The 115,000-nt window shown below is 50.8% G+C and overlaps 1 protein-coding gene and 1 pseudogene across 8 annotated transcripts; one reads left to right on the top strand and one right to left on the bottom strand.

Annotated features, from left to right (window-relative positions):
• The first annotated feature begins 1,635 nt into the window (after nt 1–1,635).
• On the top strand, nt 1,636–113,053 carry AHRR (aryl hydrocarbon receptor repressor). Of its 8 annotated transcripts, XR_010116280.1 has the most exons (12): nt 22,310–23,567; nt 24,692–24,768; nt 34,030–34,211; nt 54,318–54,424; nt 88,929–89,018; nt 97,416–97,545; nt 98,556–98,692; nt 102,771–102,970; nt 107,327–107,388; nt 107,670–107,811; nt 108,714–110,089; nt 110,130–113,053. XR_010116280.1 is itself a non-coding variant. In XM_063619615.1 (11 exons), exons 1-11 carry the CDS (start codon nt 1,840–1,842, stop codon nt 109,693–109,695), a joined length of 2,202 nt encoding a protein of 733 aa, XP_063475685.1. In that variant the 5' UTR covers nt 1,636–1,839; the 3' UTR covers nt 109,696–113,053. The 8 variants fall into 8 exon arrangements, 7 of the variants coding, with proteins under 7 accessions (XP_063475685.1, XP_063475687.1, XP_063475683.1 ...); XM_063619615.1 differs by lacking the exon at nt 22,310–23,567 and adding an exon at nt 1,636–1,937 and having other exon boundaries at nt 24,692–24,763; nt 108,714–113,053; XM_063619617.1 differs by lacking the exon at nt 22,310–23,567 and adding an exon at nt 3,500–3,727 and having other exon boundaries at nt 24,692–24,763; nt 108,714–113,053.
• LOC129464753 (translation initiation factor IF-3, mitochondrial-like) lies at nt 79,078–79,902 on the bottom strand (annotated as a pseudogene).
• Nucleotides 113,054–115,000: the final 1,947 nt, after the last annotated feature.

The following is a 115,000-nucleotide window of genomic DNA, read 5'->3' as shown; positions in this document are numbered from 1 at the left end:
GGGAGGGGCCTGGTGCTGCAGCCGGCCGTGGGCACCTGCCATGTGGCCGTCCACTGGGGGCCGAGTCCAGCTCGTAGGGCTCTGGGGACCCACCGCACCAGACTCCAGTGTGAGTGTACCCAGAGCTGGCGGTGGGTCCTCGGAGGCTTCCAGTCCTGCCCCAGCTGCCATCCCTGCCAGGTGTTAGCCCCCTCTGGTTCAGAGTCCCGGGAAGACCAGTGGCCCAGGAGAAAGGGGTGTGTCTCCAGCTGCTGGGAGGGTGAGTGGGAGCCAGAGGGTTCAATGACAGTGGGGACGGCAAGTCCCGACTGGAGGGAGGAGACCTCCTGAACAGGGTCCCCAGCACAGAGGCAGAAAGGAGACTGTGAGTGGGGGTGTCAGCTGCATCTGGACCTTCGTGGTGGGGAGGGAGGCATGCCCAAAAGCCCGTCTGAATGGGAGGTAGCTTAGGGATCCCCCATTGTGCTGGTGGGGTGCCCAGAGACTCCAGGACTCCACGTGGGGCTCTGCCTGCTGGACCCTGAGACTTTAGGGGCAGTGCTTCCCACGGCAGGGTCATCCTTTCTCTGCACAGTCCCACTGGCTGCCCCAGGTCCTGCAGAGACCTGAGACCTTGGGGACAAGCATAGGGGACAGGTGGGCGTGGATGGCCTGTGCCAGTTGAGGGCAGTGGGAAGGAAGGAGGAGCCGTTTCCTTCTGTACCCAGGAAATAGAGTAACAGGGTGTCTCATTCCAGTTGGTTCTGGTGGGACAGGGTAGGTGGAAGGGAACCCGTGCTTGCCCTGAGACATGGGGGCTCTGTCTTCCCATGCAGGGGGAGTGTGACTTACCACCATCACATTCTACCCACAGGTTCTTATTTTAACAGATCACAAAGGTACTATGTGCTTCTTGCAAAAATTTACAGGAAGTGTAGACTTTTCAAAAAGTAAAAAGAAATTAAAGTTCACCTGTAACCTCAGAGTTATCCAGCTACACATTTTCTGTGCATAATTCACTTTACAAAAATTGGATCAAGATACAACTAATGATTTTTAAAAAATACAGCAATATAGTTGCACATTGTTCCATATCAAAAAATAAATGTGCGCACCCAGGACTCCTGGCTGTCTCAGTGGCACAGTGGCTCATGCCTGTAATCCCAACACTTTGGCAAGCCAAGGTGGGTGGATCACCGGAGGTCAGGAGTTCGAGACCAGCCTGGCCAAGATGGCAAAACCACTATCTACTAAAAAAAAAAAAAATTAGCCGGGTGTGGTGGCGCGCGACTGTAATCCCAGCTACTTGGGAGGCTGAGGCACGAGAATCGCTTGAGTCCTGGAGGCAGAGGCTGCAGTGAACTGAGATCGCACCACTGCTCTCAGGCCTGGGTGACAGAGCAAGACTCTGTCTCAAAAAAGCCCATGTGGTCAGCCCACATTTTTGAGCCTCTGCTATTCGACAGGAACCAAAGGTGAGGAGAGCCGACTTGGTGACCCCTGGGACAGAGCGGCAGAACTCAGCAATTCCGAGCTGCCCTGCAGGAGCTACACCGGCGGAGGGGCGGTGGCCACTTGGGGGCAGGGTGGGCTTCTCAGCTGCATCCACCCCACCTTGGGAGCTGTGTCTGGGAAAGAGACTTTTCCTGAGCCGACAGCAGACAGCGAGTGCAAAGGCCCCAAGGCCCGCACGCCTTATTCAGAGAACAGCAGGAGGTGCGGGGCGGGTTGGGGGCGTCAGGGAGACGGGGTTTGACTGAGAGCCTGGGGGGCGCCAGTGACAGCCTCGGCCGCGTTGCTGAAAACCGACCGTGCGGGATGAAGAGGGCGCGGTTGGCCCGGGTGGGATGAGGACCGCGGATGCTGAGGAGCGGACTCCAGGGACCACCGACTCCATGGCCGGCCTCAGCGAGGGCGAGAACGGGTGGAAGCCGGCCAGGGTCTGTGGAGACGTCAGGGTGCGAGGCCAGGCTGAGGGCGTCCCCAGGGATCCCCTGAGGGTACAGGGAATTCAGCCAGGGCCTGCGCGCCCGGACGGAGGACTAGAGGGGGCCAAGGACCACCGGGAGGGGGAAGGAGAAGGCGCAGCCCGAGGTAGGAGGGGCCGGCGGGCGCGCAGAGGGCGCGGGGTGAGCCCTAGGGACCTGCGGGGAGGACCCCGCTCTCGGCCGCGCGGTCCCGGGTGCCGACCGGCGGGATGAGCGGGGCAGGGGCGCCTAGGGCTGCGCACCTGCCGCGTGGGACCCTGAAATGCCCGGGACGAAGAACGTCTCACGGACGACCCTGCCGTGCCTGGCGCGCGTCCGCTTCCTGGGAAGCTCAGGATCCAAAAGTATCTTAATATTCTCTATAATTCGCCAAAAACCACGACTCCTTTTACATTTTCGGAACGACCTCATGGGGCAGGCGAGGGGGGACACGCTCTCCTCACTTTACCTGTTCGGGTCTGCACCGCCCGGCTCTAGGGCCAGCAGCTCAGCACAGCCCGCCGCGAGCGCTGGGGAGGGGACGGGGGCGCGGGGAGAACCGGGGGACCCTGGGCGCACACAGACCCCAGGGGGAACGCAGGGCCTGGAGGGGCGCAGCGCGCGACCCCCGCCTCGGGGCACGGAGACTCCGGGGGATCACTGGGACCCGAAGGGCGCAGGGCGGACCCCAGGGGAACCGGATGGCGTCTCGGGTTCGCTGGGGCAGCCGGACCCGAGACAGCCGGACCCGCGGGCGCCCTCTGCCGCCTCCCGGCCCTGGGTGCTGCGGGTCGGGGCGGGGCGGGCGGCTCGCGTGCCGGGGTGGGGCAGTCCCTGGAGCCGCCGCGGGTCCCCGGGATGCGAGCGCCGGCACCCGCCGCCACAGCTCCTGGCCAGGGCGCGCTGCCCCGCGGGTGCGCCTGAGCCTCCGCGCCCCGCAGGCCCGGGTAAGTGTCCTGGGCGCCCCCGCCGGCCCCCGCCGCGTGCCGCCCGCAGTGGAGACGGGATGCGCTCCCGGGTGTGGGGCTGAGGGACGGGCGCCGGCGTCGGGACCCTCCTCACGCCGCATCCTCGCGTCGCCAGGCCCGGCGGCCCCGGGACGGGGCGGACACTCTGGGGTGCGGCTGGCTGGTCTCACTTAAAACTCGGACCTCGGAGGGAAGCCGCGGCGCGTCCACGCTTCGTGGTCCTCAGCGTCCCCTCGGGAGTGTTCTGAGCCCTCACTCCCCGGGCGTTCCGTGCGGGCCGCGCTCCCTGGGGCTGGGCGGGTGCGGGCGGCGGAGCTGGGCCCCGCTGTCCGGCCGAGGGCGCCAGGTCCGGGGGGTCTCACCCCTGGGAAAGGCCCACATTCAGGCTTGGTTTCAGTAGCACCCAGAAGTGTTTTCACTGAAGTCGTATTTTGAGCGGCCAGAACTCCCAGACCGGATGCCCTGAGAGAGCGATGTGGAGCCTGGAGTCGATGCTGGGGCCCCTTCTGGGGAGGGGTCTCCATGGGCGTGACTGGCAGGGGCCACCCTCTGACCTCTTCTGGGAGGCCGGAGGTCAGAGGCCTTGTGCAGAAGCGTCCCACGGGCCTGTCCCGCTGTGGCCTCCGGGGTGTCAAGGGCAGGCAGGGAGGGGCTTCCTCCCTGGACCTCCTGTGCGGTCGCACAGGCTCTCGTCTGCGGGGTTCTTGCAGAAGGGTGGGTGTGTGCGCGCATCCTCCAAACGCCACCCCCACGGGGCCTCACAGCCGCCCTGGACTGGCAACTGTCACCCATTTTACGAACGAGGACATCAAGGTAGGTCACTCATCCAGCCTCTCAGAGCAAGTGACTGGTGGCGTTTGCACTCGGGCCGAATGTGTCATATCCATCCCGCACAAAGCCGGGGCTCGATGCGCCCCAGCGTCGCTGAAAAGCCACGAGTAACAAGAACTGGAGAACGTAGGATGCTAACCCGGCGGACACCACCGCCTGGGGAGCAGCTTTTATTTTTGTTTTCTTACTTATCTGTATTTTCTAAAATGAACAGATATGAGTGTTACCACAGGAGAAAGGTTCTTATACAAATTCAGATTTCTCAGAGAAATGCTGTCAGCTCACAGCCTGGTGGGGTTGGGAGGCCCACAGATGGCCCTGGCCGACCCCTCTGTCCCGTGTGGGACCTGCCTGTGAGCAGCCCCCAGGAGTCTGTCGAGGCCCCACCCGTGATCCCCGGCTGAGCCCCTGGCTGCAGTGGGTAGGGTCCTCCCCTGTCCCCCAATTACCTATAAGGCGGCTTCGACCCGTGTCCCAGGCAGAGAAGAACGCTGCCGTCAGGAGGCCGGGGACAGCTGAGTCTTGCCTCACAGGGGCATTTCTGTGGGGAGTTTGGTCCAGTCCAAAGGAGGCTCCATCTGTTGAGGTGAGTTCACGAGTATTTTGTAAAATGGAACAACCTATTGCAATAGCATCCATCCTCCTGTATTTAGGCTACATAGGGCAAGAACTGAGACACACTTCCCTGCCACCCCCTCGCATCTCTGCCAGTAGGGCCAGGAAGTTCAGATATGCTCAGGTGACCACCTGAACTCCACGAGGCTTTTCTCTAAAGTATTACCGGCAACTATTTCTCAGACTACTTTATCTTGATCCTTGTGCCAAATTATTTATTTCCTGCAACTGTGAGGCCCCCTCCTTCATGTGGCCTGGTGTTCCTGGGAGACGGCTTGTTACTTAACAGGGTCTTCCCACCTCGTTCACCCGTGCTGGGTGCTGAGACGCCGGGGGAGGGGGAGGCAGCTGTGGTTCCAGCCGTCGTCATTTGCAATGCAGTTGGAGAGATGCCGCTGGGTGGCCCCGACCAGTGTTAAGTGGTTAATACGACACAGAAGCGGGAAAGCACCATGTGGTCTGGGGTGATCAGGCACTGAAGGAGACTCAACGGAGCTCCTTGAGAAGAGTTGGCTCACAGACAGGCAGGAACGAACAGGCCGATCTGGTGGGGGCTGATGACTCGGGTAGGAAAGACTTGGAGGCCCTGAAACACCTTGCCTGGCTGTTCCTTTCTTTCTTGTTCTGTCACCCAGGCTGGAGTGCAATGGCGCCTTCTTGGCTCACTGCAACCTCTGCCTCCCAGGTTCAAGCAATTCTTCTGCCTCAGCCTCCCAAGTAGCTGGGACTACAGGTGTGTGCCACCACACTTGGCTAATTTTTGTATTTTTAGTAGACAGGGTTTCACTGTCTCTACTAAATGTTGGCCAGGCTGGTCTCAAACTCCTGACGTCATGATCTCCCCGCCTCGGCCTCCCAAAGTGCTGGGATTACAGGCGTGAGCCACCACGCCCAGCCGCCTAGCTGTTTCAATGCGATGAGTTATAGCCAAAGGTGCTTCCGCTTGGAATTTTTTTTTAATAAAAATATATTCATTTATATAAAAAATTTTTTTAAAAAAAAGAACTGAGGCACAAACAAAACCTGAAACCGGGCCAGGTGTGGTGGCTCACACCTGTAATCCCAGCACCTTGGGAGGCTGAGGCGGGTGGATCACCTGAGGTCGGGAGTTCAAGACCAGCCTGACCATCATGGAGAAACCCTGTCTTTACTAAAAAAAAAAATACAAAAATTAGCCAGGTGTGGTGGCGTATGCCTGTAATCCCAGCTACTCGGGAGGCTGAGGCCAGAGAATTGCCTGAACCTGGGAGGCGGAGGTTGTGGTGAGCCAAAGTCACACCTTTGCATTCCAGCCTGGGCAACGAGAGTGAAACTCCATCTCAAAAAAACAAAAACAAAAAACAAAAAACTCGAAACTGGTTATTCAGGGGGCACTGGCTGTGGGGAGGGCAGGCAGGCCGGCTCCTTGGAGCCCCTCTGGCCCCTCCCCCACACCACCCGCAGGGAATATTTATCTGCTTCTGGTGATTTTTACCAGAACCCTTGATTTTAGGGCCGTTCCGCAGCACTGAGGTGGAGACACCCAGGAGAACGTGGCATTGCCCAGGCGTTGCAGGGCAAGTAGTCACTGGTGTGTGAGGCTGAGGAGGGCAGCGAGGCTTCCGTCTCAATTCCGGCTACTCAGAAGGGAGTTTGGGATGTTGGGGACAAGAAGGATCTGCACTAGCCCCACCTCCGACAACATCCCCTGCCCCCATTCATCTTCCCAGCTGTCCCGCCACCCCCCGACCCACCCCTGCCCTGTGGCTCTGCACTCATTTGGGGACGAGGCTTGGTTAGGCTGGTGGTGCCGGGGCTCAGGGGCTTCTGGGGCTGGTGGAGGTTGCCCTACCCCCTTTACCTTCCTTGACCTCGAGGGGTGGTAGAGGGTTTGCTCTATGCCCGGCCCGCCTTGGGGTGCTGGGAACCGTCTCTGGCCTGTTCTCCCCACCAGACTGGGGCCAGGCTTGGGTGCGGCTTGGGAGTTTCCTGTTTGAGTCGAAAGGCCTTGCAGTTCTGATGGGATGGCCTTGCGTGCTGGCTTCCAGCCACCAAGTGCCCAACCTGGTTTCTCGGAGAAGTGCACTGGGCCAGACACGTGACCATGATGGAGAAGAGGCTGGGCATCCCACACCACCTCGAGGGGAGGGCCGGACCCTTCCAAAGCATCCGTGCCCCCCCGCCGCACTGCCCCCACCCACCCACCGGCATCTGTCCCTGCTCCAATCTGCCATTTGCTTTCTTTCTTAACATTCCAGATATTTTGCTTATATTTATTTGTAAATTTGTGTTCTATGTGTTACGTGGTGTTTGTTTTTTGTTTCTTTTTTTCTTTCTTTTCTTTTTTTTTTTAGATGGAGTCTAGCTCTTGTTGCCAGGCTGGAGTGCAGTGGCGTGATCTTGGCTTACTGCTACCTCCACCTCCTGGGTTCAAGCGATTCTCCTGCCTTAGCCCCCCAGGTAGCTGGGATTACAGGCACCTGCCACCACGCCTGGCTAATTTTTATATTTTTAGTAGAGATGGGGTTTTGCCATGTTGGCCAGGCTGGTCTCAAACTCCTGACCTCAGGCGATTCCCCTGCCTCAGCCTCCCTAAATGCTGGGATTACAGGTGTGAGCCACTGCGGCCGGCCTCTGTGTATTTTCTTGTTGAGGCAAAATGCATGTAACATCAAACTAACCATTTAAAAGCGAACAGTTCGGGGGCATTTAGTACATTGACAAAGTTGCACAGCCACCGCCTCTAGCTCCAAAACATCTTCACCGCCTCTAGCAGTGCTCACCCACCAGGCAGTCATTCCCCAGTCCCTGCTCCCAGGTCCTGGCCGCTATGAACCTTTTTATCTGAGTTTGCCTACTCTGGATATATCACGCAATGGGGTCAGTGTGTATCCTTCTGAGTCCGGCTTCTTTCACGCATCACAGCGTTTTTAGGGTCCATCCACGTGGCAGCATGTGCCAGGGCTTCCTTCCTTTTCATGGCTGAATAATATTTCATCGTATGAAGATACCACATTCTGTTTACTGATCCCTCAGCTGATGGACATTTAGGTTGTTTACATTTTTTGGCTACTGTGAATTATGATGGGCATTTGTATGCAGGTTTCTGTTAGAACAAATGCTTTCACTTCTGTTAGGTGTGTACCTAGGAGTGGAGCAACTGGATCATATAGTGATTCTGTGTTTCACTTTTTGAGGAAACACCACACTTTTCCACAGCAGGTGCACCATTTTACATTTTCACCAGCAATGCACCAGAAACAATTCCAATTTCTCCATAGCCCCACTGACACTTGTTATGTTCCATTAAAAAAAAACGATAGCTGGCCCGGCACGTGGTTCACGCCTGTAATCCCAGCACTTTGGGAGGCTAAGGCAGGCGGATCTCCTGAGGTCGGGAGTTCGAGACCAGCCTGGCCAACATGGCAAAACCCCATCTCTACCAAAAATACAAAAATTAGCCAGGCATGGTGGCACGCACCTGTAGTCCCAGCTACTCAGGAGGCTGAGGCAGGAGAATCTCTTGAACCCGGGAGGTGGAGGTTGCAGTAAGCTGAGATTGAGCCATTGCACTCCAGCCTTGGCAACAGAGCGAGACTCTGTCACAACCACAACAACAACAACAACAAGCCATCCTAGTGGTATAAATGGTATTTAATTATGGATTTTTGTTTACTTGCATTTCCCTAATGATTTACAGTGCTGAGCATTTTTTCATGTGTTGACCATTGTGTATCTTCTTTGGAGAAATGTCTCCTCAAGTCCTTTGCCCATTTTTTAAATTGTACACATTTATGGGGTACATGTGTAATTTTGTTACATGCATAGATTGCATAGTGATCAAGTCAAAGTTTTTAGTGCATCCATTACCCAAATAATATACATTGTACCCCTTAACTAAAATCTCATCAGCCAGGCCCTTGTCACCCCCTCACTCTTCCAGTTCTCTGTCGTCCATCATTCCACTCACTACGTCCATGTGTATACAAATTCAGCACCTATTTGTGAATGAGAACACGTGATATTTGACTTTCTGCGCCTGGCTTGTTTCACTTAATGACCTCCAGTTCCATCCATGTTGCTGCAAAAGACATGATTTCATTCTTTTTTTATGGCTGAATAATATTCAATTCTGTATATATACCACATTTTCTTTTTATTAATCCACTGATGGACACTTACGTTTATTCCATCTCTTTGCTATTGTGAATAGTGCTGCAATAAACATATGAGTGCAGGCGTCTTTTTGATATATTGGTTTCTTTTCCATCAGGTATAGACCTAGTAGTGGGACTGCTGGATTAAATGGCAGTTCTATTTTTAATTCTTTGAGAAATCTCCATACTGTTTTCCATAGAGGCTGTACTAGTTTACATTCCCGCCAATAGTGTATGAGTTCCCTTTTCTCTGCATCCTCACCAACATCTGAATTTTTTTTTTTTTTTGAGATGGAGTCTCCCTCTGTCGCCCAGGCTGGAGTGCAGTGGTGCAATCTCAGCTCACTGCAACCTCTGCCTCCTGGGTTCAAGCGATTCTCCTGCCTCAGCCTCAGAGGCACCCACCACTATGCCAGCTAATTTTTGTATTTTTAGTAGAGATGCAGTTTCACCATGTTGGTCAGGCTGATCTCGAACCCCTGACCTCAAGTGATCCCCCCACCTCGGCCTCCCAAAGTTCTGGGATTACAGGCATAAGCCACTGCACCTGGCCGTCTTTTTAATAATAGCCATTCTGACTGGGGTAAGATGATATCTCATTGTGGTTTTAATTTGCATTTCTCTGATGGTTAGTGATGTGGGGTATTTTTTCATATGCCTGTTGGCCATTTGTATCTCTTCTTTTAAAAAATGTCTATTCATGTCCTTTGCTTACTTCTTAATGGGATCACTTAGGATTTTTTTGTTGTTTTTTGTTTTGTTTTGTTTTTTGTTCAATTGTTTGAGTTCCTTGTATATTCTGGTTACTACTCCCCTGTTGGATGAATAGTTTGCAAATATTTTCTCCCATTTAACAGGTTGCATTGTCACTCTGTTTATTATTTCTTTTGCTATGCAGAAGGTTTTTAGTTTAAGTCCCATACTATAGTCTGTGGTGTAATTTGAAATCATGTAGTGATATGGTTAGGTTTTGTGTCCCCACCCAAATCTCATCTTGAATTATAATCCTCAGGTGTTTAGGGAGAGGCCTGGTGGGAAGTGATTGGATTATGGGGGTAGTTTATTCCATGCTGTTCTCATGACAGTGAGTGAATTCTCATAAGATCTGATGGTTTGATAAATGGTAGTTTTTCCTGTGCTGACACACACCTCTCTCTTTTGGTCCTTATGAATTTTAGGATTATTTTTCTTTTTCTCTTTTCTTCTCCTCCTCCTTCTTCTCTCTTTTTTGCTTTGAGATGGGATCTTGCTTTGTCACCCAGGCTAGAGTGCATTGGCACAATCATAGCTCACTGCAACCTCGAATTCCTGGGCTCAAGAGATTCTCTTGCCTCTGCCTCCTGAGTAACTGGACTATGGTTGTGTGCCACCATGCCTGACTAATTTTAAATTAAAATATGTTTTTGTAGAGATGGGGTCTCACTGTGTTGCTCAGGCTGGTCTCAAACTCCTGGCCTCAAGCAATCTTCTTGCTTCGGCCTCCCAAAGTGCTAGGATTACAAGTGTGAGCCACCATGCCTGGCCTGAGATTGTTTTTTCTAATTCTGTGAAAAATTACTTTGGTATTTTGATAGGGATTACACTGAATCTATAGATTGCCTTGGGCAGTGTGGTCATTTTAACAATGTGAATTCTTCTGATCTATGAACATGGATGTTTTCCTGTTTGTTTGTGTCATCTACAATTTTCTTTCATCAGTGTTTTGTAATTTTCATTGTAGAGATTTATTCCCAGGTATTTTTTAATGGTTATTGTAAATGAGATTGCCTTCTTGATTTCTTTCTCAGCTAGATCATTATTGGTGTATAGAAATGCTACTGATTTTTGTATGTTGCTTTTGTATTCTACAACTTTACTGAATTCACTTATCAAATCTAAGAGTTTTTTTGGTGGACTCTTTAGGTTTTTTTAGATATCAAATCATATTGGCAGATAGGAATAATTTGACTTCCTCTTTTCCAGTCTGAATGCCTTTTATGTACTTTCTCCTGCCTGATCGCTCTGGATAGGACTTTCAGTATTATATTGAATAGGAGTGGTGAAAGTGGGCATTCTTGTCATGTTCCAGTTCTTAGGGGAAATGCTTTCAACTTTTCCTCATTCAGTATGATGTTAGCTGTGGGTTTGTAATAAATAGCCTTTATTATTTTGTGGTATGTTCATTCTGTGCCTAGTTTTTTGAGGATTTTTATCATTAAGGGATGCTGAAATTTATTAAAGGCATTTTCTGCATCTATTGTTGATCGTATGGTTTTTGTCCTTGATTCTGTTTATGTGATGTAGTACGTTTATTAACTTGCATATGTTGAACCATCCTTGCATCACTGATACAAAGCCTACTTGATTGTGGTATATTATCTTTCTGATGGGCTGTTGGATTCAGTTAGTTAATACTTTGTTGAGTATTTTTTTTGAGACAGGGTCACACTCTGTCACCCAGGCTGGAGTGCAGTGGCACCATCTCGGCTCACTGTAACCTCTGCCTCCTAAGTTCAAACAATTCTCATGCCTCAGCCTCCCAAGTAGCTGAGATTACAGGTGCACACCACCATGCCCTGATAATTTTTGCATTTTTAGTAGAGACAGCATTTTGCCATGTTGGGCAGGCTGGCCTCAAATTCCTGGCCTCAAGTGATCCACCTGCCTTGGCCTTCCAAAGTGGGATTACAGTGTGAGCCACTGTGAGCCGCAGAGGATTTTTGAGTCTATGTTCATCAGGGATATTGGTTTGTAGTTTTCTTTTTCTGTTGTGTCCTTGTCTGATTTTGGTATCTGGGTGATAGTGGCCTTCTAGAATGAGTTAGGGAGCATTCTCTCCTACTCAATTTTTTTGAACAGTTTCAGGAAGATTGGTCTTAGTTCTTTTTTTTGCATGTTTGATATAATTCAGCATTTTTTTTTTTTTTCGAGACAGAGTCTCAGTCTGTTACCCAGGCTGGAGTGCAATGGCATGATCTCGGCTCACTGCAAGCTCCGTCTCCTCCTGGGTTCATGCCATTCTCCTGCCTCAGCCTCCCAAGTAGCTGGGACTACAGGTGTGTGCCTCCATGCCCAGCTAATTTTTGTATTTTTAGTAGAGACAGGGTTTCACCATGTTGGCCAGGATGGTCTTGATCTCTTGACCTCGTGATCCGCCTGCCTCGGCCTCCCAAAGTGCTGGGATTACAGGCGTGAGCCACTGTGCCCGGCCGGTTGTAGGCTTTTCTTTTGGGGGAGGTTTTTAATTACTGATTAAATCTCGCTTTTCATTACTTATCTGTTCAGGTTTTCTATTTATTCCTGGTCCAATCTTGGGAGATTGTATGTTTCCAGGAATTTATCCATTTCCTCTAGGTTTTCTAATCTGTGAGCATATAGTTGTTCATAATAGTCTCTGATGATCTTTTGTGTTTCTGTGGTATTAGTTGTAATGTCTCCTTTTTCATTTCTGATTTTGTTTATTTGGGTCTTCTCTCTTCTCTGTTAGTCTAGCAGTCTCTATTTCGTTTAGCTCTGCCCTGGTCTTTGTTATTTCCTTTCTTCTGCTAATTTTGGTTTGGTTTGTTCTCATTTTTCTAGTTCCTTGAGGCACATAATTAGATTGTTAATTTGTAATCTTTCTACTTTTTTGATATAGACATTTAATACTATAAACCAGGGGTCCTCAACCCCCAGGCCTCAGACCGGTACCCGTCCATGGCTTGCCAAACAGCAGGAGTGAGTGGTGGACGAGTGAGCATTACCACCTGAGCTCTTCCTCCCGTCAGATCAGCAGGAGCATTAGATCCTCATAGGAGCACAAACCCTATTGTGAACTGTGCTTTCGAGGGATCTAGGTTGCATGCTCCTTATGATAATCTAATACCTAATAATCTGAGGTGGAGCAGTTTCATCCCAAAACCATCCCTACTGACATCTGCAGTTGGTGGAAAAATTGTCTTCCACAAAACCTGTACATGATGCCAAAAAGGTTGGAGACCACCGCTATAAACTTCCCTCTTAGCACTGCTTTTGCTGTATCCCATAGGTTTTTAAAGTATGTCGTGTTTAATTTTCATTTGTTTCAGCAATTTTTAAATTTCTTTGTTGACCCAGGAGCATATTGTTTAATTTCCATGTATGTATATTTTCCAGAGTTGCTCTTGGTATTTATTTATGATTTTATTCCACTGTGGTTTGAGAAGATACTTAATATAATTTTAATTTTTAAACATTTATTGAGAGGAAGAGGAGGAGAAGGAGGAGGAAGAAGAGGAAAAAAAGAAGAAAGAAAAATCTGTTAAGATTTTTTCTTTTTTTTTTTTTTTTTTTTTTTGAGACAGAGTCTCGCTCTATTGCCCAGGCTGGAGTGCAGTGGCACGATCTCAGCTCACCACAACCTCCACCTCCTGGGTTCAAGTGATTCTCCTGCCTCAGCCTCCCGAGTAGCTGGGACTACAGGTGTGCACCACCATGCCCGGCTAATTTTTGTATTTTTAGTAGAGATGGTGTTTCACCATGTTGGCCAGGCTGGTCTCGAACTCCTGACCTCATGATCCACCTGCCTCGGCCTCCCAAAGTGCTGGGATTACAGGTGTGAGCCACGGCGCCCGGCCAAGACTTGTTTTGTGGCATAATATATGGTCTGTCTTGGAGAATGTCCCATATGCTGATGAAAAGAATGTATCTTCTGCAGTTGTTGGGGAGAATATTCTATAATGTAAATGTCTGTGGAGGCCTAAAGTCCAGTTGAAATCCCATGTTTCTTTGCTGATTTTCCACCTAGCTGATCTGTCTAATGCTATGAGTAGTGTGTTGAAGTCCCCACTATTACTATATTGCTCTTTCTCTCTCTTTAGTTCTAGTAATATTTGTTTTATAAATCTGGGTGCACCAATGTTGGATGCATATGTATGTAGAATTGTTGTATCCTCTTGCTTAACTGATCCCTTTATCATTATATAATGAATAACCTTTGTCTTTTTTGTTTTTTTGTTTTTTTTTACTGTTTTTGACATAAAGTCTGTTTTATCTGATATGAGTATAGCTACTCCTGTTTGCTTTTGGTTTCCATTTGTGTGGAATGTATTTCCCCCTCCCCCCTTTACTTTCAATCTGTATGTGTCTTTTTAAAAAAATAGAGACAGGGTCTCGCTATGTTGCCTAGGCTGGTCTCAAACTCCTGGCCTCAAGCAATCCTCCCATCTTGACCTCCCAAAGTGCTGAGATTACAGGCTTGAGGAACAATGCCCAGCCTATGTGTGTCTTTAGTGGTAAAGTGAGTTTCTCATATGCAGCATATAGTTGAATCATGCTTTTAAAAATCCATTCTGCCAATCAGTGTCTTTAAAGTGGAACATTTGCCTGGGCATGGTAGCTCACGCCTGTAATCCCAGTACTTTGGGAGGCAGAGGCAGGTGGATCACTTGAGGTCAGGAGTTCAAGATCAGCCTGGCCAACATGGTGAAACCCCATCTCTACTAAAAATACAAAAATTAGCCAGGAGTGGTGGTGCAGGCCTATAGTTCTAGCTACTCAGGAGGCTGGGGCAGGAGAGTCACTTGAACCTGGGAGGCGGAGGTTGCAGTGAACCGAGATTGCACCACTGCACTCCAGCCTGGGTAACAGAGTGAGACTCCATCTCGAAAAAACAAAACAAAAAACCGGACTGTTAACCTGTTTACATTCAAGGTTAATATTGGTATGTAAGGTTTGGTTACTGTTGTATTGTTATTTGTTTCCTAGTTGTTTTATAAGTTCTTTGCTTCTTTTCCTCTGGCTGTTTGTCATTGTGGTTTGGCTGAATTCTGTAGCAGTGCCATTTGATTCCTTTCTCTTCTTCTGTGATTGCTTTATGAGTGAGTTTTATACTTTTGTGTGTTTCCATAATGGTGAGTGTTGTCTTTTCACTTCCAAGTTAGGGCTTCCTTGAGCAGTTCTTGTAGGACTAGTGGTGATGAATTCCCTCAGCATCGGCTTTTCTGGGAAAGACTTTATTTCTCCTTCATTTATGAAGGTTAGTCTTGCTGGATATCAAATTGTTGGCCGAAAGTTTTTTTCTTGCAGCAGTTTGAATATGTCACCTTATTCTCTTCTGGCCTGCAAGGTTTTTGCTGATAACTCCACTGTTAGTCTGATGAGGTTTCCTTTATAGGTGACTAGACGCTTTTCTCTTGATTTTAGAATTTGCTCTTTCACTTTGACTTTGGACTGATTCATGGTGCACTGTGGTAGTGTCTTTTTTGCACGATGTTTTCCCGGGGATTGCTGAGCCTCCTGTGTCTGGATGCTTAGATCTCTTGCTAGACCTGGCAGGTTTTCATATATTACTTCATTAAATAGGTTTTCTAAGGCTCTCAATATCTCTTCACCCTCAGGAAGACCAATAACTTGTACATTCTGTCACTTTATGTAGTCCCAGGTATCTCACAGGCTTTGCTCATTCTTTCTCATTCTTTTTGCTTTGCTTTTGTTTGATTGGATAATTTCAAAAAGCCTATTTTTTAAGTTCTGAAATTCTTTCTTCTGTTTGGTCTAGTCTATTGTTGGAGCTTTCAAATGTATTTTGTATTTCTGGTTTTTTTTAAGTATATCTATCTCCTTGGTAAATATCTCATTCATATTCTGAATTAATCTTTTGAGTTCTTTGTATTGATTTTCAGATTTCTCACACATCTCATTGAACTTCTTTAAAATCAGTATTTTGAATTCTTTATCTGGGATTTTTGAGGATTTCTTTTGGATGAGATTTATCTACTGCTGGAGAATTGTATTTCTCTGGGATTGTCATATTACCCTGCTTTTTCTTGTTTCTTGTGTCTTTATGTTGCTTTCTACACATCTGGTGTAATAGTTGCTTTTTCTTATTTTTGGGTTTACTTTTGTTGTTGGGGGGCACCTTTTCCTGGAGATGTGACTGGGATGTTGTTGGGTAGGCCCTTTGAATTTACTTCTGAGGCATGCAGCAGTGAAGCCTCTGTATGTTTTATTTGGCTATTAGCAGTGTTAGTGGTATCTGTGGCTTCCTTGGTATGTGAGGGTGCAGTTATTGGTGGCAGCTGTGGTGAAGTTGTGCTGGGGACTGGGATGCTGGGTGGGCCCATCTTCAGGCTTCAGTGGTAGCAGCTGTGGGCTAACCATGTCTATCCTTGTGCCCCAGGGTGGCACACACTGGCACCTGTGTTGGCAGTACCAGGCTGGCTGATTCTTGGGCCTCTGGGTGGCTTCCTCAGAAGCTGGTTGTAGTAGCAGTGTACCATACAAGTGAGCAGGCTTCCTAGTTTCTGGGCAGCCAGAGTGGTGTGGGCAGTGGTGGTGGCAGTGGTGGTGAGATGCACTTTTGGGTCCCAAGCTCTGTGTGCGTGTTGGCAGTGGTTGCAATGGGCTGTGCTGGCCAGCCTCCAGGGCAGCAGCTGGCACTTGCAGGTAGGTCCCAGCTGAGGTGGTGGTGGCAGAGTGTCTCCTGGGAGAAGGGCTTAGTGTCCCGGGTGGTGGACTGGGTTGTGGGTCCTCCAGGTCCCTGGATCCCACACTTTGTCTTGTGGGCGGGCTGGGGAAGGGGGATGCCGGGCAGAGCTGGACCAGGCAAGCTTGCTCTAGCCCCCTGAGTGCATGCACCAACTGTGACAGGTGCCACTGGGTGATTTTCAGGGCCCATGGCAGAATGCCTGGATGAGGGGCAGCTGCCACAGGAAGGGTGGGGCCAGTCCCAGCAGCCAGAGCCTTGGCCATGGATGGAAGACCTGCATCCCTTTCATGCCCCAATCCCCATGTAGCTTGCTCCCCCGTCCTGGCTGTTGGAGACAAAAGCTGTTCCATCAGCCTTGGCAGTTTGTGCCTGGCCCACAACTCAGCTCCAGGCTGTAGGCCCTGCACAGCTCAAGACCAAGCCCCCATGGCAACTTTCATCTTGCTCAAGTCCTGGGGGTGGTGCCTGCTTCCAGTGCTGGGAGCTGCAGCCCATGCTACACTTGCCTGTTTGTTAGTCCTGGTCCACTCTCACACCTCAGTTCCGCAAGCAGCAGTCCAAGTCCAAGTTTCCCTAATGCCTTGGACTGGCACTGCTTGTACCAGGAACATGCACCGTCTGCTAAGAACTAGGACGGAGAACGGTGTCTTGCTCTAGCTGCTTAAATTTCAGAAAGGGTATGAGACCCAGGGCATGTTCCCTCCTGGAGCACTTCCTTCTCAATCTCCCTAAATCCGATGCAGAGATTGGGAGGGTGGAGACGCTCTCCTGTGTCAGAGACTGCATGATTCTCCAGTGGGAAAGTAGACTGCGGGAAGACCCGCCCTCACCCTCTCATGCTGGGGAGTCACTCCCAGTTCCCAGCCGCTCTTGGCCACACAGCCTGCCGGTTTTCTTTCTTCCTAAGTTTTGCTGTTTCCTGTCACTGTCCTGCTGAACTCCCATGTTGTCTCTTGGAAAATAGATTCAAAGTGTGATCATCTACACATTATTTTGGTTCTTCTAAGTGGACGAGGTGTGCTTGAAATGCTTCTAGTCAACCATCTTTTAAAAAAAGCCTTTGCCCATTTTAAAATTGGGTTGTCTTTTTGTTGTTGAATTGTAAGAGTTCTTTGTCTATTCTGGATACTAGACCCTTATCAGATACATGATTTGTAAATGTTTATTGCCATTCTCTGGGTTGCCTCTTCACTTTCTTGTAGTGTCTTGTGACACAAAAATTTTTAGTTTTGATGAAGTCCAATTTATCCATTTTTTCCTCTTATTACCCATGCTTTTTGTGACAAATCTAAGAATTCATTGCCACATTTAAGGTCATTATCCAATCAAGGCCATTAAAGATGAATTCTTATGTTTTCTTCGGAGTGTTATATTTTTATCTCTTACATTAAAGTCTTTAGTCAATTTTAGGTTAATGTTTTCATATTGTGTGAGGTAGGGATCCAACTTCATTGTCTGGTGTGTGGTTTTTTTTTTCCCCTTAGAGACAAGGCCTTCCTTGCTATTTGCTCAGGCTGGCCAGTTACCTAAACACCATTTGTTGAAGAGATTGTTCTTTCCGTGTTGAACAGACTTAGTGCCCTTGTGGAAAATCAACTGGTCATTGGTCATAATCAATTAGTATCTCTATTCTTATGCCACAGTTTCTTTCTTTTTAATGTCTTTTTTTAAAAGCCAAACATCTTATTATGGCACTTTTCAAATATTTTACAAAAGTAGAGAAAATTATATAAAGAGTTCAATTTTTTCATCAGCTAGCATAGGTAATCAACTATCAATATTGGCTGATCCAGTTTCATTTAAAGTCCAGCCTGCCAACCCCAGACCATTTAGACTCCACTGTCCTCCCCACTTTATAGAGAAGCAAATCCCTAACATGCCATTTATTTCATATGTGTTTTAATGTGTATGTCTAAAACGTGGATTTAAAAAAATCAGCTCTCTCTCTGTTTTTCTTTATGTGTATATATATACACACACACATACATACAGGGTCTTGTTCTGTCACCCAGGCTGGAGTGCAGCGGTGTGATCTTGGCTCACTGCAGCCTCGACCTTCCAGGCTCAAGCAATACTCCTGCCTTAGTCTCCTGGGTAGCTGAGACTACAGACATGCGCCACCATGCTTGGCTAATTTTTAAAAATTATTTTCTGTAGAGATGAGGTCTCACTGTGTTGGCGTTTTATATTTTTAATTTAATTTTTTTATTTGAATTGAGAAACTTTAATGTTAAGAAGTATAGATAGCAACAGTGATGCAGCTATGGAGGGGAGAGGAGAGCTCTGGATGGTGCTCTGGGGCTGCGGGAGGCCCCTAAGGAGCGCGCTTGGAAGGGGGCTCCCTTCCCAAAGCTGGGGCTTGGGCCTCATTGGAGGAGGTGTAGGTTCCGTCCCCTGGAGGGCAGAGAAGTTTGCTGAGTTGCCCTGTCTATGGCAGTGGTGAGCAGGGACACAAAAAAATGGGAAGCACTGGAACCAGGGGCTCCTTCTTCCTGCTGGGTTCCTCCAGGGCCGTATTCAGGCCAGTGCAACACCATGCCCTCTCTAGGAAGAAATGCTGAAAGACTGCGGCTTATTAACACAGAGCAGGCAGGACGGGGAGTCTGGAGCCTACAGGCAACAAACGGGCAGCTGGCACAGCTTCTGAGTACTGTCACCCCACTTTGTGAACGCATGTCTCCCCTCCCAGGTCTGTGTAGCCGCCATATACTTGATGTCCACGTTTGTTGTGAACCCCACAACACACTGTTATTATTGCTTAAATAGTCGCCTACCTTTTAAAGATATCTAAGCAATAAGAACAAATTATGCATATTTAACCCTCTAGTAGTCAGTTCCTGTGCTTTTTGTGCCATGTTGTAGACACATACTACAATCTGGTATCACTTTCCTTTGGCCTGTAATATTTCCTACAGTGTGGGTCAGCTAGTGATGATTTCTTTCAGTTTTTGTGCATCTGAAAGCTCTTTATTTAACCTTCACTTGTGAATGATGTTTTCATAAGATGTAGAATTCCAGGTTTCAGGGTTTTTTCTTTCAGCTTTAAAGATGTTGCTCCACTGTCTTCTTGTTTCTGATGAGGAATCTGCTGTCATCTTATTTTTGATCTTTTGTACCCAATGCCTATTTTCTCTGGCTTTTAATATTATTCTAGGCCAGGTGCGTGGCTCATGTCTGTAATCCCAGCACTCTGGGAGGCCAAGGTGGGCGAATTGCTTGAACCCAGGAGTTCGAGGCCAGACTGGGCAACATGATGAAACCCCATCTCTACAAAAAATACAAAAATAAATATTATTCTACTTATTACTGGTTATGAGCAATTTGATTATGATATGCCTTGGTGTCATTTTCCTGTTTCTTGTGCCTGGTGCTCACTGAGCTTCTTGCGTCTGTAGGTTTACAATTCTCATTACATTTGGAAAATATTTCTGCGTTTCTTACATTTTCTCTTACCTCCTTTCCCCTCCTATTCATTAGGGGTCCAGTTACACATATATTAGGTCTCTTGAAATACCTATTTTATTTTTATTGGGGTGCTATTGTAAATGATACTATTTTTTAAAAATCTGAATTCTAGTTGTTCATTGCTAGTATCTAGAAATACAATTGATTTTTGTATGTTATTATCCTTTTACTGTGTGACCTTGCTGGTCTCAGTAATTAGTTATAGGTAATTGGTTTTAGTAAAATTTTTGGAATTCCCTCTCTCTCTTTTTAAGAGACAGGGTCTTGTTCTGTCACTCAGGCTGGAGTGCAGTGGTACAGTCACAGCTCACTGTCACCGCAGCCTCGATGTCCTGGGCTCAAGTGATCCTCCAGCCTCAGACTCCTGAGTAGCTGAGACTACAGGTGTGTGCCAGCAACCCTGGCTAATTTTTTTAAAAAGTATGTTTTGTAGAGATAGGGTCTTGCCACATTGCCCAGGCTGGTCTCAAACTCCTGGGCTCAAGTGATTCTCCCGCCTTGGCCCCCCAAAGTGCTGGGATTATAGGTGTGAGCTGCTTCACTCAGCCTTTTTGGAATTTTCTACATATAAAATCATGTCTGTGAACAGATGGAGTTTTATTTTTATTTCCCAGTTTTATGACTTTTATTTATTTCCCAGTTTTGAGGCTTTTACTTATTTTCCTGACTTATTGCCCTGGCTAGTACACAAATAATTTTAGTGGGAAGGGGGATACACCACAGCTTTGCCTTGTTCATGGTCTTTGGGGGAAGAATTTAGTCTTTCACCATTAGCTGTGATGTTAGCTATAGGCTTTTGTAGATGTTCTTTATCACGTTAATTAAGTTTCCTTCTGTTCCTAGTTTGATGAGAGGTTTTTTTTGGAAAAATTATTATGAATGGATTTGGATTTTGTCAAATGCTTTTCTGAAAGATTGAGATGATCACGTGCATTTTCTTTTTAGTTTATTATTATAGTGAATTACAGTGATTGGTGTTTGGATGCTGAAGCTGCCCTGAATTCCTTGGATAAATCCCACTTAGTTGTGATGTATCATCCTTTTTATATATTGGTGGATTCTATTTGCCAATACCTATATTTAAGTGAGGATTTTTGTGTCTATGTTCATGTGGGATGCTGGTCTTTAGTTTTCTTTTCGTGCAATGCCTTTGGTTTGGCATCCGAGTAATGCTGAATTCATAAATAAGTTGACAATTTTAAATTTTTTCTTTGATATTTTTTGCCAAGGATTGCAGAGAATTGGTATTATTTCTTTACATTGGTAGATATACCAGTGAAACCATTTAGGCCTGGGTTTTTTGATGTTGTTGGAATAGATATAAAGCTATCCAGATTATCTGTTTTTTCTTGAGTTTTGATAGATGGTGCCTTTCTAGGAATTCCTCTATTTCATCTAAATTGTTGAATTTTGGGGATAGTATTTGTCTTATTCTGCTTGGGCTGCCATAACAAATTACCATAGCCTGGATAGCTTAAACAACAGAAATTTATTTCACACTGTTCTGGAGGCTGGGAAGTCCAAGATCAACGTGCGGGCTGATTTGGTTTCTGGTGAGGCCTCTCTTCCTGCCTTACAGATGGCTGCCTTCTTGCTGCATCCTCACATGGTGGAGAGAGAGAGCTCTGATGTTTCTTCTCTTTTTATAGGGCACCTGTTCTATAGGGTTAGGGCTCCAGCCTTATTACCTTAATCACCTGTGAGTGTAGGGGCTCTATCTCCAATACAGTCACATGGAGAGTTAGGGCTCAACATAGGAATTTTGGGTGGACACAATTAAGTTCATAGCAGTATTTTATATATATATATATATATAAATATATTTTATATATATATATAAAAATATATTATATATATATATAAATATATTTATATATATATATATAAATATATTTTTATATATATATAAAAATATATTTATATATATATATATATATAAAATATATATATATATATAAAATATATATATATATATATATATATTTTTTTTTTTTTTTTGAGATGGAGTTTTGCTCTTGTTGCCCAGGTTGGAGTGCAATGGTGTGATCTTGGCTCACTACAACCTCTGCCTCCCAGGTTCAAGCAATTCTCCTACCTCAGCTTCCCAAGTAGCTGGGATTACAGGCATGCACCACCATGCCTGGCTAATTTTTTGTATTTTTAGTAGAGACGGGGTTTCACCATGTTGGCCAGGCTGGTCTCGAACTCCTGACCTCAGGTGATCCTCCTTCCTCAGCCTTCCAAAGTGCTGGGATTATAGGCATGAGCCACTGCACCCAGCTCTATAATTTTTTTTTTTTTTTTTTAGGCCAAGTCTCACTATGTTGCCTAGGCTGGAGTGCAGTGGCATGATCTTGCCTCACTGTAAACTCCGCCTCCCAAGTTCCAACGATTCTTCTGCCTCAGCCTCCCAAGTAGCTGGGACTACAGGTGCACACCACCATGCCCAGCTAATTTTTGTAATTTTAGTACAGACGGGTTTCACCATATTGGTCAGGCTGGTCTTGAACTCCTAACCTCAGGTGATCCACCTGCCTCACCCTCCCAAAGTGCTGGGATTACAGGCCTAAGCCACTGCGCCTGGCCTCAGCTCTATAATTTTTCTTTTAATGTCTGTGGGATCTGCAGTGATGTCCTCTCTTTCATTCCTGATATTGGCAATTTGTGTCTTCTCTGTTTCTTGATCAGTATGGCTAGAAGTTTATCAGTTTTGTCGATTTTTTTCAAAGAACCAACTTTTGGTTTAATCTCTTTTCTTTTCTTCCCTTCCCTTCTCTTCCCTTCCCTCCCCTTCTCCCTCCACCTCCCCCTCCTCTCCGCTCCCCTCCCCTCTGCTCCCCTCCCTCCCCTCCCTCCCCTCCCCTCCCCTCCCCTCCCCTCCCCTCCCTTCCCTTCCCTTTCCTTTCTTTTTTTTTGACAGAGTCTCACTGTGTCGCCCAGGCTGGAGTGCAGTGGTGTGATCTTGGCTTACTGCAACCTCCATTTCCCAGACTCAAGCAATTCTCCTGCCTCAGTCTCCAGAGTAGCTGGGATTATAGGCGTGAGCTACCACGCCCTGCCAATTTTTCTTTATTTTTGTGTTTTATGTCTTATCGACTTATTTTTTATTATTTCCATCCTTCTGCTCAACTTGGGTTTATCTTCTCTTCTAGTTACTTGTTAGAAGCTTGGATTACTTATTTTAGACCTTTTATTTTCTCAAATAGAAGCCCTTAATGCTATCAGTTTCCATCAAAGTACTGGTTAGCTGCATCCCACAAAGTCTGATATGTTTGCATTTTCATTTTTGTTTAGTTCAAAATATTTTTAAATTTCTTTGTGACTGCCTCTTTGATCCATGCCTGAAGTGGGTTGCTTTCCAAATATTTGGCAAATTTCTAGATATCTTTATAGTTTAATTCCATTATGTCCAATAACATATTTTGTATGATTTCTGTTTTTAAAAAAATTGTTAAAGATAGTTTTAAGTCCCAGAATATGGTCTATCTTGGTGAATGTTACATGTGCAAAAACCAGATACTCTTCTGTTGTTGGATGGAGTGTTTTATAAATTTCCATTAATTCAAGTCTGTTGTCGTTTGGATATTCTGTATCCTTACTGATTTTATTTACTTGCTCTATTGATTACTGAGATAGGAATGTTAATGTCTCCCATGAATTATCCTTCTTGATTTTATTAGTTTTTGCTTCATGTGTTTTGAAGCTCCGTTGCTAGGTACATTTACCTTCAGGATTGTCAGATCTTCTTGGAAAATTGACCTCTTTATTATTAAAGAATATACCTTTTTGTCTCTGGTGATATTCCTTGTTCTGAAGTTTCCTTGTCTGGGACTCATACAGCTGCTTCATTTGATTAATGTTTGCATGGTGTATCTTTTTCTATCCATTTACTTTATCTACCTAAGTCTTTAGAGTCAAAGTGGATCCATGACACATTTCTGACATTTTTATGGCACTTTCCACACAAGGTGGATATTCTGTGAGTCTGCCTCCTGTTCCAGGCTGCACTCACTTCAGGTCAGGTGAGGGCTCCTTAACTTCCTCCCCAAGGCTTTTGGCCCAGAGCCTGGCACGAGATGGTTACTGCATACAGGTCTGCAGGACGTTTGTGAGGGCTCAGCTGCACCCATTGCAAGGAAAATCAAGATTCTGTGACAAGAGGGGTGAAGCCCTCTCTGAGGTGGGTGACAGGCGAGCTGACCAGCCTGGGCACAGATACTGGACCGCTCCTTAGGGGCCCCGTGCGGAGGCACATGCCTGTGTCCAGCACTGTTGGTGGCAGCTGGTGGGTGTAGTCAGCTGGACTCAGGGCGCTATGAGCTAGTGACTGAAGTGGAATCCCAGGACTGTAGAGTGGAGTAGAATTTTACATAGAAAAGAGGAAGCCTGTTGGCCCAAAGCACAAGGCTGTCAAGGGCAGAGATGAGAAGACAAGACCTGCCACAAACAGCACAGGGAGATCACACCACAGAGAGGAGATTCTGCTGTTGCCCTGCATGTGCTCTGGGGGGTGATGGGATCATGTGACAGGAACACTGGACCTGAGTACCCTCTCAGGGGTGACAGGAACATGGGACCCCACATACCCTCTCAGGGGTGACAGGAACATGGGACCCCACATACCCTCTCAGGGGTGACAGGAACACGGGACCCCACATACCCTCTCAGGGGTGACGGGAACACGGGACCCCACATACCCTCTCAGGGGTGACAGGAACATGGGACCCCACATACCCTCTCAGGGGTGACAGGAACACGGGACCCCACATACCTTCTCAGGGGTGACAGGAACACGGGACCCCACATACCTTCTCAGGGGTGACAGGAACACGGGACCCCACATACCCTCTCAGGGGTGACAGGAACACGGGACCCCACATACCTTCTCAGGGGTGACGGAAACACGGGACCCCTCGTGATGAGTGTGTGGAGGCTGCAGGCTGCCCAGGCCTTGGCCGCGCCCGCCCGTTCCTGGCTTCCTCGATGGCTTCCTCCTCAGGACGCGGGTCTCCCGTCATGGCGCCCTGAGCCAGGCTCCAGAGCAGGCCGCTTCTCTGGGGGAGGCCGGGACCCGCCCGCCACCGAGGGGAGGCCCAGGCGTGACCCGGCCCCGGTGGGTTCTCAGTGCGGGGTGCTGGAGAGCAGGGGTCCCGGGCCGGGGGGTCCCACGAGGAGGAAGAGGTGGGGGCCTCGCGGGGTCGCGGGTGTGGGGGCGCCAGGACCGCGCTGAGGGGCCCGGGGCATCGCGGCGGGAACAGGGCGCACGTGGCGCGTTCCGGTGACCGGGGGCCCCTTGTCTTCCAGGCCGAGGACGATGATCCCGCCGGGGGAGTGCACGTACGCGGGCCGGAAGCGGAGGAGGCCCCTGCAGAAACAGTAAAGTATCCCGCCTTCTGCTTGTGTGGGTTATTTTAGCCATGGAAGGGGAGGGTGGGGGTTTGCGTTGAAAACGGAGGTTGAGGAACAGGGCGAGCGAGGAAGGCTTCGGGAGCTGGGCGGGCCGGGGCTGAGCTCTGGCGCGGGGGAGGAAGGCGCGGGCGGCGCCGGAGTCGTCACCCCGCAGCGCCCCGGTGCCTGGAGCCCCCGGCGAGGCTCGTCCCTGCGCCCTCGGGGCCCTGAGCGGTGGAGCGGGCACCGTGAGGGGCTGAGGCCAAGGACGCGGGCGGAGCTCCGGGCGGCGGAGGCGGAGGCGGAGGCGGCGGGGCCATGGCAGCCTCCCAGGCTCCGCAGGCGAGACCGCCACGCGCTGGGACGGAGGGTGTGGCACGGCTGGGTGTGTGCGTGTGTTGCGAGGCTGTGTGTCTGCGGGTGGGGGGTGTGCGGTGTGTGTGAGGCTGCGGGGGGCTGTGTGTGGGTGTGTGTGTGTGTGACTGTGCGGGTGTGCGAGGCTGTGTGAGACTGTGTATGCGGGTGTGTGTGGGGGGCTGTAGGGAGCTGTGTGTGTGGGGTGTGTGTGAGACTGTGCGGGTGTGCAGGTGTGTGTGAGGCTGTGCGGGGCTGTGTGTGGGGTGTATGTGTGTGAGGCTGTGTGTGTGGGGGGTGAGGCTGTGTGTGTGCGGGGGGGACTGTGTGTGTCTGATGATGTCCCTGGCTGTGTGTGGGGATGTGTGTGTGTGGGTGTGTGTGGGGTGCGTGTGTGTCGGATGATGTCCCCAGCTGCAGGGGCTGTAGGATTCTGTGCAGATTCACAGCAACGCCACCCTCACTGCCCTGACACCTGCTGTGATGCTGAGGTGAGGCCCCTTGGCGCCTGGAGGTGTCAAATGCTGGGCCTTAGTGTGCGGCCATGGTGCCTCCAAGCACTGCAGGGCCCCAGGAGGAGCTGGGGCTGGGAAACAAGGGGAGGTAAGGCCTCCCTTGGGAAGGAAGGATCTTGTTTACTGTTTACATCTTGTTTAGGTGTCTTGTTATGGTAAACAGGAAAGAGATCCCATGTCCCACAGGGAGACCTTACCTTGTCCCTCAAGGCTGCAGTTTGCGGCCAAGGCCTCGCACTCTGCGTGCATCGAACACCAGCGTGCAGTAAGCTCAGTGTCCAGGCTGACTCTGGCCCAGCGGTGAGCACATGCGCAAAACCATGCATGGGGCCAGGCACACAGGTGAGGCAGCACAGCCCTGCACTGATTGCGAACAAGCTCTAGGGGGGACGGCAGTAGATACGGATGCTGCAATTCATATATAAAGGGAGGAAACATAAATACGGTGCATGCACACATTTTCTAGTTTATTCATAAAATGTCTCCCGACGGAATCAAAGAAAACTGAAAATCAGCTGCCTCCAGGCAGGGAGCCAGGCTGAAGACACTTTCCTCTGAGTTTTGAAATAGGTGAGCACACTAGCTATTCAAAACACCAATACATAAAATGCAAAGGCCCAAAAACTCCTTTCTCAGGCCTTTGCAGTGGAATAAAAACACAATAAAAGCAGGAAATTCAGTTCTGATTCTTCCCTAGACTGCCCCACCAGAGGGACTGCATTTGCAGCTGTGTGGCAAAGCTATTTCCTCTCCTTATTTAATGTGACAAATACGTCTGCTACCCAAATCTCTCAAGTGCACAGGCTCAGGAGCACATTCCATCGCCCACCCCCGGGGGACCCAGCTATGGAAGTGTCTCAACCCTGCCTGGTTCCCTACGTGCACCCCGCTCCATCCTCCTTGGCCCCCAGGGGCGGCGGCCCTTCACCTGCAGACCTCAGCCTCACCCTGTGTAAAGCTCAGTCTTCCTCGGCTGTTACAAGAACCCACTGCAGATGCAGCATCATCCAGGATGCTTCCACATTGCCCCGCGGGACTTGGGGACCTGGGTGACTGATGAACACGCGGAAGCTCACGTAGCTTGCTGTGCCGGGAGTCGTAAGCCCTTTGTCTCCGCCTCCGGGGTCTCGTGTCTTCTTCCAGGGTCCACGAAACAGAAACGAGTTGTTAGCTTGCAGGAGGCAAAATCAAATCCCCCACACTCGTGTATTGGGAGGGTGAAAACCTAGATGTGGAACTGCTCAGCTAAAGCACGGGCATTTGTAATTTCAATAGTTGTTCCCAAACCTCCCAGCATTAGGGTTAGAGTCCCTCAACAGCTCCTCCTCCCCACGCCCCAGCACTTAGTGTATTTCAGATATTGGTGATTTTAATTTGCATTCTTGTGTCGTGAGGTTTAAGAGCGATTTGCATTTCCTTTTCTGTGAACCGTGTTTACATCTTTTGCTCATTGTTCTAGTAGATTGTTTATGTTTTGTGCCTCTTGATTCGTAAGAGCTTGGAAACTAGGAAAATTAATTTTTGAATGGGTTTCAAATACTTTACCCCAGTTTTGATTTTACATATAGTGTTCTTTGCCATGCAGAAAAAATTAAATTTGTATGAAGTTGAATTCGTCAATCTTTACTTTTGTGGCTAATTTTATATCACGATGAGGGAGATCTCCCCTACTTCAAGTTTATAGGAGAATATTCCCATTAGTTCTCCGAATACATTCCTTAAAATATATGTATTTATGTTTAAAACTTTTTAGCACTTGGGGAAGAAAGAGGGAAAAAAGAAAACCAGTTGTGATTTGAGGGGCAATGAAAGACAGTGAATGACTTGAATAGTCGTGAAATGTTTTCCAACTCAGACACACACCCCCACTGCACGCACACACTAGGCAAGGTGATGGAGGCTGGCGTGTCCAAGCATGGGCATCTCTGAAGGCTGCCATGTCTTTCTCCATGGAGGGGCTGCTGGCACATGCAGGGGTCCTGGGAACCCCTCTAGGGACCCGCTCTGGGAGACTGGAGGACAAAACACTGTTTTAATGTTGAGTCTGGGCGCCCATCCTGCACCCCCTCCTGGGGTGGGGGCCCCCTCCGCTCTGGCCGTCCCAGCTGTGGCCCTCGATGCACCCGAGGGCCGTGTCCAGTGCTCTGGTCTGGCCAGCTCCTCTGCGGTGATGGGGGATGGGTCTGTGTGTGCCCCAGATTTTGCCTGGAAGGGGTGGCTGGTAGAGGCTGTGGAGCGTGCCATCGGAGGTGGAGTTGGTCTAGAACCTGCCCTTGAGAGGCCCCCACAAGGACTGAGTGCAGGGGCAGCTGATGTGGGGGAAGCCGGGCGGCTGGCTGGGACAGCCCTCCCCTTGGCAGTGCCCTTGACTCCCGCCCAGCCTCGGTATCCTTTGGGTGACATGGGTGATCCTGAATCCACAGCACTCTCCCAGGAGTGAATGCCCTGTGCCACCAGCAGCCTGTTTGATGCTCCTTGTCTTCTGGGATTCCCCGGAGTCCTCAGAGGGACAGTGCCTTCAGCTCATGACACTGTGGAAGCCACAGGGATTCCCCCCCTTTTTTTTTTTTTGCGTTTTGATGTTTATTGAGTATAATTGAAATACGTGTATTTCAGCTGAACTGCACATTTAAGTTGTGCAGTTGGGTCCGTTTTGACATTCGTGTGCATCCGTGAAGCCATCACCAAAATCGAGAGGAAGCGTTTCCATCACTCCACGAGCTTCTTTGTGGCCCCTCGTAATTCCTCCCTCTAGCTCTGCCCCAGGCAACCTCTGATCTGTTTCCTGTCACTGTAGATGGTTTGCTTGCCCTGGCATTTTGTGCAAATGGAATCACACAGCGCTTTGTCTGTCTGCGAGCACTTGGCATAAAGGTTCTGAGATTCATCCATGTTTCTAGCACCAGCCATTTGTTCTTTTTTATTGCTGCAAAGTGTTCTTTTGTATGGATAGACCAAGTCTGTTTATTTACCTGCAGATGGAAGTTCAGGTTGTTCTCCGTTTTAGACTGTTACAAATAAAGCTACCATGAACATTTTTGTACAAGTCTGTATGTTTTTATTTCTCTTGGATAAATACCTAGGAGTGCAGTTGCTGGGTGACACAGCAGGTGCATGTTTAACTGTTTCCAAAGCAGTGGTGTCATTTCCCATTCCCAGAAACTGTGTGTGAGAATCCCAGTTTCTCTGCATCCCCGCCAGTGCGTGGTATGCTCAGCCTTCTTGGTTTTGACCATCCTCATGGGTTGGTGGTATCTCATCAGAGTTTTAATGTGCATTTCCCTAGTGACTAATGGTGTTGAGGATATCTTTATGTGCTTCTTCACCATCCATATATCTTGTCTGGTGGTGTCTGTTTAAATAATTGCCTGTGTTCTTATTGGCTTCTTTGTTTTCTTATTATTGAGTTGTAAGAGTTCTTTACATATTCTGGATATAAACCCTTGTTGTGAATATTTTCTTCCAACCTAAGGCTTATCTTTTCAATTTTCTTAATATTGACTTTCAAAAGACATTTGAAAACCTTTTGGCAGGGCGCGGTGGCTCACGCCTGTAATCCCAGTCCTTTGGGAGTCCGAGGCAGGAGGATCACGAGGTCAGGAGATCGAGACCATCTTGGCTAACACGTTGAAACCCCATCTCCACTAAAAATACAAAAAAAATTAGCTGGGCACAGTGGCGGGCGCCTGTAGTCCCAGCTACTCAGGAGGCTGAGGCAGGAGAATGGTGTGAACCCTGGTGGCGGAGCTTGTAGTGAGCCAAGATCACGCCACTGCACTCCAGCCTGGGCGACAGAGTGAGACTCTGTCTCAAAAAAATAAGTAAATAAATAAAAAAGAAAAGAAAAAAAAGAAAACATTTTTTTTTTTTTTTTTTTTTTTTTTTTTTTGAGACGGAGTCTCTCTCTGTCGCCCAGGCTGGAGTGCAGTGGCGCAATCTCGGCTCACTGCAAGCTCCGCCTCCCAGGTTCACGCCATTCTCCTGCCTCAGCCTCTCCGAGTAGCTGGGACTACAGGCGCCCGCCACCACGCCCGGCTAATTTTTTTGTATTTTTAGTAGAGACGGGGTTTCACCGTGGTCTCGATCTCCTGACCTCGTGATCCGCCCGCCTCGGCCTCCCAAAGTGCTGGGATTACAAGCGTGAGCCACCGCGCCCGGCCAAAAGAAAACATTTTGATGAAGACCAACTTGTGAGGTTTTTGTCTTTTTGTGTTCTAAGAGTCCTGTGACTACCCCCAAGGTCTGAAGGATTTTTGCATGTTTTCTTGTAAAGTTTTATAGTAGTTTAAAGCACCTTGAAGTCTATACTCGTTTTTTGAGTTAATTTTTGGGTATTACATGAGGGTAGAGCTGGTGTCCATTTGTTTTCTTGGATATACAGTTGATCCAGCACCATTTATTGAAAAAATTTTCCTTTCCCTATTGAATTGCGTTAGTATCTTTGTGAAGTAAATTGTCCAGTGAAGACCCAAGGAAAACCAGTGTGTCTATTTCTAGACTCACACCATTCTTTTCTGTTCATTTATACTTCTGTGTTTTCTCTAATAACCAAATCATCTTTAATAGTGTAGCTTTAGAGAGGGCTTAAACTCAGTAGGGTAGGTCCCCAGCTGTGCCCTTCTCTTTAATTGACTATTCTAGGTCCTTTGCATTTCCATGTAAATTTTAGAATCAGCTTATCAATTTCTGTAGAAATTCCTGTTGGGATTTTAATATGATTACATTGAATCTGTAGATCAGTTTTGGGGAGAATTGCGATCTTAACAATATTGAATCATCCAATCAAAGAACATGGTATATCTTTCTGCGTATTTAGGTCTTTAAATTTTTCTCAGCTCTGGTTTGAGTGTCTTTTGTTAGGTTTGTTCAAGGCATTGCATATTTTGGGGCCTCTCTTTCCACCTGAGCTGGCTTGGGGCTCCTCCGACACCTGTTTCTGTGCTGACAGGCATTGGTGAATCCTCCTGCAAGTCTCCCCTGCCCTGGAGTGAACTGGAGCTTCTCCTGCACGCCCTCAGGGCTTCTAGACTTCTCGTATCCTGTCCGTGGTCTGCGTCCTCCTGGCTGTCCTCTCCCCACTGCCATCAGCCATCTCTCCCATCTCCCTGGTGCCCCCATTCTGTGGCCTCTCCCAGCTGCTGTCTGCCCACTAGGTGCTCCCCTTGTTTTCTGGGGGGGTCTTGGGTGTGCTTCACTGACAGGTGGGCCTCTCCAGCCAGGGGATGCCAGTGCACACGAGAGCAGGTCCAGGTCATCCCCGATTCTCCTGCCTATTTACGTCTTGGCTAGCAGCTTGAGTAATTTTTGGTGGGTGCGACATTAAAAAAAAAAAAAAAAAAAACAGAAAGTGGAAAGAGAACCAAAGATAAGACACAGAATGGGAGAAAATAAATACAAATCATATCCTCAATAAGGGCCTGGTGTCCAGAGTATTTAAAGAATCCTTACAACTCAAAAACAAAAAGATAAACAACCCAATTTAAAACTGGGCAAAAGACTTGAATAGCCATTTCTCCAAAGAAGATATAAAATGGACAACAAGCATTTGAAAAGATGCTCAACATCATAAGTCATTAGAAAAATGCAAATCAAAACCATAACAAAATACCACTTCACACCCACCAGAATGGCTGTAATAAAAAAACCCAGAAAATAATAAGTATAGGTGAGGATGTGGAGAAACTGGAGGCCTGCTACATTGCTGGTGGGAAAGTAAAATAGCGCAGCCACCATGGAAAGCAGTTTGGTGGTTCCCCAAAAAACGAAACTGAATTAACATATGGCCCAGCAACTCTACTGCTAAGTATATGCTCAAGAGAATTGAAAGTATGTACTCAAACAGAATCTTCTAGATGAGTGTTCACTGCACCGATATTCACAGCAGCCAAACAGAGGAGACAACGCAAATGTCCATCAGCAGGTAGATGGATAAAGGAAGATGGCCTATCCATACACGGGAATATTACTCAGCCCTGAAAAGGAAGGAAGCACAGACAGCTGCAGCAGTGTGGGTGAACCTTGAAAACATGAGGCTGTGAGAAAGAAGCCGGCCACAGAAGGCCACGTCTTGATTCCATTTCTCCACATGCCTTTAGTAGGAAGGTCCATGCTGAGAGCTGACTGGGGGCTGCCAGGGCTAACAGAAGGGGAATCTAGAGAGACGGCTGATGGGTAAGGGGTTTCCTTCAGGGTTGGAACTAAATAGAGGTGAGGTTTGCACGGCTTAGCGACTGCCCTAAGTGACATTGAACTGTTCACTTTTAAACAGTTAGTTTCATGTTATGTGGATTATATCTCAACTGAAAACAGCAGCTCTGGGTTTGGCACTGTCAGGCTGCTCTGTGACTGGTTTATGGCCTAGGTCGTTAGACAGTGAGAAATGGAGTTTGTGCTGTGGAGTTCCTGACAGAACAGATTGTTTCAGATTTATAGCTTGCACATGTCAGCTCACTCATAAGTGCAAACACCTTAAAAAATAAGGAACTTCTTGACAAAAGAGACCCAAACCCCTGGAAACAGCAGGCTCACTCTTGTATGTGCCAAGGTCCCAGGAAGGGTTAGTGTGGAAAGTCAGGTGGCCTCGTTCCTGTGGTCCTGTCGGTAACTGGTACCTGCTCAGTCTCCCCACGCATTCCCAGTGGACTCCATGCTGGCTGCCATCTTTTCTTTCGCATGATTGCATGTGGAAATGATATCTAGAATGAGACGGCAGTTGAGATGGCTTCAGTGCAGTGATGGTTAAATAGGTCAGCCGTGGGGGACGGTCACTCTGAGGTTAAATAGGTCAGCCGTGGGGGACGGTCACTGTGAGGTTAAATGGGTCAGCCGTAGGGGATGGTCACTGTGAGGTTAAATAGGTCAGCCGTGGGGGACGGTCACTCTGAGGTTAAATAGGTCAGCCGTAGGGGATGGTCACTGTGAGGTTAAATAGGTCAGCCGTGGGGGACGGTCACTCTGAGGTTAAATGGGTCAGCCGTAGGGGACGGTCACTCTGAGGTTAAATGGGTCAGCCGTAGGGGATGGTCACTGTGAGGTTAAATGGGTCAGCCGTGGGGGACGGTCACTCTGAGGTTAAATGGGTCAGCCGTAGGGGATGGTCACTGTGAGGTTAAATAGGTCAGCCGTAGGGGACGGTCACTGTGAGGTTAAATAGGTCAGCCGTAGGGGACGGTCACTCTGAGGTTAAATGGGTCAGCCATAGGGGATGGTCACTGTGAGGTTAAATGGGTCAGCCGTAGGGGATGGTCACTGTGAGGTTAAATGGGTCAGCCGTGGGGGACGGTCACTCTGAGGTTAAATGGGTCAGCCGTGGGGGACGGTCACTCTGAGGTTAAATGGGTCAGCCGTAGGGGACGGTCACTCTGAGGTTAAATGGGTCAGCCGTAGGGGATGGTCACTGTGAGGTTAAATGGGTCAGCCATAGGGGATGGTCACTGTGAGGTTAAATGGGTCAGCCATAGGGGATGGTCACTGTGAGGTTAAATGGGTCAGCCGTAGGGGATGGTCACTCTGAGGTTAAATGGGTCAGCCGTAGGGGATGGTCACTGTGAGGTTAAATGGGTCAGCCGTAGGGGATGGTCACTGTGAGGTTAAATGGGTCAGCCGTAGGGGATGGTCACTCTGAGGTGAGAGGGTCACGTGAAGCTCCTGTCATTTTAAGGTAGGTTGGGTGAGTGGGGTCAGCTCCCTCCCTCTCTGGGCTCTGTGGTGTGGAAGCTCCACAGGTGGCCCCTTTTTGTGGGTAGAGCAGGCCTGCCGTGGCTTATTAGGAGAATTGGGTGACGGCCCTCACTGCCCCTTTGTGGGGCCCCAGAGTGGCAGGCACCCGGTCTCATTTGCCCTGGGTATTCTCCCCTCAGCCCCAGCACGTACAGGAGAAACTGAAGCTCGGAGCGGCCTTGGGCACAGCCCGGCTGATGCCAGGAGGACCTTTTCTGGAATGTGTTAGGTTTTGTTTAGACACCAAGGAGTCCCCTAAGGATGCTGAATGAATGTGGCATTTTCTATGCTCACTCTTGCCCTGCCAGCCTGGGGCCAGGCGTCTTCCTCCCTCCTCAGGGATCCGTAGTGGAGAGGTGGAGAAATGTGCCCGTCTCACAGCTGGGGGCCGTGCCCTGTCTCCGTGCTCTGAGCTGCGGTTCTCAGGCTGGTTTGCTCCTTCTCTGTGCGTCGCCTCCAGATACTGAGCTGTACTTGGCTGTTGTGTGCTGTGGTTTTTAGTGTCTATGTCTTGAGGCATGGGTGAGCTTTAGTCCTCTTCCCGCCTTTTGTCCTGGCAGCAGCTAAGATGCTCCTAGTAAGGTCACTGCAGAGGACGGTCTCTGCCCCAGGGGGCCCGTGGCTTCTGGTGGAGAAGCCCACCTGACCCAGACCATCTCCCCACAGGAGGCCCGCCGTGGGGGCAGAGAAGTCCAACCCCTCCAAGCGGCACCGGGACCGCCTCAACGCCGAGTTGGACCACCTGGCCAGCCTGCTGCCGTTCCCGCCTGACATCATCTCCAAGCTTGACAAGCTTTCTGTCCTGCGCCTCAGTGTCAGTTACCTCCGGGTGAAGAGCTTCTTCCAAGGTAGGACTCTCATCTGCGCCCACCCGTTCACTTGAGTCAGGCTGTGTCTCCCCTGAGTCCACCTGGGGCCTCGTGGCCAGGTGAAGTGTGTCTGGTGGGTTGCATCATGTGCACTCCCTTCTTCCCCCACGCTGCCCCCAGAACCTGGAGACTTGGCCCCTGGCTGGGAGCTGGCTGGGCTATAGGTTTTCCCTGGGGTCAGATCTGGCCCTAGCTGTCCTCGACACTCTCACGGTGGGGGCCTCACCCCAGTTTGCTGGGATGGGCCAGTTTGCGCCTGGGGTCCTGGGTTTGCTGAAGCTGTGCAGCTCCTGTGGGAGGGGCTGGGGCTGTTCCTCCTGGTGCTGGGCCTCACTGGGGCTTCCCCACAGACCCCAGCTCCAGGGAATGGGGAGGTCGGCTTTGTGGATGAGCAGGGCTGGGCATGGTCAGGAGGCTGAGGCAGCTGACTAGGTGGGACCCGGGGGCTGCCCTGGGGTGCCGGACGCCTCCCCCTGCCCACGCCAGGCCCTGCCCGGACGCAGCTGCTGGGGCTGCCCTCTCGTGGGGAGGGGCTTCTGAGGCTCCTGCATCTCAGGTGGGGCCTCCCCAGGCCTGTGCCCTGTCTGTCCTTGGAAGCATGGCGTTTCCTTAGATTTCCGGTTATTGCTGCCCTGGGAGCTGGGATCTCTCTAGAGAACTCGCAGGTGTAGACCGTGGGGCCTTTGACGTTGCGGGAGGGTGGGAGAGAAGCTGCTTCCAGCTTCCGTGTTGGGTGACATGCCTGAATGTGGTTTGATTGCAGCACTTTTAGAATTAAAAACCCCGTGACCAGCAGCGTGTGGCAGTTGTGCCCGGTGCCTGCACACCTGAGTTTGAGTCAGGGTGGGGGTCTCCTCTGGCGGGGGGCGTCTGTCTCAGGGTGCGAGAGGCTCTCAGTGCCTGGGCCCCTGCAGGCCTCTGTGCACCCTCAGACACCCCCAGGGAAGGACGTGGCCCATGGGATGCGGGAAGGAAAGCCACGGTGATGCTCAGCATCACACGCTGTGTCCTGCCAGTGCCGGCCCCACACTGAGGGTCTTCCCCGGGTCCTGGCTGGCCGCAGCCCCCGTGTAAATCAAATCCCACAAAATGTTAACAGAGCTTATCTGAGTGGTGAGGTCACAGCAAGTTTTAGTTTTACATTCCAGGTTTTCTAATTTTATGTTGAAAACTATTAATTTTATATTTATCTCCATTCCCAGCCTGGGCCTCCCGGTGCCCAGGGCTGCTGGGTGGTGTTGGACTCAGTTTACCTGAGAGACCTGGGGTTTGCCATATGTGCAGGATGGCAGCTTTTCCAGGAGGGTTAAGATGTGGTGCAGTTGGTGTGGTCTGGTGTGGTGGAGCGGGCACCACCCTGCACGCACCCAGGCATGGGCACCAGCATGGAATTGAGGGCAGGCTCCCAGGTTTGCCTTCTGGGACACGCCTCTCATGGATGGCGCAGTGTGGCTCAGCAGCGCCAATGGCAGAGGGCAGTCCCCGTATCTGGACAGCGCAGGAAGGGCTGGGGCAGCTGGTGGGGAGGCTTTGTCCCGAGCTAAAGACCTGGCACATTGGCTTCCTCCCACCAACACCGCACAGCCTCACCCTCTCGCTGGGAGGTTGGAGGAGAGGCCAGGTCATTTCCTCTCTGCACAGGTCCCACTGTGCCCAGCCAGGCCAGGGCTTGACAGCCTCAGAAAGTCTGATTCTGATGTTTCCAGCAGGTTTGGACACCTGGTTCTTCTTAACCTGCCAGCGAGTGAGCTTCCCATCCTGCTGCCCGCCCCAAGCCGGGGCAATGGCACTGGATGGCCATCCTGTGCAGGGGCACCCTGCATGCCTCCTGCTGCCCTGCCAGGAGGTGCCCACCTCTGCCGCAGCTGCAGTGACTCTCAGGAGCCACCGGCTCACGAGAGTGCTGCAGCTTTCACAGTTAGGGAAATAAACTTCCTGATTTTTCTACCAAGGATTGTGAATTTTGTGATCCCCTTCAGGCTGTACATTTTAGAGGAAATTCTGAAAACTTTTCTGAAGTCATTTCCACTGTATAATTAGAAACAAGTCAAGCTATAAAAGTTGGATCTTAAACTATGCCTCTTGACTAAGAGATGGGTAAGCTAATTTCATTATGGCTGCCATAAAAAGTTGCCTTCGGGAAGGACATGAACCAGGGTGATGATGGCCTGAGCATTTGCTTGTGATGTTTAATGTTGACCTTCGTGGATTTTTAGAATGCAGTGATTTATTTTATTTTTGTTTGGAAATTGGCACTTTAAGTTATAAAACTCTTAGCTTCTACCCTTCTCTTGGGTGACTGTTAAGGTCGGGATTTTCCACTCTTGGTGATTTTACTATTCACACCAGGGGAAGTCGGCACAAAATAAGAGGGAAGGAGGTGGTGCGGAGTAGACGGTCCGCTGCCACCTTGAGAGAGCTCTCTGCCCTCCTGTTGCAGGGCATGGAGGGGAGCTGGGCCCCTTCTAGGCTGAACCCTGGTCACAGCCTGGGACGTGGGACCCTAACACTGACCAGGTCCAGAAGCCCCAGCTCTGTTGCTGAAGCCCAGCTGTGGGTCAGGACACCCTCCCAGAGCTCCTTGGGGGTGCCTGCGTTTGCCAGGACTGCTGCAGTCAGCAACTGAGGAAAAGCGCCCGGGAGTGGAGGCCCTCAGGCACCGAGTCCACCGGGGCCTGGTATGCGGCTGTGTCCACCTCCACGCGTGGGGCCGGAGTGCTGACGGGGCACCAAGGTGTGTGTTCTTGTTGCTGTGTAGAGAAGTGTGGAGTAGAACAGTCCCAAAAACAAAGCAGGGAGGAGAGAAGGTGGCACAGCCTCACTCTGAAAGCCTGGGGATTTTCCTGTCAGGATGACGCTGCTCCCTGCTCCCTCCACTCATCACCCGCAGCAGCATCAGAGTCCTCTTGTTCCTTTGCATCCGCCGTGCTCCACTGTGGGGCCTGAACACACACCTGTGTCCATCCTGGAGCCCCTCCTGGGGTCAGTCCTGGCTCTGAAGCCCACCCGGGCTGAATGGGCACATCCGCTTCACCCCACCCTAGGTGGGCAAGAACAGAGGCCCCACAGCGCCACGAAGTGTCCTGGGATCTTGAACTCTGGAATCCCACGCTTGCTAGCAGGTAAAAAATTCCATGCTCCTTGAGATTATGAGTGATTGTGTAAACCCAGGCCTGAAGTTATACTTTATTAAGCCAAATCGTGCTGATTTTCAGCTTTCACTGAAGATTTACCTTTTCCTTGATGATCATTTTATGGAGTGGATGTTTGTCTCGTCCCTTCACCTATTCATATAGTGAAACCCTAATTCCCAGTGTAGCTGTATTTGTAGGTGGGGCCTCTTAGGAAGAAATTAAGGTTAAACGACATCATAAGTGGGGGGGGCCTGAACTGATAGGACCTGTGTCCTTAAAAAGGAGACACAAAAGAACCCTCTCTCCTGCTCTGTGCTGAACACCCCCTAAAGAAAGGCTGTGAGAGAACACAGGGGGAAGGCAGCTGTCTGCAGGCTGGAAAGAGAGCCCTCACCAGAGCCAAATCAGCTGCACCCTGATGATGGGCTTTTGGCTCCAGAACTGTGGGAAAGCCAATTCCTGTTGTTTAAGCCCCCAGGCGGGGGTGTTTATTATAAGCAGCTCAAGCAGAGAAGTGGGGTGCCCTGTGGGGTGCCCTGCACTGCATGCCACATACCTAAGAATGTGGAAGTGACTTGCAGCTGGCTGGTGGGTGGAGGCTGGAGGAGTTTTGAGGTGTGCGCTAGAAAGAGCCCTGATGGCTGTGAAGCAGTTGTTGGTAGAACTATGGGTGTTAAAGGCGTTGTTGGTGAGGGCTCAGAGAGAAGAGCATTGTAGGGAGAGCTGTGGTCGTAGAGAACACATGTACCCCATGAGCAGAACACTGATAGAAATGTGAGCATTAAGGCAGATTCTGGTGAGGAACGTGCCCTTGAAACGCGAGGAAAGTGATTCTTGTTATAAAGTGGCAAGGACTTGGCTGGACTGAGTTCTAGCATTTTGTGGAAAGCGGAACTTGCAAGTGATGAAATGGGATGTTTTGCTGGTGAGATTTCTAAGCAAAGTGTTGAAACCCTTGCTTCTCCTTACTGCTTATAGTGAAACATCAGAGGAGAGAGATACATTGAAGGAATTGCGAAAAGAAAAGCAACCAGAACTTGAAGATTTGGAAAATTCTCAGCCTATCCACATTGCAAAACATGAGAAAGTGGGCTGGGTACGGTGGCTCACACCTGTAATACCAGCACTTTGGGAGGCCGAGGCAGGTGGATCACGAGGTCAGGAGTTCAAGACCAGCCTGGCCAAGATGGTGAAACCCCATCTCTACTAAAAATATAAAAGTTAGCCGGGCATGGTGGCGGGCGCCTGTAGTCACAGCTACTTGGGAGGCTGAGGCAGAGAATTGCTTGAACCCGGGAGGCAGAGGTTGCAGTGGGCCGAGATCTTGCCACTGCACTCCAGCCTGGGTGACAGAGCGAGACTCCGTCTCAAAAAAAAAGAGAAAGTGTTCTGGACAGACTTGCATGTGGCGGAATGACCATTTGGTAGGGAGACTGGGTGTGAGCCAGGAGCCCAACCAGGAAGCCTCCTCAGCAGAGGCCAGGAGTGGGGATGGGACCAGGCGCGCAGAGACACTGTCAGCTTGGCCTAAGGAGAACAGGGCGGGAGGTAGTGCTCACCAGCGGCCGACATGTTTCATCTTTCCAGAAGGGAGAGAGTATGCCTGGGGGTGATTCAGAGGTAATCGGGTGCCACTTCCACCATAGGCACAGGGCAGGGCTGTCTCTTCCTGGATTTCGGAGAATGGGGCCACTGCAGAGCTGGGGAAGAGGCCGGGCCTCTGGGCAGAGCATGGAGCCAAAGAGGGTTGTCCCCAGGCCTCCAGGTCTCAGGGGCTTTGCCTTGCTAGATGTGTGACTTGCTTGGGACCTGTCTCCCCTCTCTTCCTTCTGGGTCCTGCCTTTTGCAATGGGGAGTTCCATCCCATGCCTGTTCACCGTTGTATTTTAGAAGGACATGGCTTGTCTGGCTTCACAGGTTCTTGGCTGGAGAGCAGGTCTGCTTTAGGAGAAATTGTACCTTGAGTCTTATCCATTTCTGATTTAGATGGTAGTTAAAGAAACTTTGGCTTAGACTTCAGAGTTGATGCTGGAATGGGTTAAGACTTTTGGGGCTGTTGGGATGGAATTAATGTATTTTACATGCGAGGACATAAATTTTGGAGGCAAAGATTGAATGTTATAAACTGAATGTTTGTGTCCCCTAAAACTCATATGTTGAAGCCCTAGCCCCTAGTTTGGCTGTATTTGGAGAAGGGGCCTCTAAGGAAGTTAAGTTTAAGGTTAAATGCGGTCATAAGGACAGAGCTCTGATCTGATGGGATTAGCACACGTATAAGGAGAGACATTGGAGGGCTCACTCTGTCCACAAGCACAGCAGGGAATTCATGTGAAGATGCAGTGAGAAGGTGGCTGTCCACAAGCCAAGAAGAGAGCCCTCACCAGAAACTGAATTTGGCGGCACCTTGATCATGGGCTTCTAGCTTCCAGAACTGCAAGAAAATAACTTTCTTGTTTAAATCATTTTGTTACAGCAGCCCTAGAGGCTAAGGCAAGCCCCCATGGCAGGGCCGCAGGTCTGGGACTCGATTTTTCTCATCTTGCGGTGGGCATGGGCACATGTGGGTCGTGTGCCTTCCAGCTCTCCAGGCTGTGCTCCAACCCTTTCCCTCACCTCCTTCCTCTCTGTCACTGGTGCTTTCTGGAAGATGGCTTCCCCTTGGGGAGCATTTCATGCAAAGACTCACAAGTTTAAAATAATTTAGGGTATTTCTCTGTACTTAAGAGCCAGGAGAGGATGAGAGTTGGTCCTGCCCTGATGCTGTGAGGCCACTCCTGCCTCAGACCCTGAGGCCCTCAGGAATGGTTTCTCAAGCACTGTTTCAGTTTATGGCAAGATCACTCGTGATTATTTTAGGAGCTGATTTTACTTTTCCTACCTCTTTTAACTGCTTCCAAAAGATGAATCTGGCCAAGAAGAGCAGGGGCTCATTCACTCATTTACTCACTCATTCCTGGTGCTTGAGTTTATTCTTGAAGGAAGCTGGCCAAGGATTGACAGAAAACAACTTTGATTTTTCTCATGTCTGCCCCAGCAAACCTCCTTTGTGGACTGATTCTCCTTCTGTGCCTGGAAGAAACTGGGATAATCCCAGGACTTTTCTGGTCCCTTCTAGGTAATTCAGTGTCTCCCACTAATGTGGCCCCAAGCAGGCTGGGCTTGTTGATTAGTATAGGTCCAGCAAAACAGTTAAAACTCTACATGTCTTCCACATGTGAACCTTTTCCCAACCTCACCTGGTGCTGTGGCAGGTGGGAGGCTGGGTGCCAGGCTGGCTGCTGCCCCCTGGGTCCTCCCCCACTGGTAGCTATGGCTTCCAACCCTCCAGTGGGAGGAGCAAGAGGGATAAGAGGTAAGGACAAGAGAGGTTCTGTATGGCTGGCATGGCAGAGAGCTGGCACATGAGGCTGGCAGGGAATCCAGGGGGCTCCGGGGGCATTCTCATGGTCTCCTGAGTGACCACCCTACCCTGGGGTGTCTGCCACAATTGGCCAACTCAGGAGGTGCATCCTCTCCAGCTGGTCCCTTACACTCACTTCCTTAGCCCGAGGTGGCCATGGTACCTCTAGCCTCTTGCTAAGGTCTGCCCTCACATCTCCGGGAACCCTTCTGGGCAGGATTTAAGACATCCCAGGCCAGTGTTCAGGCAGTATGACCCCACTTGGTCCACAGGAAATGTGCACCTTTGATCCACTGAGTTAAGGTTATTTCCACATGCAGCCTAGTTGCCTACTGGGAGCTCCAGGAGTCAACTGTTGCCCTTTAGATTTCTTGAGTGTAAGAGGGATACCAGGTCTCTGCCCCCCACCAGCCTCAGGAGGCACACAGTAGGCACTTGCAGGCCTCGTGAAACCCCTCTTGGAATGAAGTGAGGAGAAAGCTGCCCATCCCTCTCATGGTGCAGGTTGGGTGAGGACAGACTGAGAGCACAGCCCCCCTCTCCCAAGGAAGCCCTCCTGTCAAACTTGAGCTCTCATCTTCAACACCTCCTCTACCTAGATCACCCAGAATTTCACATGGGAACAATTGGCACTTCTTGTCTTGGGGACTCAGCGAAAATTCAGACCAGGAAAGTTCCATATTAACATCCTGTTCTAATGCAAGTAAAAAAAGAGCTGCTATGGTCTTAGGTTCTTGGTATTTAGAGTCTAGTGAGAGAATATTGGCTACTTAACACAGTCTCTTCCATTTTCAATATGTAACTGAGGAATCCTTCTACTGATAACAGCCAAAACTTCAAGATAAAATATTTTAAGCCTTTAAAAATACATTTATGGGCTGGTAGGAAATTAAGGAACAATCAGAGACCAAAAACTAAGTGAAGCTGAGAACCCAGAGATAACTTTATTAAAGGAAAATATTAAAGATACACTTCATGCAGAAGGAAGAGAATTCCAGGTGGAAGATTTGAGATGCAAGGGGGAATGAAAAACAAGAAGGTGGTGACTATATGGGTAAATCAAATCAAATCAAACACATTGTGTTAAATAATAATGGTGATATAAGAATTTTAAAAAGAGAAATAAGTATATAGTCATAATATGATACAAATTTGAAGAGGGTGATGAGTTAAAAAGTCCTAAGATTCTTGTATTAACTTTGGAGGATGATTATCTAATTTGTAATAAAATTTTCAGGATAATCATCAACCATAGAAATGGGGTTGAAATTTCAAACTAATGGAAAGAAAAAAGAATGAGAAAATGTAATCAATCAAAAGGAAAAGACTAGAAAGAGAAGGGAAAAAAGAAACACAAAAGAGGTGGAACAAAAGTCCAAATATATCAGTAACTACAATAAATGTAAATGGAATAAACATAACAATTAAAAGATAAAGATTATTAAAGTGGATTACTATTTGCTGTTTACAGAAGACACACCTACACTCTAAGGGTACAGAAAAGATGAAAGTAAAAGGATTGGAAAGGGTATACTGGGGAAATATAACTGAAGGAAATATGATGAATCTATATTAATGTAAAAAAATTGATTTTGGGGTAAAAAACATCACTGGAGATAGAGAAAATCACTATGTAATGATTAAACAATTCATTTCATCAAGCAGATAATATAATTTTGAATTTTTATGCTTTCCATAACATAATTTCAAAATCTATAAAGCAAATATTGACAGGACTATAAGGAAGAATATATAAATTCATCATCAGAGAGAAATGTTTTAAATACTGTAACTCAGTATTTTATAGAAGAAGTAAATAAAAGCCAGTAAAGTTTATAGAACATTTGAACAATGCAAAGAAAAAAAAGATTAATTTAGTGGACATACATAAAGCAGTTTACCCCCAAACTACAGAATTCACATATTTTCAAAGCCCACATGGAACTGGTAAATATATGGAAATCTTATTGGCCAATAAAGCAAGTCTCAGTAAATTTCAAAAGATAAAATATTGAAGGATAATGAGGTGGGAACTCAATGCAAATAAACTAGAAATCTGTAATAACAGATAACTTGAAAACCTGTATATTTGGAAATAAATAAACACACTTGTATATAACGCATAGGTCAAAGAAGAAAACATGATGTAATTTAGAAATATTTAAAATGTGTGGGATGTAGCCAAAGCAACACTTGGAAATAAATAATCTTAAGTGTTTATGTATAAAAGAAGAAAGGCTAAATATTAATGAGCTAAGCATTCAATTTAGTTCTGATAAAGAACAGTAAAATAAAAAGAGAGTCAAAGAAAATTATAAGAGAAGATATTGATGGAATAGAAAAGAAACATACAATAGAGTTCTTTTAAAATGATAAACTTTACAAAGATCTGGTAAAACTGATCAAGGAAAAAAGAATAAGCAGTATTAGGAATATAAAGAGGAGCTATTATGAACAAAATGCCAATAAATTTGAAGTTTGAAAACATAAATGAAAAAATTCCTAGAAAATATAACTTATTAAAACTGACTCAAGAAGAAATAGAAAACCTGAATGTCATAGGACCATTAAAGAAATTGATTCAGTTGTTTAAAATCTTCACACAGAGAAAATCTAGGCTCAGATAGCTTTAAAGCAATTTCTACCAAATAGTAAAGAAAAAAATAATTCCATTCTATTGAGTCGTGTGATGTTGAATTGGAATTGGAGGTATTGGTGTGAACTCATGGTTTTCAATATATAAAGAGAGACGTGAATATGTATGTAAAATGTGTGTACACTCACCCCCCCCCCACACACACACTGTCCACTGAGAGAGCCTCGGAACAGTGACACCCCAGCAGCAGCAATCACACCTAACATTCAGACGTTGGTTTCTAAATGCCTCTTGCCATTAAAAGGAACTAGGGCTTTTGGGGCTCTTTCAAGAGCTGGAGCAAAGTACAAGGTATTTTGTACTTACCTTATGCCAGAAAGCAAGGCAGTGGTCACCAGCGATGAAGATATGTCACAGGACACAGAAGCTGTCTTGAAGGGGCTCCCACTGGCCAAGTCTGGGACAATTTCATCACTAAAATGAATAATGATAGTAATGGGCTATACCCCAGTGAATAAAATACGATTTTATAGGGTCACATTTATATAAATGATTGAATAAATAAGTAAATAAGTTTTTCCTCACAATAGGCTAATTAATGACTATAAGAAGAGAAATGACTATAGAAAGAAGAGGTGAATTACAAGTCAAATTACAATGCCTGGTGGTGCCATATTCAAGCCACACCAGGCTGGCTCATCCGGTCCCCACGGCCACCGCTGCCCACTCCTCTGTGCCCTTGACCATGCACTACATTTGGTAACCATTACAGTCATAATTCAGGCAAGAAATATCAATTGGTGCTAAAATTAGTGGTGAAAATGGGGTGAGACAGGATTTTTGTAGTCTTAAACAAAATATCTATTAATTTTGAAGCCGAAAAGCCCAGCATTCACTGTCCTAAGTGATGGATCTGACCCTGCCAATAGTGGAATAAGCCGACATTATGCACCACGCAACAGGATGAATGAGTGGAGCACGGCATTGCTTTGCTGATACTCCGGCTGGAGGTGCATAACTTCGGTCTAATCACGAGGAAACACCAGACAGACCCAAACTGAAAGGCAGTCTGCAAAATAACTCACCTGTAATCTCCAAAAAACCCAGCAGGCCGTGAAAGCCAAGGAGATACTGGAAGGGATGGAGAGGTGGCAGGGACTAAGGCAGCATGGCGATGGCTGCTGCCGCAGTCCAGCACCACCTTGGCTAAAAGGATGTTATTGGGACACTGGTGAAACTCAGTGGGGTATCTGGGTGCTTTATATTATTCTTACGGCTTTTCTGAAAGTTTGATACCATCTCAAAGCATAAGCAGGAGGAACAAGGAAAACTAAAATGGTAAAGTTGCAGGGTGTTTATATGAGCTCTGAAGTGAGTCCTTGGGGGGTCGTAGCAGAGCCCCATCTGCTCCCACCCGGGAGGAGCTGGGGGGAAGAACAAGTGCCCAGGGAGGCAGGGGGAGAACGGGAGTTCGTGGGCACGTGGTGGGCCCTCAGCATAGCCAGATGTGGGACAGCATCGTGTGCATTTGTGTGTTTGTGAGGCAAGTCACATCTTTTAGGAGCACTTGTCATTTTGGGCAGCTGGGCCTTTTGCAAAGAGAAATGTAAGAATAATCAACACCTTCCTCACCGCCCATCACAACCACCCTGCCCCACAGACACGGGTCTGAGCCGTAGTGCATGGTCAAGGGCACAGAGGAGTGGGCAGTGGTGGCCATGGGGACCGGATGAGCCAGCCTGGTGGGGCTTGAATATGGCACCACCAGGCAGTGATGCCACGTGGGCCTTGCTGGGGGCGGCATCTGAGGCTCGGCACACCTGTAGCTTTTGAAGGCCATGCCCTCCTGCTGGGTCTCTTGTCTTCACCCCTCAGGAGGCCTTCCCTGGCCTCACTTTTAATATCATAGCCTCTGCCCCTCTGACCTGACACCGTCCCCTCTGCTGCTCATTCTCTCCTAGTGCTTAACTCGTGTGTTGCTGGTTCTGTCCCCCTCCTTCTCTGTTGTATGTCCAGGATGGGGGTTGGCAGTGGCAGATGCCAAAGACGTGGATGACCACACGGGCGAATGAAGGCCCTTGTCCTTCAGGAGGCCCTGGGCATTGGACACCGCAGGCCCTGAGACATACGCAGTTCGGTCTGCATCTGTTGATGGTGAATATTGCAGGACTGATAGCCACTGACCGCCGGTAGTGATGTGTGAGGACAGTGAAGGCAATGGTGATTCGCAGGCAGGACAGCCCCATATGGGTGTTAGTTGTAAATTCATGGTTACGTAACTTAATAGATTTACTTACAAATTCACTATTTATAAGCAAATCAGAGACTCTGACAGCTGAGCTGGCACTCCTCGTTGATGTGAAAGTTGACAAGCGAGGCAGCATTCATACCTGTGGGTAGAGGGCAGAGGACGCAGTGAGGGCTTGGCGCCCTCTTCTGCAGTAGGGGAGGCTGGTGGGGCTGCTCATGAAGGCTCCCTGGGTGTGCACCGTGGCACTGTATCCTGCCTGAGGGCGTGGGCCAGGGTGCTCTCCAGCTACGGCCGCGTGGGGTTAGTGGCCTGCAGTGTTGACCACTCACTCATCTGTACACCTGTGCACCGCACACTGATTCACTGAATATTTGGTTGTTAAACAGCACCAGCACAGTGTTTTGGGTTTTGTTTTACAAAATGTTTCTTGAACCCTTGGCTTGTCCCTGCTGTGCTTTTCTTTGATATGTTGAAATGTAACAAGAATGCCCAAATAGTTTGCTTATACCAGATGTTTCACATCATGAAGAGAATATGGATTTGCGATGTGTGCAACTATTCTTTTTTTCCCCAAAGAGCTATTTTTGGTTACATCTTCCACGATAACGTGGGGTTCCAAGGCCATGGTGTGTTTCCTCTGCAGGACAAGCCTGTGACTCTGGTGACCGCAGAGCCCCCCTGAGGCTCCCGGGTTCTGTGATCTCAGAAAGTGGTTAGAGACGCATTCTCTTGACCAGAGAAACGCGTGGGCACTGCCAGCTGCAGCCTCCCCAGTCCTCGCTGGCTCAGAAGAAGTGCATTTTTTTGTGGTTCATTTTGCACCATAAGGAAGTGTGAAATCTCTAAAGCTCTCTGGTGCTTTTTGAAAAATCTGGAAATTCTTGCTATAGGAAATTCAACAACTTGACGCAGTATATGTCTTAGGGGTGCCCCCTGTTTTGTAAATATCGTGTCTGTGTGAAATGAGTGTGTTTATTTATACTCCTGATGCTTTTTCTTGCTTAGGGGAATTTGGGACTTTGAAGGACATTTTTAACCCCCTCTGCCCCACAAGCTGTAACTAAGGATTTTGGAAGGACACTCGCCCATCCAGCACCCACTTACTGGGACCCCTTCTCACTTGCTGCTTCTCTTTGCCCTCAGTGAGCACCTTGAATGCATTCCCTCACGCTCTGTTAAATATACACCCGCCCATGTGTCAAGAGCAGCGCGGCACAGTCATCTGCTTCTCACACTCTTCCTCACACCCTCCCTCTTCCTGGGCATTCTGTCTTAACCCCCCAACCTGGTGCCGGCTGTTTCCTGGGACACCTGAGGGCTCTCCGGGACCCTCGCAGTCCTGGTCCCCTCCCGCCCACGGCCTGAAGGGGCAGCTTTGTCCCACAGGGTGGACTTGCCTGCTTTGCAAGGCTGGGGCGCATGCTCCTTGGGGATGAACAGACCTTTAGCTAGGCGAGCATGCAGCACAGCCCGACTCAGGAGCTGAGGCCTCCCACCACACGAGCCTGGGCTCCCTCTGTGGTCACTTGCTTTGCTCTGAGTCTTTGTCACCTGCCTGAATGCTCCTGAGGCCTCCTAGGCCACTGGGGAGAGCTGTGCTTGTCCCACACTCTGGCACAGAGTGTCTGTCCCAAGTGATTCCTCTAAACCTTTCCTGTGCAGAAGCTGGGACAAATTCTGTGCATCCCGGTGCAGAACACACCTGTTCAGAAAGTAACTGGGTGGTGAGGAGTTTCCTTTGAAAATACAATTCGTGGCCATCAAGAATCACTAAATGACATTTTCTTCCAGAATGTACATATTACAATTCATCTTCAAAAGGCAAAACGGTTTGTCATCCAGTTCTTGAGAAGTGAAGGAAGGCAGAATTTGAATGTTTGAAAGCCTTGAGGCTGTGATCCCCTCCTTTGACGTAAAACTTGCAAACGCATTTGTAGAAATGGTTGGGGTGTGAGAGCAGGGGTCAGAGGTGCCCTCTTGGGAATGTCTTGGCTCTGAGAGCACTGCCCTGTCCTCCCAGGCCCTCGCTGGTGCCCCGTCCTCCCGGGCCCTCGCTGGTGCCCTGACCTCCCAGGCTGTCGCTGGAAGCTCTGCTCATTTACTCCCCTTGTTATGGTTGTGCTGCATTTCCTGGATCCACAGTCAGGTCAGGCAATTCTGTGGAGAGCAAGCGTCGGGGAAGGGTTGGATGGACGTCCCAGGCTTCTCAGAGCATCCCATCCAACTCCTGGATGGGAGAGGTGTCTTAAGGGTCCCTCAGGAGGGAGCTTGAGCTGGGAGCAGGGGTGAGTGAAATCAGGTTCAAGGGAAATTGTCACCAAGGTCATTCGCCACCCCCAGGACCCTCAGAGTCTCACAGTAGGTGCAGCCCCAGGCAGGTGGTGGTCCGCAGTGGACAGCCCCCAGGAAGGTGCAGGTGACAGGGGTGGGGTGGACAGCCCATGGGAAGTTGTGGGTGATGGGACAGTCCGCGGGAAGGCACAGGTGATGGGATTGGGGACAGGTCTAGGGAAGGCACAGGTGATAGTGTGGGGTGCAGGGGGCAGCCCATGGGAAGGTGCAGGTGTCAGTGGGGGGAGGGGGGCACGTTCCCGTCATGCTTGTCCGACCTCCCTGGGTTGCTGGAGGAGGAAGTAACCCAGAGGAGGCCTGCCTTGGAGGTACCCAGAGCACAGAGGCCGGGCCTGGTGTGGAGCTCTCGGCCGACCTCGGGCCAGGCTTTACAGGGCATGTCAGTTAGGGCTCTGCAGAAAAACAGAACTGACCGGAGACAGATATGGGGAGACTTATTATGAGCAGGTGGCTCAGACAGCTGCAAGCTGGAGATCCAGGAGAGCCGAGGTGTAGTTCAGTCCAAGCCCAGAGGCCTGAGGGCCAGGGGCACTGGGGTAAATTCCCTCCTGTGGCCGGAGAAGGGGAGATGAGCTGATCCGGCTCAAGCCGTGAGTCAGGAAAAAGGGGTGATTCATCCTGTCTAGTTCTCTCCAGCCGCCCACAGACTGCCCAGCCACACTGGGGGAGACCACTGGCTTCACCGAGCCCATGGATTCAAATGGGACCCCCATCTGGAAACACCTCCCAACATAGCAGGCACGATGTTTAATCAGAGCACCCAGTGCTGCAGGTGGTTGACGTGTGACGTGGGTCAGCACACTAGGCCTGTGTCCTCGTTAGCTCCAGGGCCGGCTGTGACTGCCAACAGCAGCTGCCCGTCTGAGTCAGGGTTTCAGTCCAGCCCTCCTCTAGGCTTTCTGAGGGAGTCTCTGGGGCTCTGAAGTGATGAGCTTGCAGGTGGTGGGAATCCTGCGTCCCATTCCCTGGGCAGGTGCAGCAGGGGCTGGCAGGCTGCCTCATGCATGGGTAAGCCCCCGTGTGTCCCATACTAGGACTGAGCATCTGGGCCCACCTGTCCTAGACCCACCTGTCCTGGGCCCACCTGTCCTGGGCTGACCTGTCTTGGACTCACAAGGTGGCTCTGACTGTCCTTCCAGGACTGTGGAACCGACTCCCGTGGTCACTGTTGAAGCCCTCTGTGGTGAAATGCTCCCAGGAGCTGCAGACTGCCAGGCAGCTTTACTTAGGACGATTCCCTTGAGGGAGTCCTAAACCGAGTCAGCCTGGGGGCCGCCTGCTCCTCTCTCCCTTACGCCCGTCTGTGGAGTTCTGTCCCTTCGAACGAGGATGCTTAGGGTCGATGTGCCTGGTAATGGCTGAGTGAAAACGATGGAGAAGAAAGGGATCCCGGGCCTTCCTCTCGAATCTGGCTGCTTGCACCACTCAGGCCCTGCCAAGGGCTCTGCAGAGAGGCAGGCAGTCCTGCCAATAGGGACCTTCATGAAGCACCCACATTCCTTACCACCTTCTCCCCTCACAGGAAGGAAGCGGCAGGGTTTCTGCTGGTTGAGCTCCTCCTCCAGGCTTCCTGGATAGGAAGCAGTGGTGCTGCTCAGCACACAGCCCCTCAGTGCCTTCCCTCCTCCTCCAGGGCTGGGGTGGGCTGGGGGGGCCACCCCTGCTGATCCATCCCTTGGCTTCTGGGCCCAGCTCCCCTGACTGCACAGAGGGGACTGTGGAGCTGTGGGGTGGGGCCTCACGGAGGCGTGTCCTCCTTCCCAGCCAAGGTGCTGGAATCCTGACTGTCACCTGCCCCAAATCCAGCCTGGGCCCTGTCCGCCCTGGGATAGGTCATAGGAGGCCTGAGAACCCGGTCCAGGCTGCGGTTTGGGTGAAGGACAAAGGGACGTCTCTTCTACCAGCTTTGCCTGTTCTGCTTCTTCTGTTTCTTCATCTCTCCTTCTTTTCAGCTCCCCCTGGGCCCAACTCCCTGTCCAGCACTGAAGACCTGAAATGGACCTTACTCAGCCCTGCACAGAGCAGGAAACTTCAGCCGCAGTCGCTGCACAGGGCTGGGGTGGAGTGATCTCCAATGGCAGGGGTGTGTGATCTCCAATGGCAGGGCTGACCTCCCGCCCTCCGTCTGCACCACCTCCCCCGCCCCTACCAGGGAATTGGCTTCAGGGGACTGGGAGCAATGTGGCTTCATTTCTGGGCATCATGGCATCACCCAGACGCAGAGCTGGACCCGCCTTCTGGCTCCTCCTTCACCAGGGACAGTGGGTCAGACCAAGTCACAGGCCCAGGTGCCCATGGTGGGGGCCAGATGGGGTGGCCTTGGGTTCCCGGTGACACCTTGCTCTGCGTCTTCTCTGTGTGAAGAAACAGAGGGCCCTTAGCAGGACCCCATGGGAAGCCTGAGCCTCCAAGGGAGCCACTCTGCTCCAGCCCTTGCTGTGGGCACAGGGTCACCCGAGGCCTCCGTGACGACTTCACATTCTCGCTGTTCCAAATGAGCCCCTTCTTGGTTGCAGTGAACTCTGCAGCCGTGGGCGGAGGGCTGGGAATGGCCCTGAGAATCTCTAAGGTGGCTGAGGTTCTGCGCGGTTGGCAGAGTGCTGGCAGGACACAGAGGTTGCCCAGGCTACAGATCCAGGTTCAGGCCCAGCCGTGTGGCCTGTGACCTCTCAGAGGGCGGCCCTGCCCCGCGGCCCTGGCCCTGCCCTGCGCCCGGCTGGGTCTCATCTGACATGCGGCCTTCCAGCCTCTCATTGCCCAAGGGGTGGGCCCTGGGAGTGGTCCTGGCAGGGCCCCTCTCTGCAGACCCTGCAGGACCAGCAGGTCGGGCGGTGGCTGGGAGGCAGGGAACAGGTTGGCCTCTGCGGTCTTGGGTGCACAGAGCTCCTCCCGCCCTGGGCCTGTGGGCCCCCTCCTGCTGGCCCAGCTGTGCCTTGTGAGGGCCACGGTGATAGCCCACTCTTCTCACCAACGCCCAGGAAGGACACCGCGCTCCCAGCTCCCGTCCTCCCCATCCCCTCACCACGGGCAACTGCGGTGGCTGGGGGGAGGGGCGTCTCTCCCCACATCACAGAGGAGGAAACTGGGGCTGGAGAGGTGGGGGATGGGGGCTCCCTCCCGGGGCAGACCCTCAGGTGGGACCTCCACAGGCTCAGGGAGGGCGGGGGGACCTGGGGAGGCCGTGGCCGGGTCCGCCCGCCCCGTGTGCACCCGGAGCGCCCGCGCGGACCCCGAGCCCCATTCCCCGGCACGCGCCTGGCGCTCCCCGCGCTCCTGGGGCTCCTGGCGCCCTGCCCGGGCGGGCGGGGGCGGGAGAGCTGCTCGCACGCGAGGCCTGGCGGGCCCCATCGCGTGACGGCGCCGGCGGCTGCGGGGGAAGTGGGGGGAAGTGGGCGGGCGCCCGCGGGGGGCACGCGATGCCGGGAGGGGCGCGCCCCCGCCCTCGCACCTACGCGCTTCTCGGGGAAGAGGCCGGGGCTGCCGGGTCCGCGGGGCGCATTGCGGGTGGGACGGGATCGGCTCCGCTGCGGGAGCGACCCCTGCAATGGGGTTTGGCTGCACCGACCGCCTGGGTGGTCGGTCTGTGCGCGGGTGACCGAGGCGTGCGCCCACACCCGCGCCGCCCCAGCCCGCGGACCTCGGCGGGGAGCGCCCAGGGCCAGCACGGGGGTCTCACGGGGCGAACCCAGCAGCGCCTGTGTGGGGCCGCTCCTGCCCGGGTCTCTCCTCGGCTTGGGATCAGCTGCTGGGACACCCGGGGCGCCTCTTGCACTGGCTTCTCCTGGGTCTGCACCTGGGAGAACGATCTTGATTTTCACTGTTAAAAGCCTTCAGCTTTCTGAACATGCGTGTTGTGTGAACTGTGGAGTGTCTGGCTGAGCCTGGAGGGCAGGAGGCTAGGATGCTGGGGTTTCCAGGTGGGAAGAGGCCGCCCTTGCCCAAGGGATGCCCCCACCTCGGTGGTCTGTTCATGCTTCCTCGGAATAGTCCTGCTTTGTGGCAGAAGAAATGGGGCGGTTTTTGTTACATTTAGTGCAGTGAACAAACATCCAGTTTTTACCAGCTATGGGAGTTCAGGGAGAAGTGAGGGCTTAGAGACCAGGGAGGGAGGGGGACAGAGAGGCCAAGTCCCAAGGCCACCCGGTGCCACCGTCTCCGGGCTTCTGGCTGCCTCACCTCCTCACTCAGGCCCTCGCCCCCCACGGACACCTTAGCTCGTCAGCATCCCTGCAGCTGGCACCTCAGATTCTGAATCAATGGCTCCCAGCATGGCCTTTCTGGTGGAGGGTGGGGTGCTAGCCCAGTCCAGCAGCCGGTTCCGGGGTCCTGGCCTGATGGGGAGCAGGTTAACCCAGCGTCCGGACCCCACCTGTGCTCACCACGGCCTGGGGACACCACAGACGCTGGTCCTGTGGGTCTGGGGGCTGCTGGCCCAGGGACTGCGGGGTGAGGAGAGCTCAGAGGAAAGTGTGAACCACTTTGACTAGCAGGTGGATGCCTTCATGGAAGTCCAGGAGGATTCCTGGGAGCAGGAGCCAGTGGCCCCCGATGAGGTTCAGGCCACACACATTTCAGAGCACTCTCAGGTGACAGACACAATGCCACTGGGGCTGGAGATTGGAAGTCCAGCCCACCCTGAGCGAGACATTAAGCTTTTATTCAAGTGGTTATTCTGGTTCTTGAAATATCCAGCAGCCTCACATCATTTTGGGACTGTGATGGGCTACAAATAGACACATGCAGTTTTCGATGAGGCTGTGCCCCTCAAACTTGATTTTCTGTCTGGGTCAGGCTGTTGCTGAGCAGTGGGGTGGAGGCAGCCAGGAGTCTAAGCTCGGCCCAGCGGGGAGTGGGCGGGGGGCTGCTTTGGAAAAGGCTGTGTCTCCCTAACCCGTGGAAGTGGGCGGATCCGGTGAAGAATGGCCGCCTGGGCTGTGCCAGGCTGGGAACCCCGGTACAGCCTGCCCACCGTGAAGGATGGTGTGCTGGCCTTTAGGTGCCATGCGTGATGACAGTTTCTATGCCATCTCAAGGTCAGAACTGGTGGCAAGGTCGCATCTGCTGAGCGGACACCACCTGTGGCTTCAGCTGAGGATCCAGGAGACGTGGGAGCAGCAGATGCGCCCCTGGCTTTGCTGGGGTGCGCTTTGTCCACGCCCTGGGGCCAGCTGCTTGCTGGGACACCCTTGCCCCTCGGTCCTCTCAGAAGCTGGGGAGGGACATCCCTCCCATGTCTCCAGTGCCCATGAGGACACTGAGTGGGCAGTGAGCACCTGTGCTGGGTCCAGAACTCAGCCCTCGGCCAGCTGGAAGGTTAACGTGTCATCTGTCCCCTTCTGCACCCGAAAATGGAGAATGCACCGTCCTCAGGAGTGGGGGTGTCCTTGGGGATTATGCGCAGTCACTGGGAAGGGGGTGGCACTGGCGGCTGTCCTGGACCTGCCTTTTCCTGCCCTGCGGTGTTCTGTGCAGCCCCTGGGGGCGTAGGGCCTGGCCTGCTCCTACACCATGGAGGGGGCTGCGGGTGTTCCAGGAGGGAGAGGTGATGTGGGTGTGCAGGGCACAGAAGACCCAGGTAGAAGCAGGGGGCCTCAGCCCAGCCCTCAAAGGGCTACAGCCCAACAGTGCCGTGGGTCTCAGGAGAGGGGCCACAGGGACCCCCTGGGTGGCTTCAGGGGGATCTGGCAGGAAGCTGGACTTTGTCCCAGGACTGGATGGGGGCCCTGGGGGGTTGGGCAGGAGGGGACAGAGAGCAGTTTCTGCGGAGCAGAGCAGGTGTGGGGACGTCCTCAGGCTAGGCTCTGCCTCCACATCTGGGTGTCCCCTGCCCCTCCTGGCTGATCTGAGGCCTGTGTCTCGGCTCCTCCTGCCCCATCTTGGACCCTCAGGGCTGTGCTATGGAATGCTGCGTGGCCTGTAGAGGGGTCAGTGCAGCCCAGGCCAGACGTCAGGTGAGAACAGTGGGGTGAACGTGGGGAAACACAAGAAAGATGTGAATGAATGAGAACCGTGGGGTGAACGTGGGGAAACACAGGAAAGATGTGAATGAATGAGAACCGTGGGGTGAACGTGGGGAAACACAGGAAAGATGTGAATGAATGAGAACCGTGGGGTGAACGTGGGGAAACACAAGAAAGATGTGAATGAATGAGAACCGTGGGGTGAACGTGGGGAAACACAGGAAAGATGTGAATGAATGAGAACCGTGGGGTGAACGTGGGGAAACACAAGAAAGATGTGAATGAATGAGAACCGTAGGGTGAACGTGGGGAAACACAAGAAAGATGTGAATGAAGAAGAGTGGCCAGGCCAGGGGGTGGGGGTGCCTAATGTATCTGTTCTTCTCTGACAGTCGTGCAGGAGCAGAGCTCACGGCAGCCGGCGGCCAGCGCCCCCTCGCCCGGAGACAGCCGTCCTCTTGCAGGGTCTGCCGTGCTGGAGGGAAGGCTGCTGTTGGAGGTGAGTGCCACTCTTGGGACCTCGAACACTTGACACTTGGTTCTCTGTGTCACACATGTTCAGGCTCAGTCACACTCTGTGTCACGCATGTTCAGGCTCAGTCACACTCTGTGTCACACATGTTCAGGCCCTCACCCAGGAGGCCCTTAGGTTGTGATGTTTATAACTATCAGGAAGCGTAGGCTCCAAAATGTGTTGAAGAAGGGTGTCCCTGGGTCGGGGTCAGCCTCGGGTGTGAGCCTTGTGGGCTGGGACAGAGAAGGCAGCCCGAGAGCTCTCGGCCCTGTGTGCTGCATCAGAAAATCATCCTCATTCTGCACAGTCTGCTTTTGCTTGTCAGTGAGAGAACCTTGTACAAAATTAAGTCTTTTTTCCCCCAAAATGAAGGATTTGGCAAAGTCTGCATTGGGCTTCCCTGGTGTGGTTTCAATCTCGGGGTGGCCTGTGTGACACCCTGGAACCTGTGGGCCTGGGCAGGAAGCTCTGTGGCGAGGGGGCTTTTCACCCCATCTCCCCCATCCTGGCGACTCTGAAGTGCTGAGTTTCCCTGTGCTGTAACATGGGGCCTGTTACCCCTCTGGGAGGGCAGACTGTGGGAGGGCAGACCATTTTGAAGATGAAGGGGGTTGCTGCCTCCACCAGTGGCCGGAGAGACATGGGCCCTGGGTGGTCCCAGGATGGGGCTGGGTGGGCTTGCAGGGAGGAGGCAGGGACAACATGGCATTTCCCGGGTAACAGGGTGGGCTCCAGCTGGAACCCAGGACCCCTGGGTGGGGCAGGAGGGCACCAGCCAACCCACTCCAGATGAGAGGGTACTGGGGCCCGGGTGGCGGGCTGCGCCACAGCCAGCAGCCGCTAGTCTCCCGTGGAGCTGTGCACCCCCGGTGCCTGGGAGAGGCTGCTCGACCCCCTGCCGCAGGTCCTCCTGTGTGTCTCCAGGTCAGTTCACAAACCCCAGCTCGCTCTACCCCGTCCCCGATAGTGAATGGGTCCCAGCTCCTGGGGCCTGGGAAGCCTGGAGCCTGGGGGCGGGAGGCCTGGGCCTGGGCCTGGTTCCCTGCTGCTGGACTTCCCGCCCTGCTCCCAGCAACGTGGGATATTTTGGAGCTACCTTCAGGGGGACTCTCCAAGAAGGCTTTGGAAGAGGCATGGAGGCTGGGGGTCAGGGTCCTCCCGTCTGCTCCTGGCACTGTGGCCCTCCTGCTGCCCGGCCTGACTCCCCTGCCTGGCCAGAGTGCTGGTCACACCCACTCTGTTTTGGGGGAGGTTGAGCAGTTCCCGAAGTCTCAGTCCACTGCATCTGGTTCATGTCCTCTGGCCCACGGAAGTTTCTGGAAGTTCGCTTAGATTGCATCTGGTAGGTTATATGGTGAGGGTTCCTCACTGATTACCAGGGCAGTGAAAGGGGTTATATGCTCTTTTTGAAGCTTAAAAATATTCAGACAGGGCAAAATAAGCAAAGCAAGCAACAACAACAGCAAATCCTAGCTTTTATTTTTGATCTTCAATCTCTTCACAATAAACTGAAAAAAAGGGGAGGTTTATGGCAGGGCACCCTAAATCCATAAACAGCCTTGAGCCGGCACAGGCTTCAGAGTGCCTGTGGCCATGGTCTGTTGATTTAAGATGAGGAAGTTAAGGATTGGAGCTGCCAGGTGCCCTTTGGGGCTGAGCTGGACCCAGCGTTTCTATTTATTTTTTTGAGATGCTCCACACGTTCAGAGAGACTTTAGTAATGATCTAGAAAGGACCCCTGAGAGTGTCGTCTGGACCCGGCGTTTCTTTGTCCTGAGTTCAGTGGCTTGTCCTCCAAGCCCCCGGCCTTCCCCAGGGAAGCCAAGACAGACGGGCCACAACCCGCGGCTTCCCCTGCTGCACATCTTGGTGCAGGTGCTAAGAGTGGGAGGATGGAGGAATGGGGAGAGGTGGGAGACTGGAGAGGGAAACGAGGAGGGATCCAAAGAGATGGGAGCACACCGAGCAGGCCCTGAGCTCCCTGCACAATACGAGTCAGAGCTTCTAGGTTTTCATTCTGTTTTTTAGGTGGGCTACAGGGCTGTTGGGTTTAGTATGACTCACTGGAGCCACGGATGTGGCCTGTCTCGGGCTAGGATGCTGTCTGTCACTGACTGCTTAAGTTCAGCTAGAATTCAAGTGTATGGTTACTGCAGGGTACATTTTCTAACACTTATTTAAAAAGTTACATACACTAAAGTTCATTCTTTTCGGCATTCAGTGGAATGTGACTGCCACCGTCATGAAGATTCGGAGCCATCCCATCCCCAGACATTTCTCCTCTGCTGCTATTTGCAGTCACAGCCCCCTGCCCCCAGCCATGGCTGATGTGTGCTCCATCCCTGCACCTCTCCCATGCCTTTCTCTGGATGTCTTCCGCACGGAGTCACACGCATGGCCTTTGGAGGCCAGCTTCAGTCAGCACAGTGCTGTTGAGATTCGCCCACGGTTCTGCGGGTCACCAGCTGGTTTCTTGTTATTGCTGCGGGTTAGGGTTAGGGCTCATCTACGGTGCTGCGGGCCACTGGTTTGTTTCTTGTTATTGATGAGGTATGGACCGACCTCATGTGTCATTCAACTGTTGCGGGATATTTGGGTTGTTTTTAGGTTTTGGTGTTTATGAATAGAGCTGCCATCAATAGACATTCACATACAGGTGTTTCTATGAGCGTAGGTCTTTGTTACATGAATAGTAAGCATGTTTTTAACTTTTATCCCCCAGCAGTGAATGAGTGTTTCAGTTGCTCGGCATCTTTGGGTTTGCACTTGGTATTACTTTTTTCAAAGCCATTTTAATACTGGAATCTCGTTAGGGTTTTAGTTTGGATTTCCCTGTGACTAACAATGCTGCGTATCTTTTCATGTGCTTATTTGCATCCATGTGTCGTCTTTGGTGAATGGTCTTTTAGACCTTTTGTGCATTAAGAAAACCAGATCATTTGCTTGTTTACTATTCAGTTTAGAGTTCTCTTTATATATTCTGGAAACATGTCCTTTGTCATATGTATGATTTATAAATATCTTCTCCTAGTCTGTGGCTTGTCTTTTTATTCTCTTGACAGGATGTTACAGATAGTGAAAGTATTCCATTTTGATTAAGTTTAATTTATCAATTTCTCTTTTTGTAGATTGATTTTGTTGCCACATCTCATTACCTAACCTAAGGTTACAAAGATTTTTCTTTTATGCTTTCTTCTAAAGTTGTATAGTTTCATATGTTACATTCTGGTCTATGATCCACTTTTTGTTAACTTTGGTATAAGATGTGTGAGGTAGGGGTCAAGATTTATTGTTTTTGCATGTGACTATCCAGATGTTTCAGCACCATATATTAGAAAGACTATCCTTTCTATACTGAATGGCCTTTATAACTTTGTGAAAAATCAATCGGCTGTATTTTTGTGGATCTGTTTCTGGACTCTGTATTCTGTTCTATATATCTGTATTTTTAACCTTTCAACAATACCACATTATCTTACCTACTGTAGCTTTAAAATAAGTTTTGATATCAAATAGTGTGAATCTTTCAATTTTGTTCTTCTTCGGAATTGTTCTGGCTATTCTAGTTCCTTTTTTTTCCATATAAATTTTAGAATTAGCTTATTGACTGATGTCTACAAAAATCCCTGCTGGGATTTTGATTGAGATTGTGACGTATCAGTAAATCAATTTGGGGAGCATTGGCATTTGAACAACACTGACTCTCCCAATCCATAAACATGGTATGTGTCTCTATTTAGGTTTTCTTTAATTATGTTCATCGTGTTTTGTGGTTTTTCAGCATGCGTATCCTGCATATTTATGTTAGACTCATGTTTAAGTTTTATATTTTTGTTCTTATTGTAAATGAGACTTTTTTAATTTCAATTTTTGGTTCATTCCTAGTATATAGAAGTAAAATTTATTTTTCTAGGTCGACTTTGTATCCTATGACCTTGCTAAACTCATTAATAGTCATTGGAGCTTTTTAAAATAGATTCCATGAGATTTTTTAAAATATAGATTTCATTAGTCAGGAGTCTCCAGAGATACAAAACCAATAGGTTATATATGAGGAGCCTTATTAGAGGAATTGGCTTACATGATCACAGAGACAGACAAGTTTCACAATAGGCTGTCTGCAAGCTGGAGAACCAGAGAAGCTGATAGTGTGGTTCAGTCCAAGTCTGGAAGCCCCAGAACTAGAGAAGCTGATGATGCAGCCCCTAGTTCAAGGCCAAAGGCCTGAGAGCCCCCAGGAGGCCACTGGTGCAAGTCCTGGAGTCTAAGAGCTGAAGAACCTGGATTCTGATGTCCAAGGGCAAGAGGAGAAAAAGGTGTTCATTCCCTGGAAGGGAGAGAAAGAAAGAACAGAAAGCAAATTCTCCTCTCCTTGTGCCTGTTTTTCCCAGCTGGGCCTCCAGCCAGTGGAACTGACACACATTAAGGCTGGTTCTTCCTCTCTCAGTTCACCGAATCACATGCCAATCTCCTCTGGAAACACTCTCAGAAACAATTCTCCACCAGCCGTCTAGCCATCTCTCAATCCAATCCAATTGACACTTGAAATGAACCATCACATAGATTATAATCGTTGTCTGAGAATAGAGATGGTTTTATATTTACTTTTTCAATCTACGTGCCTCATTTTTCTTCCTTATTGTACTTCTAGGATGTCTAGTACAGTGTAGAATTGGAGTGGTCAAAGAGGCTATCTGCCTTGTTCCTGATTTTAGGGGGAGACCTTTAGTCTTTCAACATTAAATATATTAGCTTAGGTTTGCTTTTTTTTTTTTGAGATAGAGTCTCACTCCGTCACCCAGGCTGGAGTGCAGTGGTGCAATCTCGGCTCACTGCAATCTCTGCCTCCCGGGTTCAAGCAATTCTCTGCCTCAGCCTCCCAAGTGGCTGGGATTACAGGCATCCACCACCATGCCCGGCTAACTTTTTGTATTTTTAGTAGAGACGGGGTTTCACTATGTTGGCCAGGCTGGTCTCGAACTCCTGACCTCATGATCCACCTGCCTCGGCCTCCCAAAGTGCTGGGATTACAGGTGTGAGCCACCCTGCCCGGCCTGCTTTTTTTTTGTTTGTTTTGTAAATGCCTCATATCAGATGAAGAAATTTCCCTTTTATTCCTCATTTTCTGAGAGCTCTTATTGTGAATGGATGTTAAATCTTGTAAAATACTTTTTCTGCATTTATTGAGATGATTATGGTTTTTCTTCTTTAGACTGTCAATGTTGTGCATTACATTGATTTTAAAATTTTGAACTAACTTTGCATTCTTAAGATAGATCTCATTTATATTTTGCCCAATTCAATTTGCTAATACTCTGTGGGGACTTTTATGCCTATGTTCATGAGAAATACTTTTTGTGGTTTTCTTGTAATGTTTTTGTTTGATTTTGATGAGTTCAAATATCATGGTAACTCTGGCTTCTTAAAATTAATTGAGGGTATTCCCTTCTCTTCTATTTTCTGGAAGACATTGTGTAGAATTGGTATTATTTTCTCCTGAAATGTTTGGTAGAATTCATTAGTTAAAACATCTTGTCTGGGAGTTTTCTTTGTTAGAAGATTTTTAAACCATGAATTCAATTTCCTTGGACTGTTGAAGTTATCTTTTCTTAGGTGAATTGTACTAGTTTGTGTCTTTCAAGGAATTGGTTCATTTCATCTACTTTATTGAATTTGTGATATCAGAGTTGTTCATGACATTACCATATTAATCTTTTAATGTCTGTAGGTTCCGTGGTGATGTCTCCTCTTTCATTTCCTTGGTAATTTGTGTCTTCTCTCACTTTTTCTTGGTCAGTTGAGTTACAGGTTTATCAATTTTACTGATTTTTTTTTATCAAAGAAGCAGCTATTGGTTTTATTTTCTGTTTTCAATTTTATTGATATCTGTTCTTATCTTTATTATTTTCTTTTCTTTGCTTGGTTTGGATTTAATTTCCTCTTCTTTTTCTAGAGTTTTAAGGTGGAAGCTTAGATTATTGAATTTGTCTATTTGTCTATTTTCCATTTCATTAATTTCCACTCTTCTTGTTTGTAATTTATTTCCTTCTACTTGCTCTGGTTTTAAATATTTTATTTTTCTTTAGATACTTAAGATGGAAGTTTAAATCACTGATTTTTTTAACCAACCATTCTTACTCTATAATGTGAGTATTTAATGCTATGAGCTTCTTTAATTACCTTTAACTGTATTACACAAATTTTGATATGCTCTGTTTTCATTTTCATTTAGTTCAAAATGGTTTCTAATTTTACTTGGAACTTTCTCTTCAACTTGTGTTATTTAGAAGTATGTTGTTTAACTTACAAATATTTGGACATTCTCCAGGTATCCTGATGCTATTGAATTCTGGCTCAATTTTGCTATGGTCAGAGAATATACTCTTTAATGATTTCTATTCTTTTATATTTGTTAAAGACAATTTTAATATGGTCTGTCTTGATGACTGTTTCACTGCACTGAGAAAATAGGAGTATTCCACTGTCATTGTGTGAGTTGTTCTGTAAACGTTAATTATATCCAGTTGACTTGTTATGTTCAAGTTATCCTTGATTTTCTATCTAGTCTCAACCTGAGAGAAGAAAGTCAGCATCTTAAAGTACAATTGAGGATTTTTATATTTCTCTTTTTGGTCCTTTCAGATTTTGCATTCTGTATTTTGGAATTCTGTTGTAGGGCACATACTCATTTAGGATATTACTATGTTTTCCTCATGAATTGACCCTGTATGTAAAATACCTCCTTATTCCTGGTAGTTTCCCTTGTTCTAAAGTCCACTTTGTCTGGTACTAATATAGCATTCCAGCTTTCTTTTCTTTTTTTTAATACAGACAGGGTCTTGCTCTGTCACCCAGGCTGAAGTGCAGCAGTGTGATCATAGTTCACTGTAACCTTGAACTCCTGAGCTCAAGAGATCCTCCCGCTCCGGCTTCTTGAGTAGCTGTGACTACAAGCATGTGCCACCATACCCAGCTAATTAAAATTCTTTTTTATAGAGATGGGGGTGTCCCTTGTTGCTCAGGGTAGTCTAGAACTCTTGGGCTCAAGCTGACTTCCCACCCCTGGCCTCCCAAAGTGTTGGGATTACAGGTGTGAGCCACCACACCCATCCCCCAGCTTTCTTTTGATTAACGCCTGCTTGGAGTATCTTACTCCATCTTTTTACTTTTAATCAATTTATGTCATTATATTAAAAGTGTGTGTTTTGTTGGCAGTATGTAAGTTGGGCCTTGATTTTTTTTTTTTAATCAAGTCTGACAATCTCTGTCTTCTAACTGGTGTGTTTGGGTCATGTATCATGTATGTTGACTCTATATGTAAAATGCCTCCTTATTCCTGGTAGTTTCCCTTGGTAATCATTGATATTATTGGATTTAAGTCTAGTGCTTTATTATTTTTCTAGTTTTTGTTCTCGTTTTTCATCTTTTCTGCCCTCTCTTTGATTATGGGAATATTTATTGGTATTACATTTTAGCTTATCTATTTGCTTTTGGGTGTATATTTTCTTATTTTTTAGTAGTTGCTTTAAGGATTATAATATATAAATCCTACTTTACAAAGTTGAAATTTTACTACTTCAAATAAAACCTCAAAACCTTAAGCCACATAAATCCTCTTACACCTTTGCCTTATATTTGTCATATGTATTACATCTACATACATTAAACTCTCCAGACAATATAATTTTTCTGAGATAGAGTTTTGCTCTTATCACCCAGACTGGAGTGCAATGGCATGATCTTGGCTCACTGCAACCTCCACCTTCTGGGTTCAAGCGCTTCTCCTGCCTCAGTCTCCCGAGTGGCTGGGATTACAGGCGTGCACCACCATGCCCAGCTAACTTTCACATTTTTAGTAGACAGAGTTTCACCACGTTTGCCAGGCTGGTCTTGAACCCCTGACCTCAGGTGATCTGCCTGCCTAGGCCTTCCAAAGTGCTGGGATTACAGCCACCATGCCCAGCCCAGACAATATAGTCATAAATATTTTAAAGAACTTGAGTTTAAAATAGTATAATATTTTCTCAGATACTTGCCACATCTGTTGTTCTCCTTTGGTTCCTGAGGTTTTGCATTTCCCTCTGGTATCAATTTTCTTTAAGAACTCTCTTTAGGCCGGGCGCGGTGGCTCATGCCTGTTATCCCAGCACTTTGGGAGGCTGAGGCGGGCGGATCACCAGGTCAGGAGTCCAAGAGCAGCCTGGTCAACACGGTGAAACCCTGTCTCTACTAAAAATACAAAAATTATCTGGGTGTGGTGGCGCATGCCTGTAATCCCAGCTACTCAGGAGGCTGAGGCAGGAGAATCGCTTGTACCCGGGAGGCGGACATTGCAGTGAGAAAAAACAAACAAACAAACAAACAAACAAACAAAACCTCTCTTTAGCACTTCTTATAGTGCAGGTCTGCTGGTGATGTGTCTTTTATTTATCTTTTTTTTTTTTCGTTTGAGACAGGGTCTCACTCTGTTGCCCAGGCTGGAGTGCAGTGGCATGATCATACCTTACTGTAACCTTGAACTCTTGGACTCAAGAAATCCTTTTGCCTCAGCCTCCCAAATAATTAGGACTACAGGTGCAGACCACCATGCTCAGCTACTTTTTAAATTTTCTGTAGAGATACAGGGTTGCCATGTTGCCCAGGCCAGTCATAAACTCCTGACCTGAAGCAGTTCTCCTGCCTCAGCCTCCCAAAGTGCTAGGATTACAGGTATAAACCACCATGCCCAGCTTTGCCTCCATTTGTGGTGAATACTTTTGCTGGGTAGAGAATTCTGGGTTTTTTGTCTAACACTTTAAATTTGTTGTCCACTATCTTCTGGCCTCTGTGGTTTCTGATGAGAAATTCACAGTCATTCAAATTATTGTTCCCTGTGTGTAATGTGTCATTTTTCTCTGGTTACCTTTATGACTATTTCTTTATCTTTAATTTTAATTTTGATGCTTAATTATGATGTATCTGAGCTTAGATATTAGAGATTGTCCTGTTTAGGGTTTGCTGATCTTCTTGAACCTGTTCATTTATTTCACCAAATTTGGGAAATTATTCTTTATGGCACCCATCTTTTTCTTCCCCTCCGTTTCAGAGACTCAGTTGATGAAAATGTTAGACTTTTTAATATTTCCTCACAGATCTCTGAGGCTGTGTTCATTTTTTTCAATGTTTTCTTTCTCAGACTAGATAATTTCTGTTGAACTGCTTTTCACTGATTCTTTTCTCCATCACCTCCATTTGCTATTAAACTCATCCAATGAAATGTTTACTTCATGTATTTTATTTCTCAGTTCTAAAATTTCTATTTCATTCTTTTTTTCAGTGTCTGTGTATCGGCTAGGACTTTTTAGCTTTTTTTAAATTTCAAGAGTCTTTACCTTTCCCTCATGGAGTATGGTTATGTTGGCTGTTTAAGATCCTTATCGATCATTATATCATCTGTGTCATTTCAGAGTTTATTCTCTGTTTATCATCCTTTCTCTTGAATATTAGTCCCATATTCTGGTTCTTAGGATATACAGTAATTTAGGATTATGTGACAGACAGAATAATGGGCCCAAAGCTGTTCACATGCTGATTCCTAGAGTCTGTGAATATGTCACTTTATGTGGTAGAAGGGATCACGCAGATGTGATTAAGCAGGTCCTGAGGTGGGGAGATTATCCAAGTAGGTTCAGCGTAATCACAAGAATCCTTAAAAGTAGAGAATCTTTCTCACTGGGCCAGAGAAAGAGATGTGACAACAGAAGAAGGGTCAAAGTGATGCTGCATAGCTGGCCTTGGCCCTGAGCCAAAGTGTGGAGTGCAGGCAGCCTCTCGAAGCTGGGAAAGGCGGCAAGATGGTTCCCCCTAGGCCTGCAGATTCTGGAGCACAGTCATGGGGCTCCTCGCTTTAGCCCACGGAGATCATTTCGGGCTTCAGCCACGGGCCTGTCGGGAATGTGTTTGTGTTGTTGGAAGCCATGAGTGTGCGGTAATGTGCTACGGCAGTAACAGGGAACTAACCCAGACTTCATCCTGGACACTTTTCACCTGTGCCCTGAGGCTCCGGGTCCTGGAACTAACCCAGACTTCATCCCGGACAATTTTCACCTGTGCCCTGAGGCTCTGGGTCCTGAGGCACCATCCAGGGAATATGGATTATTTTTTGTTTTGTCTTAGTCACAGCCAGCCCAGTAGTGAGGCTCAGCTTGCAGGTTCTCTCTCCTTCTGGGAGCCTTGTTTCCATATCGGTTTGATTGTCGAAGCCTCTGCTGCACTGGGTGGGTCTGCCCCTGACAGACAGTCCTTGGGGCCTTGGGCACAGGTTCACGTCAGTGCAGCTCAAAGTGCTTTATGCTGTGTCTCTGGTGTGTTCCACACCTGCAGCTTGGGGTGAGCCAGGACGCATGTCAGTTCGTACACAGAAACGGGGTCCTGTCTCCTGCTCTCTCTCCTCTGCTTACGTCCCCCACCCTGCTGCCTCCCAGGGATGACTCCTGGTCTTCTGAAGAAAAAGACTGTGTTTCTCTTGGGGTCGTAGCTGCCATTCCTGCTGCATGGTTCTGTGCAAACAGGCTTGCTGCCAGGGCAAAGTGGTGAGAGAAAGGGAGGAAAAAATAATGAGGATTGCCCTCTCCTTGTACAGCAGGGACCCCATTGCGATCGTCTTCCATCCACAGGGACGGATTTTCTCTGCAGGTGCTTATGTGCACACAAACCTTTGTCACAGCAGCCACAGCAGCCACGCAGCAGCCACTCAACAGGCACACAACAGCCACGCAGCACGTCCCTCCACCTTCCTTTCATCCTGTCTGCTAAGGGATGAGGCACTGTTGGAGGTCCTGGGACAGGGGCCTGACCTCCTCAGCCTCTTCTGTGGCTTCCGACAGCAGCAGTGGTAATACTGGTAATACATAGTGGTGATGGTGGTGGACGCTCGTGTTTTCTGAGTGTGAGCGTGTGTCCAGACGCTGTACCTGCTGGAACTCGGCGACACCATGTCAGCTTCCTGGGGCAGCCTTAATGAATGACTGCAAACTGCGTGGCTCGAACAACAGGGGTTATTCTTCACAGCCTGGAGGCCAGGAGCCAAAACCAGCGCCAATGGGCTGCAAGCGAGGTGTTGGCAGGATGGGCCCTTGCCAAAGGCTCTTGGGGAGAGTGTACGCCACACCCTCTTGCTTCTGGAATGTTCTTCCTGTGAATCTGTATCTCTGTCAGTGTGTCTGGGTGCAAATCTCCCTCTTATAAGGACAGCAGTCATACTGGATTTAGGACCCACCCTAATCCAGTGTGACCTCATCTCAGCTTCATGACATCTGCCACTGTCCTATGTCCCCATACAGGAAGGTCACATTCATGGGTTTGGAAGGAAATGAATTTTGGGGGACACCACTCAACCCAGTACCACTGTGCTGACCTCACAGCCCTATCGTACCAGACAGGGGAGAGCTCAGGTTGGAAGAGCTCAGGGTTGGGGCAGAAACTCAGGCCTTCCCACCTCTGGAACCCAAGCCCTGAACTGCTGTTGTGCACAGAGCTCAGCCTGACTCCGCCAGGGGCTGCCCCAAGACTGTGAAGCTCAGGGACTCACGCAGCCATCGATGACCCTGTGGGGAGGGTACCTGCCATTACCTCCGTTTATGCTTGGGGAAACTGAGGTGCTGTGAGGTTGTATCTGTCACACCCATGTAAGGACGGAGCCAGGGTCCCTGCTGCTGCTTCTCTCCCAGCAGTGCCTGGAGGAGTGGGGTTTGGACACCTGGCAGTTCTCTTCCAAACGAGGGCGTCTGCGGTGGCCTTGAGCCGAGGCTGCTTCATGCCAGGCAGCCCTGAGGGGCTGAGCTGACTGGAGGGGCACAGCCTGGCATGGGGCTTGGTCACATGAGGGGCGGGGGTGTCAGAGCCGGGGCACTGTCCTCCCATCGGCCAGGACGAGGACTAAGCTGTGACCCCTCTGGGCACTGAAGAACATTTTGTGGGACTTCAGTTTCAAACCTCGAAGCCACTGGGCAGAGGCTGGGTGGCAGTCACAGAGGCCTCAGGTCCCGCTGGCCGGACGGAAACAGGAAGCTGGCAGGAGGACAGTGTGGCTGGGCCAGACGCCTGAGGACGTGATGCTCATGACAAAACCAGTGGGTGCGGACGGTTTCCACCGGTGCCTCGCACAGGAGAGAAGATGGAGCCAAGTGAGGACCCAAGAGTGAAGGGCCCCAAGCAGTTGTCACCTGAACGGGAGAGCTGGCTGGGCCTCAGGGCTGTCCTGGGGGCCCTGCTGGGCCAGACGCCCTGTGAGCCACGTGGTCACAGTCTGGGCATGATTCTCGCTCCTCAGGGAGACCGTCTGGGGCAAGGACCAGCCGCCCCGTGAGCCAGGTGGCCGTGCTGACGATGCCCTGGTGGAGGGGAGCTCGGGGGTCCAGTGGGGTTGTGGAGGTGTTGAAGGCGGGGGTGAGGGAGGGGGGCGAGCTGGAGCTGGACAGTGAGCCAAGGCTCCAGCAGATGCGGCTGAAGGAACAAACTTTAAGGGAAGAGGCTGTGAACTAGGCAGCATCCACAGTGCTTGAATCCACATAAAGCCCTGAAAACCAGAGAGATCGCTGGGAAGCGGCATAGTGGCCACTGGTGCCTGAGCGACTCGGATCATGTTCTCGAAGTGAATCAGCGACACCAACATCAAGCCACATTCCACGTGAGGGAGCCACGTGCAGCGTAGCTGGAAGTCCCAACGCGTGGCGCAGCTGGACATGCTTCAGATGCTGCTGAACAGTCGAGGAGTCCTTAGCCACCCAGTCCCCCCCATTCTGTGGAAAAGCTCGAGGGGCTCTTCCTTGGCCCTGCAGAGGTGGCAGCTGGGAGCCCTGGACACCAAGCCTGGGCCCTTCCCCCAGACCAGCGTCAGAGCACTGGGCACCTCCACTGCAAGGCCTCTGGGGGATCTGACGGCCCAGAGAAAGGACTGGGGCGCAGATAGGGCGGCCCCCGGGACACACAGCACAGGCTCACTCTGGCACCCGCGCCAGTATTGCTGGGTTCTTAAGGAAAGAGGCCACCATGAAAGACAGGAGTGAGACCCAACCTGAGAAGATGAGCTGGAGGGAACAGAGATGCTCAGAATGAAGAAAAGACAGAGGCAGGAGAGGAAAGGGTGGGGGCAGGGGAAGGGAGGGAGGGGAGGGGAAGGGAGGGGAGGGGAGACAGGACAGAGGCCGGAAAGGACAGAAACACATGGAATGAAGAAAAGACAGGGAAAGGAAAGGAAGGAGAGGAGAGCGGAGGGGAGGGGAGGGGAGGGGAGGGAAGGGAAGGGAAGGCAGAGGCTGGAAACGACAGAGACACATGGAATGAAGAAAAGATAGAGACCCAGCATCTGTGGCACAACGCGGGGATTGCAGTCAACAGTAACTTAATCGTACATTTAAAAATAACGAAGAGTGTGATTGGATTGTTTGTAACACAAAGGGTAAGTGCTGAGGGATGGACACCCCATCTCCATGATGTGACCGTTATGCATCACACGCCTGTATCAAAACATCTCAGGCACGCCATAAATATATACACCTACTATGTACCCACAAGCATTAAAATAAAAAAATTTTCTTAAAAGAAAGACAAAGGCAGCTGTCATCAGGATCCTTGGAGACCAGTGAAAGCACAGCACCGACCAAATGAAAATCAGTCGCTGCAGAAAGAAAATTCAGACATGAAAACGGCTCAACAATTAAATGCATGAGAGCAAAAGCCCTAACAATCCTGGAGAAGGGTTTGACGTGAACGCTGAAGAGGTCTTTCCATGAGTAAAGGAAAAAGAGGTGGAAATAATAAAGTCAGGAAAATGAGCAGAGCCCGAGAGACGCCGGGGGTCAGAGCTCCAGGAAGATCGGAGGGGAGGGAGTCTTCACGCGGGAGGCTGAGCTGGCTTCCCAGAGCCGAGGGCATGAGTTTCCGGGTTGGAAGTTCCTGCTGGGATCTCTGTGAGATTCCACACCCTCGCGGACAAGAAGATCCTAAATGCTCCCAGAGAGGAGGGGCGGGTTTCACGGAAAGGATCCAGAGACAGAGACCTGGATGCAGGAGGCTGGGAGGAAACGCACAAGCGCCTTCCAACCTGGAGTTCACGCACACCCAGGGCAGGGTCCCAGGTTTTCTTCTTTCAAGTTGCTTCTCGCGAAGCCTCTGGAGGGCTTCTCCACCAGAACCAGCCACAGAAGGGGTCGGGGTGGCGATGGGAGCGCCTCCAGGAGGCAGTGGGAGAGATGGGACCTACCACCCCAGGCAGAACATCCTCAGACAGAGACGGGAGAGGCCCTAGAGAGGCTGGGATGGACAGGAACCAGTGCAGGGAAGGTGCATTCAACTGAGACTTGGGGGCTACATCAGTGGTGGTGTGAGTGAGTACCCGGGAAAAGTAAGTCAGCAAAGATGCGAGCAACTCCAGGCCAACAGGGCTGCTCAGGCAGAGTGGAGGCTTCAGAGGCTGTGCACATCTGGGTGACAGGAGCTCTGCAGGGGGAGCTGAGGGCAGTCATGACACAGCCAGATTAGGAAGGTGGGGCTGGAGCATGCACGGGGGCAGGGCGAGGCGGGTGAAGGGCGAGGCAGGGCCAGAGCGTTCACGGGCGCAGGGCGAGGTGGATGCAGATGCGGCGGGTGCAGTCGCGGCATCCACAGCCAGGCCTAAAGACGGTGTCTGAAGCTGGGGAAACCCAACAATGACTTGTTACATAAGCTGTGACTTAGCAAGACAGAGGAAAATGCCCAAACCGCCGGCGAGAAGGGCTCAAAGCAGTCGCTCAAAGCAGCAGGAAGTGATGTGGCGGGAAGGCTGGTTTTAGGGACAGCGGCTGAGTTTCGGTGGAGGCTTGCATACCGTGTGACTCTGCAGACCGGGCTCATTTCACGTCGACTCTTCTTGCCCATTACGTCATTTCGTCAGGCCTTACCGCGACTGCCCCAGGCCTTACCGTGGCCGCCCCAGGCTTACTTTGGTTCCTGGCTGCTTGGACTGTCTCCCCCATCCCTTCATTTTCCATGTTTCCTTCTCAGTGTAGGTGCCTCTTGCAGGTGACGGGTCAAGGGATCTCCCCCCACACCAAGCACCTTCTTTCACTGGGGCCCACCTACTTCTTGTGATTCTTTAGCAGCTGATTTCTGTCATCCTATTTTGTATTTTCCATTCACTGCACGTCCTTTGGGTTCTTTTTTCCTCCCCTAACCCTCTGTTAGATAGATTGAGCTTTCTTGAACTAAAGGTGCACATTCTGCATTTGTTCTCATGGGGATGCCTTTGAAACGGGAGCTTTCAGGTTGATTGCTGTTTCTTAGGCGCTTCTGCGGTGATGTTCCCCCAGCAGGGCCTGTGCCGGCACAGATGCGTCCTCCGGCCCTCCCCACGTTGGCAGCATGTTGACTGTGTCTGAAGCTTATTCCCGATGTCACAGATCCTTGTCTTTGCACCTAACGTTAGGTGTCCCCTCCAGCCCAGGGCACCCGATCATGTCGCTGACTAACCGATCCTTCCTCCTCCCGAGTGTTCCTCCTGTGGTCCGCTGTGGGCCTCGCCGTGAAACCTTCTGGGCGCCCCCACGAGTGGGAGAACACTGCTGTGTCTTCGTGTGTGGATGGTAGCCAGGCTGCACGCAGAGCTCCAGGCTGAAGCCTGTCCCGGTGTCTGCAGGGCCACGTGGCCTCACTGCTGAGCCTGGTGGGTCTGCTCTTTCCTGGAGGCTGTGCTCTTGCTCTCCTGGGAGCTGTTGCAATGTTTTATTGTTTTATTTGTTTTCTTTTCTTTTTTTGAGACAGAGTCTCGCTCTGTTTCCCAGGCTGGAGTGCAGTGGCAGGATCTTGGCTCACTGCAACCTCTGCCTCCTGAGTTCAAGTGATTCTCCTGCCTCAGCCTCCCAAGTAGCTGGGATTATAGGCGTATGCCACCACGCCCGGCTAGTTTTTGTATTTTTAGTAGAGATGGGGTTTCACCATGTTGGCCAGGCTGGTCTCCAATTCCTGACCTTAAGTGATCAGCCTCCCAAAGTGCTGGGATGACAGGCGTGAGCCGCTGCGCCCGGCCTGTTGCAATGTTTTCTTTCTGGTGGTGGAGAGTTTTGCGGCGACGTGTCCTCTGTGAGTTCTTCCCAGCCGAGGTCTTTCATCTTCGGTTCTGGACGTTCTGTGTCTGTCACTGCACTGGTGGTGTCCCTCTCCATTCTTGCTTTTCTCTTCTGGACCTGCTGTTATCCAGGCAGGGCCCTTCTGCAGTCACCCTCCTGGCTCTGGGTTTCTTGCTGGCTCCGTCTGGGTGGCAGAGGGAGGCCCCACAAGGAGCCTCCAGGCTGCAGCTTTGTGCTCAGCCGCATTCCTGCTGGCAAATGTTTTGTCTGCCCCAGGGTCTCCTTTCCTCCCTGTGTGCTGGAACCCTCTTGTCTCTCTCCTTTCCTTCCTGTGTGCTGGAACCCTCTTGTCTCTCTCCTTTCCTCCCTGCATGCTGGAACCCTGCTTGTCTTCGCCCGTTGCTTGGCTCTGCTTTCCTGGCTGTGGCTCCTGTGCTGCAGTCCCTGTGTGCACTGGCTCCGAATGGGCCTGTGTGGGGCCCGACAGGGCTGGCCCTGGTTGCGTGGAGGGTGGAGGGGAGGGCAGGTGAGTGGGGCCAGCTCCTGGGTGAGGAGTTTACCTTTGAAGGGAGCATCGTGGGAGGGAGCACTTTTGCCCCGAGTCCTCCCCAGCCTGGGGTTTGCGCAGGAGGAGGAGGGTGGGTGCTGGAGCTGACGGTGTGGCCATGTCAACCTCTCGCGTCTCCGGATCTTGCCTCTCAGGCCCCGGCCCCAGCCTCCTGCTGTTGCCCCCCGGGCAGGGCTGTCTCAAGGCATCGTGGGAGGGCAGAGGCAGAACAGGAAAGTGATTTCTCCCACCTCTATTTTGACTGTGACCCCCAAGCCCCTGCCCTGGGCCGTGGCTCCCAATCTCCTCCACACCCTAACCCCAGATAGCCCAGGACTTCTGGGGTTCCCTCAGCTTTTCTGGGGATCCTGTCCTCAAGTCCCCCTCCTGCCAGGTGGCCGACACTGGCTGCCCTGCGTCCCCATTCCCTGAATGACACTGGTGCAGAATGCAGACAGAGGCGGCCTCGGAGACACGAGCTCCGGTGGTGGGGTGCAGTTAGCCGAACACCAGGCTGAGCAGGGTCTGAAAATTAGGGGAATAAAAGTCCCAGGAGAGGACGAGGTGGCAAACAGGAAGGGCAGCTGACTCACCAGCCCAGAGCAGGGGAATCTCACCAGTTCCCTGAAACAGAGCTTCTCAGCTCCGGGGCTGGACGGGCGGCTTCCCAGAGGCCACTGCAGGCCAGATCATCAGAGGCGCCTGCTCCAGCTTCCACCCTGCCTGTGCCCAGTGGCAGCCGAGCAGGGCCTCACAAAAACAGCTGTGAGAACAGCCTCGCGTGTCTGGAAGCCCCAAGCCGCTCGGCAGACGGTCACCGGGCCGCGCTGCTGCTCTGGTGTGGTTTCTGGAAAAGCATCTGCAAATTCCTGAGAGGTCCCCAGGAACCAAAGTGTCCAGCAGTTGAAATGTAACAAGTGTGGAGACACTCCTCTGCCACAGGCTACTGTCCTAAAGAAAGGCCTAGAAGCCCTCCCAGCTGGGGCTGCGCACACGTTCCTGTGAGGGACCCTTTGGGAGAGTATTGAGTGAGGGGAACAGCAGGTGAAGCAAAAGGGATGAGCATCCCCTTCCTCCAGCTTCCTCCACGCAGTGATATTGCCTGGCTCTAAGGGGCTCCTGGTACAAGGATTAGGAGGCCATGGGTCGTCCAGAAACTCGGGCCAGAAGCAAAGGTATAAAACACCAGATGGTAACACAGGACCACAACTCAGGAGGCTCTGGGAGCACAAAGTGGGGGTACAGGGGAAACGAGCCCAGGAGGGTAAGAGAGGGATGGGGCAGTGGGGCCCTGCAGCCCACTAGCTGGAGGGTCCCAGCCCCCATGACAAGGCGGCAACCCAGACAGAGGGACCCTGGGCCTTGGGCCTCTCCTGGCCGGGACAAATGCAGAGTATGCCCTCCTGCCCTCCCTCTGGGCCTGGCACCCCCGTCCTCAGGGGAGGCATGGGGGCTGGAGAGGACGGCCGTGCGGGGACAGCAGGCTGGGAGGGGGCATCCCACACCCCTCTTTGTCCCTGACTTTAGAGGTGATGGGGGTGGAGAACCGGGCCCTGCATGCCATGGCTGGGGTCTGTGTGTCTGGGGGTATTGAGGCAGGCGGCCCCAGCCTCACCCTGGCATATGCCGGCCACTGTGGAGAGAGCGCCATGATGCCCGAGCCTGCTCCTGGCTCTGTTCTGGGCACTTTCCCACGAGCCCCACAGAACACACTTGGCCTCATCTCCTGGCCTGGCATTTTCTGCTGCTTCTTCGGCCTTTCTGCTAAGAGAAATTCACGTTTTACCGTCTGTTGTAGCTGCTGGGCCTCCTGTTCTGAAACTCCTTTGAAGTGGCTTTCATTTCAGGCGTCCCTGACCGTCCACGTTAGTCCCTGACCTTCTGGGTTAGCCCCTGACCTTCTGCGTTAGCCCCGACTGTCTGTGTTAGCCCCCGACCTTCCACCTTAGCCCCTGACTGTCCACCTTAGCCCCTGACCATCCACCTTAGCCCCTGACCATCCATGTTAGCCCCTGACCATCTGCGTTAGCCCCTGACCATCCACCTTAGCCCCGACTATCCATGTTAGCCCCTGACCATCTGCGTTAGCCCCTGACCATCCACCTTAGCCCCTGACCGTCTGCTTTAGCCCCTGACCTTCCACGTTAGACCCTGACCATCTGCGTTAGCCCCTGACCATCCACCTTAGCCCCTGACCGTCTGCTTTAGCCCCTGACCTTCCACGTTAGACCCTGACCATCTGCGTTAGCCCCTAACTGTCCAACTTAGCCCCTGACCGTCTGTATTAGCCCTTGATCATCCATGTTAGCCCGACCGTCCGCATTAGCCCCTGACCATCCACCTTAGCCCCTGACCATCCACCTTAGCCCCTGACCATCCACCTTAGCCCCTGACCATCCACCTTAGCCCCTGATCATCCACCTTAGCCCGACCATCCACCTTAGCCCCTGACCATCCACCTTAGCCCCTGACCATCCACCTTAGCCCCTGACCGTCCGTGTTAGTCCCTGACCTTCTGGGTTAGCCCCTGACCTCCCGCGTTAGCCCCGACTGTCTGTGTTAGCCCCTGACCATCCATGTAAGCCCCTGACTGTCCAGTTAGCCCCTGACCATCTGTGGTCACTGAGCCGGGTGCACAGAGTTCTATTCAGTGGTGTTCACTCGGCCCCTGCTCTGCCCTTGGCTCAGCTGGGCTTGGACCCTTGCATCTCAGGCTCTCCCCAGCAGGCGACGTCAGCACAGGTGAGGGTCCTGGGCCTGCCCCTGGTGGAAGGAGAGTTTGTGCCAAACCAGGTTTCAGGCGCCGTGCATGCCTCACCCCCCTTGGCTGTTACTCCGTTTTAAGCTGCCGACACTGGGAGGAGGCAGTGCTGTTGTCACTGATGGGCTCCTGTGAGAAGGGCTGGGCTTGCAGGGCCTTCTGCCCCCGGGCCTGGGTCCTTTGGGCTCCGGAGGCTGTGAGTGGCCCTCACCGAACTGTGGGTCTGGGTGTGGCCCTGGCTCCAGCAGCCGCCCCAGTCTGTTCTGGGTGGATTTTCCCCACCCGAGGTCACTAGTGCACTTGGGATCCCCCTGCCAACATGCCCAGCACCACTGTGGCGCACCTCATTCCTCTCGAGGACCGAGCAGCCGCAGCTCCCGCTCAATGCCCACCTCTCGGCCTCACGGCTGCTTTCCTGCCGTTGGTTTCCTACCAGGTGGTTCTTATCCCCATGCCACCTTCCTTGTCTGCTCTGAAGCAGCCGGGTCAGCACGGAGTCCCCTTGGGCTCTCCTGGGTGTGGAGCCGCAGGTGCAGAGGGACGGCCCAGACCAACTCTAGCCCCAAGGTCTCTGAGGCCGGGGCTGGTGGTGCAGGACACACCCAGGCCGTGGGGTCCCAGGCTTAGGGATCAGCAGGGGCGGCTCCCCAACCACCAGGACCCCGGCAGGATGGGCCTGGAGCTTCTGGAGGGAGATTCACTGTGGTAACCGTCAGCTGCGTTTGTTTATGAGTTGTGAGTCTGCTTCTCGTGAAGTAAGTTTCACACTCAGGGGTGTTTGCATTCAGAAAGCAGATCCTGGTTTTAAAAATTTAAGTTTTGTTCTCTAGAAAATGACATCAACTTTACACGTCGGATTGCCTGTCCAGCACAGCCGTTTGCCCTCCAGTCACAGAGACAGCGGGTGCTGCCCTGATCACTGGAGGGTGCCTGGTGCTGCTGCTCACCACGCCCTCACAGACGCTCACTGTTGCCGTCCCGTCTTTCACAGGAGGAAACCAAGGCCCAGAGAGGTGAATTAACTCGCCAAGGGCCCACAGCAAAGGTGAGGGCGGAGGCGGCGTCGGCACTGGCTGGTCTCCCTCAGCCAGAAGGGGGCCCAGGATACTGGGTTAACCGAGCGGGGCTGCAGTGGGCGTCAGGAGGGACTGCCTGGGGACCACCATCTGCCTGCTCTTCTAGGGCCCCGGGGCTTCAGTCAGCCTCCCCCTCTGTGGCCATTCGGCCATCCACCAGCTGCATTCTCAAGAACTGTTTTCAAACGTTGGAGCTGCTCAGTGGAAGAGAGTCAAGCCTGCGTTTACTGTTTGTGGGATCTATAAACAGCCAGTTATTCAGCTCCCCAAGCAAGAGCGCTGCCTCGCACGCACGCAAGCCCCATGGAGCGGCCCCTGTGAGTGATCTGGCTCCAGGAGGCCGGGCCAGCTGCCCCGACGCCCGCCCGGTGCCCGCTCGCGTGACTAGCCGCCGTGTTGTGGCTCCGTAACCGTGGCAACGGCTCAGGGGAGCACGATCCTCCCAACTTCCCTTTACTCTGAGGAGGGGCGGCCAGGGAGATGTGGAGGGTTGTTCCTTTTTCCCTCATTTTCCCTCTGCCATGACCTTGACAAAAATAATCTTTGAAGTACTTGCCGGCTATTTTTTCTGCCCTGGAACTGGAAGAGATCAGGATATTTAAAGGGTTTGACAGAGGAAGTCCCGGCTTTCTCAGAACATTTGCCCCGTTCCCTGCGGTGCCTGGGGGAGAGCGCAGCTCCGGCCCTCACCTGCCTCGGCCCTCACCTGCCCCGACCTCCGCTGTTCTTGCGAAGTGGCAGGTGCGCCGTTTCCTGACGTTCAGTAACAGCACATAGATGTGATCTTTTTCTCCTTAAAAAAAGTACAGCCTTAACCTTAGAGCCAAATCCCTTTTTCCATTTGGAAAAGTGATCTCATTTTCCATGGACCATGTTTAAAAAAAAACAAAACTTTTGTAGGATTAGAAAGGCAGAGGGAGAGAAAACAAACAGACGTTCGAGATGCATATTTGAAAGATGGGCCCACATGTGTAAAAGTATTTGGCGTGACAATGCTGGACCAGAAGTCAATCTGATATTGAATCCATATGACACGGCAAACAGCATTTTATGGTCTTTTAAAAAAAATTCTGCCTTGTGAGTTAAAATTAAGGTTGCTTTTGGTTGTGACTAATCTCATAAAATCTTTTTTAAGAAGACATTTTATATACTCAAGCCTTGAAAATGTCTTTGGTCTTTGAACTATTATTAGTAGGACATCATCAGTATGTGGCAACCGCTGAATTGGGAAAAGCTGTGGCAGGAGCCGGCGGACACAGACCCCTCCCAGCAGTGCCAGGAAGGGCTGGGGGCTGAGGACCCGAGGCCCTGGTGCACACCCCTCCAGCCTGTGTGGGGCGGGAATGAGGACTCTGTGTTACCACTGCCTGGCTCAGAGCGGGCGGTTGGATGGCAACTCCGTTTTCTTCCAGCAGACGCCCCCCAGGCCACACGGCCCCCGGCTGCTTCACGTTCTCCTGTTTTCTAACAAACCCTTGGTGCACCCCACGTCATCTCACCCTGTCTCTGCCTAAATCCCAGGGGAGGGAGGGGCTGCAGGGGTCTGAGGGGCGGGTGCCAGCCTGAGGGGCCAGCTGAGGCGCAGTGGTGGTTTGGGTCTCCCAGTTCTGGACACAGCTGCTGGCACCTAAGATGGGAGCCGCAATAGAGAAAGGGCCTCGACACCGCCGGTGCCGGCTCTGGGCCAGGCTTTCTGGGTTGCTCGGTGTCTGCATCAGAACTTTCGAAGGGGGTGGGATTGGCCCATGGTCCCTCCACGGCCACAAAGTCCCTGACCTCCATTGGCACCAGCCCAGGGCCCAGATCTTGCTGAGCACAGGCGGGGACGATCCTGGGCCCTCGTGGGTACTCCCCACGGTCAACTCCAGGCAGGACAAGAACTTCAGGAGTTCCAGAGTGAAGCTGTGAAGCCAGGGCAGGTGGATGCAGCGGTGAAACGCAGGTCAAGTGCTCCTGGCACCATCGTTCTGCAGGATGCCAGTTCTGTGGGGCACAGTGTGTGATTTAACCCTCACCACAGCTTCTGAGTCACCTTTTATCCCAGGTAGGGATTGCAGAGGAGAGCAAAGTGTCGTGAAGTGATCTCAGCCTTAGCTACCTTCCTTCTGGAAATGCGGCCATAGCAGCAGTGTTCCCAACCAAAGCAAGGGGGCAGCCAAGCCTCCGCTGACAGGTGGGCGGGTTAGCAAGATGTATCTACTTACAGAGGAGGAGTATTCAGCCTTAAAAAGAGCGGGGCAGCAAAAGAGAAATACACAGACAGGCCTGCACCAAACGGAAAAACTTCTGCCCAGCAAAGGAAACCATCAACAGAATGAAGAGGAAGCCGACGGAACGGGAGGACGCATTTGCCAACCATACATCTGACAGGCAGGAAAGACCCCACATACATAAGGAACCCAGCTAATTGAAGAGCAAGAAAAAACCCGATTAAAAACCAGGCAAAGGACCTGATAGACACTTCTCCAAAAGAGACACAAAATGGCCGGCTTGTAGGTAGAAAGGTGCTTGGCATCACCAGGCACGGGGAAGTGCAAATGGAAACCGTCAGCGAGCTCCTCTCACACCATCAGGACAGCTGTTTCAAAAAGATGGAAGGCAGTCATTGGCGAGGGTGTGGAGAGAAGGGGACCCTCGTGCACCATTGGCGGGAAGGCAGTTGTTGATGAGGGTGTGGAGAGAAGGGACCCTCGTGCACCGTTGGCGGGAAGACAGTCGTTGATGAGGGTGTGGAGAGAAGGGGACCCTCCTGCACCATTGGCGGGAAGGCAGTCGTTGATGAGGGTGTGGAGAGAAGGGGACCCTCGTGCACCGTTGGCGGGAAGGCAATTGTTGATGAGGGTGTGGAGAGAAGGGGACCCTCGTGCACCGTTGGCGGGAAGGCAATTGTTGATGAGGATGTGGAGAGAAGGGGACCCTCGTGCACTGTTGGTGGGAAGGAAGTTGTTGATGAGGATGTGGAGAGAAGGGGACCCTCGTGCACCGTTGGTGGGAAGGCAGTTGTTGATGAGAGTGTGGAGAGAAGGGGACCCTCGTGCATTGTTGGTGGGAAGGTAAATTAGTGTAGATGTGATGGAAGGCTACATGGAGCTTCCTCAAAAAATTAAAAATGGAACTTCCATGCAACCCAGCAGTCCCCCGCTGGGCATTTACCCAAAGGAGCTGACATCAGAATCAGAGACACCCCATGTTTATTGGAATGCTGGTCACAGTAGCCAAGACATGGAGACAACCTGCATGTCCACCAGTGAATGCACAGATAAAGAAAATGCTCTGTGTATACACCATGGAATACTGTTCAACCAGAAAAAGAAGGGAATCCTGGTATTTGCAAACCACGGATGAACCTGGAGGACATGGTGCTCAGTGAAATAAGTCATGCACAGACAGTTCTGCGTGATCTCACTCATATGTGGAATCTCAAAAAGTGGAACTCATCAAAACAGAGAGTCGATGGTTACCAGGGGCCGGGGGGGTGGGAGGGGGATAAAAAAGGAAGGAAGGAAATGGACACGCACTGTGGCTCGGATCCACCTTGACGACTCCGTGGAGTGAAACAAAGTCAAAGCCTGCTTGATTTGCCCAGATGAGGGCCCCAGTGTAGGCAAATTCACAGAGGCAGAAGGTGGGTGGGACGCACAGGGCTGAGGAGGGGAGTAGGGGCGAGTGTTTAATGTGGACAGAGTTTCGGTTTGGGAGGGTGGGAATGTTCTGAAGATGGACGGTCATGATGGTTGCACAACAATGTGGATGTGCTTAATGCCACTGAGCTCAAAATGACTGAAATTTAACCACTTAGGTCAGGTGCAGTGGCTCACCCTGTCATCCCAGCACTTTGGGAGGCCAAGGCGGGCGGATCACCTGAGGTCAGGAGTTCGAGACCAGCCTGGCCAACATGGCGAAACCCTGTCTCTACTAAAAATACAAAAATTAGCTGGGTATGGTGGCGCAGTACAAACCTGTAATCCCAGCTACTCGGGAGGCTGCGGCAGGAGAATTGCTTGAACCCGGGAGGCGGAGGTTGCAGTGAGCCGAGATCGCACCACTGCACTCCAGCCTGGATGACAGAATGAGACTCCGTTTCAAAAAAAAAAAAAAAAAGTAACCACTTAAAATGGTTAAAATGGTATATTTTTAACTTTCCCTGAGAAGCATATTTTTCTTTATTAAAATTACTGATGCAGAACATTTGATTCATTATCATTTCCATGGTCTTCGTTCAAAGTGTCTGTTTTCTGGGTCTCTTGAGTTTCTCGATATGCCTTCTCTTCCTTTTTGCTCAAAGGACAAAGAACCCACATTAAAGCTTTTCCTCCTTGAACAGCTTGTGGCCTGGATGAGAATGTAGCTATTCCAGGCACAGTCTGGAGTATTTGATGGAATATCTCCTCCACTTTATTTTCTGACTCGTCTACACTTTCTCCTTTCTTTATAGTAATTCGAACTTGGTGTTTTTTCTTAATCCACGGCTGAATCTGTTTAGTCTTTGCGTTCAAATCCTGTTGTCCAACGTTTGAAGAAAAAGTCAGTTCCTTTGTCAGGGTTGGTCCAGTTTTGGGGTTACCCTTCTCCATCTCTCTCAGCCTCAGCCGTTCCTGGCGGGTCTGCCTTCCTGTCATGAGCTGGTCTTCTGCAGGCTCCTTTGAACCCGTCGCAACTCTCTCTCATCCATGAGTCTAATCACATCTGCTCCGTGCACGTTCCCAAATCATTGCCCTTCTCATCCAATATGTGAATAATTCTCTGACTAATTTTTCTTCCAGTGTTACTAAAAGCTGTTTCACTCTTTTTTTTTTTTCTTTTTTCCTTCATTCTGGGTGTCTTCAGCGGTACTAAAGGCTTTTGCGTGATTTAGGAAGGACAGTCTTGGGGCAGAAGCAACAGGGGACCACTGTGCTGGTGCTGTTGTGCACGATGTGTTCACCAAAACATCTAACGCAACTATTTTCAGACTTTACAGTTTGTAGTGTTAACCTCTTTAGAAAAAGAGCAGCCATCCTGGGCCGGGGCAGGCGATTGGTACTAAAATGGTAATTTTTATGTTATGTATATTTTATTGTAATTTTTAAAACGTTTTTATGGTTTGGAAAAGACTGTCATAAAAATTCAATCTCTTGGTTGGGTCAGTAATACAAGGGACATGGAAGTCTGGCCTTGGGGGTCCCAGCCCATCACATGAGCTAAAACTAGAGTCCCTAAAAACCCGCCAAGAAAGATTTCTTCCAGCTGGTGGGAGGCTGGATGAGAAGGTGTTTTCAGGTGAAAATCCGAGGCAGCACAGGACATGGTGAGATGATTATCCAGCTTGCTGATCTGCCGGCGGGCACCACCTGCCATTCTTCCTCCATGCCTTCGAGGAGCAGGCTCAGTCCATTTAGGGGAGGCTGGCACAAGGCTGTCTTCACACCCCCCACGGGATCCATTTCACGTCCTGCTGATTCATCCAGCTACTAAGAGGAAAATAGTGATTTCCTTTCTGTGGATCATCCCATGGGTGCACTGGATCCTTTATTCAGTGACATAAACAACTAAGTCCCAAGTGTTCCATAGCCCCCTCCCCCAGAGAAATGCCGCAGGTCTGAGATTTCCCCATTTCTCTTGGGGAAATCTGGGCAAACTGAGAGCTTGTAAACAGCCCCGGATGGGTCCAGGCAGATTCGCCAGACTTTCTGCTCACGACCCAAAGACGTTAGTATGGAGCCAACCCTCTTTCTCGGAGCTGCACAGGAATGAAAATGTACGGGATCAATTTCCCTTTCTAGAAACGTGGTGGAGTTCAGGGGTACTGATAACGACGGGCTTCTTGTCTGATGCCAAACCATATAAAACATTGGCCTATTTTGTCATCGTGGAGCAGCCTACGGTGTTGCCCGCTGTTTTGTTGTGACAGCTGGGCAGGGGCTCCCTGACGTCTTCCTCCGAGTGGGAGGTGCTTTGTGAGACTTGGGTTTCTTGCTCAGACACTCAACGCAGAGTTCAAATCCCACTGTGAAGTCATCACCTGGTACCTGCAACTCTGTGTCCAGAACCAAGCGGGTGGCACACCCTTCAGGTCGGTGGGACAGAGGGCCTTTGGTTCGCTGGCACCTGACCCAGCAGCTTTGTCCCGCCGCCTGCGACCACCAGCTCCTCCGCTCTCTCCATCGGTCGTAACATCTTACTGCTCCCCTCGCCGACTGTTGAGTTGATCTTTGACAAGTGTTTCTTTTATATTTTCACGGCACGTGTGACTTTTCTTTTTGGATACTTTACTGATTGAAAAATGTGGCTCTGCAGCCTAGCAAGGCTCTAGGTCTGAGGCTGCGTCCTTCTGGTGTGGCTTTCCTCCTGAATTAGGCGTGGTGTGACGGCGTCTGGGGAAGAACACGCAGCCTCCGGTTTGAACTGGACCCTGGGTAGCAGTTCAACCTTCCCCACACCTGTGACACCCAGCAAGATAGACACAGATGTATGAAACGCTCTACAGCCACCTGAAGAAGGTAGAAATTCTGCAACAAAATTACCTGGGGAAAAAAAAACTAGGGAGAAAATGGGAAAGGAAAGGCGTTGTCCGGAAGAGGCCTCGTGCAGTGTGGATGGGAACCTGCCACAGCTGGGCTTGGGCCAGGGGTCCACAGTGTCGCTGGGGACTCGGGCCACTTCTGCTGCCCCCAGCCCCACTTCCTTCCAGCCAGTGGCTCTGTGAGCCGCCTCTTGTCTGCATTTCTTGCAGGAACGTGGAGGGACCGGAACATGGAGGGACCAGTCCAGGATGGCCCCACGTCAGGAGAAAGAGAGTCCCCAATCCCCAGCCCCTACCTCATGGGCCAAATCACTCCATGTGGGAGGCTGGGAGGCAAACATTTTTGTGTGAGCGAGCTACTCTGAACAGAATCGTAATTGCATTGGTAAGGAAGAACGGGAAGTTGTCTCAAAATAAAGGGGGATCAGGTGCCTGGTCCACTTGTTCTTAGAAGCAAATTTCAGGAAAACATTAAGAAACAGAAAATACTCAAGCTGGTTAGGCTATTCAAGAGCATAGAAAGGGATGGAAAGTTGTTCAGTTAATTCAGAGAGGTTAGGAAAACGCTGGTGCAAAAATACGATGCAGGCAGCTCAAAGGAGAAACGCAGCCCCTTCTCCCCTGTGAAACCGCACGAAACAATTCCAGATAAAATAATAGCAATCGACTCCCATCTGTGTTATCAAAGCATGGGCCACTGCAGTCACAGTGATCCAGGAGTAAGGTGAGACCCCGACGCTGGGAAATACTCATAAGGTTAACTTACCAACTTGCTATACTAAAAGAGGAGGGTGTCAGCTTGCAGATGACCCTGATCAAACAAGCAATACTAACAAAGTTTCTTAATAGAGCACCAGTTATCGGAAAGCCTATCCCTGTCCTAGTGATTTCAGGTGACACCTTTTTCATGCATCAAGTTTCCATTTGTGCTTGGACCCACTTCTGGATGTTCCATTCTAGTCCATTGATTTATGTGTCTGTTCATGCACTGTGATTTAATTATAGAGGCCTGACGGTATTTCTTAGATGCTTAATAAGAAGCTCCTGTCTCCTGGCTTTTTTTTCTTCCTGTGCTTTTGTAGCTATCATTGCATATTTACTTTCATATTTAGTATAAACCTACTAGCTGTGTAATCAGTTTGGTGCCATGTTTATTAGTATTACAGTGTGTTGATAAATTCACTCAGGAGGAACAGGCATCTTTAGGGTGCTGACTCATCTTATGCAAGATTGAGGTGTGTCTTCCCATTTGTTCAAATACAATTTTTTGTGTCTCTGGAGATGTTTTGAAGTTTTCTTCATATAGGTTTTGCACACGTCTTAAGTTTATTTATAAGTACTTTAGCTTCTTTGATGTTTTTGTAAATGGGGCTTTATCTACAATTATGTACCCTAATCTGGTCATTTTTCCAGTTTGTAAAGGTTATGGGTATCTGTATGTTAATTTTGTACTGAATTATTTTATTTGGGTTATTTTATTTTATTTTATTCTTGAGACAGAGTTTCACGCTTGTTGCCTAGGCTGGAGTGTAATGTCACGATCTCAGCTCACTGCAACCTCCGCCTTCCGGGCTCAAGCCATTCTCCCACCTCAGCCTCCCTAGTAGCTGGGACCACAGGCATGCACCACCACACCCAGCTAATTTTGTATTTTTAGTAAAGACGGGGTTTCACCATGTTGGCCAGGCTGGTCTCGAACTCCCGACCTCGTGATCCACCCGCCTCAGCCTCCCAAAGTGCTGGGATTACAGGTGTGAGCCACTGAGCCCGGCCTTACTTGGGTTATTTTATCATGGATTCTCCTGGGTTTTCCTGATGTACTATGGTGTCCTCTGCAAAGAGAGAATTTCACTTTTCCCCAATTGTTGTACATCTTGTTGATTTTTCATATCGAATTGCATCAATCCATACCTGCAGTACAATGTCCGATACCATGGGAGGGAGTTGGCAGGCTTCTTCTTTAAAGGCCCACATGGTGAATGTTTTAGGCGTTTTGGGCTGGGCTGTCTCCACGCCTGGCACTCTGCTTTGTGGTGTAGTACAAAAGTAGCCACAGACAATCAATAAATGTGTGCGCATGGCTGTGTTCCAGTGAGGCCCTGTTTACAAAAGCAAGTGGCAGGCCATAGTGGGCGCCATCCTGGGGCCATGGTTGCACCCCTTGTATGGGTGGTGGTGGGTCTCCCTACCCTGTTCCTTGATCTTACTGGGAACACCTCGAGTGTTTCTCTATGAAGTCGCTGCCTTAGGAATGAGGCGCACACACATACATGTTACCTGTGAAGAAGGTATTCAGTAATTCCTATTTTCTTGAGCCTTTTTTTTTTCAGGAATAATTGTTGAATTTCATTGAGGGCTTTTTCACCATATATGGAGATAATCATTTTCCCCCTCAGATCTGTAAATATGGTCTATTATGTGAATGGACTTCCTAAATTGAACCAACCTTTCATCCTTGGATTATATCTGCTTGGTTGTTGGTGTATTATTTTCCTAATGTGAAACTGGAGTCTATTTCTTAATATTTCATTTAGCACATTTGCATCAATATTCAAAGGTGATATTGGTGTGTCATTTTCTTTTTTATTTTACGCTCCATATCAGAGTTAAGTGTCAATGTTATACTTCCTAAAAAGGACTAGAAATTTTCCTTCACTTTCTGTGCTCTGGAACAATTTATGGGGCATTGAAATTATCTGATCTTTGAAGATTTGGTAGAATTCCGTGTTAAAACCATCTGGGCCAGGTGCATTTTTGTGGGGTAATTCCTTGATAACTTTATTCCTTCTACAGGAGTTGATCTTTTAATCTTGGTATCTTGAATGGGGTCAATTTTTATAAATTCTATTTTCCTAGGGAAATCTATACTTTAGGTTTTCAAATGTATTTGTATATAGGTCTTTCTCCCACTTTTATTCAATCACTTGCCCTCTGCCACACCCAGGGAACCACTTTCTGATATTTATTACTGTAGATTAGTTTGGCCTGTTCTTAGATATCATATAAATAGAATCTTAAGTTTATGAGCTTTTGCATCTGATTTTTATTTAACATAGTGTTTTTGCAATTCATCGATGTTTTGCATAATCAGTAGGTTTAAAATTTTTTTAATTGTCTAACAGTATTCCATTTTGTAATTATTCTGCAATTTGTTTATCCATTATCCGATGGATAGTTATTTGGATTATTTCTAGCTTTTGATTATTATGAGCAAGGCCAGTGTGAACATCCTTGTTCCAGCCTTTCTGTGAACATACCCATTTCCCCTGATGAAATACTAAGGCTGGAAATTCTGGGTTGTAGGGCAGATGTACACTTGCCTTTATGAGGAATGGCAGGACAGTTTTCCAAAGTGACTGTAGCATTGTACATTCCCACCAGTCACACTCTCGCCCTCACCAGTATTCAGTGCTATCGGTCCTTCTGACAGCGGCCACCCTGCAGCGTGGAGCAGCATCTCAGTGAGGTGCTAACTTGCACGTCCCTGCTGGCTGAGGATGCCGAGGATATTTTCACGTGTATGATGGGCGTTACTCTATCTCTTTTGGTAAAGTATCTGTGCAAACGTTTGTCCCATTGTTTAAAATTGTTTTTTTAAATTGTTGATTTGTAGCAGTTCTTATAGATTCTGGATAAAGTCCTTTATCAATGTGCTGTGCATATTTTTTCTCTGTGGCTTATCTCTTCATTTTTTACTGGCATCTTAAAATAAAGCCCAATTCATCGAATTTTTTCTTTACAGGTTAGTGTTTTCGTATCCTACCCAAATCTACCTACCTCAGACTCATGAGAGCATTTTCCTGGGTTTCTTCTGGAAGCTTTGTGGCCCTGGGGTTGTGTTTGTGTCTGTCGTAGGTCTTGAGTTAATTTGTGTGTGTGGCGTGAGATAGGAGTTGGGGTTCATTTTTCCATACAAATCTCCAGCTGTCCCAGCCACGCTGTTTCAGACCTTCCTTCCCCACTGATTGACCTAGTGCCCTGGCTGAGGGTCAGCTTGTCTATCCTAACCATGTCCTGCTGACAGAGCTTTACAGGAAGCCATGAAGCCAAAATAAGTTCCACAATTTTGTTCTTTTTTAACAAGATTTCTTTAGCAAGGCTAGGTATTGTGCAATTCCATAACTATTTTATTATTTTATTATTGTAGAGACAGAGTCTCACTCTGTCACCCAGGCTGGAGTGCAGTGGCGCGATCTCAACTCACTGCAACCTTGATTTCCCAGGCTCAAGCAGTCCTCCCACCTCAGCCTCCCAAGTAGCTGGGACTACAGGCGTGCACCACCATGCCCAGCTAGTTTTTAAAGTTTTTGTTTGCTTGTTTTTTGTAAAGACGGGGTCTCACTATGCTGCCCAGGCTGGTCTTGAACTGCTGAGCTCAAGCAATCCTCTCACCTTGGCCTCCCAAAGTGCTGGGATTACAAGCGTGAGCCACCATGTTCACTCCTGTAATCCCAGCACTTTGAGAGGCTGAGGCAGGCGGATCACGAGGTCAGGAGATCGAGACCATCCTGGCTAAAATGGTGAAACCCCGTCTCTACTAAAAATACAAAAAATTAGCCGGGCGTGGTGGCAGGCGCCTGTAGTCCCAGCTACTCGAGAGGCTGAGGCAGGAGAATGGCGTGAACCTGGAAGGCGGAGCTTGCAGTGAGCCGAGATCGCGCCACTGCACTCCAGCCTGGGCAACAGAGTGAGACTCCGTCAAAAAAAAAAAAAAAAATTTAGAATCAGCTTGTCACTTTCTATAAGAAGAAAAAAAACGTTTAAAATTATGATTGGGATTGCATTATCTACAGATCAATTTAGGGAGACAGGACAACCCTAACTACGTTGAGCCTTTCAATCCAGGAACACTGTTTATCTCTTAGTTTATTCAGGTGTTTTCTCCGTGATGTTGCATTGTTTTCAATATACCAGCCTTGCACATCTTTTATTAGATTTATTCGTAGGTATTTTATGGTTTTTGATTGGAGCCTGGAGTTTTCTTTGTGGGAAAGTTTTGATTAGAAATTCAATTTATTTAATAGATATTAGGTTATTTAGATTTTCTAGTTCTTCTTATATCACTTTTGTTAATTTGCATATTTCAAGGAATTTTCCTGTTTCACTTAAATTGTTTTATGTATTAACTATCATTTTTAGTATTTTCTTATTATCCTTTTAATATTTGTAGGACCTGTAGTGATGTACTTTTAAACTCCTGGTGTCAGTGATTTGTTTTTTTCTTGATGAGTCTTGCTAGCAGATTATGTTTCATTAATCTTTTCAAAACTTTCAAAAATTCAAATTTTGACTCTGTTAATGGTCTCTGTTATTTGACTGTTCTAAACCATTTTCATGGATTTTTGACTCTTACCTATTTTTCTTTCCTTTTACTTACGTTAGATTTAACTGACTCTTCTTTCTCTAGTTTCTTGAGGAGGGACTACATACATACTTTTGAAACAGTCATTTTAAGCTCACTGGGATTTGATGCCGACCCTTCTGCTTGTGTGTAATTGGAAGTTTATTACACTTCCTGTGTCCTCATTATGATGCAATTTTGGGTCTGTGTAGCTACACTTGTTCTTACCATTCTCCATCATTTTGTGGAATGTGGGAGGGATTTGGATTTAGGTAACTGCCATTATCCTTGGCTGCCTAGGAGTCTTCAATACCAGTATTTCAAAAGCTCTTAGAAATTGATATTTATAAACCCTAATAGAAAAATTAGCACATGACATACATAGGGCAGTTTTCCAAAGAAGAAATACAAGTTACCAGTGAATGCAGGAAATGTTTTTCAATCTCATTAGTAATCAAAGAAATGAAAACTATAATGGTAAAATAATTTATCTCTTTTCAGAAATAATATATCTGTTTTCAAATTGGCAAAGATTTCAAAAAAAGAAAAAAGGAAAATAAAAGTACCCAGCATGGTCCAGATTTAAGGGAAATTAGTATATAATATACTGCTGATAGCCACAAACATCATGGGAGTTAAAGTCTCCAAATGTCTGTGTTTTAAAGACGCAAATGGAAACAGTTATGAAAGCTGTGTCCAGGTGACTCAGCCCCCTCACCCCCAGCTTCTACCTCGTGCAGGATGTGAGACTGGGCGAGATATTCCACCTGGTGGCCTGTGCTTGCTCAGCGTCAGTGGCCATTGCTGCCATGGACAGATCCTGCAACTCAGAGGCCACTGTCTTTCCCGCATCCTCACCGGTGATGGCCCCGGGAAGCTGCTGCAGGGTGGGGCTGCAGGGCTCGCTTCTCAAGTAGAGGAAAATGTCACATCAAGCACAACACAGCCACATCCTTGCCTTCTCCATCTGCTCCCTCCAAAATCCCACAATAATTACGGCTATAACTGAGATTTAATAATCATGCAAATATTGTGTGTAACATACACGAATGAATTTAACATCAAGATGAAATGAATTTCTAGAAAATTTTTTAAGATTGTGTAGTTAATGTAAGAAAAAATAAAGAATTGGCACACACTAACAATAAATACATCAACATGGTATTAAAATCTGCCCCGTTTCATCCACCATCTCCACAAAATGTGCCCACACTGGAGGGTCTTCAGGGTGAGGCAGACCAGGCCTTCCAGAAGCACATCACCCTCATCTTAAGTAGCTCCAGAAAATGGAAGGAAAGGTGCAGGAGCGACTCGTGTCTTGATGGTTGTGTATACTGTATGCAAAATATGGAGAGAAACTACAGGCCAAGTTTAAACATAGATAGTTAAGTGAGGTTAATCAATTCCAAGTGCATATTTAAAAGTCATGATCAAAGGGGCTTACCTCATAAAGTACAAGAATTCTGCATCATCAGAAAATCTATCAATCACACACTAAAGAAAAATTGTGATTATTTCACTAGGTACAGAAAAACACTTGATGAGTTCAATATTTTTCTCTCTCTCTCTTTTTTTTTTTTTGAGACAGAGTGTCACTCCATTGCACAGGCTGGAGGGCAGTGGTGCGACCTCAGCTCACTGCAACCTCCACCTCCTTGGTTCAAGGGATTCTCCTGCCTCAGTCTTCCAAGTAGCTGGGACTACAGGTGTGCACCACCACACCCAGCTAATTTTTGTATTTTTAGTAGAGACGGGGTTTCACCATGTTAGCCAGGCTGGTCGATGGAGTTCTATATTTTTCATAATAAAAATCCTTAGAAAAGCCAAAGGGTATTCCAGACAGTGTGTAGAAGGTGGTATGTGGGCGGAAACGTCTGCAGAAGAAAACAGAGAGCTCCTGCCTCGTCTTAGGTACCAAGTCTCACTGTCGCACCAAGACAAGGTGCACATAATTTTATATTTATTAGAAAAGGGGCCTTGTAAACCATGGCTGCCTTCTCCTGTTGCCTGTTAACTTGGAGCCTGTGACAAAATGGTAATAAATAAAAAGTGGGCATTTCTAGAGGTTATAAATATGGACTACAAAACAGGAGGATATTGTTGAAAATTTAAGCAAAGGATTCTTGCACTTTTTCATTTTGGGTGAGCCAATTCGATTTTTTTTTGTTTTTTTCTTCTAGTCTCTTAATGGCTTTGCTCTGGTCGTGAGTGCAGAAGGGACGATATTTTATGCGTCAGCAACGATCGTGGACTATCTGGGCTTCCATCAGGTAATGAAACCAGAACAGCCCTCCAGTCTGTTAAGTGCTAGGTTCTCTTCCCTTTGTAAATGTTTGTTGTCTTCAAGGTTTGGTAATGCCTAAAATCAGGCTTTTCCTATCACTGAGCTCTTATCAGATAAAGATCTCCACACCCCAGCTTTGTCTAGGGCAGTGTTTCTTCCAGCCTGGCTTCGGGGTCTCAGTGAGAGGCTGCCCAGTGTCAGGGGTGTTCTGGTCTAAGGGAACCGCGGCGTGCCGACGGCGGCATGGTCTCCTGTGGCTCAGGCCCTCCGACAGGCCCCCTGCCCCACCGGCACCATCCCATTCAGCTGCTCCCAGTCAACGTCTTAACCCTCAGCTTCTTGGTGCACTCAGGACACAGCTTGCTGTGGAAATGCCCTTCCTGACGTGCGAGTGGTTCATCTGGAATGCTGCCCAGCCAGCCCCAGGTGGATGACTCCAGACTTCCAGGCAGAGAATGGGGTTGAGGCATCGTCAGATACCAAGCCCTGGAAGGGCAACTCACGCGGGAAAAGGTGCGATAAAAAATCCCACCAGGCCGGGCGCAGTGACTCACGCCTGTAATCCCAGCACTTTGGGAGGCCGAGGCGGGTGGATCACGAGGTCAGGAGATCGAGACCAGGCTGGCCAACATGGTGAAACCCTGTCTCTACTAAAAATACAAAAATTAGCTGGGTGTGGTGGCGTGCACCTGTAGTCCCAGCTACTAGGGAGGCTGAGGCAGGAGAATAGCTTGAACCTGGGAGGCGGAGCCTGCAGTGAGGTGAGATGGAGCTACTCCACTCTAGCCTGGGTGACAGAGCAAGACTCCATCTCAAAAAAAAAATAAAAAATAAAAATAAAAAAAAATCCCACTCAAGGCCAGGAGGGGAGCAAGGGAGCTGTTTTTTTTGTCTGGGGAGGAGCTGGGGTCCCTCATGGAAAATCAGATGCTGGTTATAGAATTAAAATTTCTCCCACTGCACGGCGAGGACCCCCAGGATCTGGAAATCAGGTGTACTGCAGACTGATGAGATTACTGGAGAACCCAAAGAAGCAAAAATGGGGGCCTTTATCTGCACTTCCACAAGCCACTCCCACAAAAACACCCGCCCTGCAGATGAGCTCACAATGCCAAGGAAGCCATAGATGGTGAGCAGGGGCAGCCGACAGGTAAACAAACCGTGCTTCCTGGAAGAACTTAAGGAGCAGAGCTGTCCAAAGGAAACTGGCAAACAAATAGATTTAAAACAATAAAAGATAAAAGCAGCAATTTAAAGAAAGCACAGCCTATGATGAAGAAAAGAACAGGTATGTTTGAGAAAGATCAAAACAAAACTTTGAAAAATAGAGAGTAGTATATTAGGGTTCAGTCTGGAGACAGAAACTGTGCAGAAATTTGAACAGTTTTATAGAAAGACTTATGACGGGTTTAGTGTAAGGAAGTGTTAACCAGTAGCACCGGCTCAGCAACGAAGGACTAAAGGGACTCTGAGGACACAGATACAGCAACAGAGGGGCAGCAGTGCCTGCAGGGCCCAGGCGGGGCCGTTGGAAACCCCAGCCCCACTGAGGCTGAGAACCAGACCCTCAGTGGCACGGGGTGGGGCCGTGACCCGGGCAGTGGAGAAGTTCCCGAGATGTTCAGGCCAGGGCTGGCTGGTAGGAAACCTCCCTTTGGGACCCAGGTGAGATGCATACCTGGAGGTTGCTGGGCACTGGGGGACGCTGTGACACTGGGGGGTGCACACCGGCCCCAGGGGAAGCCCTACCCCTGCACTGCCCAGCACCTCTGCCTACGAGGAAATGGTCCCAGAGCCAGCATTCATGCTGAGCGAGAGGCAGCACACAGTGATTAAAGCAAAAATCTCCCTGGTCGGGCGGGAGGCCTGGGGGCCGAATCTCCCTGGTGGGGCGGGAGGCCTGGGGGCCGAATCTCCCTGGTCGGGCGGGAGGCCTGGGGGCCGAATCTGCCTGGTCGGGCGGGAGGCCTGGGGGCTGCGCAGAGCAGCAGGCAGTGGAGGCCACGAACCACCCCGCTCACCCACACTAGTCCCTGACAAGTCATTAGAATTCACGTCTGCGGAGGCCCTGAGGCTGTACAGTTGTATCCAATGTCCATGAGAGCCGGGATTTTGAATTTTTTCCCACAGCTGAAGTCGCTGCTGCCTTGCTGGTGATTCTGCGAAGCAGCTCCTCTAGTCCGCCTCTGAGTTCAACCTCCTGCCCCTGAGCCCAAGGCCAGTCTCCCTGTGAACTGCAAGGACCATGTGACTGCCGGGCCCATTGCAGTGAGCTTGTTTTCTGCACCGTGGCTGTCTCTGTACACTGGATGCCTCCTTGGGATGGCCTCTCCCCCAGCATCCACGTGAAGGTGCAGCTCGTCAGCACCCCTGGGCCGGCCCTGGTGGAGGACGCAGGGGGACATGGCTGTGTGCAGGGAGAGGGAACACCGTGTGGTGGACATGGCTGCCAAGGGGTGTCCAGGCCACTGCCCTGTTGGGAACGCAGTGCAGGGTGGAGACACAGCTCTGCTGTCCCAGCAGCAACCTTGATGGCTCTGAGCCTCATTCCTGTGTCCACACAATGGCCAGCAGCGGTGTTTGCCTGCCAGGCTGTGGCCAGACCACGGGGCCACTGAGCAGGGGAGTGCTGGGAAAAGCCCCGGTGCCCGGCGCGGCGTCTCCTACCACAGAGGGACATCGCTTTAGGCGGCTGCTGTTGATACCACATGACCACAGGCTTTGATGAGTGTGCCCTGCTATCTGTGGTTGGGGCACTGTCATCTCCTGATGCACCCTATGAGAGGGGACCTGAAGTGACAGCTGGTGGGTCCCTCGTTCCCACAGATGGCATGAGCGTCTGGGTGGCCACCCGGCATCCTCTTCATCTCCGTCTTCTGTCTTCAGATCTCATGGAGCTGCCGTGGGATGCTTCCTTTACACGCGTGGAGAGTAGTGGAGTGGGTCTGTTGGGTCCGTGTGCGTTTGCTGGGGTTTGGTGTGTCTTTCACCGTGGGGTGCGCTGAACGGGGGAGCACTCGCAGGACAGGACATGGGCAGACATGAGGGTGTGGCTCGGTGACTCTGTCAACCGAAACAGAGCAGCTTCAGCTTGGTCTGTATGTGCAGGGCCTGAGTCTAGAGAAGGCCACTTGCTCTGCCTTTTGCATGCTCAGAACCACTGTCAACTCTAGTCACTGCATCTGGAGCTGCCCGAGTTCTCCAGACACACCCAGAGACGCTGCCTTTAGCCATGGCTCGATGGTCTCACTCCAGGGTTTGGCTTTGGGGAGAGGGGCAGGTGCTGTGCAGAGCAGCTTTGATTCCAGGTCAGAACTTGCTAATTGGACTTTTTGTTTTCTTGGCGCTTGGTCATTTTCCCCCAAGCATGAGAAGTTAAAAAAAAAAAAGTTTTGCCTTGATTGTGAGGAAATTGGTTCCAAATGCCATTAAATCAGGCATTGCCTCTAGTTGATGCAAAATATCTCATGAAAATATTAGAACAGCTTTGTGCTTGTGTGAGCTTATTGTGCAAAATGCTTTACAAAAAGTCAGGAACCAATTATTCCCGGTCACAGCCTGAGTGCATAATGTCAGTGTCTTCAAGCTCAGCATGCTTTAGTGATGCATAAACGGCTTTAGGCGTCTAGTTTAGTTGCCATTGACATTTGTTGATTCGGTAAGTTGTTCGTTCTCTCAAAGATTAGAGCTCGTTGATCAGAGCAGTTAGAACCCCACAGGCATGGTTAGCAGATGTGTGCAAGCTTTTGCACAAAGAGGTAAAAATGTTAGCCGTTAGAGTGAGCAGCATATTAAAATTGGAAATGATTTTACTCTAAACTCCCTGAGTGGTGGTGTAAAACTGAAATGAAGACTGTCTTTAGTTGACGAAAGGAGGGTTTGTTTTTGTACGATTTGGATAATGTTAACATCATGCTCTCCCCCTCCCATTTCTCCCACCACGTCTCTTGATGTCACTTTGTAGGAATCAGACTTTAAAGGATTAAGAAAGACTTAGGGCAGACATGCCACACTGATGATTAAAACACAGAACTTTGTTTCCTCAACCTAAACAGGATTCACATTTCACCCTGTCTTCAGATTTGCCTCAGTTGGAGAAGTCTTTCCAGCTCGCCTACGCCCTCCGCCACGTGTGCTGTCTGGCCTTGGTTGAGCAGCAGGCCCTTTCTCGCCTGTTGATGCCCTTTCTCGCCTGTTGATTCCCTTTCGTTACCTGACTTCGGGGTTGGAGATGATGGACGAGGCACTTGGGGAGGCCTGCGGCTGCTCAGGGAGGGTACTGGGGGTGGGGGTCACCTTCCGGGGCCTACAAAGCTCAGGGTTGTCTATGGAAATTCATGTGAGGGCCATTTTGGTGTGGGTCACCAGGGCGGGGCTGCAGCTGCTCTGGTGCAGGAGGCGGCAGACTCCATGGTGAAGAGCTGGAGAGAGAGCGAGCTCCAGAAGATGCAGGGCCTCATGATCTGGTGCAGCACCAGCTACTGTGAGGACAGCCGGGTTCCCATGCAGCAGGTGCACCCAGGCCTCCAGCACTGCCATGTGCCACTGGCGCAAGCGCAGGCCTTGGTGACTGGTGAGTTGGAGAAGTCCCAGGACCACCTGGCTGGGGGCATCAGGCATTGCAATGACAAAGCCAGGTTCCCTAGATGCAGGGAGTGAGGGCTCCAGGTGAAGCAGCAGCTGCTGGCCACGTGACCATGGGTGCAGATGACCTTGTATGCCTCATCCTGACCGTGACCACAAAGCCGAAGGAGTCTCTCCCTTCTATTGGGAAATAAGTCTTTGCCTGTGGCCATTGGAGCTGAGGGCAAGAATCTATTTTTTAAAAGGAATGGGATTTTTTTTTTTTTTTTTTTTGAGACAGTCTTGCTCTGTCATCCAGGCTGGAGTGCAGTGGCACAATCTCGGCTCACTGCAACCTCTGCCTCCTGGGTTCAAGCAAGTCTCCTGCCTCAGCCTCCTGAGTAGCTGAGATTACAGGTGTGCACCACCAAGCCTGGCTAAATTTTGTATTTTTAGTAGAGATGGGGCTTCACCATGTTGGCCAGGCTGATCTCGAACTCCCAACCTCAAGTGATCCGCCTGCCTTGGCCTCCCAAAGTGCTGGGATTACAGGCGTGAACCATTGTGCCCGGCTGGGAGTTTTAGTCTTTTAAGCAACATTTATAAATGAAGAAATTAAGGATGACAGCAAGTGTAAGGGGAATGTCGCTTGCCTCTGGACGCTGGTTCCTCTGCGTTTCAGTTCTAAAAAGTTGGCACTAAAACGTGTCAAGAGCTCGCATAGGAGTGTTTGGAGCCATGTTTCCCACTGTCCTGGCAAAGCCGGGGCCCTCCAAGTTGCCCAGCTCTTACTGCACAAGGACCAACAGGCTAGCCCGTAAGAGCTGATGGAGTTGGTATTTCTGTTTGTTGCCAACCCCTGTTTACTGGAAGTGTCCCCACACCATTTTCCATAAGCTGTGAAACAAATGTCATAAGGTCTCTAATTTAGAAGGGGAAAGACCCAGGTTTCTGGGTCTCTGTTTCCGTGGTTTTGTGTTATGTATGCCAGGGTGTAAAGTGGATTTTAAGATGTGGAATTGGGAGGTAGAGTGGTTTGGTTAAGAACTCTGAGAGGTTCCTTGTGGATCCCCTTTTTTGGCCATCGGGATGTGGATGTGCATTTGTTAAACTTCTCACATGCTGCATCCTTCAGCCTGGAGACCCTTTGGAAACACGAGAGGTGACACCATGGTACTTATGCAGCTAAGCTTCCCTCTGACGGGCCCTGAGGCTGCCGCCATAGAGCAGCAGAACCGTGCAGTTCCTGGAGGAGAAGGGGGTTTTGAATGAGAAATATTCCAGTATCCAGAGTGAACACTAAAGGGGGAGCCGTTGGCTACTTGATAAGAGAGCTGTGAAGTCCTGGATTTGGGAAAACCTGTTTTCATAGAACAGGATGGGATGGAAGCCTAAACCCAGCATTGCTTACCAGACCCTGAATTAACAGAACCCCATGAAGACAATCCCCTGGTAACAGGAAGTCAAGGGAGAAAGAGGGAGCCCTAGGGCTGGGAGGAGTGCAGACTCCCCGAGCAAAGGCGGGGAGACCCCACAGCTCACCAAACACTAGCCGGGGGGCCTTCGCAGTTGAACGGAGGCAGCACCTGCAGATGCTGGGCAAGCTGCTTCGCTGCAGGAGGAAGCCAGTCTTGAGTCCTGGCTCACACCACAGACAGCTTCAGGGCATGATGGAAGTTTCCAGAAGATAACGGGGCAGAGCTAGATCTGTGAGGAAAGATTTCTCAGGACAAAAGCCTTCTCCATGCGGAGAGGATGGAAGGGTTGGGCCTTGCGGTGTCCATCAGGAGGGCGGGATGGCAGCGAGGACACCTTGCATGAAAGGTGGCCCAGAAGGGACTGGGCACCGCAGCTGGACAGCTCAGTGGGGATTCCAGAAAGAGACACCTCCGGGCTGCACGCACGCACCCACAGACCCACGCATGCAGCACGCACACATCCACGCACGCACACGCAGCCACCCACCCACGCAGCACACATGCATCCACGCATGCACGCATGCAGCCACCCACCCACGCAGCACACACACATCCACAGACCCACGCACGCAGCCACCCACCCACACACGCGCACACACGCTCGCAGGGCTGAACACCCAGAATATACAAGATGCTCCTCGTTATGGTTCAGGAGGTGGAAAGTTGAAACCATAGCCAGAAACATGGCCTATCCGCCGCAACGACTAAAAGAGATACGGGGAAAAGGACAAACATTGGCCAGAAGGTGCAGCCGCTGGAGCGTTGGCGCCTTAACTGGAAAAGGAAACTCCCCGCCTGGGAGGCCGCTCTGGCGCCCGGCTGGTGCCGGGCAGGAGGCCCTTGCGGACCCAGCGGGCTCCTCGTCGGCAGCGCCCACCCCGCGGTTCAGCCACGGAGCGGATGCCGTGTGCATGCACGGAACGGGCGAGGTGCCCCCACGGTCGCGATGCGGGGCAGGGGGATGCTGGCGGGTACCCTCCCTCCACGTGGAGTCCGCGCGCAGAACCCCCACACGGAGGGCGGCCCCGACTCAGAGGCACAGGCAGAAGCAGCCTCGCGGGTGCCGGCGACGCCCTGTGGCCTCATCTGGGTGAGGTCTCGCGGGGTGTTTTCTTGAAGGTGACTCACCCAACTGTGTGTTCATGGTTGGGCGCTTTTTGGCCTAGGTTACCCTCCAGTCCTTAGGAAGGCACCACGGCAGAGCCGCGAGGAGTGCACAGCGGGGAGGCTGGAGCGGCCCTTTTCACCTGGAGGGGTCCCTGTTCCTCTGTACACCGCTTTCTGTGACAGCGCGTTCACAGCAGGGAACTGCGGAGGCACAGACAGTAGAGTCCAGCCCCGTCAGTGAGGGCCACCTCCGCCTTCTGCCCTCCTGAGGCTGTGTCTCGTCTTGTTCGGGGAGCCCCGCGGGTCCTTGCCATTGGGTTGCTTGAAGATGCTCATCCCTTTAGGGTGAGTTATTAGTTACATTCCTCTGAAGTCTTGATTCTTAAGGAGCTCCTCCTCCAGTTAGGAAGAACCACTGGGTTATCATCATGATAATAAATGCCGTTTAGAATCAGGTCCCCCTCAAAGAGTCCTGAGGTTCTAGCAGTCCCTGGCAGGGTTAATTATTCGGGGCCAGGGGGTGGCGGGCCAGGCTCCAGGTGCAGATGCCTGACTTTCTTCAGTTAGGAGAAGGGAGAGGACGGTGGGATGGCCGGCCTTCCTCAGGCGCGGACACGCTCACTGGCAGTGGTGACAGTTGAGTCCCCCTTGAAGTCAGTCTTCGTGGCCCACAGTGTCAGCCTCTGTCGCCAGACATGGACCCTGGGTGCCTGTGAGGGTCGGCCTCTGTGTCAAGGCCCAGCTTTGCTTCTGAGCAGGTGGAAGGAGAGAGGACTAGAGAGAGGCCTATGAACTGGCAGGTCCTTGAGGCATCGTGAAAGTGGGTGAAGGTTGAGGCCTGGGTGTCAGGAAGAAGGAAATCACAGGCCATAAGATGTGAAGTGATGGGAAACCGAGTCACAAAGAGTCCAAGTCAACAGGAAAGTGGATGTCTTGGCCCCAGAGTGTCTACGGCCCAGAAGATGCCCGTCTCTTAGCCTCCTGCTTGCCCCGAAAGGCTGGATGTGGGCACCACTTGGGCAGACGGGTGGGCGGGTGCTCCAGGCAGCTTAGACGTCTTCTCAGGAGGGAGCGGGGAACCGGCGCCAAGCGCCGTCTCTTCGGCGGGATTCTCTCCCTGTGGCTGTGACTTGCTTTGACAAGCAGAGTGGAAATTTTTCGGTTACTCATCGGTGGAATAAAATGTGTAAAGCCACTTGGGGTAAGGCTGAAATAATCTTGTTGCACTATTTCAGACGGATGTAATGCACCAGAACATTTACGACTACATCCATGTGGACGACCGCCAGGACTTCTGCCGGCAGCTCCACTGGGCCATGGACCCTCCCCAGGTGGTGTTTGGGCAGCCCCCGCCCTTGGAGACAGGTGGGTGTCTGGGGTCCAAGTGAGTCAGCAAAACCTAGAGCAGGTCACATAACACGTCGCTGCCTCTGGAAACGACCCTGTCACGCCTTCTTGGTGGGCTTTGCCTTCCACGTTGACCTTAGCGCCGAATCTCACCTTTCTTCAGAGACGTCCTCCCACATGCCTCCCTGTCCTCTGGTTGGGCTGCCACCAGCTCCGTGTGGCTCGAGTGTGCTTCACTCCTGGTTGCTTTCCTGGGCTCTGCCAGGCTTAAGGTCACTGCCATTCTTGTCACCTCACCACAAGCTGCAGTCCTGGCCTCTTGTTTTGCAAACTCCCCTCAAGTCTCACGTCTGCCAGGAAGTTTCTTTGCTTCATACTAGAGTTATCCGATAAATGTCCCTGAAAGATTGTTGCTATTCAGAGTCGGTTGCCCCTTTTTACAGAAGACCCCTGCACAGGGCTTGCCCCCAACCTCCCTGTGGCCCTGACTGGTAAGATGAGCCCGGCAGGTGTGGAGCTCCTTGACAGGCAATGACAGGTGGGGGCTGTGCTGGGACAGTTGCATCTGGGCTCTGAGGAGAGGCGACAACTGCCCGGGGTCCTGTGCAGAGGGTGGCTCCTGGGTTCTCTCGCACATATCTACAGAAGCCTAAAATAATTCACAGAAAGTTTCCACCATGACAGTATGATTGACCTTAAATCAAAACAGCAAAGCCCAAGCACTTACATGCAAGACCATTTTATAAAGCTAAAAACAAGCAAGATGAAACCACTGGTCCATCGTCGTGCATGCACATGTACTAAAAACGATGTTTTTAAAGGCAAGGGATGATGAAGGCAAAATTTGTCCGAGTGACGTCTAGAGGGATGCTGAGGGCGGGAGGATTGCACAGTGATGGGGTTTACATGACCTGGCACGTGAGAGCCACGGGCATGTTTGTTGCATGCTCTGTGCATGCAGTTGCACGTGTGACCCATGTGTTTTGGCTTCTCCTACCGCCACACCTCTTGGCCCCTGTGGTCTGCAGGAGATGACGCTATCCTGGGGAGGCTGCTCAGGGCCCAGGAGTGGGGTGCAGGCGCGCCCACCGAGTACTCGGCCTTCCTGACCCGCTGCTTCATCTGCCGTGTGCGCTGCCTGCTGGACAGCACCTCGGGCTTCCTGGTGAGTGTGTGGGTCCTTGGCAGGGGGTTTCCGACATCTGGGATGCATTCTACCCTGGTGTGGAAGGAAACAGAGGTCAAGAGGGGGTGGGGGCGTTAAACCACATGTCCCTGGTGGAGGGGCGAGGGCCAGTGCTGAGCTCTGCATACCACGATGGTGTGGGGGTGTTAACCCACATGTCCCTGGTGGAGGGGTGAGGGCCGGTGCTGAGCTCTGTGCACACTGTGATGGTGTGGGGGTGTTAACCCATGTGTCCCTGGTGCAGGGGTGAGGGCCGGTGCTGAGCTCTGTGCACACTGTGATGGTGTGGGGGTGTTAACCCATGTGTCCCTGGTGGAGGGGCGAGGGCCGGTGCTGAGCTCTGCACACTGTGATGGTGTGGGGGCTTTAACCCAGGTGTCCCTGGTGGAGGGGTGAGGGCCAGTGCTGAGCTGTGTGTGCCTGGCGATGGTGTAGGGCCATGATGCCTCTGGGCATGTGAGGGGAATGCGTGATGAGTCAACTGTGAGGCCTGCTGTGGTGGACAAGCCAGGTCGATGAAAATGTAAAATTCTGCAGTAGGTTTATACTCTAGTTGTACCTTATTTTAAACTTATTAAAAAAATTTTAAAACATGCCCCACATCTGCCAAGGGCTGGGAGAGCCTCCGGCTCTGGCTGGCGTGAGTGGCTGAGCCCACGGCATCTGCTGAGCTTTTCAGTTTCACCCTCTTCTCTTGCAAGCAGATCCTTGGGGTTTTCACTTCTGCTATTTGACCATTTCTTCTTCCAGCTCCTCATTGCATCAGAGAAGTCCTCCCCATCAGACGTGTCAGGGCAAAGGCCTCCCACCCTGTCCCAGACCCCTGCCCACCTTGCAGGTCCCCCAGGCACTGTGCCCACCCTGGTCGCAGCACAGTCAGCCCTGGGTCACGGCCCCTCAGAGCCCGAGTGGTGGCCCTTGCTGTCTCCTGGCTGCAATTCAATGCCACAAGGCCCTCTGACCCCAGCACCCCACAAGGCCCTCTGACCCCAGCACCCCACAAGGCCTTCTGACCCCAGCACCCTAGCTGGGCAGGCCCCCTGGGCTTAGCTTTCCACCCATTTGTGGACCCATGCCCTCCTGGAGACCTTGGGTGCAGACCGTCCCCACAGCAGAGGCACCTGTGGGTCTGCCTGTTTCTGTGCCTTTCCCACCCACTGGGTGCCTGGTGGAAGGACCAGCTCCCCACAGGCCCCAGATCTGTTGCCACACACACACCCCAGGGCACATCTTTCATTTAGGTAGCTAGTGACAATAAAGTTTTTATTTTATTTTATTTTATTTTGACGGAGTCTTGCTCTGTCACCCAGGCTGGAGTACAGTGGCATGATCTTGGCTCACTGCAAGCTCTGCCTCCTGGGTTCACGCCATTCTCCTGCCTCAGCCTCCCGAGTAGCTGGGACTACAGGCACCCACCGCCACGCCTGGCTATTTTTTTTATATTTTTAGTAGAGACGGGGTTTCACTGTTGGTATTTTGTTCTAAATTTTGTGGAAATTAAGATACTAACTTTTATTGGCTAAGGAATGTTGTTCGTTTTTTAAATTTATATAACCAATTCCTGGTTAAAAACTCTTATTTCTAGATGACCCAAAATTGGAAGGATTTTACTGTGCAGCCACTGGAATATAGTTTAAAATGAAATTGTCAAACAAAGAACTGAATGGAGGAAATAAGCCAGAGAAATTAGATTGATGCTAAAATGTTGCAATAAGGTTTATACAAATAAGTGTCTGATTCTGTTTTCCCATTAAAATCCATTCATCCACAGCACCATAAAGGGCTCCTGTATTGACAGAGAACACACCAAAACCCTGCAGGACCTCATGGCTCTTCCCGGCTTTCACCCTGAGTGGTGCAGTCTGGGCAATGCGGGTGTCATGGAAGCTCCCTAATGCCACCCACAGGGCCAACCGAAAATGGTAGTTTTTGAGATTCGGCTGAAGTTAACTTGGGAGCTTGAAATCAGCTGTGTTGGGAGTATTTATACAAAAGAAATTGGCAAACACTACATATCTGGGAATTTTTCCCCCTGGAGAGCTAGATGTTAAACATTTCCCAGCACACCACTGCCTTGAATCCCCCACACCAATTGTGTGACTGCTACACAGCAGGTGTTCATTATTTGTTTGATATATCCATGGACAGATGGAAAGATGGATGAATGGATGGATGGATGTTTGGATAGATGGGAAGATGGATGGATGGATGGATGGATGAGTGGATGGATGGATGAGAAGATGATGGATGGATGGATGGGCAGATGGATGGATGGGAAGATGGATGGGTGGATGGATGGATGGACAGATGGAAAGATGGATGAATGGATGGATGGATGGTTGGGTAGATGGGAAGATGGATGGATGAATGGATGGATGAGTGAATGGATGAATGGGAAGATGACAGATGAATAGATGGATGGATGGATGAATGAATGGGAAGATGGATGGGTAAGTGGATAGATGGACAAATGGAAAGATGGATGGATGGACAGATGAATGAGTGGATGGGTGGATGGATAGATAGACGGATGGATGGGTGGATGGATGGATGGATGGATGGGTGGACAGATGGATGGGTGGATGGATGAATAGATGGATGAGTGGATGGATGGCTACATGGACAGATAGATGGGTGGATGGATGGATGGGAAGATGATGGATGCATGGACAGATGGATGAATTGATGGGAAGATGGATGGATGGATGGATGGATGGATGGATAGATGGGAATATGATGGATGGGTGGAAACATGGATAGATGGATGGATGGGTGGATGGATGAATGGATGGATGGATGGATGGGTGGGTGGGTGGATGAATGTATGGGAAGATGGACAGATGGATGGGGAGATGGATGGATGGGAAGATGATGGATGGAAACATGGATAGATGGATGGATGGATAGGTGGATGTGAAGATGGGTGGGTGGATGGATAGATGGATGGGAAGATGATGGATGCATGGGTGGGTGGATGGATGGATGGGTGGATGGATGGAAAGATAGATTGGTGGATGGATGGATGGATGGATGGATGGATGGATAGAAAGATGGATGAAATAAGGATAGAGAGAGGGTGGACCCACATTGTGGGATCATTGTTCCATAGAAGGCAGGAGTACCCCTGAAAGCCCTTGGTAAGCAACTAAATTATACATCAGCCTTCCCTTTGTAGAGAGATATTTTATTTTCTTTTATAAGAAACTCCTAGCTTACTTGCTGGCTTTTTTTTTTTTTTTTTTTTGAGACGGAGTCTTGCTCTGTCGCCCAGGCTGGAGTGCAGTGGCGCAATCTCGGCTCACTGCGAGCTCCGCCTCCCGGGTTGACGCCATTCTCCTGCCTCAGCCTCTCCGAGTAGCTGGGACTACAGGCGCCCGCCACCACGCCCGGCTAATTTTTTGTATTTTTTTTTTTTTAGTAGAGACAGGGTTTCACCGTGGTCTCGATCTCCTGACCTCGTGATCTGCCCGCGTCGGCCTCCCAAAGTGCTGGGATTACAAGCGTGAGCCACCGCACCCGGCCTACTTGCTGGCTTTTAAAGTCTCACCATACACCCTAGATAAATAAAATCAAGTTGTGCCCAAATTTTATGATTACAAATGAAGAATTAATAATTTGTAAATGGAGTGTTAAAGCTGAAACAATCCTCGGAGATCATCCAGTCCTGCAAATTCTTGCCAGGGGGTTGGCCGCTGGCCTGGCTGTGGGTGGGTGGCAGGTCCCGCAGGCTCAATTCGTGCCCACCTGCGCATGGGGTGGCACACATGAACGTGCACAAGCACACGCGGGAATGAACCTGTCAATTAAAGGCAGTCGCCACGACTCCAGAGAAACTGGGAATGGGGGATGGTTTCAGGACGATTCAAGCACATCGAATCACTGCCCAGGCCTGGGGGCCACACGCTTGGCAGCTGTGGCTCTGCCGTCCCGAGCCGCTCATGGTGAGCTGCCTCCCTGCGAGTTCCAGCCGCTGCCGTGCCCTTGAGTTCTGTGTCCTGTGACCACCTTGCCAGGCCACTTTGTGAACACGCCTCCCTCTCTGTCTTTAAAACACCAGACGATGCAGTTTCAAGGAAAACTAAAATTCCTGTTTGGACAGAAGAAGAAGGCGCCGTCAGGAGCCATGCTCCCCCCGCGGCTGTCGCTGTTCTGCATTGCGGCGCCCGTTCTCCTCCCCTCCGCAGCGGAGATGAAAATGAGGAGCGCGCTTCTGAGGGCAAAACCCAGGGCAGACACCGCGGCCACCACGGATGCAAAGTGAGTAAGACTCGCCCTTTACAGCCGCATGGTGCCTGCTGGCGGCCCCCACGAAACACCTCCACGCTCAGTATTTTCTGTATCTTCTTTCTTCATTTCCAGCCAGTAATAAAATAAGTTTTGTGTTGTAAAAGTCATTACACAACATAGGCAGCAACGATTAGATGAAACAGTGTTTTTCAAACTTGTATTTGCAAACTGGCACCAAACGTTGCCTGTATTGATTCATTCCTAAATCGTCCTGCTACAGAACCAGTTTCAGAATAAGTGCCCTGACCCTGTGTCCTCAAGGGAATGGGGGGTTGGCTGTGGCCCCTGCTTTTCTCCACCTCTTGGCTGCCCGCTCTTTGCACCGTCTGTCTATGGACAAGTGGAGGTGGTTCCTGGCTGCAAGAGATGCCGGAGAAATGCATCCCTGGTGGGCAGATGGAGGGTCAACGGCACAGCGGCCCCTCCAGCTGGTCCTCGTCCCTGGCCAACCCAGTCCTATCCCACAGCTTTCTCAGCCTTTCAGAAGTAGAAAACACCCTATTGGTCCCCGAGCTTGTTGGTACTAGGGACCAGTTTGGTGGAAGACAGTTTTTCCATGGACTGGGAGTGGGGGGATGGTTTCAGGATGATTCAAGCACATTACATTTACTTACTATGCATTTCATTTCTGTTTTATTATGTTGTAATATATAATGAAATAATTATACAACTTGGCATAATGTAGAACCAGTGGTAGCTCTGAGCTTGTTTTCCTGTAACTGGGTGGCCCCATGGTGGGGTGGGGGTGATGGGAGACAGTGACAGATCATCAGGCATTAGATTCTTATAAGGAGCTCGAACCTAGGGCCCTCCCTCACATGCACAGTTCACAACAGGGTTCACACTCCTGTGAGAATCGTGCCCCAGCTGAGCTGACAGGCAGCGGAGCTCCGGCGATCGTGCGAGCGATGGGGAGTGGCTGTAAATACAGATGAAGCTTCACTGGCTTGCCCATGGCTCACCTCCTGCGGTGCAGCTTGGCTCCTAGAGGCCATGGACGGGTACCGATCTGTGGCTGGGGCTGGGGACCCCTGCCCTCGGGGATTCGTGCCTGTAGTTTCCTAGAATGTGTTAAGTCTGTCTTGCGTGCTGGGAGAGATGCAAATGCTGTGCCTATAGAAACTGTGTTCCACCTGCTGGGAAGACACCAGTGAGGTAGGGCTGGGCTGCCAGGATGCCAGAGATCCAACTTCCTCTCAGAGAATTATGCAGGACACCTTCCCCGGCCACCTGGGCGAGTTGCCGCTCCTGCCACTTCCTCCTGGGACAGCCTGATGGGGCGGGGCTGAGTGCAGGGCAGAGGGGTGGTCTGGGCTGGCCCTGCCCCCTGCCCCCTGGCCCTCAGCCCCCTGGTCCTTGGCTGTTGGTGAGGTGCTCCTGCTCTGTGACTCCGAGACCCCCTGACTTGTCCTCCTCGGCCCCTCGGCGCTGCAGGCCCAGTCCCTGGTAACCAAGTGCAGCTCAGCCTCGCCCCGCGATCCTGCAGCCGCTATTGGGCAGCCCGCTTTGTTCATGGCCTCCCCTCTCTGTGGGTAGCAAATGCTGTGTGGGAAAGAAATCTTAGCAGGCATCGAATTCAGCTCCCCAGCCCAGTGGGAATCTCTGCCATAGCCCCCAGGAGTGATTGGCTGAGGCTGCACAAACCCCACACAGAAAACATTGCTGGGTTCAGACAGAACCTTGAGAGCAGATTCTTCCTGGTGTGACTCAAATCTCACTGCCTGGAGTTGCCACGGCCCTGTGTTGGCTGAGCGCTCTCTGCTCTGTTTGCCTTGCCCCTGGGTTATGGTTTCCAGATATGTCCTGATTCCGATGCTTCTCCTCTGTGCATGGACAGCACCCGGGGATGTTCACAGCAGGTGGAGCCACGCAGACTGGAGGAGACGTCCCCGCCCTGTTCTAGGCGCTGCCTTTACTGATGTACCTGCTGTGGCAGGCGCGTTGGGGCGATCTTAAGTTGCAGTCGCGTGTGTTGCCTTGTAGTCTGACTTTGGATTCTACCTGCGTTCCTTAACTTCCGTTAGTATTAAATTTCATTTTTTAAATGCAGTCTTGACTGACCTTGTCAGAGTCCAGGCTCCCAAACTAGTTTGAGGTCTGGGACTCAGCAGCACCCAGCATGCTGCCGTCCCTCCCGTTCTTTGGCGCCTTTGACGGGCCAGCACATCTTCTGTATTCACACCCGTGCCCTCTGTGGGAGCACCAGGATCCGCCACTGAGCCCCCTCTGGGAGGACCCCGTCACACACCTGCTGGCTTCCAGATGTAGAGGATACGGCCGAGGGCCCTTTCACCGCTGGGGGCCTGCTGAGGAGGACCTTGGAGGCTGTGGGGCCCCAGGCTCAGTGTCCAGGGTTGACTGTGAAGGGCTTCCGTCTGCAGGCCCCAAGGCCACCTTGCCGGCCCTCACAGTGCTCTGTGTTGTGGGCGTGAGTTCCATCCTCACCTTTGACCTCTTTAAGATAACCATTTAGGCAGCTCTACAGTCTGACAGCAGCAGCGGTTATTTGAAGGTTTTCATGCCATGTTGGTTTCCATGTTCGTTACTCATTTCTGCTCATGAGCGGCTTCTGCCTGGGCCCTGCCAGCCCCACCGCACCGCTGCTGCCTGAGGGTGGACAGAGGGCAGCTCCAGGGACGGCCAGGACACGGGCCAGCCTGCTGAGGCCCACAATCTCTGGAAGGTTTTTAATTAAATTTATGTACCTTATTTTAAAGGATGGAAATGTAAAGGGCAAGGGAGGAACACAGAATTCTAAAGGGAAAAGAAGTACATGCTACACAGGTGCACAGAAAGCCCTGGGGTCTCTGCAGGGTTCGGGCCCAGGTCTTCCGGCACCTACAGGGACCACGCAAACCCTGGAACAACACTGCCCTCTGCTTACCGTCACCGTGGAGTTTCCGCTGCACATGGCGAGCCCGGTCTTCCCTGGGAGTTCCCAGCCCTGGAAGCAGAAGGGACACATCCCCCCGGTGTCACAGCCGGGCAGGGCAGGCCTGGCCCTGTGTGCCCACAGCCCTGTCCTGGCCCTGGGTGGAGCGTAGGTGTGCGATCACCAGCACAGGTGTGGAGCCGAAGGTCACAGCGCTCCTCCTGCGGCCTGGACGAGACCCCCGTGGGGCTGTGAGGGTGGGGTGGAGCACAAGGCACATAAAGCTGGCACACAGCTTCAGCTCAACAAGCATGTTATTCAAACTCAGAAGGGGGTAGAAAACTTGCCAAACCAAGAATACTGACTCCCACGTGCCGAAGGCTTTTGAAATTCTCCCCACCCTGCTCTGAGCTGGATTCAGAAAGCAGCTTTCAGGATACACCTTGTGGTCCACCAGTCCTGAGCCACAGGACTGTGGTCCAGGGCACCACAGTGGTGCAAGATGCAGAATAGAGCCCTGAGGCAGTGGCAGCAGCCCCCGTGGCCCCCAACAGCAGCCTCCAGCGGCCCCCAGCAGCAGCCCCTGTGGCCCCCAGCAGCAGCCCCTAGCAGCCCCCAACAGCCCCCCAGTCTCCCACAGCTTTTCCCACAGCAGTTTTGTGATATGATCTTGATCTGCCTGTTCCTGAAGCCTATTCTGTGAATTCCTCTGCTCGCCATAATTCACTGGGACCCACACGTCAACACACCTTGTGCTTTGCAGCCATTCATGGACATAGATGGGGCATTGTGAGTCTTGTGTTAGACATGGGCCCCCGGTCAGCCTCTGGTCCTGGCCCTCCTGGAGGTGCCCAGAGGACAGAGAGGAGGGCAGGGCCGGAGCTGTGGCTGTGGGGTCAGTCAGATGGGTTTGAACTCAACTCTGGGACCTGCTGGTGGGGCAGCGCTACTTACTGTTTCTCTTTTGAAAAGCAAAAGAAAACAGAATCTACCGAGGTGAGTTGTTGGGATTTAAGATTCGGATCAGTGTGATGCGTGTGTGGGTACACACATGTCCCATGCGAGTTGGTCTCCACCTCACCTCAGTGTTCACTTCCTGGAACATAACTTCCTGGAGTCATGAGCATGGACTGCATTTTCTTTCTGGCCTTCCAGGAAAAAAATATAAGCTCTAAAAATCATCCTACGATTTTATCCTTCTACTTTCTGAAGCAAATTCATTAGCTCTTCATTGGCCTGAAAAGTGACATGACAGTATTTTCAGTAAATCTGTAACTGAGAAAATAACCTTCCACGCTATAAAGAATTAAACAAGAGTGAATTATTGTTTCTGTCTTCACTGCTCAGGTGTGACAGCAATACCTGTCATTATTAATTTCTACCATCGACACGTTTATCCACATGTCAGCTTGTTCATCTGTCACATGTCACATGTTCATCTGTGTTCTTCACAGAGTGAAAGCCACCACCAGTCTGTGTGAATCGGAACTGCATGGAAAACTCAATTACTCAGCAGGTACTTAGAACATTTCTTATCTGATCTTTTCCACGTGGGTAAAATGTGTTTCTGCCCTTGGAGAGCTTCCCCGCCCAGTGGAGACGTTGGCATATTCCATGGAAAAGCCATTTTGCAGAGACTTGGTGTCTGTCCTGCTGTGGACAAGTGCCGTTCCCGGGCTCCGGTCTGTGCATTTCTGAGGAGCCGATGGGTCCTGCCTTGCTGAGAACAAGCAACCGTCTTCCAGGAGCTCCTCAGCTCGCACCGTGACGGCCTCCTCCCCCTCTAAACCCCAACAGGAAGGAGCAGCAGAGAGAGCGGCATTTTGGTGCTCAGGGAGCAGACTGACGCTGGCCGATGGGCACAGGTTCCCGCCAGGGCCCCATGCCTGTGCCTCCGGGGCGGCCCCGACCTTGTGCTCGACCCCAAGGGGGGCTCAGGGTAAGTGGTGCCAGGCAGCCTCCCCCAGCCCTGGCAGCTCCCTAAGTCACCGTGGAGGCCAAAGAGTGGGTGGGAGAGTGATTAAGAAGAAAAATAAAAAAGACGACGGCAGCCTTGGCCACCACGCGAGCCACGGCTAACCTTGCTCTCTGTGGCGCCGTCCACGCAGCTTCCCGGGCTGGAAGTCGCGCGTGTCGCTGGGGACTGAACCCGGGAAGCAGTGGCCCAGGGATGTCAGGACCGAAGATGCCCCGTGGGCTCTGGGACCCACCCTCACCTGTCACTCGGACCCTGGGTCACCCGGCTCCATCCTGATCTTGCCTTTGCTCAGAGCCGTCTCTCCCCCGTCTCCCTCCCCAGGGCCTGCCTGCCGCCCAGATGGGCCTCCTCCTCTTTCCTGACCAGCCCAGCTGTGCACCACAGGCCCCTCCCCACTCTCCAGGTCACCATCTCACAGTCATGCAGTGCCAGTCCCAAGGCACGTGGTGTCCTGTTGGTCAGCAACAGGCTTGGCCACAGAAACTGCTGGACATAGTATTTTCTGCTTTGCAGTTCCATGGGACCATTTGCACCGCCCTTCCCCACCCCTAGCACTAGTGACTGGTGTGGCTGACACTGGACAGCTGGCATAGGCCTCACAGAGACACCTCCCTGAAGCCTGCACCCTCACCCCACCCTGGGCCTTCCTCACTCGCCCCAGGCACACAGTGGGGGTGGGGTGCTGGCACAGCCTCCTGGGCTGCTGGGTGGGTTAGAAGGGACAGTGCAGTGTGGGGTCGGTGTAGCAGCCTTGGCAGATTTAGCATCGTCCTAATTTAGTAGCCTCCCTTAGAGACCCCCACCCAAGGCAGCCAGATCTAGTGTCCAGCTGCTGTCAAATGGGCCCCGTCTTTTCTCTGCAGGGACAGGGAGGAGGAGCAGCAGAGGATGCTGAGCAGGGCCTCTGGAGTGACAGGGCGGAGGGAGACTGCAGGACCCACAAAGCCCCTGCCCTGGACAGCGGGAAAGCACAGTGAGGATGGTGCCAGGCCGAGGCTGCAGCCCAGCAAGAATGACCCACCCTCCCTGCGCCCCACGCCCCGCAGCTCCTGCCTGCCCTACCCATGTGTCCAGGGCACTTTCAGGAACTCGCCCATCTCTCACCCGCTGAGCCCGTCCCCCAGTGCCTACTCCAGCCGGACAAGCAGACCCATTCGGGATGTCCTTGAGGACCAGGTACACCCTCCCCTCTGCCACTTTCCCCAGGGGAGCCTGCAGCACCGGCTCCCTCAGCCTGGAGCTCAGCGTTTTGCCACGAGGGGCTATCCCATGGAGGACGTGAAGCTGCAAGGTATACCGATGCCTCCGGGGGACCTGTGCGGTCCGACGCTGCTGCTAGATGTGTCCATCAAGATGGAGAAGGACTCTGGGTCTGAGGATGCTGCAGACGGCTGTGTGCCCAGCCAGGTGTGGCTGGGGGCCAGTGACAGGAGCCATCCAGCTACCTTCCCTACCAGGATGCACCTGAAAACAGAACCAGACTCTCGGCAACAGGTGTACATTTCACACCAGGGGCACAGCGTGCGGGGGGCTCAGCCCCATGGGAGGGCCACTGCTGGGCACAGCAACGAGCTGACCCCTTTCCACCCTGCACACTGTGCCTGCCTGGAGCCCACGCACGGCCTTCCCCAGCCAGAGCCTCCCCACCAGCTCTGTGCACGGGGCCGAGGTGAACAGTCCTGCGCCTGCAGAGCTGCTGAGGCTGTCCCTGTGGTCAAGCGGGAGCCCTTGGACTCACCCCAGTGGGCTACTCACAGCCAGGGAGCGGTGCCCGGGATGTTTCCCAAAAGTGCCTTGGCCTCGCTGGTCCCGCCCCAAGCTTCGGAGTGCACATTCCTGCCGTAGCGCAGTGACCACCGTCCAAGCTCAGATCCGTCCGTCTATGCTCAGATCCGTCCGTCTATGCTCAGATGCGTCGGTGGCTGGGCTGCCCTGCACCTGGTCAGGCCGGAGCCCGTCCTAAGACACACGCTTTGCAGAGCTGTGCATGTGCAGTCTGCTAGTCTGTGTGTGCAGCATACGCAGTAGCCTATCCTGAATTTTGTAAAATATCCCAACAGTTCTTAAATGAAAACTGGCCTTAAGTCTATTGAAGCATGACAGCACTTCTCTTTGAGGAATTAAAATCTTTTGGAAAGTGATCATGGCTGGACAGCGTCATGCCCCGGAGGCAGTGAGTGCCCGTCCCACAGCCGCCAAGTCCGCAGTCGGGGATGAAGCAGTCGGGTGATGCTCCCAAGTCCGCGGTCTGGGATGAAGCGGTCGGGTGACGCACCTAGCTCAGCCCTCCCAGGCCACCTGCAGCTCCCGGCCTGTGCTGTGCAGGAAGGGTCAGCCCATCGCCACAGTGCGTTGTAGAGGCCAGCACATGGCAAATTAGAAATACAACTCGCGGAGAAAGGGGTCTGTGAGCCCACTCATAGAGGAATCTAGAAAGTTCCAGGCAGCAGAGGCTGGCAGCATGGGTCCCACACTGTGCGGCAGGTGCTCCGTGGCGCCATGACAGAGTCTGAGGCCAGACCTGGACTGGAAATTGACACCATAACCCCCGTTCCTTCTGGACATCTTCCGAGTTCTCAGTGGGTCTCTGTGGATGGTTCTTACTAATCTGCCTCTTGGTACATCACGTAATACAGAGTTCACAGACTCTGGGTTTGGAAGTACAGAGAAACACAACGTAGAGAGAAGACACAGGAAACTGCACTGCCTCTGGGGGTTTCTCTCTGTCTGTCTGTCTGTATGGTTCACTCAAATGAGGGTTCCCATTGCCATCCTAGGAGAATAATTAGGGACAAGACGGACATGTATTAATAGCATTAAAACAGTTGTAAAGGTGATACGTTCTGAGAGTGGGAAATTTGGATACAAAAGCATAAGTCAGAAAGTGAAGGTCACCAATCCACCGACCCGAGATAACTTACAGCTGATGGTGCAGTTCAGGCTTCTTCCACGGTGTGGCCTGGAACCCCACCCGGATGGTGCAGGCATCAGATCAGGGTGTAGAAGTCACCCCAAGCAAGAGGAAGCCAGGCAGTGAGGCCCTGGGGTGTGGCTGCAGCTGGGCCCACCTGTGCGGGGGCGGGAAGGCCCCTCAGGGACAGGGCGTCGGCGCCCTGACGTCAGCTCCACTGGGAGTGGCAGGAGCCGTGGGAGCCCATGGGCGAGGGACCCACCACCCCATCGCACTGTGCATTCTGCCTCCCGTGTGGACACCCTCTCTGTTGTCAGTGGCTTTGAGGTGTCATTGCTTACTTAGACCCTGGTTTAATGCTGGAGCCATTTGTTAAATGCACCTTTACTTTGTCAAAACCCAGGTTTGGTTGGCAGGACTGGGTCTTCTGCCCAATGCCAGGTGCCTGCACCTCTCAGTGGCCTGGTTCTTGGACAGTTTGCCCCCACGTGGCAGGGATAGGGACAAGGATCTCCTCTCAGAACTGGAAGAGAACAGCCAACCATCTGAGCCCAGAGTCACGATCCGTCGTGGCCTCCTACGACCCCCCAAGCCCTGCCAAGGGGGCGCTCACTCTCTGCTTAGCCTGGGGGCGCCTTTCAAAAGGTGACCTCTGTGCTGTGCTGTCGTGGGTGTGAGATGTGCTCATGGTCTTCCACTGCCATCTCCCCCTTATCTGATGCCTAAACTCATGATGGGGACAGAGGTACACCAGCCATGGGGTGACCAGCCACCTAAGGGTCAGTCACCTGTGGAGAGCAGGCACCTGTGAAGACCAGGACCTGAGGACTGGCCCCTGCTTCCCACTTTGGCCCTATGCTGGCACAGAGCCCCTCTTTATTCATTTCTCATGCTGAGCATGGCACACTTCTGGCCTCTGGGCATTTATGGATTTAAGACCAGGATGGCATTTCAGAAGCTTCCCACTTCCTTCCTATTCTAACTGAGTGCCCGGCTCCTTTGCTGATCATGGAAAGTCCCTTAATAATTAGACCTGCAGGCCAGGTGCAGTGGCTTATGCCTATAATCCCAGCACTTTGGGAGGTCAAGGTAGGAGGATCGCTTAAGCCCAGGAGTTCAAGACCAGCCTGGGCAACATAGGAAGAACGTGTCTCTACAAAAAATAATTAAAAATCAGATCTGCTGTATCCCTGAAAAAGTCTTGATCAACATGCATGTTCCACTCTTGGAGTTCCCTGTCCTGAGGGCCAGCCACGTCCTGTGTCCTGGAGCTCAGCCCTCAGCAGCTCCCTTCAGCCTGGGCGCTGCCTGGGTCCCAAGCGTGGCAGCTGCTCTTCCAGTCTCGGGGCCGAGCAGGGCAGGGAGCTCAGTGACCGAGAGTCTTGTGTATCACAGGTCTCGAGTGTCCTGGAGCCAACGGCTGTCACTGGGAAAAACACCAGACCCCAAAGATCGAATCAGAGACGTGGCTGCGTGTTTGCGATTGTAGCCAGGCCCTTCAGTGCCATCAAAGGAGCACTGGGGCCTCCTTAAGCACAGACGGCAGCCCCTGCCCAGGAGGCTTCTTCACCACGTCCTGCCCTGCAGCCTCCCAGACCTTTAGATGCGCCCCCGCCCAAGGCCCTCCTGGTGACAGGTACCAGCCCCCGCCCAAGGCCCTCCTGGTGACAGGTGCCAGATCGAGTGGTGGGTTGCTGCCAGGCAGGCCATGCTGTGTTGACGCTGCACTCGGCACATGGGTGTCGGCTCTGCCGGTTTTGTGGTGTGGGGACCCCACATGAGGCTGCGGCCCTGAGAGCCTGGCGTCAGCGAGGTGTCTGACATCCCTTCCTCAATGGCAACAAAAACTCCCCAAGTCAGCACTTTTGTTATTTTATAGCCACAACCCTCTTGGAAAACAGTGGGGAAGACTATGGAACATAGAAGGTGTGGATGTACCACTTCTCTCTAAAATGTCATTGTTAGCACTAATTACAGGTTCATGTTTTTCTGTTTATGTAGCTTTTCCCTATATAGCTGAAAAAGTATTAAAGTCAAATATAAGGTGGGAATGGGATGGAAGGGAGGAGATCAATACAACTTATATTTTTGTAGTTTCTACTGGAAGAAAAAAGTTTTCAATACCTAGACCAACTTGTTGAATTTTTAAAACTTATGCACTATAAATGCAACTTTCTCTACTGCTTTCTCAGTGCCTTTAGGAAGCTTTCAAATTTTTTTGTACTGTGGTTTGTATTAAATTTGCAATACTGATATAAAATACATGACATGCTAGTACATGTTTAACAAAAATTTAAATGTCTGCGAAAGTCTGCGTGATTTCCCAAAGTCACTTTATTTCCTTTAAAGAGTGTGCTGGTTAATCTACATTCTAAGACAGCCTTTCATCGCTAAATATAAGGCAGCAATAAAAATAAAAACTCTAGAGCTGCAAGCCTCGTGGACGATGAGAAAATGCCTGCCATCTCCCCGCTCCTGACCAGTGGCACTGCATCTAGAGAGGGTCTAGGCCCCCCTCCCCTGTCACTGAGGGTCAGGGCCCCTCCCAGGTGCTCTCAGGACGTCCCAGACCTGACCCGTCCTGTAAGAGGCAAGGAGGGTAGAGCTGAGGGCACTGTGGGTCCGAGGCCATGCGGGGTCCACCCTGCCTGGCACAGGGCCTGCATGACAAGCCCATGGGAAGGGGCAAGGGCCCATGCAGATTGTGGCCAGACCCCTCAATGCCATCAAAAAAAGTGCTGGGGTCTCCTTAAGCACAAACGGCAGTCCAAGGCCCAGGGAGCTGCACTTTTGTTTCCTTTCAGGCATCTTTAGAGCCTGTGCAGCCCCTGCCAGGCCTCCTTCGCACCCTGCAGCCCATCAGCAAACCCATCCTGGTCGCTAGTGTAAGACTCCCGTGTCCTTCCTGGGGACCAGGCCAGCCCTCCCATCTGTGGCCCCACACCTTGGCCCACCCTGCCCCCCACGCCCTCTCCTCTGTGGCCTCAGGCAGATGGAGTTCCCGCATTTTCACTCCTCACCCCCAGTCTGGCTTCTGCTGATGCGCCTGTGTGGAGTTGGGACGCATACAATTCTTTTCTTTTTTCTTTTCTTTTTTTTTTGAGACGGAGTCTCACTCTGCTGCCTAGGCTGGAGTGCAGTGGTGCAGTCTCAGCTCACTGCAGCCTCCACTTCTCAGGTTTAAGTGATTCTCCCACCTCAGCCTCCAGAGAAGCTGGGACTTCAGGCATCCACCACCACGCCCAGCTAATTTTTGTATTTTTAGTAGAGACTGGGTTTCACCACGTTGGCCTGGCTGGTCTAAAACTCCTGGCCTCACGTGATCAGCCTACCTCGGCCTCCCAAAATGCTGGAATTACAGATGTGAGCCACCACGCCCTGCTGGACGCACACAGTTTCATCTCACCAGGCACTGCCCAGCGTCCTCCAGAGGGGCTGCACCCACTTGGCCTCCCTTCTACCAGCCACACCTCCTGGGATCCCATCCTCACCCCACACTGGCACCTGTGTGGACAGACTTTTTCAGTCTTGGGCTTCTGAAGGGATGAAATGGCAGCTGTTTTATGTGCATTTTGCTTATTCATTTGGCATTTTTTTAGTCCCTGTTGAGTATCAGGCCCTGCGCCAGTGCTGGGGACGCATTCAGGAGAAAACAGTGCAGACATCGGTGCTGTCCCAGAGCTGGCGTCTGCACGTGTGTGGTGTGCGGTCTGTGCGCGTGTGCAGGGGGAAGGGGTGCAGGCAGCTGAACGTGACCATGAGAACCCTGTAAACTCTGCGAGGCATGGAGGGGACCGGTGCTTTGCAGGTGCACAGAGCTGGGGCTGGGGATGGCCCAGGTCTTTGGGGACGGCTAGAGCTGAACAGTGAGTGGGGGAGGCCACAGGGCCGCAGTGAGGTCTGGGTGACAACAGAGCAGGGCCTAGGTAGAGACGCCCTAGTCATGGCTCAGAGGCTTCAGCAGGGCCCCCTGGGGAGGGTGTGGGGACAAGGTCTCCCTGAAGGCCGAGGGAAGCAGCTTATTCCCCGGAGCCAATGGCTCTTGTCCTTTACCCGTTTCTTGCTGCACTCGTTTGCCCTTTAAGATTAATTTGCAGTTGTTTTCATTCTAGATAGCAATTTTCTCGTCAGTTACAGATGTTGACGATGTTTTCCCTCAGTCTGTGGCTTGGCTTTTCACTTAAGGATTTAAAAATTATATCCCACAAGAGTTTAAAATTTTAGTATAGCAACTTTTCT

This window comes from Symphalangus syndactylus, chromosome 16 (assembly GCF_028878055.3).
Source record: "Symphalangus syndactylus isolate Jambi chromosome 16, NHGRI_mSymSyn1-v2.1_pri, whole genome shotgun sequence".
Taxonomy (NCBI): domain Eukaryota; kingdom Metazoa; phylum Chordata; class Mammalia; order Primates; family Hylobatidae; genus Symphalangus; species Symphalangus syndactylus.
The sequence above is the reverse complement of the archived record's forward strand: the minus strand, read 5'-3'. Positions and strand labels throughout refer to the sequence as shown.

Bases quoted from the DNA above. Each gene is read 5' to 3' on its own strand.
- AHRR (XM_063619613.1), top strand. From the start codon at position 23,337: ATGGCACTTTCCACACAAGGTGGATATTCTGTGAGTCTGCCTCCTGTT. The intron at 23,568-24,691 runs GTGGGTGACAGG...CTTGTCTTCCAG, and splicing joins GGGGTGAAGCCCTCTCTGAG to GCCGAGGACGATGATCCCGC. The intron at 54,425-88,928 runs GTGAGTGCCACT...TTTTTCTTCTAG, and splicing joins AGGGAAGGCTGCTGTTGGAG to TCTCTTAATGGCTTTGCTCT.